This window comes from Leopardus geoffroyi, chromosome E1 (genome assembly GCF_018350155.1).
Source record: "Leopardus geoffroyi isolate Oge1 chromosome E1, O.geoffroyi_Oge1_pat1.0, whole genome shotgun sequence".
Taxonomy (NCBI): domain Eukaryota; kingdom Metazoa; phylum Chordata; class Mammalia; order Carnivora; family Felidae; genus Leopardus; species Leopardus geoffroyi.
The window spans coordinates 11,645,429-11,786,098 of record NC_059330.1 but is presented as its reverse complement, the minus strand read 5'-3'; the positions used below and the strand labels follow the sequence as shown (position 1 = coordinate 11,786,098).

General features: G+C 54.1%; 3 protein-coding genes and 1 long non-coding RNA gene across 10 annotated transcripts; 2 read left to right on the top strand and 2 right to left on the bottom strand.

The window, feature by feature from the left end:
- The first annotated feature begins 24,173 nt into the window (after window positions 1-24,173).
- Window positions 24,174-39,105, top strand: MED9 (mediator complex subunit 9). Its single transcript, XM_045487624.1, has 2 exons — window positions 24,174-24,518; window positions 37,149-39,105. Exons 1-2 carry the CDS (start codon window positions 24,292-24,294, stop codon window positions 37,363-37,365), a joined length of 444 nt encoding a protein of 147 aa, XP_045343580.1. The 5' UTR covers window positions 24,174-24,291; the 3' UTR covers window positions 37,366-39,105.
- LOC123603126 lies at window positions 25,136-25,941 on the top strand. The gene is made up of 2 exons (XR_006714751.1): window positions 25,136-25,306; window positions 25,529-25,941. It is a non-coding gene; the product is annotated as an uncharacterized LOC123603126 (long non-coding RNA).
- A 1,161-nt stretch (window positions 39,106-40,266) lies between the features above and the next one.
- RASD1 (ras related dexamethasone induced 1) lies at window positions 40,267-42,671 on the bottom strand. 3 transcript variants are annotated; one of them, XM_045487617.1, is made up of 3 exons: window positions 42,546-42,671; window positions 41,746-42,184; window positions 40,267-41,515 (listed from the first exon to the last, which is right to left on the bottom strand). In XM_045487617.1, exons 2-3 carry the CDS (start codon window positions 42,029-42,031, stop codon window positions 40,962-40,964), a joined length of 840 nt encoding a protein of 279 aa, XP_045343573.1. In that variant the 5' UTR covers window positions 42,032-42,184; window positions 42,546-42,671; the 3' UTR covers window positions 40,267-40,961. The 3 variants fall into 3 exon arrangements, with proteins under 3 accessions (XP_045343573.1, XP_045343572.1, XP_045343574.1); XM_045487616.1 differs by lacking the exon at window positions 42,546-42,671 and having other exon boundaries at window positions 41,746-42,518; XM_045487618.1 differs by lacking the exon at window positions 42,546-42,671 and having other exon boundaries at window positions 41,359-41,441; window positions 41,746-42,521.
- A 4,950-nt stretch (window positions 42,672-47,621) lies between these two features.
- Window positions 47,622-133,479, bottom strand: PEMT (phosphatidylethanolamine N-methyltransferase). Of its 5 annotated transcripts, XM_045487621.1 has the most exons (9): window positions 122,563-122,656; window positions 117,736-117,843; window positions 105,820-105,926; window positions 105,548-105,693; window positions 67,786-67,901; window positions 53,306-53,451; window positions 50,680-50,791; window positions 48,129-48,203; window positions 47,622-47,920 (listed from the first exon to the last, which is right to left on the bottom strand). In XM_045487621.1, exons 4-9 carry the CDS (start codon window positions 105,683-105,685, stop codon window positions 47,863-47,865), a joined length of 645 nt encoding a protein of 214 aa, XP_045343577.1. In that variant the 5' UTR covers window positions 105,686-105,693; window positions 105,820-105,926; window positions 117,736-117,843; window positions 122,563-122,656; the 3' UTR covers window positions 47,622-47,862. The 5 variants fall into 5 exon arrangements, with proteins under 5 accessions (XP_045343577.1, XP_045343579.1, XP_045343576.1 ...); XM_045487623.1 differs by lacking the exons at window positions 105,548-105,693; window positions 105,820-105,926; window positions 122,563-122,656 and adding exons at window positions 124,500-124,611; window positions 124,795-124,922; XM_045487620.1 differs by lacking the exons at window positions 105,548-105,693; window positions 105,820-105,926; window positions 122,563-122,656 and adding an exon at window positions 133,298-133,479.
- Window positions 133,480-140,670: the final 7,191 nt, after the last annotated feature.

Below are 140,670 nucleotides of genomic sequence, written 5' to 3'. Positions count from 1 at the left end.
TCTCCCCTTTCTCCTCTGGGCTCTTCCTTCGTTGGTGCAGGTTCCGGGAACTCTGGCGACCCCACCCACCGCGCCGGGGGCCCTCCTCGTGTTCCCGGGTTGGGGTTCGCCATTGCCCCATTTTGCCTAAGTGGGTCAGGCTGGATGAAGCAGGGGAGGGGCTGTGTGCCTTGGCTGCTCTCCCCACTAAGAGGCACAAGCACTAACACAGCCTCCAAAACCCCATTTCACACGAATTTTGCCATTTGCACCAAGGCGAATGGGCCTTATTCAAACTCGAACCATCTATTGCTGAGCTGTGGAGCGGACAACAGTCCCTGTTGTGTCGCTCAGTCCTAACCGTGCTAATTACCGAAACCCACGAATTGCATGGACTATCTCAGAGTGAAGCAACCCGTTAGAGAGAATGGCCCTCATTGTATTTTTTTCTCTACAGATAGGGAAGGCTAGGAGGGCTCATCTGATTTATCCATAATGCGAACCTTGTCAATTCCTGAATCTCACCGGCCCGACCTACGTACCTCCCAGGGCGATTGTGAGGAGCCAGAGAAGACGAGGCGTCTGTGGAAGGCCACAGCGGGCCCGTGTATTCGTCCTCAGAGCTGCGCCCCCTCAAGGACGACCTGAGACTCACAGGGCCCCCCCTTAGCGCACCCCCGCCCCCTGCCCCACCCCGCGGCTCCCTGGCTCCCGTCACCTTCTCAACATTCAGGTCCAAACCCAAATGCCACCTCCTTGGGGAAGAGGGTCGGTCCAGTGACTCTGGGTCACAGTGCTGAGCCCTCCATTGCTCTTAGCTGTCACTTCTCTCTGAAACTGTCCTGTGCATTTACATGCTCGTTTCTCTTCCCTGCGGTGAGCATCCGCTCCGGGACCATGGGACCTGTCTGTCCCGCGTCCAGGGCACCTTTTGTTTCTAGAACAGTGTCGGGTGCCCAGTAGGGAGAAGTATACGTTGGCTGAGTGACGGCTTGAGAGTGTGTTTGGAGGAGCAAGGGAGAAACTCATCAGCGTGTTCTGCATTCTCTAAGTTCCCGGAGCAGGTGTGTGGAGGAGTATCTGGGACACGGAAGTACCTAGAGCGGAGTTGCGTGACTCTGGGATGCTCGGGGGGCTTACAGGTTAGCACGAGGATGACGGATCTGCCAGCGTCGCATAACTGCCTCGAACGGGTAGGGTGTCGAGTGGCAGCCGCGAAGGACAAAACCCAGTGACGGCTGTGAGGGGGCCCGTGATGCGGAGACAGCGACGGTTCTCCTCGGGGACAGGGCATGGAAGGGACCATCCCTGTTCGGCAGCCTCCTCTGTCACCTCCGGACACGCACAGCCCCGCTCTTTCCAGCCCCAATCGGGGGCACTCCCGGACCTTCCGCGACGCCCGCGCACTGAGCAGCAGCGGTCCCGCGGACCCCGCTCCCGGCCCCTTGCCCCTGCTTGAATGCCAAGTGCTCTGCAAGGTCCAGCCAGGATGGGCTCCTCCTGGAGCTCAGCGGGCAGCTCTGGGGCTGAGCCTTCGTTTCAGGAGTTTTAAAACACTCTGGATCCTCTTTCCTTTGCGTTTTCTCATCTCCTCCTATCGGTAAGGATGGCAGCCTTCCGGGACACTGGCTCCAGGGATGGCAGTCTGGCTAATAAAACCTCAAGTATTCTGTCTTCAAGGGATGCCTTGACCTGGACCCGCATCTATGGGGAAGAACTGCCCGGCCGTGTCCAATAAGGAGATGATGAAAAAGTATTTAGGGTTGAGACCTATTTTTCTTTTCAAAGCTCCTTTATTAGGAAAAAAAAAAAAATGGATTTGGAGGATGAGGAAGACTTCTTGCACAGAGAGGGTGTCAAATGTACTTTGTATTACAGTCATTCTGCTTGGATAGGCTGCTCATACCCAGCAGGCAGGGTACTACTCAGTCTGAGGACGGGCCGAACAGGAATCCGGTTGCTTTGGGGTGGTTTTTGTTCTTTTCATTTTTTTTTCTTTTTTTTTTTTTTGGGGGGGGGGGGGACAGAGAGAGAGCATGAACGGGGGAGGGGCAGAGAGAGAGGGAGACACAGAATCGGAAACAGGCTCCAGGCTCTGAGCCATCAGCCCAGAGCCCGACGCGGGGCTCGAACTCACGGACCGCGAGATGGTGACCTGGCTGAAGTCGGACGCTTAACCGACTGCGCCACCCAGGCGCCCCTCTTTTCTTTTTTTTAATGTTTATTTATTTTTGAGAGAGGGAGCGAACGAGCACGGGCAGGGGAGGGGGAGGGGCTGAGAGAGAGGGGGCAGAAGGTCCGAAGCAGGCTCGCTGCTGAGAGCGGAGAGCCCGATGGGGGGCTCAAACTCACAAACTGTGAGGTCATGACCTGAGCCAAATTTGGATGCTTAACCGACCGAGCCACTCGGGTGCCCCTGGTTTTTCTCTTTAAATTCCTTCCAAAAGCAGGGGTGCCTAGGTGGTTCAGTTGGTTAAGAATCCGACTCTTGATCTCAGCTCAGGTCTTAATCTCAGGGTTGTGAGTTCAAGCCCTGCACTGGGTTATGAATGAATGAATGAATGAACGAATAAAATTAAACTCCCTCCAAAAGCAGAATCTATGTTCTTCTCTTGCAATCACCTTGGGCCTAATCCTGGGCACATCCATCTGTGAGGTCCTTGCGGGAGGAGCAGACAAGAGAAGAAAAGAACTTTCTCAAGACAGCAAAGTAACCACCCCATAATGAGACGACGATGTCACAGTGTGAGGAAGGACTCTGCTGAGAAATGGGGGGTCGGTGGCTTGCAGCTCTGTCCCAGTCTCTTCACCTGGGTGTGCTGTCCCGATCTCAGTCCTTGGTGGCTCCATTAGCTGAAGCCATCCCTCTTTCCTCGAGCCTGTGCTGGTGGGAGCAAGGGCAAGGCATCCACAGCCAGAGGGACGGGTTCCAGTGGCCTTCCCTCCCCGCCACCATCGCTATGCATGTGGCCATGAGCGTGGCTCGGCCCTGCTGCCTCCAGGGAGATGCGGTCATCGACGTGGCCAGAAATAAAAAAGGAAGACTGAACACTGCATTCACGTCCTGCTCCCAGAGCTGGGCTGGGTGAGGGCGGGGCTCAGCAAATGTTAACCATCATGGGGCTATAGTGGGTCATGGCTGCTCGGGTAATAAAGCCACCCCCAGCTTTGCAGTGCCATCATGAAGATCACAGGGACAAAGTTACAGAGCGGTGCCCGTGTTATTATGCAGGTGGTTCCAGGCCTTGTTGGTGAGGAGTGAGGAACTAGGAGTTCTGCTATGTGATTAGAAACTCACAAATTTTCACCGACTCTAAGACGGGATTCAGGCCTTCTGGGGTCAACCGCTAATTCACCAGGTGCCCATAGGGAGGTGGAGTTTTGCCCACGAATGTACGGAGAATAGCTCTTTTTTCTCTAGAGAGAGGGAAGGGTTCGTGGGTCCCTGTTCCCTAAACACCTAGCCCAGAAGTGTATGCCGGATGATTTGAAGCAACGAAGTTCGGCCCCCGTAGGACTGCACGTTATCGTAGAAATCAGGCCTGGGTTGCTTGTTCTGTAGCCTAAGTGAGCTGCAAAGGCTAAACTCAGGCTCAAGAGGGGACTCCAGTGCCCCGACATGTGGTCCGGCTCCTAATACCTTTGGGTTGATTCTATGGATGATAAAACGTTCCACAGAAGACCACCTGGGATGGGCCTTGGAGACTGATGAGTCAACCCCCTCCCTCTTCCGATGCCGGAATAGGCTGGAAGGAGTTACTAATAATCATCGCCATCACTGTAGTGTAAGGGCCAGTGACAATAAGCTGCTTTGATTATAATGTAAGTGCCTGACATTAAGCTTTTGATTGCTGAGGCATCTGTTTCAAAGACATCCACGTCGAATAACCACAGTGCCAGCTGTGTGACACAGTTACCAGCTATCCAATTGGATAAAGAGCCAGGCTGCCCTACGCATGAAGTTCCCCTTTTAGAAAGTCCTGGGTGACCCAGATCACGGACCCCTTGAGTCACTCTGCTTCTCCCTTCCGGTGCCCTAATTCCCGCTCTGTGTTTCAAATTTTGTCAATAAAGAGTGAATCTGAAAAACCCTAGGCTCCCCACCCTCAACCCCAATAAAGGCAGAGCTCTTGGTCTGTTCTCAGTCATCTCTCTCTCTCTCTCTCTCTCTCTCTGTCTCCATGACCTTGCTGTGTGGTCCTGGGCGTGTGGTGTACCTACCAGGATTTGTGAGTAATAAACCTTGCGTTTTCAAAGTTCTCTGATAGTTATTGCTGGGGTGTATCTTTCAATCATAATAAGAACCACAAGGGCTGGTCCAGCCACAACACTGGCTCTGGTCAGGGAAATATCTGTGGGGGCTCACCACAAACAATACAAGCCCAGGTGAATGCCCTGGTCAGTCCTAGCGGATAGCATCGCTATTGATAGGCTGAGACCGACACAGGACAACCACTACAACCATGGTCATTATCAATCACCATCACCATCATCAGCACTAACACCACCATCATCATCAGACCATTATCACCCCCAACATCGCCACCATCATAATCGCTAACCCCACCGTGATCACCATCGTGGTCATTCTCACCAACATCACCGTCATCACCATCTTCAAGGACGCCGTCGTCACCGTCAACGCCATTATCCTTGTCACCGTGATCATCACCAGCATCCCCCGCACCATCACCATCGCTCCCATCATCATCCTCTTCATCACCATCAACCACTGCTAGCACTTACTGAGCACTTACTGTGTATCAGGCACAGTGCTAAGCCCTTTCCCTGATTAATTTAGTTAATCTTTACAAGCCTTCCAGAGTAGATGCTTATTAGTATCTACTAATAAGCGGAGGCTCCATACATACGCAGCTCACCTAGCCAGAAAATGGTACAGCTGGAATTTGAACGCGGCCTGTCCAGCTTGAGGAACTGTGAGCATTTGGCCAAGACCTTGCACTGAGAGGCAGATGGAGGCTGGAGGACATATCTCTCGTCTGAGCTTTCAGAATGACTTTCTGCTGCCCCACGCTTGATCTCATGCAGCGCGGCTCGTAAGAAGTCAGCAGGGTGGGAGGCTGCCAAGTACCGACTGCTGGACCAGATGAAAGACCTTGGGAAATCAGAAGGGCGGGGGGCAGACTCCTCCGTTCAGTTTGGTCCAGTTCTGCAACAGCCCAATGCACAGGTCCCTTTCCCTGTCAAAGGGAAGCTTGCTTAAGCCCCAGACACAAGCTGGAAAAACGACCTGACCTGGGCCACAGAAGGTCAGCCATGGATACTCCTCAGTAATCCTCAGACTCAGACTGTGAAATACAGTTTTCTCAAGTCTTTTTTCTGCAGCCAGAACCCAGAAATGCTGGACTGTATCTTTCGTGGTTCAAACACACCCTTCTTTATGAAAAAGACCGTATAATAACGCTAAAGAACTTTAAAAAATAAAGACTACCTATATTCCCACCACAAAACAGCTACTTTAAGGTTCAAATATTTATTGCCTTCCAGTTTCCTGTCCCCTTTAAAGCCCCAGAGACTTATAGCCATAGGACCTTATGGCCAAAAACCTTGTCTAGCTCTTTTCTTTTACTAATGAGGAGTGTGATGTTCCCAGAGTTATGTGATAGGATTTGACATGGAGGGAGCAGGGGTGACGTCCTCGGCAGAGTTTCCCTGATGGGCCCTCTCACCACCTCTCACGCTTGCCAGGCATACTCCAGCCTCAGGGAGGATTTGTTACTTGGGCAAACTGTTCTTTCTTTATCCAGTCACCAAATGATAGCATTTTGGTCATTTTCAGTCTTAAAGTCTGTCTATTGAGCGGAAATTAAACTTATCAATGAATGAAGCCTATTGCAAAGTCATGAACACGGCAACTGTAGAGTCAACTAATCTTTGACAAAGCAGGAAACAATACTCAATGGAGGGGCGCCTGGGTGGCTCAGTTGGTTGAGCGTCTGACTTTGGCTCAGTTCATGATCTCATGGCTGGTGAGTTCGAGCCCCACGTGGGGCTCTGTGCTGACAGCTCGGAGCCTGGAGCCTGCTTCAGAGTCTGTGTCTCCTTCTCTTTCTCTCTGCCCCTCCCCCGCTCATTCTCTCTCTCTCTCTCTCTCTCTCTCTCTCTCAAAAATAAATAAACATTAAAAAAAAAAAAAAGAGGGGCGCCTGGGTGGCGCAGTCGGTTAAGCGTCCGACTTCAGCCAGGTCACCATCTCGCGGTCCGTGAGTTCGAGCCCCGCGTCAGGCTCTGGGTTGATGGCTCAGAGCCTGGAGCCTGTTTCCGATTCTGTGTCTCCCTCTGTCTCTGACCCTCCCCTGTTCATGCTCTGTCTCTCTCTGTCCCAAAAATAAAAATAAACATTGAAAAAAAAATTTAAAAAAAAGAATATCCAATGGAAAAGGAGACAGTCTCTTCAACAAAAGATGTTGGGAAAGCTGGACAGCGACATGCAGAAGAATGAACCTGGACCACTTTCTTACACCAGACACAAAAATAAACTGAAAATGGATGAAAGGCCTAAATGAGAGACAGGAAATCATCAAAATCCTAGAGGCGAACACAGGCAGCAACCTCTTTGACCTTGGCCGGAGCAACTTCTTACTAGACATGTCACCAGAGGCAAGGGAAACACTATTGGGACTTCATCAAGATAAAAAAGCTTTTGCACGGCAAAGGAAACAATCAACAAAACTAAAAGGCAGCCTGCGGAATGGGAGAAGATATTTACAAATGACATGTCTGATAAAGGATTGGTATCCAAAATCTACAAAGAGCTCATCAAACTCAACACCCAAAAAACAAATAATCCAGGGGCGCCTGGGTGGCTCAGTCGGTTAAGCCTCCGACTTCGGCTCAGGTCGTGATCTCGCGGTCCGTGAGTTCGAGCCCCGCATCGGGCTCTGTGCTGACGTCTCAGAACCTGGAGCCTGCTTCTGATTCTGTGTCTCCCTCTCTCTCTGACCCTCCCCCCATTCATGCTCTGTCTCTCTCTGTCTCAAAAATAAATAAACGTTAAAAAAATAAAAAAAAAAAACAAATAATCCAGTTAAGAAACGGGCAGAAGATATGAATAGACATTTTTCCAAAGAAGACATCCAGATGGCCAACAGACACATGAAAAGATGCTCCACATCACTTATCATCAGGGAAATACAAATCAAAACCACCAGATACCACCTCACATCTATCAGAATAGCTAAAATTAACAACACAAGAAACAACAGGTGTTGGTGAGGATGAGGAGAAAAGGGACCCCTCTTGCACTGTCGGTGGGAATGCAAACTGGTGCAGCTGCTGTGGAAAACAGTATGGAGGTTCCTCATAAAGTTAAAATTAGAACAACCCTATGACCCAGCAATTGCACTACTAAGTATCATTTACCCAAAGGATACAAAAATATAGATTCAAAGGAGTACATTCACCCTGATGCTCATAGCAGCATTATCAGCGATAGCCAAGCTATGGAAACAGCCCAAGTGTCCATCGACTGATGAATGGATAAAGAAGATGTGATACACACACACACACACACACACACATGCACACACACACAGGAATATTACTCAGCCATCAAAAAGAATGAAATTTTGCCATTTGCAATGACGTGGATGGAACTAGAGTGTATTAGGCTAAGTGAAGTAAGTCAGAGAAAGACAAATGCAATATGATTTCACTCATGTGGAATTTAACAAGAAAAATAGATGAACATATGGGAGGGGAGGGGGAAAGAGAGGGGGAAACAAACCATAAGAGACTCTTAACGATAGAGGACAAACTGAGGATTGATGGAGGGAGGCAGGTGGGAGATGGGCTAGATGGCTGTTGGGTATTAAGAAGGGCACTTGTGATGAGCACTGGGGATTGTATGTAAGTGATGAATTACTGAAGTCTACTCCTGAAACCAATATTGCACTGTATGTTAACTAGAATTTAAGTAAAAGTTTGAAAAGAAAAATAAGGAAAATTATGAATGAGTCAATTGCTAAAGTAGATGGAAATGTCCTTTACTTACAGTTTTCACCCCAAATCTACAGCAAATATCATATTTAATAGTAAAACATTTGCAGGGTGCCTGAGTGGCTCAGTCTGTGAAGCGTTTGACTTCAGCTCAGGTCATGATCTTGCAGGTTATGGGTTCGAGCCCCGAATGGGGCTCTGTGCTGACAGCCCAGAGCATCGCCCTCTCTCTGCCCCTCCCCCGCTCGCTCTCTGGCTCTCTCTGTCAAAAATAAATAAACATTAAAAAATAAACAATAAGGGGCGCCTGGATGGCTCAGTCGGTTGAGCGTCTGACTTCGGCCCAGGTCACGATCTCACGGTCCGTGAGTTCGAGCCCCGCGTCGGACTCTGGGCTGATGGCTCAGAGCCTGGAGCCTGTTTCCGATTCTGTGTCTCCCTCTCTCTCTGCCCCTCCCCCGTTCATGCTCTGTCTCTCTCTGTCTCAAAAATAAATAAACGTTAAAAAAATTAAAAAAAAATAAAAAATAATGAAAAAACAGTAAAACATTTGCCATATTCCCAATGAGTCAAGAACAAGACAATAGTTACTGAAGCCATTACCTACCCACCATTATTCAGGGGGTCCCAGCCAACCACAGAACAAGAAAAGGAAGATTATACAAATTAGAAAGATTGGAAAACAAGAGACAAAACTATCATCAATTGTTGGTAAAACGGTTGACAGTCTAGACAATTCAAAAGAATCAGCTACAAATTCATAGAAAATCAAAGTTAAAAGGAAACATTTACAAAGATTTACTGGCAATAACCAACTTTAAAAGTGTAAGGGAAAAGATCAGTGATTTAAATGACCTTGTGTAGACATCCGACTACTTGGTTCTAATTGGTTGATGTGTCTGTCCTCCAGGCCGAGCCTGCAGGACTGCAGAACTTGGCAAGAATTTGCTGAATGAATGAGCCGGCACTGGGCCTCCTTCCCTCCAAGTCTCTGTGACGTTTGAGAGCTGGACGTCGGCTGTGTTACCTCCCGCAGCAGCTACCTCTGGCCTCCCTCCCTCCCTCCCGCAACTGCTCTCTCCAGACAAGAAAACCCAGAGAGCCTTCTCCCTCCTTGGAAGGGCTGAAAGAAAACGCTGAGACCCACCAGACACATTCTGGGCCACGACAGCACCAGCGGGTTATTGTGCTGGTGGTGATCTCCTCCTGACCTAGAGAACTCAGAATACCCCGGGACAAAATCAATGTTGCCGGAGGGAAAAGCCCCAGAGGGCTGTTTGGACAAGGAGGTAACAAAGCTGAGAATTGTAGCCCAGGGCTTATCCTCAGAAACTGTCTGTAAATAAGCAGAAGGGAATGAGACTTGGTCTTTCATAACCTGCCGTGGCTGCCCTTCACATTTCCTTTTGGAAGTCCCCGCGCAGAATTAGAGAAGAAGCTCCTGGGGAAAATTGACTTCTGAGACACCTGTTCCAGCTACTGTTGCTGGAAACAAACCGCCACACAGTTTGGTGGCATAAAATAATCCTTTTGTCGTGCTCACGGATTCCGTGGGTCAGACACTGAGATAGGTATAAAGAACCCGCTCGTCTCTGCTGCACCATGTTGGGGCCTCAGCCGGGGAGCCGTGAAGTCGAGGCTGACTTATCGTTGCCTTAACTCGCGGTCCCGTGGTTGAGACCGGCCTGCGGCTGGGACCTCAGCGAGGCTGCAGGCTGGAACTCACATCTGGGGTCTCATCATGCGGTCTCCTTGCCAGGACTAGTCTGGGCTTCCTGACAACCTGACTACAGGATTTTGAGAGGTGGGCTCTAAGAGAAAGAGGCAAAAGCTGTATCACTTTTTAAAATTGTGGTCACAAAAAAAAAAAAACAAAAAAAAACAAAAAACCCGCCTAACATAAAGTTGCCCATTGAATAACAGCTTCCATTCCCACCACCACCCCCAGCCCTTGTGAGCACCTTTCTATTTTCTGTTTCTCTGAATTTAACTTCTCTAGGGACTACCTTATACAAGTGTAACCCTTGTCCAAGATCATGGGACCATATACACGAGGGTTTATTTCTGGGGTTGTATCACATTTATGACAGCCTCAGAGACTAGATAGTGTCATGGAGGCCATAATCCCAAGCCCACCCAGACTTGTGGCACAGATCTCATCTCTTAATGGAAGGAGAGTCAAAGTCACAATAAAAACTCTACAGGACAAGAGAGATTGTGGTAATCATTTTTGGAAATCAAAAGCTGTCATGACACCTCCCTCTTGTTACCTAATCTGTCTTGTAAAAGGTTGCGAAAGGCAAGACAAACAGATAGCCCTCAAATAGCGAACGTGAAAAAAAAACCCCAGGTAATATCAAGCGCTGGTGAGGATGTGGAGAATTGGAACTCGCATACACTGCTGACGTGAGCATAAATTGGAATAACCAGTTTGGAAGGCTGTCTCCCAGTATCTACTAAAGCCGAACACATGCAAACCTGTTGCCCAGCAATCGTGTCCCCAGGCCTACAAATGGGCACCAAAAGCCATAGATGAGAACGTTTAGGGGCTGCCGTGCGGCTCAGTTGGTTGAGCGTCCGACTCTTGATTTCAGCTCAGGTCATGATCGCACGGTTTGTGAGCTTGAGCCCCCACATCAGGCTCTCTGCCATCAGCTCAGAGCCTGCTTTGGATCCTCTGTCTCTCTGTCTCTCTGCTCCTCCTCCACACGCACACACACACACACACACACACACACACACAATCTCAATCTCTCTCTCTCTCTCTCTCTCTCAAAAATAAACATTTAAAAAATAAAAATAAAATAAAAAATTTTTTTTTCCTCCTGGGGCACCCGGGTAGCTTAGTCAGTTAAGCGTCTGACTTGATTTCAGCTCAGGTCATGATCTCACGGTTCGTGAGTTTGAGCCCCGTGTCGGGCTCTGTGCTGACACTCGGGTTTCTCGCTCTCGCTCTCTCTCTCTGCCCTTCCCCACTCTCACTCTCTCTGTCTCTCGCAAAATAAATAAATAAACTGAAAACATTTTTTTTTTCTCCTCCTGTGCCATCTTTTGGCATAGATCAGTTCAAGGAAATCCCTGCCCTCTCAGTAAAACCACGTTTCTTTTGGGGTTCTATGAAGTTACTTTATCCAGATTTCAGTTAGCTCAAGCGTGAACTGAATAGATGCTGTTTTCGCATGGAAACTGACTCCTTTAAAACTGTCGCTCCTACCCCTCACAGCCATTATCTTTCTAGGAAGCTTCTTGTTTTCATTATTCGTTTATTTTTCAGTTACACAAGCCTGGTAACACCTGTGTGGCTTCCACCACTCTTGGTCCTTGGAACGCCCTGCTCAGTTGGTCATCGCATATCCTACCGTCGTCACTCAGCCTTGTCGCTGACTAGAGAATGACATCCTCCTTGCCTCTGACGGGGAAGAGCTGCCTCCTGGCCTCAACCACATAATCCCCATCGATACCAGGGAGACTAGCTTCACGGCCGCAGCTCACACTGTCAGCCCCGGTTTACAGAGGACAGCTGTCACCGAGTTTCCCAGAGATGCCGATGCCCCCTTGCCCTTTTGCGTTAGTGAAGCTGGTGTCCCCTGGGCCCTCCCGAGGCCCAGAGTCAGGGGCTGGGGGCCCCGGTCTCATCCCACATATCCACGTTCACCTACCCACCACCCTGAACTCCCAAGAGCCTTTCTGCAATAATGCGCCAAGGTGGTCCTGGCATCTGTGTCTAATTTACCGGAGGCTCTTATTAGGGACACTCCTGGCAGGGTATGAGAACAGCTCCAGGGGACTTTCTCGTAACAGGGATCCCCGGTCACAGGCGTGTATCTCTGTCTCACTAAATCTCTCCTCTCCGGGGTTCTATTGGACCCCACACCCAGCTCAACACCCTCAGGACCCATCCCCACCTCTGTTCCCCAAGCACCTGCTGGTCTCACTCCTTGATCCGCAATCCCATCAGCATGGGAGCTCTTTCTTCTCAGAGCGGGGGTCTGCATCCCCTCAGACCGCATGGCACCGGGCCCTGGCTGTGAGCGGGGACCCGGGAAAGGGGTGGCAGCAGTGGGTGTTGAGGAGGACACGTACGTCTTGTGAGGCACCCGGCTCAGGTGGAGTCCGTGCCGGGTCCCCAGACTGTGGGAGGTTGCTCCCTTCCTTTCTTTATAACTTTTTAAAATATTTATTCATTTTTGAGAGACAGAGAGAGACAGAGCGTGAGTGGGGAGAGGCAGAGAGAAGGGGAGACACAGAACGCAAAGCAGGCTCCAGGCTCCCAGCTGTCAGCACAGAGCCCGACGCGGGGCTCGAACTCTTGGGAACCGCAAGATCATGACCTGAGCCCGAGTCGGACGCTTCACCGACTGAGCCACCCAGGCGCCCCAAGGCTGCTGCCTTCTATTAAGACAGAGGTGCTGCTGCTGTGGAAGGATTCAGAGAAATTCTGGAGATTTCCACGGTGCTCGGGCTTGCCCACAGCGTCTCCATGCCAGGATGCAGGGGCGCACCCTGTGCCCTCAGGGCCCTGCCTTCCACGCGAGAGACCCCCTGAGGCCTTGCGTGCTGTCTCCTCTGCAGCTCTGTCGCCCTGCCATCCAGTCCTCGTCCTGTGGGAAACCGGGCCTCCTTAGGCACTCCCTACAGGTTCCCGGGCCCTGGCCTCGGCACACCTCGCATCCATACGTGGCTGACCCGGTCCCGCCGTTCTTGTTTTTAGGGTTCCCAGGGCAGAGCTAACAGCAACTATCCAATTCTATAATCCCTGCCGTTCCAGCAGGCCACAGGTGGGGACTTCGTGACTGTTTTGCCACCGCCTGTCACAGCTGTCACCTCCCCCTCACAGCCAGTAGTGGGGGCCCCTCCTGAGGACCCACGTTCCAGGGCCACACCTGGGGTCATCTTTCTTAGCCTGGGCTCCCCACATAGGAGGGCCTGAGGATTTATTTGGGCAGGTGACCCCAGGAAGGAGTGGTGAGTGAGGAGGAGGAGGAGGACCGGGCAGGAGGTGGGGGACGAGTCTCAGCAGCATGCAAGGACACATGATGCCGTTCAACCAGTGGCTGGCTGCTCCCGCGACCAGACGACCCCGAAGCCTTATGAACTGCACCTCGGGGGGCTCTTCAGCTCCAAGATGTTAGCGGTCACACGCACCCCCAATGACGTCGATTTGCTGGCACTTTGGGCCGCACCCTTGTGAGCGCAGATGGACTTCTGCACGCCGTCTGCACGCCGTGCACGGGGATGTTGATGAGATCCTGCGCTGCCCTGCGCAGGCCTGAGCCGCCAGGAGGAGCCGGGCGAGTGGGCATGCTCGCGCACACATGGCCACTGCAGTGGAGACGGGCCGAGAAGACACGTGGGCATTGTCCTTCTTCCAAAGCTTCTTGCGATCTGGTGGCCCGATCAAGACGTGTTCATACACACTGCTCTAATGTGCTCAGGAAAGGGCCCAAACCTCACTAGGGTGGTTCGGGGGGCATGAACCCCCATGTCCTGGGGGTGCCCGAATAGAGCAGCGGGCAAAGCGCTCGCACGCACAGAGCATGGACCGTTGCGGGGGGGGGAGGGCCTACAGCCCCCGCCCCTCTAAACAAAGTAGCCGCTCCCCATCCCAGTCTGAGCTGCCACGTGCAAAACAGGGGCAGTGTGGACAACTTGGGATTTTTCAAGAGAAGCTGAAAATACGGAAATGTTTCCATAAAAATCTGTTGGTTTTTACATGGTGATTTTTTTTTGTTGTTGTTAACGGTGGGAGCCAAATAGAAAGTGTCTTTGGCGGTGAACGAATGGTCCGTGAGAGCAGGGGCTCTGCCGTGTTTCCTGCTGCATCCTGGCATTTAGGAACACCGAGGAACTGTCCGTCAAATTCATAGACTGGATCTGCCACTTAGCACTCTGTCCATGCAAAATCTCCCGGGCCTCCCTCCCTCTCCTCTCGCCCTCTCCTCCCCTGTCTGCTCCTCTCCCTCCCTCTCTCCCTCTCTTCCTCCCTCTGCCCCTCTCTCCCTCTCTTCGCCTCCTTCCCTCCTTCCCTCCCTAGCTCTCTGCTGGACCTCATTTTCACATTTCAAAACTTAGAGCTTTTATCTGGTAACCCTGGTAACTGACCTCTGGAAGCCTATGCGGGAGTTCTGATGCCTTGTTTTTCAATTCCGGGGGGTGGGGGGGAACAAAACAAAACATAAACCCTGCCCTTGAATGTAATTTCTAATCTCCCCTTCTCCTGTGTTCGTATTTAGATTACAAACTCACCTGGAAGGAGCTGTGTTTACAGATCTGTTTTGCACAGTGGATGGAGGTGCGACAAAGACGCCCTTCAAAGTTCCCCGCCCCCCAGCCCCCAGCCACTAGAGAAACGCTTGTGTTTTTACATCGGGGCTTCACTGGGTGCCCGTGACAATGCAGTAAACACAAGGGTGGCTGTAGCCAGGCTGAGGGCAGAGGCAGGAGCTCTATCCCTTTCCAACGCCTTTTCAAGGGAATCCTTCATTGCCTACTGTCTGAACTTGGAAGAAGCCAGGGCAGGGGAAAGAATGAAAGCGAAGACTGGCCTGTTCCATTCTTGATGGAAACACCAGCAGCCGGGAGACCACGAGGCCAGGCCGCCAAAGGGTGTCACTTGCTCTGAGCCTGTTCCCAGGTCTGTGAGCTAGCGATGTCTCTGATAGAGAACTATGCACGAGCCATTGGCGTGTATGCGGGGATGTATATGTAAATTTGTCTAATTTGAATATCTACTATATTTGCCCTTTGGCAGACAGAGATCATAATAAACAATTTTCCTTTAAAAAAATTTCAGAGACTAAAAATGAGGTCCCAGGACAACTTTAAAAACAGGAATCCCAGAGAAAGTGAAAAATGCTTCCTTTCAACAAAACATGGTCCCCAAGGCTACCTGCATCACTGGTGATTTCTCAGGGTACCTGGTCCCACAGACAATCCTGAGGATTATTGGCTTTTTGTACGAATTTGCTGTCTTTTCTCTTTGGTCTAGTTTTTTTGTGTTTTTTTTTTTTTTTTAATTTTTTTTTTTCAACGTTTATTTATTTTTAGGGCAGAGAGAGACAGAGCATGAACGGGGGAGGAGCAGAGAGAGAGGGAGACACAGAATCGGAAACAGGCTCCAGGCTCTGAGCCATCAGTTCAGAGCCTGACGCGGAGCTCGAACTCACGGACCGCGAGATCGTGACCTGGCTGAAGTCGGACGCTTAACCGACTGCGCCACCCAGGCGCCCCTGTGTTTTGTTTTTGTTGTTTTTATAAGTACGCTTCACTCCCAGTGTGCAGCCTGACGGGGGGGGGGCTTGAACTCATGACCCTGAGATCAAGACCTGAGCCAAGATCAAGAGTCGATAGCTTAACTGACTGAGCAGCCCAGGTGCCCCTGGGTTAGTTTTTGTCTCATGCTTCCTTTTATTGAAAACCATGTTGGGTGATGGGCGTTGAGGAGGGAACTTGTTGGGATGAGCACTGGGTGTTGTTTGTAAGCCAATTTGACGATAAATTATATTAAAAAAAAAAAAAAAAGAAAGCCATGTTGTGAATACATATTAGCTGACATGGGGAGCCATTCATGGCAAATTTTTAAGGGGACGAACAACACAGATTACAAGGCAATATGATCCCAAATTGTTTTGTTTTTTTTTTTCCAAATTGGTTTTAAAAACACATACACACATTTGTAACACAGGAGAAGATAGGCAACAAATTGTTCATCGTGGATATCTTTAGGTGTTTGAAGAAAGTCTTTATTTTCCTTTGTGTGTTTTTTTTTTTTTTGCATTTTCCAAAAGTTCCTCCACTGAATCTCTATTTTTGTTAATAGATTTTAAAATGATAAATATTTTTATAAGTTAAAAAGTTACCTAAGGAAACTACCATTAAGGATGAATTTGGGGGCTGGCAATAGAATGGCCTCTTTTTCATACCTAAGGAGCCCGGAGGTTGCCCTTTGCAAGCTCTTTGTCTATATGTGGTCTGCCATATATCTCTTGCACGTTGTAGCCTCATGATTCCAAAATGGCTACACATTTCCAAGCATTGCATCCTCATTCCATCAAGAGAGAAAGGAGGAACGAGCAGCCCCAGCCACACTTATTTATCCCCTTTTCACACAAGAACGGAAGTTTTTCTGGAGGCCCCACTCGACAGATTTCTGCTGATATATCAACAGTCAGAACCAGGCCACGTGGCTACCTCCAGATCAGTCACTGGCCAAGGGGAATGAGATGATCATTTGAGGGTAGTTCAGGCCCATCACATTTTACCTCCCAGGGCTGGAATGAAGGCTGGGTGGAGCGGGTGTAGACAATGGATAATCTTTGACCCAAAAAAAAAAAAAAAAAAAAAAAAAAAGGTTTTTGCAAGAGATGTTCACCTTGCACTGTAGATTATTTCCACCTCTCTTTTCCACCTGCTCACGACCCTGCCCCCCTCCCCCACCCCGATCACCACAAGATCTCCAGGAGCAGCAACCACGCCTCACTCCTGGCCACCTGGCAGATTCTTCGGGAATGAGATGCTACTGGCTGCCGAAATGCCAAACAGACTTTCAGACAAATGGCGAGTTTCAAAAAGGGAGAGAACGCTTGCGTGCCCGGGGTCCAGCAAAGATCTGGGGGCGGGAAGGATTTGGGCATCTTGAAGGATGTGTTCCTCTCTCTGGTTTTACTAGTTTTTCTCAGAGACTTCTTTACCACCCTGAGGTAGCTTCCCGCACTTACAGGCTTTCTCTTGACTCGTTTTTTAGAAGTTTAGCTGTCGGGGACGGGCGGGGGCTGAGCCCGTTTGGATTTCAACGGTAGCTTTTGGAGGATTCGCTTTTGTCATCCCTGTGCTTTTAGCTTCTCCAGATGAGCCGTGCCAATCCCCAAATCTGCTCATGCCGCATCCTGCCATCTGGCCTGGCCTCCGTTTCCCTTAGAAAACAATCCCGCAGGAATCTTCTGTCGCTCTACCCACAAAGGCCGTCTTAAGAGTGCTTTCTCTGCACATTTGTCTTCCCCACCCCTTGAGCAGGAGGCCCAGCTCCCTGGTGGGACCAGGCTCAGGGGCATCTGCCTGCAGGAGGAGCCGATAGCCGGTAAGCTAACATCTCCACCGGGAAATTCACTCTTGGCTGACCCCAGAGAGCCTTCTCGCTTGTGCAGTATCGTTTTGCCTGCACAGTTAAAGGCTTCCCAAGTCCCACATCACTCCTTACGGCCCTCACCTCCTCATAGCGCCCAATGCACAGCCAGCCCGGCACGGGGCAGAGCGTCAGTCAGTACTGACTGATACCCTAACCCTCATCACCCGAGCAATGTCATACTGATGACCATACCGCGAGCCTGGTCGCGCCGGTCACCGACACCACGGCTGAAATGCAAAGGTGCGGGGGAGGGGGGAGGAGAAAAGACGCAGAGACATGACTTCCCTCTGCTCTGATTTTCAATTTTCTTTTCCTGTTCCCCTGGCTGACTTGGAGCTGTGGGTAGCGAACTCCCGAGATGTGGAAACCACAGCCATAAGAGGAAAGAGCAGGAAGCCGCCGGAAGACATGGGTCGGAATCACACCTTTGACTCGGTTCGTTGGGGGCCCCCTGAGCTCCAGGCACAGGGCCTGACACCGGACAAGGATGGGCTCTCATCCCTGGACGCCCAGGCGGGAGGGATGCTACGACTGAGATGCCCAAGTGCAAGGTGGTTGAATTACTCGCCTGCCGTCACGGAGCTAGTACTTGGCAGATGTGGGTTTTGGCCTCTTCTCCAGATCTGTCCCCCAAGGCACGCGATTCAGCCAGTGTTGTGCACAGCCTGAGACCACTCCGTGAGGGGCTGCCCTGTTACCGATCGCTGCTTGGCTTCTGGCCTCCTCTTAACTGCTTCATAAATTAATTTTGCACCCTTATGCTTTCCGCACGGGATCATGCTGCAAGAAAACCCAGCTCTCGGCCAGGAAACCAGCGTGGCTCTGACACACAGTCCCAGGGCCCGCGTGGAGGACAGCGCTGCCTCCTGGGGGCGCTCGGACCGCTGCTGTTTTTTTCACAAGCTTGGCGGCCAAGGAGTTTTCAAAAGCCGCCCGTGTATTCACCTGCAGGAGGCTCCTCGGCTCCCTGGATTGGGGACGACTCTTCCCATATAGCCCCCCTCCCTGCAGTTTGCTGCAATCCCTAGTCAGGAGGTGACATAAGCAGTCCCCCTTGCCAACTGTCACCAAGGCCACCTGGAAAATTGAGACTTACGCAAACCAGCAATGGCTAGCCAGAGGCGCGACACTCTCGTGCGCTTGCCCATCCACTCCACTCGGGAGCTACGTTCAAGCCCCCCCTTGCTGCCAGCCCTGGATTTTTCCAAAGCCGGAACAACAACGTACATTTTCTCCAGACTGAAAACCCATTAAGATGCTGGGGAGTGTCTGGCATAAACAGGCTGGAGACTCCATTGTCACGAAACGCCGGACGTCCCCTTGGGTTCCTGGTTTCTTTCTGATGTCGGCACGACATACCCATTCCTGTGTCAATGTCCCAGTTCTTCCACCAACGGGCCGCACGACCCGAAGCGAGTCAGTCATTCTGTCTCCCCAGGCTCCTGCTTCCTCGTCTGCAAAATGAGGGGCTCACTGGAGACAAGCAGCAGGACCCCTCCAGTTCTGAACCGACGCGACTGTTCTCCTGCGGTTTGGCCCGGAGCCTTCTCTTCCCTCCCTTCTGTCTCACAGATCCTGACACAGTCCTAGGCACAAAGCTGCTGCCCAAGACATAGGGCCTGGACAGACCAGGGCTGTCTCCTGACAGCTCCGAGGAGCACACAGTGTGTTTGAACCAGAGAACCGGCAGGAACAGTTCACAGCTCGCAGAACCCCATTTTCAAAGTCACGCTGTAAGGAGAGGATGAAGGGCCATGGGACAAATGTCGCTGTTCCCTCACTATGCTTCCCCCGTTTTCAGCTTGGAGCTGGTTGGATTCTGTAGTTTGGGGATGTTATGAATGCCTGTGGCTACACACCGTCTCCTCACGTCCCAAGAGGTCTGGAAGCCCAGCCACGGGGCCAGAATGGGACCAGACACACAGCCTCCTTAGCATTCCAGTTGCCCGTTGCATAATAATTTGTAACATTTGGGGGAGGGGAGGGGCAGAGGGAGAGGGAGAGAGAATATCAAGCAGGCTCCGGCGTCAGTGTGGAGCACGAGGCAGGGCTCGATCCCATGACCCCGGTATCATGACCTGAGTCTAAATCAAGAGTCGGATGCTCATCTAACTGAGCCACCCAGGCTACCTGACATAATCATTTTTAATTATAATTTTGCAACCAGGGTTAGTAACCAAGAAGCAAAAGACTTACAGTAAATCCAGTGAGGGAAACAAAGTAACTTCTGGGGGGGGGGGGGACGCAGAAAGGAAAGAAGGGTGAGAAAAACCAGACAGGCCATCCTGAGAAAAAGAGCATTAAAAAAAAAAAAAAAGGATTAACAGAACAGGTTAACGTTGAGGCTGTGGGGAAGCAGGTGGCAGATAGGAAAAAAACAACCACCACCACCGCCACCTTGGCTAACTAACAATTAGAAAATGACTTAATAAAGAGATTGGAAAGAATATAGTATCAGAATAATAATGACTATTTTAGAAAAAAAACCTAGTTCTGAGAACGGATTGTCTCTCATTTTTATTTTTTTAATTTTTTTAACGTTTATTTATTTTTGAGAGAGAGAGAGAGAGCATGAGCGGGGGAGGGGCAGAGAGAGAGGGAGACAGAATCTGAAGCAGGTTCCAGGCTCCAAGCTGTCAGCACAGAGCCCGATGCAGGGCTCGAACTCACGAACCTCGAGATCATGACCTGAGTCCAAGTCGAACGCTCCACCGACTGAGCCACCCAGGCGCTCCTCCTCTCGTTTTTGTTGTATCAAGGCTGGGGGAAGTCTGATGGAAAATAAGAAGCAGAAGGAATGAGGACTAAACTGAGTCTGAAAGAAATCTGGTCGGATTCGTGTGGTGAAATGCCCGAAGGTGATGGCTTCCAAGAAATGAAACCACTAACATAAATGATTTGAGAAATTGGGCATAACAGAGTGTCTTAGAGGAGAGAATGGCTGGAAGGAATACAAAGAAAAGAATGAAATCTAGTTCAGAGAGAGAAGGCAGGCCATCTGCAGCATTGACCGAGGAAGAGGCTTTTGTCTGACGTTTAAGCAGACACTTCCTGGTATACGTTGCACTGCGTTTGGCCTCAACAATGACTGCTGCCTTTTTTTTTTTTTTTAACTCACAAAATCAAAGTATCATGGAGCTTTTCCAACCTGCCTGAGGCTCTAGGCAATGAGAGAAAAGGATGAATCATGTGTAAGAATACGGCTTTGATGAAAAAGCCTTCAATCATCCGATGACAGGATCGATGTAACAATCCCCATGATGTCCGTCTGACCGAGAAATGACTATTTTTGGACCTCACGTAGAAGAAATGTATCATAAGAACATTCATGGGTATTTGTGGCGTGGGTCCACTTAGAGCATCTCGAAGTTCCATTCTTAGATGCGGCCCGGTTTTTGTATTTGTTCTTGTGGTAACATTCGTTTTATAAGAAATCATTATAAGGGGCTTTTTTTTTTTCTGAAAAAGCAACAGCAGCAGTAGTAGCCAAAACTTAATAGTGCTTGCCGTACATATGTCACTTCATACAGGTCTTCACATCCATTAACTCCTGTAACCCTTACAGTAGCCCTAATAGATTGGTGCTGTTATGATTCCATTTTGCAGATAAGGAAACTGAGGCACAAGGCGGTGAAGTGACTTGTTCAAGGTCACACGGCCAGATCGAAGCAGAGCCGAGATTCTTCTGTACCAAACTCCCACGTGACTGCTCCCACACTTGGCAACTATTCACACTTTTCCTATTTGCTTCAAGTCTTCTAATAATACATAAAAGAAATATAACGCTATACAGGAAGTTGCTGTGACATGCCTATCCCCCGTCTCACGAACGTGAGGCATAGCCTTTAGCCCCTTTTATTTTTTTTTTAATTTTTTTTTCAATGTTTATTTATTTTTGGGACAGAGAGAGACACAGCATGAACGGAGGAGGGGCAGAGAGAGAGGGAGACACAGAATCGGAAACGGGCTCCAGGCTCTGAGCCATCAGCCCAGAGCCTGACGCGGGGCTCGAACTCACGGACCGTGAGATCGTGACCTGGCTGAAGTCGGACGCTTAACCGACTGCGCCACCCAGGCGCCCCTACCTTTAGCCCCTTTTAAAACACTTTTTTTTTTAACTGATGTGTCTTGTATCTACAGACAATACATAGTATTCATTTTTCATGTTTCAAACACTTATAAGTAGTAATATACTGTATTTCCTTTATGCAACTGTTTTCCTCTATTATGATTATGAGCTATGTTGACACAGATTGATCTCTTAGACGGCACCACCCAGTTCTGGAGCCGCTGGCTGCATTTGGAAATGAGCAGTTGAAATGTGGCTATTCAAATTGAGACGTACTTTAAATACAAAATACATAGTGGAATTCAAAGCCAGTATGAAAAACAGTTAAGTACCTCTACTCATTTAACACTGATTACATGTTTAAATAATATTATGGACATATTGAGTTAAATAAAATATATTACTGATATTAATTTCACCTGTTTTTGTTTTGTTTGGTTTGGTTTTTGGGGGGGTTTTTTATAACGCGGCTACTAGAAAATCAAAAACAGCATATGTGGCTTGCATTTACGGTTTGTGTTATATTCGCATTGGGGAGCTTTGATCTACCTCATTCCTCCTAGTTGCCATCAGCCTGGGTTTTGCTCATTGGTGAAGGAGCAAGCCCCACATCTGAATAATGAAAACGAATATTTACTGTTCACAGACACTTTTCTAAGTAACTTGTATGTGATAACCCACTGAGTCCTCCTGGGAGGGTATGGGGCCGCACACAGTGAGGTCCTTCAGCTCTCCAAAGTCACACAGGCTGAGCTGGGCCTGGAGGCAAGGCAGGCTGGCTCCATAGCCCTGAACTTGTAACTACCAACTTGACTGGGAAGGCTCTTTGAGCAACAGTGTAAATCTTCCCAAGGAAGCAATGACCCAACAGCTGAACTTGGCGATGTCTCTAACAACCTACAGTCCTTACGTATCAGGGAGCATCTGCCTTTTTGGACTCCGGGCAGAGCAGTTATGAACAGACTCACTTTTCAGCTTTAATGAAGCCGGCACAAGCAGATTGTTCTGACACCTGCTTGCAACGTTATGAAGTCAGCTTGACTCTTGGCCACTAATTATATTAACTATTTTTAGGGCGAACTGTCAATGCACCCTACTTGTTTATGCTTCCTACGTTTTCAATTTGTTTTCTGTAGCCATATCTATTTATACTTGAAGTGGTTTTTCGTTTTTTGGTTTTTTTAAAAGAGATGTCCTCATTATTCTGCCAACGATAAAGTTGAGACTTGTGATTAAGTTACAAAACACACCGGGAGGGGAAAAATGGTGTGCGATTGCCGTGGGTTTGTTATCGACGAGTATCAGATTGCTTTTTGAATTCTGAATAAAAACTTCACTTCAACCTTTTGAATCATAAAGTTACAGAACCAGTAGAGACCCGAGGTCTCCTAGGTGTTGGTGAAGACCATAGATTTGGTGTCAGGCCAGCTGTGTGACCCTGGGGCCAGGATCTTAACCATCATAAGCCTTGGTTTCCTCATCTAAGAAATGAAGATACTAACATCTGCCTCCTGGAGCTTTTCTGTGGATTAACTGGGATAACAATCGTGACTCTTCCTTGTACCTATTTTTATTCCACAGTGGTTGTGGTAATTACTATTATTATTACCCCACCATTATTTCCCCCAGATGGCTCCAAGCCATTTCCCCAGATGCCTCTTCAAGCACACCTGGTCTGATCCCAACAAGCCCTTCTCCTCCACTCTCTACCAGAACTCTTAAAACTCCTCCCTGACGTGGAGAGGTCCATGGGTAGCAAGAAGAAAACCGCGCAGACCCTCCCTCCCCTTGCTTTTCCTCTGGGGTGTTCTGGGCAATTCTTGCCATAGAAAGCTGTACGAAGGCCCATCACTAAAGAGCCTCTGTAGCACACTCTCTAACTTCGTACTTCCTTCTACGCTCTGGCTTCCCTGGGATCCGCCTCCGTAAACCTCTCCTGATGCATCTGAAAACCTTAGCATCGATGCTTTTCTTGGGAATAGCCATCTTGCTCTTAAGTGCTATGACTCATCTTGCTACCTGAACGTGGGCCTGCTTGCCTCTCTTTAAGAACCTTGATGGTAGACTGAGGAAGGTTGGGGTTTTCCTAGCTCATGACCTCTCCCACTCCCTAGCTAAGCTTAGGATGGGTGTCCCATTGCCCAGAAATTTATTATACAGCTCCCATATCATACTTGTTTTGTGAAGTATAATTACAAAACCGCCAGGGGTCCCCTCCCTTTGGCTTAGGATTCTAGAGGCAAACCAGACCTTTGGAAGTCAGCCACGGATCTGAAGTCAGAAAGCAGTTCTCTGCCATGACCTCGAACTAAAGATTTTACAGATAAAGAAACTGAGACCTAGGGGCTTAAGGAACTGGCCCCCGGGTATGGAGAATACCTGACCACTGACACTCCTCTAGGATATATTTACTCCCCGCATTAGTCAATCCCCTTCTGCCTTGTATCGAAGTCAGGACGGCCTTCCCCACCCCCTGCCGGCACATTTAACATTGCATCCGTCATCTAGAAGATGCATATTAAATGTTAGATTATTAGTTCCTCCCCATCTAGCCACGCGGAGCTTTTAGAGACATACACGACCTGACCTGCTCGGTCAGGGTTTGCTGCCTCTCCCTCTGGAGGCACGCGCGTGGTGTAGGAGCTGTAGGTTCTTCATCGCTAGGTTGTTGACGCCCGTAGAGCCCAGTGCTTCACACACTTAACAGGTAGTGGGTAAGTTAAGTTGTTTACTCTGCGTGTGGTTCCAGACGGTTCTTTGGGAGGCTTTCTGGAGGGCTGGCCACGTGGAGCCTTACGTATCTCAGTCTTCCTTTTTTAACTACTTTTGGACTCTCCTCGTCATGGGAATAGGAATAAGATGTTATTTCTGAAATAAATCTATTTCTGCCTACTTAATAATTTAGCTGCTCCGTTTTACAATCAAATCCAAGCCAACCCAGACCCGTCAAACGCCCATTGCCTAATAACAGCAGCCCCACCCCCCGCCCCATTGTCCCGCCCGCGCTGTCGCCCCGCCCACGCCCTAGTGCGCATGCGCACAATCCTTTCCCTTGTCCCTCTCCCCGCCCCGCGGGCTCCTGGTGGTGACGTCTGGAATCCGCGACGCTTTGGGGGAGCTGACCGCCGGGGTCCTGTTGACCGGCGGCGTCCCGAGCGCCATGGCCTCTGCCGGGGTGGCCGCCGGGCGGCAGGCCGAGGATGCGTTACCGCCGCCGGCCGAGCCGCCGCTGCCCGAGACGAAGCCGCTGCCGCCTTCGCAGCCGCCGCCTCCGGTCGCCGCGCCTCAGCCACAGCAGTCGCCGGCGCCGAGGCCTCAGTCACCTGCCGGCGTGAAGGAGGAGGAGAATTACTCCTTTTTACCTTTGGTTCACAACATCATCAAATGGTAAGAGCCCAAGAGAGGACCAGCCACGACACGCCCCTCCCCCTCCCCCGCTTCTCGTCACCTGTTTCAGAGCTTCAGAGGCCGAGGTGCTCTCGGGTACACCCCCATTTTATCGACGGGGAAACAGACCCGGGGGAAGAGGCCTTTCCCAAGACCACACCTAGTCGCACCGTGAGCTCAGCAAACGGTTGAGCCCCGAGAGCTGCCAGACCTCGTGACGGCCAGGCGCTATTCCTAAAAATGACGCCAGTGTAGGGACTGAATGCACAGGCTCTGCAGTCACTACTCAAGTTTGCGTCCCAGCGATCTGGAGCAGGTCAGGCTTCTCTGAGCCTCCGTTTTGTCACCCGATGTGGGTCATCTTCCCTGTGTGGCACACTGCTAAGTGCTGTGGGGTGTACGCCGTAAAAAGGGCCAACTTTCCACCCCCACACTGCTCACCAGTCTGAACGGAAAAAAAGACATGAGTGGGAATGACCCATAATTCAAAGAGATTGGAGGGTCGATGATAGGAATCGTTAAAAGAAACAAAGATACAAGTTGCCCTGGAGTGCCGTGTTCTTACAGAGTGCCAAAGACAGTGATGTGTCATTCTGTTGGCCAGGCTTCAGGTCAGCCCGTTTTCAAACTGACCCTGTAAAGGGGGAAAAAAAAAAAAAGTACAACCAAAAGTCTTCTTGATCCCCATGTTTGCCTAAATTATTTTTGCTGTCATGTTACTAAATCCACATGGCACTAGGAGTCAGGGACACTAACAACTTATTCAGCCATTAAAAAACCAAAATAAGGTGGGGCGCCTGGGTGGCGCAGTCGGTTAAGCGTCCGACTTCGGCCAGGTCACGATCTCGCGGTCCGTGAGTTCGAGCCCCGCGTCGGGCTCTGGGCTGATGGCTCAGAGCCTGGAGCCTGTTTCCGATTCTGTGTCTCCCTCTCTCTCTGCCCCTCCCCCGTTCGTGCTCTGTCTCTCTCTGTCCCAAAAATAAATAAACGTTGAAAAAAAAAAAAAAAAGGTAAATTAAAACAGAGTTTTACTGTTACAGTAACATTCAGGTGAACATTAACGTGCTCTTGGATGTTTTGCTGAAATGGAATTGCTCCCCACGATATGAAGGTCCAGTGTGTCAACGGCCCAGCTTCTTTTGAGTTTAGCCAGACTAGATTCACTTGCTGTGGAATGACTTCATGCTTTTCCACCACTTTTCGAACAACTGCAAAGCCTTTGTTCTTACATTAGACCCTGCCTTCATTTGGCTTCACTTGGCGTGAGCGTATTGTTGATAGGGTAAGGCAGACTCTGTTCTGTTCTCATTAGCCTGCGGTCCTCAAGTGGCACTTCCTGGCAGCGGTGACATATGGCAAAGAAACACAAATGCAGACCCCAAATCCCAGGGCAGTGCTGGATTATAAATGGCTTATCCAAACTAACCCAAATATATTGGTTTTAAGAAAAATGAAAACACAAGATGTATACAGTCGCAGAGACAGTTCCTGGACCCCTGAGAGTATATTCTTGCACCCCAGTAGAGCAGTTGGGTTGGGCTGGCCTTAAACACGGAGCAGTAAGGTACACACTAGAAAGAACGTGGGCTTTGAAGTCAGGTAGTCTGGGATTCAAATCCGCACACTGATGTTTGCTTGCTTTGTAATCTTTGTACATATGTAACCTTCCCAGGCCTTAGTTCATCTCTCTAATACCTGAATAATAAGAATGGACCTCAGGGCGCCTGAGTGGCATGGTCGGTTAATCCTCCAACTTCGGCTCAGGTCATGATCTCCTGGTTCGTGGGTTCAGGTCCCGCATTGGCCTCTGTGCTGACAGCTCAGAGCCTGGAGCCTGCTTCGGATTCTGTGCCTCCCTCTCTCTCTGCCCCTCCTCTGCTTGCTCTCTCTGTCTCTCTCTCTCAAAAATAAATAAACATTTAAAAAATTAAGAAAAAAAAAAGAAGGGACTTCAAACAGTGGGTTCAGATTAGTTTTATAGTATTCAAGCTAGGTGATCTTAGCTTCTCTGAGTCTCTTCTCTTGTGAAATGGGATAACATACTTAAATCATGAGATCGTTGTAAAGTATACTCAAGAGCAGTGTTCTTTGAAAGATGGTGAGCTGATCACATGTGTTTATCTCTGTACCGTCTTAAAGGACAGTGAAGAGTGTTTAATGAAACCAAAAAGAACAGGAGAGGAGGCAGTTATCACAAAATAGATGGCCAATGGCACATCCATCCATCAGCCCCAAGAAGCATCCATAAGCAGCTGCCTTTGACCATGGCTTCCCCTGCTGAATCTCAGGAGTTGGCAGTTCCAGGGCCATGTTGGAAACAGAGGTGGTAGAACTATGAACAGGAGGATTACCTAAAGTCTGTTTAAGAGTCAGATCCCATAGTTCTCTTCCCCACTCCAAGCAAACAGGTGACTACCCTTCTTCCATCTTGGCAGACAAAGGGTTACTCTCTCCCAAGATTTATTTTTAAGGATAAGCCAGAGCATCTCTGGACTGGGGAACACCAAGCACATGGCAGGAGTTGGAGAAAGGGAGCCAGTCCTGAAAAGAGGGATTAAGAGAAAGCTCACAAACTGAATTCTGAGACCCAGCCCTCGCTTTCTTTCCTGACCTGGCTTCGAGACTGGCAGCCAAAGAGACAGAGATCCCTCCTCTGGAGTGTCTGATCAGCCCCAAAGAAAAGACATTGGGGGCTTCTCAAGAAAGAACTTAGTTCATTTTAAGAAGCTAAAAGAAGTATCACTCTTTTTTTTTTTTTTAAGTTTATTTATTTATTTTGAAAGAGATAGGGAGAATGAGCAGGGGACCCGACGTGGGGCTCGAACTCATGAACTGCGAGATCATGACCTGAGCTGATGTCGGGTGCTTTACCGACTGAGCCACCCAGGTGCCCCAGGAAGTATCACTCTTACTAAGAGCTTGTACTGAGCCTTTTAGTGTTTTACTTTTTTTAAAAAATATTCTCCATTATTTATTCATACCCTGCTTTTTACTAGCAGTATAAAATATTTATGTTTTCTATTCGCATTCAGCTTCCCCCTCCCCATCGGATGCAAGTCAAAATCAACACTTTATCATAGGATCATGCCTTTTTCTTCTTTCATTTAGTATAGTGAAAGCAGTGCACTATGCACATAATCCAAATAGTATTTTACTCTTAACTTTATGACTGGGCAGCCACGGTCACCAAGCACGTGAAGAAAAGCCCCAGCAAAAGATAGGACAAAACAGAAGAGCAAAAATCCACTCGGAGGAAAATGACTCAGAGAGAAGGAAAGATGCCTTCGCCGTGAAAAAAAAAGCTAGGATGTGATGTTACGATACGTATTGGCGTGTATTTGGGTCTTTAGGCTGATGAGGAAAGGAGACAGACTGTGGTAGGGTCGGTGAAGGCAGAGGAGGCCTTGGGAAGCCTGGAGGAGTCGGAAGGCTTGTTGGGATGGATGCCAGTGGGGAGTCCTAAATTATGAAAGGGAGGAGGAAGAGCGGGCGGCCTGGTAGGGGTGGGACTGGGGCGGAAGCGCGAGGCCAAGGGAGGGGGAACTGGAGGGCCGGGAAGAGCCAGCGCGCCCAGGACCACATGTCCCCCACCTGCACGGTCGTTCTGTCCTCTGGGGAATGGGGAGCTGGCGAGGACTTCCGGCCATGGAGTCAGATTAGTGCTCGAGATGGAGGTGGCTTCTCTGCCTGGAAGCCAGTGAGGACGCCGTCCTGGCAGGCCTGGCCGGAGGCGGTGAGGGCCAGGACCCGCTCGGTCATGCAGGCCCTTGATCTCTTCCTCCCCTGTAGCTTCCCCAGGGGCCCTTTTATTACGTGTTTACTCCTTGGCCAGGTGAGGAAGAAAGACGCTGCCGTGAGCTTAGGCCTTCTCTTCTCATAAAGAATTCAGAGTACTGCACCCTCAGGTACACAAAAGTCACAGTTGCAAACTCAGAATCGTGTGAAGTGAAGTTCCCTCACCAGTCGTAACTTCTAATTGTAAGTATCCTGGCAGGAACTGTATATACGTGTCTTTTAAAAAATTTCTGAAACTGAGATCATACCGTACTGTGTTTGTTTTGCACTTGTTAGTCTGTTTTGGACACCTTTCCATTCTCACACACGAAGGCCTTCCCCAGGAAGGTGGCTGCACCACCAGTTACGTAGCCAGTGTTCTGTTCACGGACACTCGCGGGTTTTCCGATTATTGCCGTTGCCGGCCACCCCGGGAAGCACCCTTGTATTTGAGAACGTTTATGAGGAGGCGAACCCGCAGCGGTGGAATTGCCGGAACGGAGGGTACAGGCGTTTTTCATTTTTCATTTTCACTCACAGCCATCGCTAAGTGAAGAGGGCGACATCCTCTTAGCCGTTTCTCCAAATCACAATCCTGTAGACTGGACTCCTTCGATTAACCCAAAATGGCCCAGAAATCTACCATCCAGAGAGCATTTTTTTTAAATTAACAGTTATTGGGGCACCTGTGTGGCTCAGTCGGTTAAGCACCTGACTTCGGCTCAGGTCATGATTTTGCGGTTCATGAGTTCAAGCCCCACGTCGGGCTCTGTGCTGACAGCTCAGAGCCTGGAGCTTACTTTGGATTCTGTGTCTCCTTCCCTCTCTCTCTGCCCCTCTCCCACTCGGTCTCTCTCTCTCTCTCTCTTGAAACTAAATAAATGTTAAAACAAAAAAATTTAAAAAAAAAAAAACCGCTACAGTTGTAGTGGCACCTAGGTGGCTCAGTCGGCTCTTGATTTCAGCATAGGTCATGATCTCACGGTTCGCAAGTGAGGCCCCCGAGTCAGGCTCTGCGAGGACACCGTGGAGCCTGCTTGGGATTTGCTCTCTCTCTCTCTCTCTCTCTCTCTCTCCCTCTCTTTGCCCCTCCCCCAGTCACGTGCACACTTGCACACTCTCTTTCTCTCAAAACAAATAAACTTAAAAAAAATACATAAAGATTACCGTTGTAAAAAAAATTAAAACTTTCAGTTGTAGATAGATTCAAAGAGCAACCCACAGATACAAAATGACAACTGGGCCTGTCCCTCCCCTCCTCCACCTCCCTCCCGGGTCCCCAAACTGTACCGCCCTCCATTTCATGACCATGCCGTCCTTTCTGTCAACAGTTCCCTCCCCAAGGACACTCCGTGGTCTCTGGCTTTTTGCCGTTGCACTCAGAGCTGCACTGACCCTCTTTGTAAATGCCATCTTGTAAACTCTTTTTTCCTTTTTTTTTTTTTTTTTTTTAATTTTTTTTTTCAACGTTTATTTATTTTTGGGACAGAGAGAGACAGAGCATGAACGGGGGAGGGGCAGAGAGAGAGGGAGACACAGAATCGGAAACAGGCTCCAGGCTCTGAGCCATCAGCCCAGAGCCTGACGCGGGGCTCGAACTCACGGACCGCGAGATCGTGACCTGGCTGAAGTCGGACGCTTAACCGACTGCGCCACCCAGGCGCCCCAAAACTCTTGAGAGTCTCTAGAGTAAATTTCTAGCACAGGGATATGTGAATTTAAAATTTGGATCACAACTAGCAAATTCAGAAAGAATGTGCCAGTGTGCGCTTTACCAGCAGTGTATTTGTGTCTTTCCCCCCATATCCCTGCCCTCACCATTCAGCTTTTTCACTGGAGCTGATCTGATAGGTCAAAGAGGATATGTCATATTGATCTGTGTCTTGCTTTATCACATAAGCATCTTTTCATATGCAACTTGTTATGTCATTTGTATTTTTTTCCCCCACAAACTCCCCATTTTCTATTAGGTCGTGCCTCTTTTAATGCGCTCTTTGTACAGCGGGGAAGGTATGCCTTTGTCTGTCAAGTGTATTGTAAATATTTTCCCCAAGTTGTTGCCCTTCTTTTGCCTTTGTTCCTGGTTTTCGTTTGTTTGTTTTTGTCATTTGGAATCATATCATTTTCTGTGGGCAGATTTCATAAGCCTTACCTTTATGGCTTCTGAATTTTGGTCCTTACTAGAAAGGCCTTCCCACTCTGATAAGACGATAAATATTGATCCCCTTTTCCTAGGACTTTTACGGTTTCATTTTTTACTTTCAGTTCTGTGAAGCTTCTGGAATTTATTTTGATGGAAAGAAGGGGGCCCTGCTTTTTCATCTTCCCACTTCTCTGACTGAATATTCATTGTTTTCTCTGCTTGAGTCGCCGCCTTTTTCGTGCACTGAATCCCCATATGTTTTCTGTTCTACTTCTGGACATTCTGTTCTCCAGCACCAAACTGTTTTACTTCTTAAATCTTCATGGCACATTCAATGATCTCTCCAGGCTGCTCTTCCCTCTTTCCTTTCTTGGCAACATTTACCCATAGCACCTTGCCCTTTCCTGGCCTGCTTCCTGTAGCTGGTCTGAGATGCTAGGAAATGCTGAAATGCTGAGATTTGGTTAGTGGAACATTTAGGCTGGAATCTGTCCCTTTACCTCCAAGGCTGTTGGTAACACTCATGGTCCAGGTCTTCCAACCTCATTTTTGGATCTTACAGTCACTTCTTAAATTTTATCTTAATGTTTATTATTTATTTTTTGAGAGAGAGAGAGAGAGACAGAGCACGATCAGGGGAGGAGCAGACAGAGAGGCAGACACAGAATCCGAAGCAGGCTCCAGGCTCTGAGCCGCCAGCAAAGAGCCCGACGTGGGGCTCGGACTCACAAACTGTGAGACCATGAGCTGGACACTTAACCAGCTGAGCCTCCCAGGTGCCCCATGGATCTTATTTAGTTCCTTCTTAATTAGAAACTTAATTAGAAACTGCCTTTATCTCTCCTGTCTCTAATTCATCCTGTGCATGTTATCAGTTTAATTTCTCTCTGCTCACCAGTCCCTAGGGCTCCCTCCTCTTCCCATACTGTCCTTCCCAGCTGGTATCACTCCATTCAGGGCTCTGTGCGGACCTTCTTCAGAGGCTTGCCTGGACCACGCAGCAGAGAGCCCAGAGCCCCAGAGCGAGTCGCTGTGATCCTAGTGCCTCTGTGTGCCTGGAGTCATCCAGCCCTGTGCACACTCCAGGCCCTCTGCAGCCATGCCCTCCTGCCCTGTCTCTGCCCAGGGACATGCCACATATGCTTATGGACCTGCTCAGAGGCCACCTCCCACACTGGAGGGCAGGTGCGGGGAGGGGGAGGGGTGGGGAGCACTCCTACTTCTTGTCTTCCTGGCTGGGATGCACCTCCCCGGCGCTGGAGAGAGTCTCCGCAGACTTGCAGCCCTCCTGCTGTCTGCCCCGTGGTTGAATGAATAATTAAAACTACACATTTGTGTTAATTTTAAAGAATGAGGAAAGGGGAAAGAGAAACGTCAGTCTTATGCCGGTAAGAAATGTTAGCACTCCCAACTCTTTGAGACCTTTCCTGTCATGTATAGAAATCACATTGTAGAAGTACATGTAGAACAAAGGAGGAATAAAACGAGGCTCGTTGGACCAGGGAAAGTTCATTGCTTTTCCCCCTCAAACTTGCCAGATCTAATCTAAGTCTGGAACCAAGTGTCCCAGCCTAGGAATTCTGAATTGCAATTGTCAATACCTTGCCTTGATGGCTGTGGCTCAGCTAGTACAAGTATTCTATCAACGTGGGTACTTAAACAATTTTTCAAGTTGAATTTTTTCGTTCCTTAAAGTGTTCTCGGCTGCTGGGTAGGTAAAGGGGAACCATCTGTGACAGTGCAGAAATAGTTTAAGTGACGAGAACAGAGCGTTGTCCTTTACCTCTCAAGCTGGGGCCATATCGCTGAAAACAAGTCCCTTTGTTGTCGAGGCAGGTCAGCAAGACCTCAGAGCCCAGGCGAGACCACTTTCGTGGATACGGGATGTTACTGAGCTGCTGCTTCCGATGCAAGGTCTGTTTTCATCTGAGCGGCCCTCCCTGCCAGCTGAGGCCTGTCCTCCGGTTGAGCAGGACGCAGCCCTCACATCAGTGGAGAAGGCTGTGAAAGGACCCCCCCGGCTCCATGGGGTTTGTCTGTGCTCATGTGACTGGAGCCCTCTGTGCCCTTCATTTCTCCTTCAGGCAAATCCCAGTGAAAAGGGGGAGCACCCAGACAGGGAATATTTACAGCCTGTTTGGAAGAATTATTTCTGGGCCAGCTTACAAGCCTGTTGCCTCCTCTGCCACTTCATCTCTGTTCATCCAGCATAATTTAGGGAGCACCTGCCTGGAACACAGGCTCCTCGAAGGCAGGCACACAGGTCAGCAGTGACCTGGTGCGGCAGGACAGGTGCCGCGGGGAGCATTTACACGGAGTCTGGGGACGAGTGGGAAGTTGGGCCTGGAAGGGCCACAGGCTGCTTGTAGCTGGCCCTGAGTGGCCCCCTTCAAGTGCAGACTTGCCCGGCAGGTGTTGTCTCGGAATTTTTGAGCTCAGACTTGGATTCTGTAGAGGTGGGCGGGCCAGAGGGTTTCAGGAGGAGAGGACCCAAGTCTGGAAGGGTCTAGAAATTGGTGCCAGTGAGAGGAGGAGGCAGGGGTAAGGAGGAGGAGTGGGCAGGACTGGAGGCTGGGTGCACGTCAAGCACATGGAATTGGGGCATGTGGACGCACGTGTGGGGCACAGCGTTCCAGCTCCGCGCCCTCCATCTGAAATGCGGCGTACCGAGGAGGCTGGGGGTCCACTTTGGACATTTGCAGGTGCCCCCAGACTCCAGGGAGAAAATGTGCAGGAACCGTTGGCACAAGGGTCCTGAAATTCAGGAAGGAGGGCATGCTGGGAGTTGTTGGCATCTGAAGAGGTCGAAGTGGATGAACACGTTCTGGGCTATTCTGTAGAGCAGTGTTTTTTTTTTTCAAGTTTCTTTTAGCAGCAGAGCCTTTTGTTGCCTCTTCCTAAAGGGAACATTTTTCACATGTAATCCTGTGGGCAGATAAAAGCAAGGGTAGGAGGTTCAGAGCCCCTCTTGGGCGCTGGCAGAACTGAAGCAGGGAAAATACCAACGGCTGCCGGCTGTGTAACAACGTCGTCGAGGGTGTGAGGGACAAGCGTCGTGTCCACGGTCACGGTACAGTGTTTTTGGAGGGCATTTTGGCAGTCTGTCAAAAATGGTAATGCACACAACCTTCAACCTAGAAATTCACTTCTGAGAAATCATCTTATCAAAATACGTGCACAAGTACTTACGTATATAGGTACAGAAGGTCCGTTGCCATTCTGATTGCAAGTGGTAAGTTACAAACATCCAAATTCCCATCAGTAGCCAAATAATTCAGCTGCATAATTGTACATGTGGTAACATGGAAAGACATCCAAGGTGCAACTTAAGTGAAAAAAGCAAGAATGGTAACATTTTTGTCAAAGCAAGTAACAAAAAAGTCTGTATGTTTTGAAGCGGGTCGGAAGCAGTACGTATCCCATGTTAACAGAGGTTATCTCCGGAACATGGATTAGAGGGACCTTCCGTTTCTAAGCCTTGGAGTCTGTTTTTCTTAACTGGTTTTCCCTCAAGCACCTATTAAGTAAAAACCACAGCCTCCCCCTCCCCCGCCACCAGCACCCCCACTGGTTTAGAAAGACTCCAGTCTCTGAGGCAGCGTGAAAGGAGGAGAGGGTGAGAAGGACTGGTCCCAGGGTGGGTCAGCTATAGGACAGTGGGGGCGTGACACTGGGGGGGGTCACAGACATTTTGAGGAGGAAGAAATGGGAAGGGGTCATGCTACCGCGTGGTCTCAAGTTTGGGAGGAGGTTGGCTTCAGTGACCGGCTGGGTTCCCTTTGCTTCTAAGTTACCAGTGGACACACTTGCCCAGCTGATGCCAGCTGGCATCTTCAAGTCCCAAAGCACCCGTCCTAAAACCTGAAGCTGCGCTGTGCTCAGCACCATTCTTAGGCCACCTTCCAAAGCCTGTGATGTTTGCCCCGAGGCTGGTGACACACACACAGAATGTCTGTGTGCACATGATGCTGAGTATCGCCCAGGGTGTGCTCAAAAGAGGGAGAAGTGGCCTGTCAATCAAGCCACGGCAGCAGTATTTTTGTCCACCTTTTCAAAACTCCTGCAAGCAGGACCAAAGTTCCCTAACCTGGCCCTTACTTGCACAATTTCCGTGCTTCTCGGCCTGGCCTAGTCTCCTTGTTTTTTTGTTTTTTGTTCCCCACCACCCCCACCCCCCCCTTCTAAAGTTGGCTGATGACTAACATTGAACACAAAGGCAGGCCCACTTGGAGCCTTCTGCCTTTATTCACTCAATATTTGGGCCTCTTTTCTTTTGGTGCGAGTATTTCACAGTCATCCTGGCCTAGCAGGTTCTCGCTTGCTTCGAGCCGGTTCCTGAATAGAGTGTTTTCCTCGCTCCAGGAGCTCTGGGTTATTTACCTTCACCAACTAGGGCAGGCTGAGAAGCTGGCAGCAGGGGCCTTTGCTGTAGGCTCCGTGCCCCCCTTTCCCCATAGCTTCCCTCCAGGCAAGCTTTTATGGGGCTCCTTTACCGAAAGTTCACCGGGTAAAGGATATGGGCAACCCTTGAGATTCAAGGGTTTTCAGAAGCGAGCATCCTAAGCCTGGCCCACTTTTTCTTTCAGAATGAAATCTTCTTTGGGGGCCAGGTTATGTTTTGCTTCCAGACCTGAACTGTCATTGCTTCTGTGCAAATTCTCATTTTATGTGTTTTCATTTGTTTGCTTTTACCAGGTCCTTTCAGACTCATGATGTCCATCAGTTTTCTTAAAACTGTATTTTTTTTCTTTTTAATTTCAAAACTCCCTTGGGACTTACATTCGTAACAATGTGTTAACACATATGCCACCCAAGTATAATGACTTCAGAGATCCAGATGGATTCCATGCAGAGTGGTAGATTTGAGCTGAGATCTAAAATGATTAAAATAAAAGATGCCCCCCCCCCTTTGCTTCTTTCTAAATGATTTACAATTCTCGTGAATACCAATTACTCCTCCCTAGAAACTGGGATAAGGTGTACCATTAACTGTATTTTTTTTTAACGTTTTATTTATTTTTGAGACAGAGAGAGACACAGCATGAGCGGGGGAGGGGCAGAGAGAGAGGGAGACACAGAATCGGAAGCAGGCTCCAGGCTCTGAGCCATCAGCCCAGAGCCCGACTCGGGGCTCGAACTCGCGTTAACTGTATATTTAAAGCGAGGGCATCAAATGACAAGAAATGTTTGGCTGGTTAACAGTCCCTAGAATGAGCGATTCTCTGTCTCTTGCCTCTGAGTTAGAGCTATTGGGAAATAGTGAACAGGTCCCTCTCATTTGCTGGGTGTGAGCGTACCCAGTGGATCACCAGGGAAGATGGATATTCTGTCTGCGTAAGCAGAGACATGATGAATAATAAACATGAATTAGCACCATCTGGGTTGAAATTTCCCATCAGGGATGGACGCTTATTAAAAAAAATAAATGATCATTGACAGTTTTCTCCCTCCTACGCCTCAAAGGGTGACTTTTAGCACAGCTTACTGAGTTGGCTTTTAGTTTTAGTCCCAACTGTTTGTTTGCAAAAGCTCATCCACTCGCTCACTCTTAAAAAATGTATAGGAGGGGCGCCTGGGTGGCGCAGTCGGTTAAGCGTCCGACTTCAGCCAGGTCACGATCTCGCGGTCCGTGAGTTCGAGCCCTGCGTCAGGCTCTGGGCTGATGGCTCAGAGCCTGGAGCCTGTTTCCGATTCTGTGTCTCCCTCTCTCTCTGCCCCTCCCCCGTTCATGCTTTGTCTCTCTCTGTCCCAAAAATAAATAAACGTTGAAAAAAAATGTATAGGAGCAACCGACAGGCTGTTTCTTTGATCTTAGGTGAAGGTTTTGTTCCTGTTGTTAATTTAGTAGTGACAAGGGGAGCCTGGATCTCTGGGCAGCTGACAATAGCTAGCTGGAAGATGAAGCGAATGATCCTGTCTTTAAAATGAGCTTGACCCGAAGGCAAGGAATTTACATGACTGGTAGGAGAAGCTTGGTACCTGCTGAAAAATTTCCAATAGCTTGTAACTAATTTATAATGTATGAATAGCTCAGTGGAAATGGGTGCTTATGTTAACAGGTTCAAGCATCAAAACATCAGCTAAAATTAGCTCTTGCTAGCTGATAAGGTTTCCTGATTGGCCTGGAAATGTCTCAAATTCGAAGAAATGTCGTATTTCAGCAAGTTTTGCTTGCCATTTCTCCCCCGGTGTTGGTAATGATGTGTGCATTCATTCTTGCAACAAATGTTACATGAGTGCCTACAGCGCCCGGGGGCTGGGGATACAGCTCTGAACAAGGCAGACACAGTCCCTGCCCTCGGAGCTAATGCAGTGTCAGCGTCTAATTTTGCGGGCGCGCCGAGAGGAGCTGCGATGGCAGTGCTAGGTGTGGGGGTGCCTTTAGTGAGCAGCTGTCACCAAAACGGTAAAAGAAAGCCGTGAGACAATGAATATTGTTTTGAAAGACTACAGAGTGGCTTCCTCCCTCCTCCTTCCCCCCCCCCCCCACCGCCCCGAAATAGTTTGTTTCCTTTACATTTGAGCCGGTTGTGAGCCCAGCACCTGGTCCCTGTCCTGTGGGGGTGCACAGCCTAGTGAGGGGACATAGAAAACAAGGCATTCTACAAGATGACGTAGGAAGACAGCGAGTTCTGTGGGGTACAGGGGAGGGAAGCCAGGCGTTGCCGCAGTCTGAGCCATGAATGCTAACGACCTCCCTCTGCTCCCTGCAGTATGGACAAGGACAGCCCCGACATCCACCAGGACCTGAACGCCCTCAAAACCAAGTTCCAGGAGATGCGGAAGGTCATCAGCACCATGCCCGGCATCCACCTGAGTCCCGAGCAGCAGCAGCAGCAGCTGCACAGCCTCCGAGAGCAAGTCAGGACCAAGAACGAACTTCTGCAGAAGTACAAGAGCCTCTGCATGTTTGAGATCCCCAAGGAGTAAATGAGGCTGGCTTCCAGGAATGCCCGAGAAAGAAGGGGGAGAGCACATGGCCTTACCGTGTTCCCCGCCACCCTACCCCCCCTCCGGAGCGTAGCTCTTTCGGACTCCAGCTGTGAACTCTGTAACGGAGAGGCGGGGGCTGGTGTGGCTGCTGCCGTAGCTGAACTTGGCATTGACTAGTGTGAGGAGCCAGCGTGCGAGCTTGGCTTTGTCGGGGCCTCCTTGTAGAGTATATATCCATATGTCTAGATGCATAATAACTCGAGTGCCTGCTGGTGGAAGGAAGACTGTTCCCGGAGGCTGGGGAGTGGGTAGAGGGTTCTGCCCCTGCCTCCGGGGAGGGGCCATCTGCCGTGTATTCGGGCTCCGCGGGCACATCTGTAGCGCGCAGTGGGGAAGGAGGCGGCTCCTCTTTGCTTCCTCCCTCCCTCTTCTCCCACCCCTGGGTATGCTCAGTGTGTACCAGGTACACATTGTTCTGTTCACAGCAGTGTCATGAAACATTTGCATAGAATTCACTGGACAAATGGGGGCTACGCTCAGACGGCACGGGTTTAAAACGGTAAAAGAAAGCCGTGAGGCAGTGAATACTGTTTTGAAAGACTACAGGTGGTTTCCTCCCTCCTCCCGCCCCCCAGAATAGTTTGTTCCCTTTTATATTTGAGCCGGTGAATGTAACTGTGTCTTTGGGGGGCGTCAACCCAGAGCCCTGGGCAGCCCCCGCCTCCAGGTTCTCTGCCACCTACGTGTTCTTGTTACTTGTAGGTCTTGCTCCCTTTGTCTCCGTCCCCTTCAGTCGTTTCTTGCTCACGAAGGACCAGCCCACTTCAGACCCCACAGTGCTGCCCACGGGGCCGGAGGGTAGTGTTGTTTCTGCACAGGCTCACACAGGTTCCCAGGTGAGCGGGCCTTGCCTCTTCCAGCGTTTCAGATTCCTGTGGTCCCGGTTTAAAAACTCAGTTTCCCCTCTGGCCTGGTCACTGAAGAGTCAGCCACCAACATTCGCTGCACCGCAGACAGAGGCGATCGTGATGTGCTCTTTGCTCGGAGAATTGCAGCTCTGAGTGCCAGCTCTGATCACCCCTCAGCCAGGTGTGAGGGTATGGTTCTGGATCGTTCTGAAGGCGCGGGGATAGCCTACACCCGGAAGGTCTACGGCCCAGTTCTGGTTCATAAATGTTGATAACACCCCTCATTTCTGCCAGATGGGACCCTTATTTCTGCGCTCTTCCTTTGACTGTCAAAGATGAGGGGAGAAGTAACTACGTATTGGTTAGATCTAGAAATGGGCACGTAAGCTGTGCTGACCAAGTCAGGGGCTTAACAGATGCCTGCCAACTGACCTCTTTGGCAGGAATGTTGGTTGAAGGTGTTTTTAGCAGGGGCCCCATTTGTGTTGACCTGCGGACCTGTGAAGGGGGGTATCTGGTTTCAGTGGCCTCGGGCAGAAGAACAGGCTCTGAATTGAGGTGGGTAGTGGTCGCCTATTAGACCAGTTCCCCCCGGAGACTGTTATTTAACTGAATCAGTTATTTTCGCAAAATCTCAGAGCAGCGTATGGGCCAGTTTTAAGGCTCTGACCAAATACGAAGCACGCGGAACTACAAGACCCCCGGGGCCTTTCTGCAAGGCTGAAACAGACCAGGGCTCTCCCTGGGGCAGAGACAGAGCCTTTCCTGTATTCCAGGGTTTTGACTTACGGCGTTTTTCAAGAGTATAATTAAAAGAACTTGTACTCTGCTCTCAGGACATCTTGGTTTCTGTACTGAGAAATTCATTATAGGACACCTGTCTTGGATAGTTGAGAGGGAAGATGTTCATTTTGCTTCGAGGAGAGAGAACAAACTGTGAGAACCTCCACTCTGCACCCCCTCCCCCTCGGCACATACACGCCAAAACCAGCGTAAAAACAGAATTACTTCCCTACGGAGCTGCGTCTGGCCCCGAGGACGCAGCTGGCCTGGTGGGTCATCCCTCCCGCCTGGGACTGGCCCCTGGGCCCGGAGGGGAGTCCAGTCATGGCAGGGAACAGCCTTCACCAGGGCAGGGCTGAAACCGCTCCCTGGGACAGTACTGAATGCCCTTCCCAGGGCCCAGCACCTCTCGAGACCACCGATGATTTGCATTACTGGGTGGCAGCACTTGTGCTAAGTACTCTGCAAACACCTCACTCCTCATGGCAACCCCACGCAGAGGGTGTTCTCTGTAATTCGGGGGCGACGAATTTGGGGCTTGGCAGCTGTCCCTTGCCCCGAACTTGCAGTTACAAGTGGCAGGGAGAGCTGGGTCCCGAGTCAGGAACGGGTTCCCTCAACTGCCGAGGGGAGACCGGGAGGTGGAGACAGCGCTGGCAGCAATGTGCTTCCAGGGGCTGGAGGGGCGCGTGTGGCCGGGGGATCTTGAACTGTCTCCAGACAGCCACGTGGCAGGCCCCGGAGAGGAGTTGGGGGACACGGTTCTTACAGCGGCCAACACTGGATTGGTCTCTCAAGGCTCCATTTCCTTTGGGAAAGCAGGGCCCTAGTGACACCTCAGGCCGACTGTTGCAGGTTTGAGGACGTTTCATTGCCTTGGGCCTGCAGGGAGTCTAGGACAAAACAGCTGGGACACATCCGAGGCCCTTTGTGGCTGCAGCTCTAGCAAGGACCTGAACCCTTCATCATCCTGGCTTTCTAAGGAACCATTCCCACATAGATGGGCTTTGGCCCAATCATCTGGAGCTTTTTTGGAGCCATTTCTCCCATGGAGGTGGTGGGGGGGGGGGGGGAGGTGATATTTTCAAAGGGCCAGGGTCATCTCCAGTCTGGGGAAGGGGAGGCTAATGCCACAGAAGTAAAAACCCCACCCCTCCCTTCTCACCCTTCTGTACCTGAGCCATTTCCAAAAGCAAAGAAAGCATGACTGTTTTAAATTATTTTATTTTATAAAAACAGTAACAATAATTTTAAGGACGGTCATACACACACACAGTACAAACAGCTGGGTAAGATTTTGTTCATGTCCACGATGACATCAGAACTTTTAAAGTGCAAGGTGTGTGTTTTGTTTTCCTTTGTGCAATTTCACACACTCGTGTAAACAAGTCACTTGGCTATGATCTGACCCGCACCTCCTTAAGTTGTGGGAGGGCAGAGGCTTTCGGTAGCTGTCATGGCAACCCAGGATCACAGACATGATAATGCCCCAGGTGTCCCGTCTTGACCCTCCAGGGGGCAGGACAGGTTTCTCAAAGCCCAACAGGGGTTAACTCACTCCCCCCACCCCCGTTCTTGTCTTTGTCAGAAACAAGACAAATTCACCCTCGGCTGGCCTGTGACCCCCTGTCGCGGGAGTGGCAGGCGCCTGCGGGGAAGGGGGGGGGGGGGAGTCCCAGTCTCGTCCAGTTCTCTTTCCTTCCAGAGCAGATGACTGTCCCTTCTTTGTTAGTGCCTCCCCAGTGTGCGCCGGCCCAGGGCCGAGGGGAGGGAAGACGCTAGTCCGCGGGCACGCGGCCCCGGGGCGCACAAGCTGGCCCGGACGTGACTTTGAAACAAAAAGGTCCTCCTCAAGTTCGGTCACCGACGCGAGGGGGACTGGGGGCTGGGGGCGGGGGGCTCCTAGCTGATGACGCAGCGCTCCTTGTCCTTGGCCTGGCTGCCGCCGCTGGCCTTCTCACGGATGTACATGAGGTCGCTGTGCACGCTGGGCCGGCGGGCGAAGGGCGCCACGATGCCGAAGGCGTCGCCCGGGTCCCCGCCGCCGCTGCCGGCTCGCAACAGCTTCTTGTTCCGCAGCGCCTTCTTGTGCAGCACGTCGCAGTACTGCACCGACACCTTGCGGTGCAGGTCCGGGCTCATCTCGCTGGGCAGCTTGGCCATGGCGAAGAGCGCCCGGAACATCTGGTCCAGGCTGCTGTTCTTCTTGGCCGAGATCTCGAAGTAGGCGCAGCGCTGGGGGTCGTCGCCCACCAGCTGCTCGATCTCGCGCTGCTCCACCTCGCGGTAGAAGTCCCGATCACCCTTGTTGCCGCAGATGACCAGCGGCACGTCCACGTTCTCCTTGGTTTTGTTCTTGAGACAGGACTTGGTGTCGAGGATCTGCTGCTTGAGCCTCTGCACCTCCTCGAAAGAGTCGCGGTTGTCCAGGCTGAACACCAAGATGAACACGTCTCCTGCGGGGAACACGGAGGGCGGAAAAGGAGCCGGTGAGGGCGGCGGCCGAGGGGACAGCTGAAGTTGGGCCGACAGGGGGACCGCCCCGGCGCGGGACGCCCGGACCTCTGCACGTGGCGCGCGGCGTCGGGACCGGCCCTCGCCGGGCGCCCTCGGACCAGGGGTCGCCGCCCTCCCGGTGGCGCAGCTCCCTCCCCGCCACCGCCGCCCGAACCGGCCCCGCGCTCACCAGTGAGGATGGAGAGGCGCCGCATGGCGGGGAACGGGTGGTTGCCGGACGTGTCGAGGATGTCGAGCTGGTAGACTTCGCCGCGGATGGAGTAGAACTTGCGGTGGAAGTCCTCGATGGTGGGCGTGTAGGCGTCCTCGAAGCGGCCCGTGAGGAAGCGCGACACGATGGCCGTCTTGCCCACCTTGGACGAGCCGAGGATGACCATGCGGTAGCAGTTCTTGGCCGGGATACTCAGCTCCGAGTCGCTCGGGCACATCTTTTTGATCATCGCGGCCAGTTTCATTGGGCGGAGGGGCCGCGGGGGCGAACGCGGGGCCGAGAGAAGTACGGAGGGTGGCTGGGGGCGCGGCGCTGCGCTGCGCGGCTGGGAGGCTGTGCTCCGCTCGGGCTGGGGTGTCGGCTGGGGCTGGGCTCCGGCTCGAGCTCGGCTCCGGCTCTGGCACAAAGTCGCTCGCTCTGGTTCTCCGCGCCTGGAGGCCGCCCTTATATGCAGCCTGCGTGGCCGCCCCGCCCCGCGCCCTCCCAGCCTCTGTGCGTCACGCCCCGCGAGCCCCCGCCGCCCCTCCCGCGACCTCCGCGGGCCTCTGCCCGCTGCCGCCCGCTGCGCGCGGGGAGAAACCGAGTCCCAGGTCCCGCTGGGGCTAAGGGCGCGCGGACCCCTTTTTCCACCGCGCGGGGCCCAGCAGCCGCAAGGGCGTCGGGTCTGTAGTCCCGGCTGTGCCTCTGACCCTTCGTGGCTTGGGGCAAGGACCCCACCCGAAACACGCACCCACACAGACCCGCACGCTCACACTCACTCTCTTTGGGCCTCAGTTTACCCAGAGAGTAACAACAGCAGTCCAGTCATAGCAGCGGCGTGATCGCAGGCGCTAAGCAGTGCTAGGCCCCTTGCGCAGGCCCTTGCGTACCCACCTTCTCTCCACCGTACGGAGAACCAGCCCCCGCCGAAGCCCCCTTCCCGTCCGCAAGCGCGCTCCTGTTCCCCGGAGGCAGCGTTGGCGCCGAGGTCGGCGCTGCGCGCTCTGGCCGCCAGAGGGCAGCAGAGGCCCCGCGGGCGCAGCAGGCGGGCCGCAGGCGCCGCTCTCCGGGCTGGAGCGGGGAACCGGGAACGAGCGGCAGGGTGGGGGTCTGCGGAGACGCGGGGCGCGAGGTTCCAGGCCGGGATCCGACATGAGCCGTTCCCCGCCCCGCGCTCTACTGCGGGCCTCAGCGTCTCCTTTCGCCCAGCCGGGGATGCGCTGAAGCCGGGCAGGGATTTTCGGGCGGGGGCTGTCCGCATCCGCATCCTTTTCCTGGGCGGACCTACAGGACCAGAGACTTGCCCTTCGTTGGTCAGGCCTCGGCCAACGTCCCTTCCTCCCTCCCCCGTAGCATTTTGTGTCTTGAGAGTCTCTTGGGCGAACATTCCCATTTTAGAGCTGGGGAGCTGGGCCTGCCAGACACGGAGTGAGTGAGCGAGCGAGCGAGCGAGTGCATAAGAAGGCCCTGGGCACAGAGCAGCCTCTTGCCTTCTCTGCGTCCCGGGTTCCTCTTCTGGAAGATGGCGGTTCTGGTTCCCATTGTGGATGAGAAAGCACATGCGGTTTAGGGGGCAGGAACTTGGTAGTAATAACAACAGTAAATGACCCATGAGATTGCAGGGCTGGGAGGAGCGGGCGCAGGGGCAAACCCAGCAGGCGGCAGATTGATCAGTAACCAGGAGTGGGTTCACCTTACCCGGCCTCTCTGTGACAAGAGTTCCAACTGAACCTCACACCCTCCGCAGGGCGATGCCAGAAGAGGGTTTCTTTGTGCCATGCGCTTTTACATGGTTGCTTCTGGCAGCCTTAAGGAGCAGGAGCTATTACTGTCTGTATTTTACAGACGGAGAAACGGAGACTGCGGGGCTGGGGCTTGAACCCAGGGAACTGGCGGTCCTGGCTCTTAACCACCGACGGCACGCCTCCTGTGGCTGTCCCCCACCGTGGGACATCCGTGGCCCATTTCTCAGAGTACACCCCCCGTAGCCCCACCCCCTCCACACTTGTCCCCAGGCCTTGTGTCTCCTGTTGATGAGGGGGTTCGAAAGCACGTATCACAAGAGGAGCACCCAAGGGCTCACCCCTTGGGTGTCCTTTATGCAGGAGTTATGTGACAGGCCAGCTGGACTGGGTCCCCCCACCCCTCTTGACCCTGCCCTCCCCATCTGAGGTGAGAAAGACCTGAGCCGGTGCCCTGCACGCAGGGCCGCTGCGGACAGTGGGGCAGGGCTTTTCCCCACAGAAAGGGATCAGACAAGGATGCCAGCAGGGGTGGTCACGGGAGGGGCTCACGTCACCCCCAGATGAGGGGCCCTCCCTCTGCCTCCCGCAAAGGCGCGGTATGGGCAGCTGGGCTCTGAAATCCAATGGCTTCTGGCTCCTTCCTGACGGCCCGTGCCAGGGGGCCAGAGTCGAGGTGGCCTCTACTCCTGGGAAGGCCACCGTGATGAGCAGAGGCTCAAGGGCGGCAAGGTCAAGGATTTGAACCCAGCTCTCCCTAAGGAGATCCAGTGGGTGGAACCCAGCCTGGATAGAGCCTCCCTCCCCCATCCCAGGGCAGATGTCAAGGTTGGTGCTGACATCGTGCCCCCCAGCCCCCTCCAGCGGGTAAGCGCCAGTGGCAGGTACTGGGCCCAGCCTGGGCTCTCAGCCACAATCCCCGGTACTTTCTGGGCACGTCACCCCACCTCACAGATGCCAGGTTATGACTTGTCCTACGTGTGTCGAGTTAAGCCCTGAGCACATCGGTCATTCATTCCCCAAATGGATGCCCCCCAAAGCCTATGCACCTGCCCACCACTGTGCGTGGCCCGTGGGGCCTCCCTCCCCCAGGGAGCAAGCGGGGGTGAGGCTTGCTAGTTTGGGCTGCCTCTTTTCTGGCTTTTTTTGCAAAGGCCTGCCTCTTTGTTACAAAAGTAACACATGCTGATGTTTTTGAAGCATTGGAACTTCAGAAAGGAGCTGAGCGAAAGGAACTGGAAGCTGGACCCCCCCCCCCCTTAATGCCCACACCTCACAGGAATGAGGCCAACTCTGAGGCAGGCACCCACCCCTGCACACAGGGATGACGAACCCCCCCCCCCGCGCACCACCAAGCTCTTCGTTAATTGAATTACGCTTTTCTGTTCTTCAGGGTGGCCTTGGTGACTTTACGGCAAGGCCCTGCCACAGGCTGACTGAACCCGAGTGGTCCTGGGGTGGGGACATATTTTCAATAGGTGAGCCCTGTGGTCAGGCAAGACACACGTCGCCATCAGCCTGTCTGGTCCGCCCGTGGACATTCTGGGCAACGCGCTGGGGGAAGGGGGGGACGTGTGCACACCTCCCCTGCTCCCCCCACCCCAGCTTCCCAGCTTCCCACCGCCCACATCCCGCCAGCCCAAGCCTTATTTTTATGTTGCCCAGGTTAACAATGGTTACAAATGATTTCCTTTTCTGTGTATTTGGTCATAAAGCAACAAACAGCATCTGTGAGGCTGAGCCTGCTTGTAAATATCATTTACTGGCAGGGCAGCAATTTTCCTGCTCAAAGTGAAATGGGAACTTTTAAAAATATTTGACCAAATGGTGAGGGCACGTTGGACAGTGGACAGCTGGCCCCCAAGGCCAGAAATCTGCAACACGGCAGGGCCTGATGGCAAAGAGCAGCGTAGGCGACCTTGAAAAGCTATTCGAGGAGAGCCTCTCGAGGAGAGGGGAGTGGCTGTTTCCCGAGAGAATGCTGTCGTGCCAGCCGGAGCCCATCCCCGCCAGCCCCTTGCACAAAGGTGTCCTATGTCACCCTGGTCCACAGCCGCCACCTGAACGGGAGAACGGCAAAAAAGAGCTGGTGTTCCCCTCGGACAGGCTGCCTTCAAGCCCAGGTCACAGCTGTCTGGCAGCCTGAGCTCTGCTCCCTTTACAGCAGACCCTTTCAGGGGAGCCAGCTCAGCGCATGGCTCTGGCCCCACCCTGGGCCCCTCCTCCCACAGCCGTGTGGACCCAGGGGTCAGGACGCCTGGGGCTTCTCTGTTCTGCCCTGACATTGGGGTGGGGGTGGGGGCAGCATACCCTTAAAGGCTATGTGTGCAGAGGGACCTGTGGAGGAGTAAGCTCCTTGCTCTTAGGGGTATGCCGGCAGAAGCAGGGATTGAAGCATTGGGTAAAATCAGACTAGATGCCTCCTGTGGGCCCTCAAGGTCTGAGATAGACTCTGGATTCCAGAAACCAAAGAAAAGGGCTCAAGGAGCTCCCTGGGTGACAGGGGAGGCCCAGCCTGTACTGCTTGGGCGGTAGGTGCATTCACGAGGCAGGCATGGCTATGGTGGCCCCTTTACAGAGCGGGGGGCTGGGGCTTTAAGAGCCCGTGGGCAGGTGGAGTCTGGGCTCACGGCAGTTTCCCAGCACGAATGAGGGAAAGGCCGATCCTGTGTCCTTGGAGGGCTGGCGGCCTGCAGGTAAGCCTGGGGCCAGGAGGAGGGGCCGGCCAGCCCTGTCCACTAGACTCCACAGCCAGGCTTGACCAACAGGCCCCACGTGATCACATGGCCTGCTCCTCTGGTGATTTGAGGCTCACAAGGGATTAGGAGAGAAATGTCAGCATTAACCAGAGATGCTGAGTTCACCCCGGGGGCGGGGGGAGGGGGGTGAAGGGAGACTTGGGTGCTGGGCCCAGGACCTCCGGTTCCATCCAGGAACCCCGACCCCACGGCATCGGGATCCCCCACCTCTCCTCGACACCTCCCACCTCAGCGGGAGAGAGGGAGTGTGAGCTTGGGGTGGGACAGACCTGCGCCCCCGGGACAGGTCACCGAGCCTATGCTGCCAGACGGGGGTGACCCCAGCCCGTGTGGTAGTCTCGAGATACAGCCAGTGAGGGGCGGGGGCCCAGAGCAGGTGCATGCCGAATGTCCGAGGTCCAGCCGGCTCAGCCCTTCCCCTCCCCCTGCAGGCTCAAGCATTGCTAGCAGCTCTGGGGGAGCACGTTAGCCTCACTGGTCCCTTCCCACAGCCCGTTCCACGTCAGCCTTCGGGGGCATATTTCCATCCAGTGCCAGGCCCCTCATAGGCCAAAGGGGGTTGCACTGTCACCACATTTGGGCTTTTCTGTTAGCCCTCAGATCACCGCACAAGGATGATGTCTCCAAGGCCAGCTCATCTGGGCTGGACCTGGTGGCCTGGGGTTCAGAGAGCATGAGGGTCACAGCCCAGCTTTCTGCAAATGCCCCAGGGGGTGCCAACTGGGCCCGCTCATTGGCCCGACCCCACGGGGCCCAGCACCTCCTGGCTGATGCTCCTCACTAGCTGGGTCCTTCACAGCCTGCTGCTTGTTCTGACCACAGGGCCTTTGCATTCACCCTTCTCGTTGCCTGGAATCCTCCCATTTGCTCCCTCTGCTCCTTTGGGTCTCAGCTCAAATGTCCCCTCCTCAGAGGGCCCCCCACCCCGATCTCCTTGGCTGACGACAGGCTCCCACCCCCACCATGTGCCATCATGTCACCATTTACGTTTCCAGCATAATGTGTTTCAGTCTCTGACGGCAGCTCACAGAGGCTGGGAGCTCCTTGGCGTGTGGGGCTGCTGGGTGGTATGAGGACACCTCCACCTGGAGGCTGGGCTGGCTCCCCAAAGGAAAGGGACAGAAGACGGGGTGCTGGGGCAGGGGGTGAGACGGGAGGCAGAGGAAGCTCAAACATCTGGGCAAGTCCTTGCCCTGCCGAGTGCGGATGGTGATGCTGGCCTCAGGGTTGAGAGGCTTCAGGCAGAAGGAGGGCCACACCAGCCTGGCCTGGAGCCCTCAGGGGAATGCTCCCTTCCCAGGAGCCCCAAACTCCTTCCCCATCCCCACCTGGCCGGACAGAGAGCCCAAGGGGATGCTGGCGTCAGGGTGCCTTTATTGTTGAGTTAGGATGTTCTGGGGGCAGCGGGGCTGGGGGCTCAGTGGCCAAACGGCAGCATGTCCAGGGCCCCCGAGGCAGAGGTTTCCAAGGCACTGAGCGGCCCTCATCAGGTACAAACACGGAACCGCGGCCAGGCGCTCTGCTCCCCACCGCAGGGCTTGGCACTCGGGGCAGGCCGGGGCGGCAGACCCTCAGTGAAGTGGCCGCAGGCCCGGTCAGCTCCTCTTGCGGGACGAGGAGGCTTTCTGCTGGTAGATCTGAGCGGTGAAGGGCCTGTGGGGAGGGGGAGGGCCTCCATCAGCAGGTCTCGGGGGTGATGCCACCGCCCCAGGCCGTGCCCCCCCACGGCAGCGTGGACAGGAGGCCCGGGCTGCCGCGTCACCGCCTGCCCGGCCCCCCAAGCCCCACTGGGTCCGCTCTGAGCTTCCTGTCGGCCGCTATGCCGGTCACACTCCTCGTGTGTGACGGCGGGCCTACTCACTCCTCGTACTGGATGGCGATCATGTAGATGAGGGCCACAACCACAGTCAGCAGCAGGCCGGTGGGGCTGGCGTGCCTGCGGAGAACACATTATCAGCTCCCGCACCCGGCCTTCTCTCTTGGACCAGGGCCCCTGCCGTCCTGGTCCTGACCCGATGACCGCCGGCTGACCGCCTGTCCGGTAGGGCTCGGTCCTCCAAGGGGGGCCCACGCTCCCTTTTTTCATGTCCCCGGCCCCCGGCTCAGGACGCAGCAGGGATGAAAAGAACGTCCGGCCTCTCAGACTTGCCCGGGTGGCCAAGCATGTCCTTTTCTGCAGAGGACGATGTTCCGGTGGGGGCCGGGGGGGGGGGGGGGGGGGACAAATGCTATGACTGCCCTCCAGTGACAGTGTTCTCAGGGTGTTTTCTAGAAACGGGTCCAGGGCCCCCCAACCCCCAGCTGCATGTGGAGGGTCCAGGGGACCCTTCACAGGCTCCCTGCCGGTGACCGCCACACGGAGGAGCCTGGGTGCATCTGCTGTCCAGCTGGTCCCGCTTTTTCCAGTTACCTCTGATCCCAGAGGCTCCACAGGGGCCGGGCTACAGCATCCAGATGGCCGGGAGGAGAGAGGGAAACTAGTTCATGGGGCCACACAGAGCCCGGGAGCCAGCAGGGAACACGGCCCCAGGTGGGCTCTGTGACCCCCGCTCTGCCTCCTTCACGGAAGTCCCAGGCTGGGGGCCCCGGGACTTGTGCACACCGTGCGGAGACCCTCTGCCCTGCCCACTCTCCTCCGCCCAGGGCCTCACCCTGTCTGTCTCTTTGTCTGGGTGCTCCAGCAGGGACAGCGAAGGCCCCATCCTCCATTCTGTGGACTCGATTCCCATCGTCCTGCAGGGCCAAGGGGTCTGCCGCCCCTCACCACTGCCGGGTGGAGATGCCAACCCCAGAGACCCTTCTGGGGCTAAAATGAAATCTGCCCTCCGGGAGCTTTACTCACGGGCCCTGGTTGGGTTTTCTGGAGTGAGCAGAGCCTCCCCACCCATAAGTCAGGCACCCGAGGAGCTGGGGAGGAGGCCCAGGAGGATGGGGCCAGGGGGCAGGGGCCTGCACCCCCCGGGACAGCCCCCACACTGGGCCCTGGAGCGTGAGCCAAGCGGGTACCCCTTCTCCATTACACCCACACGAAACTTCCCCACTTTCCACGTGCTCTCACACTCTTGACCTTGACACCCTACAGCCCTGTGTAGAAAGGATCCTCTCCTTCTGCAGACGGGGAGGCTGAGGTCCAGACTGACCCACATGCCTGGCCCCGAGCCTGAGGTGATGGCAGGGCTGGCCCCAGGGAACTGGCTGTGCACCTTGGGAAGTGGGTGTCCCACTCGGGCTAGGGGGTTGGGAAGGTGGAGGCCCGGAGACAGCAGGAGGCCCCGGTGCCCAGTGGCCCCAGGAATCCTGCTGCCCCGGGCCCACCAGTGCTCCCCCAGCCGTGGGGCCCCTGGTGGGAGACAGATGGGCTGCAGGAGGCCTGGAGCAGCCCTGCCGGGTCAGCATCTGGCAGCCCCAGGCAATGGCACATCTCTAAGGAGCTCTCAGACGAAAGGAACGGAAAAGGGAGGGAATGTTGGGTGCGCCGGCCCCGGCGGGAATCAAGAGGCTGCAGGGTGGGGCCTAGGGAGACGTTCTGTGGCCTGAGTGAATCTAGGGGCATGGAACCTTCCCACTGCCTGAGTCAGGTGAGAGGGGCTGGGCTGGGGCAGGGGGACAGGTCCCTGCCAGACCCACAGGTCCCCCTCTAGCGCCTTGCACTCAGAGCCCAGCGCTCCGATCTGGGCTGCACCTGAAGGCAGGGGTCGCAACATCCCACTCCCGACACGCCACCATTTGAGACTCGTCCCTTGATGTCCTGGAACCTTTCTGGTCTCTGGGAGCACCTGCAACATTCTAGGCACGTGGTTTCGAGTGTCCAATAAAAGCAGAACGCTTTCTACTGAAAAACTGCCCACGGAAGAAGCCCTAACGCAGAAAATGGACAAACAGGAAGTGCTCAGGGGGGGCGTGGTTTGAGGCCCAGAGCGCACAGCGCCCCCTATGCCTCCCCGCCTGGGGCCTCTGGACAGCCCGAAGGTGAAGCATGAGCCCTGGCGGTCACTCAGGACCTGCCAGCCCTAATGTTCCAGGACAGGGTTGGCAGTCTATGGTGTGTGGGCCAGGAATGATTTGTACATTTTTAAATGGTTAAAAAAAAGAGTAGACTATCTCACGACACATGACAATTCTATGAAATTCAAATTACAGTGTCCAAGAATGAAGCGGTGTTGGTCCCCGACCACAGCCATTCATTTACCTACTGGCTCGCGGCTGCTTTTGAGCATCCGAGCTCTGCCTATGGCCTGGGAGCCCCGCCTCTCCGGCCCTTCAAGAGAAAGTTCGCTAACCCGTGTTCTAGGATGTTGTTTGTTTCCATGGAGAAGAAAGTCCCAAGGAACACCTCGGCTCCACAGATGACAGAAGGCTGGCCCGTCTTCCTCAGGAGGCAGGGAGGGCGGGCAGGAAGGCCCGATACTCACATAATGGCCCAGCCCAGGTAATTGGCTGTGCTGCCCCAGTACATGGGGTTGTCCAGGATGTTGAATGGGAATGTGGTCACTCTTGCCTCCATGAGGATCCCGAAGTAATCGCCTGTGGACAAGTTGGGGCAGGACCGGAGGGTCACAGCCTGGCTGCGCAGTTACTGAGGGAGGCCCCCAGGGTGGGCACCACGGGTCTGCCCTCCAAGAGGCCCCAGCCCAGCCAAGGAGCAGGTTGTACAGTGTACTGGGTCAAGGGACACCCCAAGCAGTGGGTCCACTCGGGTCACCAGCATGCAGACACCTCACAGGGCACAGGGTCCTGATAGGGCTAAGGCACTGAGCCTTCCCACACCCCCATCTGCTCCTTTCCCCTGTGCCTTTGCACATGCTGTTCCCTCTGCTTGGGATGCCTTTCCCTGCTCTCTGTCTAGTGAGCATCTTTCCTCCTTCGGCACTTCTCCCTCAGCTGATGTCACCTCCTGCAAGAGGCCCTTCCCTGCCTGCTACCCAGTGTTTCTGCCCCCAGATCCTCCCTTCTCACCCAGTAGGGGCCTGGGTGAGCTCCTCCCACCCCAGGGATCCGGGGGGCCTGCTCCGCCTCTCCACCCCAGCTGCCCACCACGGCCTGCAGCCAGCCCAGAGCAGCCGGTCGCAGTGGAGAGTGCGACCATCAGATGGCCGACCCCGGACAGGCCTATCCTCCACCCCTCCGAGACACGGTGACGAGGCCTCACGTTGAGGCCGCTACAAGAGGCCCAGGGACACGGTCTCTGGCACTGGCCGGTAGGCAGCCCACACCGCCACGGGCACGGTGCTGTTCATCCGAGGCAGAAAAGCAGGGCAGGGGCAGGCAGAGGAGTCCGCTGTCTGGGGACAAAGGGTGCGGGGGCACAGGAGCTGCCCGGGGGCTGCGGAAGGCTTTCTTCCCAGGAGGCAGGAAATGGGGCTGCGGGCCTGGAGGCGGATGGCACAGAAACCCGCTTTGGGGCTGACTCACAGGAGGGAAGCGGCCGCTGTGCCCTACATCCAGAGCCCAGCGGCACTTTCCGGCCGTCTCTTCTGGGTGGCGGTGTGCCGCCGGTGACTGCTATTGTCAGGCTCCTTCCCACTGCCCGCCCACCCTGCCTGGCTCCTCTGGGAGATTCGCCTCACATGCCCTTGACCAGGTCCTGCCCCGCACGCCATCCAGGGCTCCACCAGCTCCTTCCCAGCTCTGTGCCCACACCTGTGCCAGGCCCGAGTGCCACGGGGCTATTCACTCCTGGTCTTCCAGGACCTGGGCTGGACAGGACGGCAGCCCTCCTCCCTCTGTGGCCCTTGGCCCCGGCTCTGTGAGGCCTACACCGTGATCCCCACCTCCTCCCTGTCCCCACCTCACTATCCAGCCAGTCCAACCTCCTCATTGCTGGGATGAGATCTTTCCAAGCCCTCCTATGGCCTCCACGTCCCCAGGAGTGAAGCCTCAGGCCCCTGCATGGCCTTAGGAGACACATGTGATGTGGCCCCCACCCAACCTCCAGCCCTCGCCTGACTGCCTCTCCCCCCACCCCCGCCGCCACCAACCACCCCCCCCCGCCCCACACACACACCCCGGCCAACCTGCCTGCCACCCTGTCCCGGAACTTGCTATTTGCTCCCAGGCCTCCTTCCCACTGGCCCAGTGCCCCACCCCCACCTGGCAGACCCAGGAGCTCCCACCTTCTCCTCCCAGGTTCCTGCCTGCGTGCCCTTCCCCTAGCACCGGGCGCCCTAAAGCTCTGGCCTGAGCACGAGGCGCTAAACCACCTGCGGGCCCCACTGCCACAGGTGCCCAACAGACCCAGGCCGGGCCTCGGCACAGGCCTCCTGCACATGCCGCTCCCGGAGGTCTCATCCGCCTGTGAACACAAGCTCCTTCAGAGCTGCAGGCTCCCCGCTGCAGCCCGCAGTACCCCGGGGCCCCAGGCGACTGTGGATAGAGAGACCCAGGCAAATCAGGAGGGTGCCGGGGACAGCCCTGGGCACTGGAGGAAATTGAGGCCAGGTCTATGAAGTGGGCTGGGGGCTGAGATTGGCGAGGACCCGGGACCCCCCCAGATCAGCCCATCAGAGGGGTGGGCACCTCCCACATGCCGGCTGCCTGCTGGGCTCCCTCTGTGGGCCGCCTCCTCCCTTCCGTTCCTGGCCCCAAGACAGCCCTTACTCTTCCAGCCTCCCCGGCTGCTCTCTTCCTTGGGCTTCCAAGTTGCTAGAAGCTGCTGAGGTCATGAGGACCTCTAGCTAGGCCAGCACTGGGCTCTCAGCCCAAAAGCACCTGAGCCGTAGGCAGTGGGAAATGCAGCACCCCCTTATGCCACACCCGATCCAGACCCGCACCAGCCCTGGCTTGGGGCCCAAATGCAGCCAGTGGCGGCCGACCAGCTGGATGAGATAGGAGAGCCCAGCTTCCCAAGCTGACCAGGCAGAGGCCTGGTGGAGGGAAGGTGCCCTGAGCCCCAGTTAGTGGCAGAGCAAGAAGGTGGTGAGGTCCACCCGTGCACCCCACGAAGATGTCACAGAGGGCAAGGAGGTCGGCCACCGAGCCCCTGCTCCCCACTGAGCCCAGGGTACGTCTGCTCGTGCCCCCCGGTCCTCGGGGTCTTACCTAGGAAGGTCCCGGTGAAGCCCAGTGCAAAGAAGCTGGAAAGCACAAACGTGCTGCCTATTCCCAGGAGCGCAAGGCCCACGCGGTAGGCCGTGGGGTTATCCAGGCTTTCCATCTTGGGCTGGCTCAGCATGGCCTGCGTGAAGCTGGGGGGAGAGTCAGGAGATCACTGCCAGGGAGAGGGGCTCCCCTAGCCTTCCCCCCCTCTGTCTCCCAGGTGACCCCCAGAACAGCCAGTCCAGGGGTCTCAGAGCCTGCTGGGGCCAGGCCGGTGACCCAAATGAGTGAGGGAGGCTGCAGGTGGCTTGTGGTGCTCCCGGAGAGCACCGTCCTGCCCCCGCAGCCCCCATCCCCCTCCTGCCACCAGTGACCAGAATGAGGAGCCTGGGCCCTCCTAAATTTTTTTATTTTTTAAGAAGCCAGAAATCATGACTTGTATGTAAAATACTCTGATTATTAGAAATAGGCAACAATGACAACTGCTTTAGACTCCCGTGTGACAGTGGGCTCGATTCGGCCCAGAGACCACCAGTTTGCAAACTCTGATTCCTGTCCAGTTAGAACCAGTACTTCAGAGGCAAATGTGGCTCAAAACAGGAAAGATGCATGCCCCTGGCTGTGCCCACGTGCCCTTGCACTTGGCAGAGCGTGCGTGTGGTGGTGGCATCGCACGCCCCTAGAGTGGACACAGTGCCCAGAAGCCTGGGGCACACTCTGCCCCCTTTGCGGCCTCCACAGGCCTTGGGCAGGGCTGGCTGCATCCCAGGTGGCACCTCAGAGGCCCCTTAATGTCTTCCTTTCACCTCTGAAATGCCCCCGCCAAGCGCCTTTTGGGGCCAAGCCATTGGAGGCCTTGTTAAATGGCAAGTGATGAAAACAGGGGGGAAGGGACTGGGCTCGTGGGTTTGGAAGTTCAGGTTCTCCAACTGGCTACTGAAGATGGGAAGGGATGGTGCAGGCAGGTCAAAGTGACTGGGCTCATGGTAATGCATAGAAGCAAGGTTCAGGGTCTGCCTCACTACTGGGGAGCTGGCAGTGGCGGGGGGGGGGGCATACTCAAAGGAAAGGATGTGTGTGGGAGCAAGTGCATGCGTGTACCACTAACATATACTTCCCACTCCCCCATGATCATAACACTCAGAACAGACATGGGGCTCTCCTGCCTCATGCAGGACAACTGCTTGTACTCACTCTTTACTAGGTACCTCTTAGCTGGGCAGCTCACTATCTACCTACCCACCCACACATCCATCCACCTGTCTAGCCTCTATCCATCCACCCTTCCATCCATCCACCTACCCATCCATTAGTCTATCCTCCATCCACCCATCCACCCATCCTTCCATCATCCACCCCTCACCCATCCATCAGTCTATCCTCTGTCCATCCATCCATCCATTCATCCAACTATCCTCTATCTCTCCATCCATCTGTCCATCCACCTACCCATCCATTAGTCTATCCTCCATCCATCCATCCATACACCCATCCTTCCATCATCCACCCATCACCCATCCATCAATCTATCCTCTATCCATCCATCATTCCATCCATCTGTCCATCCATCCATCCATCCATTCATCCAACTGTCCTCTATCTCTCCATCCATCTGTCCATCCATCCATCCATTCATCCAACTATCCTCTATCTCTGCATCCATCTGTCCATCCATCCATCCATCCATTCATCCAACTGTCCTCTATCTCTCCATCCATCTGTCCATCCATCCATCCATTCATCCAACTATCCTCTATCTCTGCATCCATCTGTCCATCCATCCATCCATTCATCCAACTGTCCTCTATCTCTCCATCCATCTGTCCATCCACCTACCCATCCATTAGTCCATCCTCCATCCATTCATCCTTCCACCCATCCTTCCATCCCTCAATCTATCAATCTATCCCTCCATCAACCCATCCATCCACTCACCCATCCATCTACCCATGCATCCGTCTATCAGTCTATCCTGTATCTATCCATCCATCACAAGGTACCTCTGTTTGCAAGTCTCTTTCAAGCAGAACAAATTGACCATCCTCACTCATTCATTCCACTGGGAAATTCAAATTATTATAAAACCATCCTTATTTGAGCTAAAAAACCACCCCCTTCGAACTCTCTTCCCCAGCTACTTTCAGCTCTTAGAGAACAGAGGCTGCTTCTGCTTCGCTCAAGTATCTCCCAGGCACCTGGCACGCACCAGACAGGACGGGTTATGGTTCACATCAACTGAAGGAAAAGCAGCACCCGCTACCCACTACCTCCCCTCCCGCTGCACACGGAGGCCCGCATGGTGACCTGTCAAACAGCGGCACACATATGTCAAAGCACAGCTATACACCGGTCACGCTGCCCACACCCCCGGCTCTCCACCCACCACCGCTCTCCCTCAGCCTTCCTGCTGCCCAGGCTCAGGGTCACCCCGAAGGTCCAGGCTAAGCCGCTGGGATTGGCTCAGGGTCATGCACACCCTGTTGTTGTCCATGGTCACCACACCCATGCCCCACCCCTCTCTGCCTTCACCTGACTTTCTGGGAAGCCAGCAGCCCTCACCCTCTGGGCAGCCCCGTGACGCAGGCACACCTTCAGCCCCACAGACCCAGCAGCTGAGGCCATGGAACAGGCAGCTTCCCCCGCCCAGCCTCCGCGCCCTCCCCACCTCTCCTGTGCGTAGGAGGGCGCGGGCTCTGGTAAGGCTGACCACCCCACCCCGAGTGGGGCTCACCTGCACACCCAGCAGAGACGGAGTATGTACGTGGGTGGGTGGGTGGGGGTGATGCTCAGCCCTCTGTGCTCTTGTGGGCTCGAGTGAAACCCCCAGCCTGGCCCTTGGCAGGTTTAGCACCTGGTCCTCCCTGCCTGGGGTGCCCCCTGGCCCCCAAACCGAGGGAAATGAGGCAGAGCGGGCACCCCCTGGCCAGCCCAGCGTACCCATCTGCCTCGAGTGCTCTGGGGGGGGGGGGGGGCACCTTATGGCAGCCCAATAAAAGAGCCCCTGGCAAAGAGCGGCACCGATTTTCAGACTTGGGTGCCCCGAACCTTGGCTTTTGCCTCTGTAGATGGTGACGGTAACCCCTCATCGCCCTGTGTGGAGCTGCAACCGATGTCTGTGCACACTCTGGTGAGCGTGAGACATGCCGGGCTCTCCTATGGGGCTTGCGGACAGTGGGAAGGACAAAGGTGTGAACGCAGGGTGACACCGTGTGATGAAGCACCAGGCGCCACGGGACGGGCGGGCACACCTGACGGGCCTAGGAGAGGCCACGGCAAGGCTCAAGCTGGGATCTGATGAAGAAATTCATCAGGAGAAGCGCAGAGAGAGAATTCCAAAAAGAGGAACAGCCCAGGCAGAGGCTGGGGGCAGAGCCCAGCACCGGAGTTCGGTGTGAAAGCAGCCTGCGGAAGAGACACGCCCTGGGGTCGTCTGGAATGTGCTCTGGTGAGTGGGAAGTCACTGGCGGGGAGGAGCAGAGCAGGGGACATCGTCAGCTACTGCAGCAGGAGAGCAAGTACTGGGGGCCCAGGGGGCCGAGGGAGCCCAGCCACCGCCCAGAGGGGACCGATAGGGGTTCCAGAGAATCCAGCCTCGGTTTCAGGCTCCGCGCCGGGCTGGCTCTGGTTCCTCCACCAGAATTCACTCACATCCTCCAAGAAGCCCGTGAGTCGCCTGGCTCTGAGCGCATGCCGCAAAGGCAGCGATGAAAATGGAAACTTCTCGCTGATGTGCTGGCCTGAAGCAGCTTCCCAGGGGGATGACCCTGCAGGAGAAGCCATCTGCTTGGAAGCAGATGGAGATTCCTAACAAAGGGAAGATCTAGGGCCAGTGATGGGCAGAAGGCCGTGAAGTAGCTGGGCAGCTGCCCAAGACTGGACCCGGGCCTCTGTCCACGTGTGGCTCCTTTTCCATGCCTTCTCCAGTGGGAAGAGAGGAAGAGAAGGGGCCAGCGGAAAGCACCTTCCAAGCTCCTTCAGCACCCACTCCTCGCAAAGCTCTGCAGGCCATTCTCTCTGGGGTCAGCAGAGAAAGCGGGCAAGGCCCTTCCCGAGGGTTCTATGCAGATGCCCTGTGCACTGCCCGGCCCACGGGCTCTCTGGGACAACAGGCGTCAGGTTTCCTGGAAGGGCAGGGCCCGGCCCCAGTCAGGTGATCCGTCGTGTTCTAGATCCTCCATTAAGCCGGGAAGGCACAGTCCATTCCCTATGGAAAATTAATGGAGGGATGAGTGGCTCTATGAGCCACGCTTCATAATAGAATGAAATAACAGGAGGCAATTTCCTTTGGAAATATTCTGCACCGGGGGTGGGAGTGGAGAGACTCATTCATTTGTCTCGGGTTCTATTTTTAAAACCTGGATTGAGCTTTCGGTCACCCGTGTGACTTGAGGATGTCTGTGCTCTGCTCCCCTGAAATCCCGGAACCCAGAGTGGAGGCGGAGAGAGGGTGTCGCAGCCCGTTGTGTCCCCACCACACCCCAGGCACCCGGCTCGGCCAAGAGACGGGCTGGTGGCCATGTCTGTCTGCAACTGACCAGCGCTGACAAACTTCAGCCCTTCAAGGACGCCCTCACGTGTTCTCCAGGCGAACCTGAACGGTGATTCACTTCACAGTCTACCTTTCAGGCTTAGGTTAGCGCGCTCCTCGGGGTCCAGCCACGCTGAGCAAAACGATTCATGAACGTTGGCGTCTGGTGCGCGGACTTATTTTTTTCCTAATCCACATTAAAATAAACCTACAAGGGGCGCCTGGGTGGCTCAGTCGGTTAAGCATCCGACTTTGGCTCAGGTCATGATCTCACGGGGTTCATGGGTTCGAGCCCCGCATCGGGCTCTGTGCTGACAGCTCAGAGAGCCTGGAGCCTTCTTCGGATTCTGTGTCTCCCTCTCTCTCTGCGCCTCCCCTGCTCATGCTCTGTCTCTCTCTGTCTCAAAAATAAATAAACATTAAAAAAAAATCTTCAGGGGCGCCTGGGTGGCGCAGTCGGTTAAGCGTCCGACTTCAGCCAGGTCACGATCTCGCGGTCCGGGAGTTTGAGCCCCGCGTCGGGCTGTGGGCTGATGGCTCGGAGCCTGGAGCCTGTTTCCGATTCTGTGTCTCCCTCTCTCTCTGCCCCTCCCCCGTTCATGCTCTGTCTCTCTCTGTCCCAAAAATAAATAAACGTTGAAAAAAAAAAAAAATTAAAAAAAAAAATCTTCAAAAAAAAAAGTAAATAAAATAAAATAAACCTACAAGTGCTAAAGCAAAACAAAACAAAAATGTTCTCCTATGTAACCCCTTGAAAAGTCATCAGGTGTCTAGGATTTAGGGCTATGATGCTGTACTGATCCCGCACATTTGATGAACACAGCACCTTTTCAGAGTGTCTCCAAAACCCATCACGGCCAAGAGAGGGTCTGTCTTATCTTACAAATCAGGAAACAGAGCGGTTGGCGGGGTGGGGCAGGGGAGGAGTCCAGGCGACAACCAGCAGCCTCTTAGTGGGCCTCGGGGCAGAGGGGTGGGCAGGCGGTGGTGCTGGGGGCAGGGCCCTATTTTTGCCTTATTTTTGCTTTTGCCAGCTGGAGGTCCTCGGCCCCCACTACCTGGGCCTTGACCCCAATATCTGGACCTGCCCTGTTGAGATGCAGCGTCCTTGAAATCCAACAGCCAGGCCCCGTGTGCCTCAGAGTAGCCTAACCCAGACTCCCCGGCCCCCCTCCTGGTCAGCAGCCAGTTCTCCAGCTCTCCCACCTGCACTGAGGGGCTTCAGGTCTCTGCTTCCAAAGGTCCCGACACAGGCCCCACCCACAGTTCCCCTGGGCCCAGGCAGGATACACAGAACTCTAGGCATTCGAGATGAAAGGTGTCTGAGGGGACCCCCTCATTCCCACGTCAGTCACTTGCCCCACCACAGGACTCCGAGTCTGCGTGGACCTCTGGCTCCTCCTCCCCAGCTCTGGCCTCCGTCTCCACCTGCCTCCTGCCCCAGCCTCCTCCTCCTGGAGAACCTCCACTCCATATCCCACGTCTAACCAAGGCCCTTCCCCAGCCTGCAGAGTTAAGGCTGACCCCACGTGCCCCTCCTGTTCCCGCCGCCTAGAACTCCTTTCCACCACGGGGTGGGCAGGCCTCCAAGGGGCTCCCCGGTACCGGCCCGCAGAATTCCTCCCGCTGGGTGTGGACTGCCCTCTGAACACCAAGGCATCATTTCCTGATGGGGCTAAGTGAGGGCATTTCCAGATGTAATTACAGTTCATTGGAAAGGAGATTACCCTGGTCAAGTGAACCTTTCACAGAGGGCCTGAAGGGCAGAGAGAAGTCCAAGAGACTTTTTCCCACTGGCCTGGAAGAAGTCAAAGCACTGTGGGGAGGACCGCATTCCCGGCAGCAGTGGGGACACTAGGAGCCGAGCACCGCGGCCCTAGAGCAACAGGGATCTGAGTCCTCCCGCAGCCCGGGAGCCCCAGGGAGGCCCCACCCCATTTTCCAGCCGCGCTCTCACTGGACCCTCTGACAGCCCTCCTCTGCAGTGAACTGTCCCCATCTGCCCCATTTGCTGGCGCCTTTGCGTGGCCACTTGCCCATCGGGCCTGCCCTGTCCACATCCTGTGAGCGGTTCCAGCAGGGCCCTGGATTCAGGAATGACTGGCACACAGATGGCAACAGGGACAGAGAGCCACACGTGCTGACACCCACCAATCTGGCCAGTCCGTGCACGCCGTGCACCTGCCCCCGGGGCAACTAGCACATGGAGGGGGAGAAGGTGCCCTGGCCCCGGCCCCAGCCCCGTTTCTGCTGGAGGTGCGCCCCACGCTGTGAGTGGAAGTCACCTGCTCGGCTGTCCCCATACTTTCATGTCCCTGTTTTCACCAGACCTCAGGCAATTCTGAAGGGTCCTGGAATACAGCTCCATTGAGTGACTGATCAATATACCTGAGGCCCCCTGATGCCCTGTGCACCTGCACATCTGCCGTGAGGCCGCGATCCTGGCGGGAGGTAGGCAATTGTAGTGCCAGCCCCGGGGAGCCCGGGCCCTGCCTGGCTGTCCACACATTGCCACCCTGGCTCCAGGTCACCAGGCTCCCACTGAGACTGGCTGTGCAGGGGATGCAGCCAGCAGGGAGGGGGCTTCAACAGAGGCCCCCCAGCCCATCAGGCCTCCCTGTCCTTCACAAACAGGTCAGCGCTAATGGCCTCCAGATAAGGAGTCTACTCATCCTGTCCGAAGCCCCCAGACCACTTCTGGTTGCCCGGCTGGGGCAGACCGGCTGACGAGGATGCCTGGCCCTCCCCCCCCCCGCCCCCCGCCCCCCTCCGCCCCCCATCAGCGGCCACGGGGCCCTGACCACCTAGCAGACCCGCTGCTCAGTGGTCTCTTGCCACCCCTGCCCAGGGCTTTGACAGCCACGTGATCTGAGCTCCATTCAGTTGCGTGCACGTGCTGTATGTGCTCTCTGCCCCCCACCCCGCCTCACTGCTGCTCTCCCCCCACCCCCGCCCCGCCCCGCCCACGGAAGCTGTGGCTTCCACACAGATAAGAACAGACACATTGGAAATGTCCAGAACAGGCAAATCCATAGGGACGGAAAGCAAATTCAGATTTTCCAGTGCCCTGGGGTGAGGTGGGGGGGAGGGGGCGTGTGTTTCATGGGTACAGGGTTTTCGTTCGGGGTGAAAAAGTTCTGGAATTAGCCAAAAGTGGTTGTGCGACATTACGAGTGTACTAAACGTCACTGAGCTGTATACAGTCTAAAATGGCTAAGTGGCAGGTGTCGTGCTATGTGTATTTTACGACAAAAGAAAAAGAGAACACACCTCGAAGAATCAAATGAAGCCATGTGTGGAAAGGGGTGCTCGGGATAATGTGGGGGGGCTGTTGGCTACGGGCAGGAGCTGGTCTTGCCAGGATTCTCACCAGCCTTTCTGGAAGCCCCACCCACCCGATCACCAAGCTGGCAGAGGGAAGGGCAGTGGGAGAAGGGCCGGAGGGGAAGGAAAGAGCCTGCTGGTGGGGAAGGTGAACAGAAAACAGTCCTGCCTGTGAGCATCCTCTCTCTCCTCCCAGAAACTTTCTGGGGTGGCCAGTCCAACCAAGAGAAAAGTCATGGCCCGGAAGACAGACCCCGGGCCACACCAACACCAGTACCAAGAAGCCAGGGAGAAGGGAGAGCTGAGGAGCTATCATCTATAAGAAGCTGGACGTGGCGGGACTTCCTCCCAGCTCTCCCAGGCCCCGGATGCAAGAATAAGCCAGAGAGGTCTTTGCTGGTGTATACACGTCTGAAGGTGGCCCTGTCTGCTTGGTCTCCTAGGAACCCGCAGTGCTGGGCTGGGGGCCTGCAGGAAGGAGGCACCCCTGTCAGGAGACCAGGGACCTGGGGCCTTCTAGCTCTTGCCGGAGAAGTTGCCTGATCCAGGCATCACAGATCCTCTGTTGCCCACTTCCTACTGGCTCCCTAGAATGAAGCGTGAAGGTCTGACTGTCACTACCCCAGCCCGGGATCCCCTGCTTGGCCACACACTCGGTGAGGAGCTGGTCAGTGAGGGACGGGTGACCCCTCCTGGGAGAGGATCAAGGACTCCTGCTCCGTTTCAGACAGGAGACCAAGACGGCCTCAGTGACCTGCTCAAGGCCAGCCCATCGAGAGCAGAGCTGAGGCCCACCCAGGGCACCTGCCCCTCCCCCAGGCTGCTCTGACTCCCACTGTCTCCCAGGGTCCCGGACGTCATCCTCCAGTGGACCTGGATGTCCAAAGGCGGCAATGGGACTTTCCTTTCATGGAGAGCAGGGGCTGGCAAACCACAGCCTGTGGCCAAATCTGGCCCCGCTGGCTGTGCTCGTAAATAAAGTTTTATTGGAACGCAGTCACACTCAACTCTTTACATGCTGACGGGCTGTCTCCAGTAGTTACAACAGAGACCGCATGGCCCTCAGAGTCAAAAATACTTATAATCTGGCCCTTACGGAAAAAGTTGGCTGACACCTGACACGGAAATCACGCAGTTATGGATCTGAGTTAGAAGGGATCTTAGTCACCAACCAGTCCAGGGACTGACAAACTTTTTCACAAAAGGCCAGAAAATAAATATTTTCAGCTTTGTAGACCGAGAGGCAAAACCTGGGATACCATGTAGACACTTATAGAACCATTTAAAATGAAGCCGTGTATACAAGTCAACAGCAACAACCTGACTTAAAAATGAGCAAAGGACTTGAATAGACATTTCTCAAAGGAAGATAGACAGATGGCCAATAAGCACGTGAAAAAACGCTCAGATCAAAACAGTCCAGGGGCGCCTGGGTGGCGCAGTCGGTTAAGCGTCCGACTTCAGCCGGGTCACGATCTCGCGGTCCATGAGTTCGAGCCCCGCGTCGGGCTCTGGGCTGATGGCTCAGAGCCTGGAGCCTGTTTCCGATTCTGTGTCTCCCTCTCTCGCTGCCCCTCCCCCATTCATGCTCTGTCTCTCTCTGTCCCAAAAATAAATAAAACGTTGAAAAAAAAAAAATTTAAAAAAACAGTCCACACCCTTAAGGATGGCCATTATCGGGGCGCCTGGGTGGCTCAGTGGGTTAAGCTCAGGTCACCATCTCACGGTTCGTGGGTTCGGGCCCCGCATGGGGCTCTCTGCTGACAGCTCAGAGTCCGGAGCCTGCTTCGGATTCTGTGTCGTCTTCTCTCTCTGTCCCTCTCCCACTTGTGCTCCTTCTCTCTCAAAAATAAATAAACATTAAAAAAAAAAAAAAGGGACGGCCATCATCAAGAAATAATAACAGCAGGAACTGGCGAGGGTGGGGAGAAACTAGAAACCTCGAACAAGGCTGGTGGGAAGCTCAAACAGCGAGAAATGGTATGGCAGTTCCCCAGAAAAGCCAACCGCAGAACCACCGTATGCTCTTCTAGGTATGGAAGAATCAAGGGCAGGGCTGGCCCACGTCCACAGCAGCATGAGTCCGGGAGCCGACAGGTGACAGTGGCCCAAGAGTTCGTGCCCAGATAGATGGGTACAGAAAACATGGTATCTGCTTATAAGAGAATATCATTCAGCCTCAAGAAGGAAGGGTAGTCTTTAAAAAAAAAAATTCAGAATCCTTTTATTTTTTTACTGGTTTTACTGAGATAGAATTGACATATCCCCTTGCGTGAGGTTAAGGCACACAGCGCGATGACTTCATGTACGCATGTTATAAAATGATTAGCAAAAGAAGGTGGGTTACACCTCCGTCCCCTCACATAGTGGTCGTGTGTGTGTGCGCGCGCAGTGAGGATTTCTAAGACCTACTCTGTTAGCAACTTTCACGTATACGAGGCAGTATTAAGCAAATAGTCCTCGTGCTGGGCCTCAGATCTCCAGGACTTACTCGTCTTCTAACCGCAAGTTTGTCCCCTTTGACCAACATGTCCCCCTACTTGCCCCACTCCCAGGGCCTGGCTCCCACACATCTACTCTCTGGTTCGATGAGTTGGATGCTTTGAGATCCCACATATGAGCGGAATCGGGCACCGTTAGTCCTTGTGTCTAGCTCATTTCACTTAGCATTGTGAAGCAGATTCTGACACGTGTTCCAACAGGGACGAACCTTGAGGATGTTGCGCTAAATGAAATAAGCCAGACGCAAAAGAGGAAATACCGTCTGATTCCACCTGCACCAAGAGGAGCTTGTGAGACACAAAAAGGCAGGTGGCTAGTGGGCTTGGGCTTTTGGGGCACCGTTTGCCAACCCCTGAACTAGTTCAACAACTAGTTGGGAGGCAGAACAGAGAGGGTATGGGATTCATTCATTCATCCGTTCACTCATTCATTCATTCCGAAGGGTGAGAGTGTCTGCAGGCCCTCTGGGCAAAGGCTCCTCAGGGAAGAAAACAAAGGGAAAAATCAGTTAAGCTGGAGAGTGGCTAACCAGGCTGGACTGCGCCACGATCGGGGCTGCGGAACAAGGAAGGAGCCTGTTCGGGCCTCCCTGCCGGCTGAGTTTTCCGAGTAATTGAGGGAGGAACCCCTCAGGAGAGGAAGGCTGGTGGGCAGCACAGGAGGCCCGAACATGCCCAGCAGCCAACGGGGAGTGCGGGTCTCGTAACCGGAGCAGACACCAATTGGCTGTTGCCGCCTGCACAGCTTCTCTGCTGGGAGGGCACCTTCCTCCACACCCCTTCCCCTCCCTCCCCGCCCCCCGCCCCTTCCCCTCTCTTCCCCCCACCCCTTCCCCTCCCCCTCCCTTCCCCACATCCCTTCCCCTCTCCCTCCCTCTCCCTGCTTCAGCACCCCTCCAAGTGGGAACCCAAAGGGACGTCCGTCTCAGCTGCACAGTGAGAGAGGTTAGCGCCGGAGGGCAAAGTAGCCCCTTGCAAATTGAAAACCCGACCCGGTACGTGAATTCACTGCCCGGGCTCCGAACCCCTCCTGGCTCTCTCTTTCCTACCACATCACAGGTGTGGCCTGACCCCACAATCTTCCCCAACCTAACCCCAGGGGCCACCCCACCTGAGCCCGTGCCCAGCCAGGCCGGGGACACTGAAGGATCACCAGGGGTGCATGTGCAGGTGACGGAGGCAGGCCCCCCATTTCATAGGAGCCCTGTGGTCACATGCCGGTCAGGGCCAAGAGTGGGCTGTCTGGGCCAGACCCTCTCTCCCCGCCCCCAGCACCCCAGGCAGCCACGTCCCCATGGGTGAGCGCGGTGGGAGGGAAAGCCAGACCTCGCTGTTAACCCTGGCACTGTGACCGCAGCAGAGTGAGTGAGGCCCAGGGGAGAGGAGGACAGGGCCAAGGAGCGAGCAACTCGTTTACGTGTCTGGTGCACTCTTCAGTGTTCAGGCTGCACGGGAGCCTCGGAGCCGTCCTGTGGCCTCTCTCTCCGGGGTCAGGGTTCAGCCGGCCTCCCAGGACAGGCTCGGTCCACTCTGCATCGAGCCTGAGTGCTCACTGAGCCCCTCTGAGCCCCGGAGACCAACTGGCTCACGGGGCAGACACCTTCCCGACCCTCCTGGGGCTCACAGTCGGTCGAGAGATGCGGGTCTTATACTGTACCAACAAGTGGGCTGGAGCGGGTCGTCGCACTGGGGCTTTCGCACATAGGGTGCGGTTGGGAGGTGCTATGGATGCCGGGAGCTAAGGCAGGAGGAGAGGCCAGACCCGACAGACATGAGGCAGCAGGAAGAGTCAGGGAAGGGGCCCTGCCAGGGGAAGGGGCAAGGTGACCCAGACACGGCCGGGGCCAGGTGAGGAACCCGCACAGGGGAGTGGGGTGGGGGTGCTAGGCAGGGCTGACACAAGTTGACGCCCGTTCCCACAGGATCCCCGAGGGCCTCCATGCCGCATAATCCAGAGACAAGAAGGGAGAAGGCGAGATCTCAGAGGTGGACCCAGGGTATAGATCCCAAGTCCAGATCCCAGGGTAGATCCAGGATAGATCCCCAGGGGGGATCCTAGGTGTGCTGCTGGACCGAGCAGGGAAATAACAACAAACAATTAGGGATGCCTCCCAAGTTACCGGCTTGAGCAAGGGGCGAGACAGAGGCTCTGTTACCAAGGTGGGCAGGAAAATGGGAAGTCGGCACTGAGACACAGACAGGCTCCCTGAGAGGGGCCAGCACATCCGAGTCAGCTGGGTTTGCCTCCCGGCTCAACCGCTCACCAGCCTTGGCCCCCAGCTGACGCGCGGGCTCCCATACCCACCCCCAAAGGGTTGTGGTGAAGCGTGGGGAGCCATGGTAGGAGCCCAGCACGGCTGCCCGAGCCTGGTGCTCAGGGATGGTAGCAATTCAGGGCACTGATGGATGCTTCTGGAGACACCTGGTCTGCTGCCTCTGGGCTGAGGGCCGTGGGGCCCAAGCCCTCCCCGGGCCACGTGCAGGCCCTGGTGGGGACCCAGCATGCACTGAGACCAGGGAGCCAGGACAAGGGCAAGTTCTCTCCAGCCCTCTACCCTTCCTCGGCCTCACCACAGTGACCGGCCCTCCTCCCGGCCCTGGGAGTGTGTGCCTGGAATCCAGAGAGCAGCCCTGGGGCAGGGCTCACAGAGAAGCAAGCCCCCCATCTGCCAGAGGGGGCCTGGTCTCTCAGCTTGGGCTCAAACGTGCTACTGACTCCTGCCCAGCTGACGGCAGCCCAGGGCCCCCTTCCATTTTAAGGGGCGACACCCCACTCAGCAAGGGTAGGCAAATAGGACCAACCCCCCTCCCTTGACCCCTCCTACACCCATGAGCCCAGCCCAAGGTCGCACTGGCAGTGTGACCTCCTAAGTGGATGGGGTCTTTTCTCCCTAAGCTGCTGTCCTCCGTGAAGCAGCCTGGTCTCCCGGCCACATCAGGCTCCGTGAGCTGGAAAACCTCGAACAAACCATTGCTTCCTGCCAAGCCTCACTTTCTTCGTCTGTACAATGGAACCCTTCTCTGCTCGGAGACTACAAATGTGAAAACGCTCCCTGGGCTCAGAGGGCCTGGAAGCTGATCAGCACACGGGCCACGCAGGCCTGGAGGCACCCTAGGCAGGGCCTCGAGCCAAGCCCCTTGCCCCTCTGTGCGGGGAATAAGGCCTCTCTGGAGAAGTGTCTCCAGTGTCATTTAATCCAGGGCAGGGGCCACGCCCTCTCTGAAGACCAGGACCCTTGGGATAGCCATCCTGGCCTGGCCTGGAGTGGAGGAAGTAAGGAGACGACAGGCAGCCGGAAAGGCAAAGAAGCAAAGGCCACGAGTCAAATGGGGCACCACGCCCACACCTCCCCTCCGCTCCCCAGGGCCCACAGGGGAAGGCAGGGCGTGGGGAACGTGGCGAGCGGCCGCCACTCGGCTCCCCAGTGATCGCTCCCACGTGGGGGCCGGGGCCACCAGGGCTTCTGATCTGTCATGACAAGTCGGACCTTGCAATTCTCCTGTGCCATCGCTCATTTTTTCCAGCACCGCCCGGGCCATGTTCAGTCCACGAGCCAGTGTGGCGCCCACAGCGGTTCTCACAGAGCAGTGGAGGAAGGACCCCGGGCTCAGGGGTGGCCTGCAGGGCACCGCGCCTCCTGTCTGAGCATCAGCACCAGCTCCCGCCACCAGGCCCGAGGGCAGCGCTTTATCATCTGGAATGAGTTCTCCTGGCAGGAAGGTAACACGTCAGGTCCAGACATGAGCTGAGCAGCTTGCTGTAAAAAGCCTGCGTGAGGCCCAGTCCCCAAGTGTCACCTGCCTTCTGCCCTGACACTTCCTGGAGGGGACTCCTGCAGCAGCTTGGTCTACACATTGAGACTGGGGACCACCTGGCCTTGTCCGCGGTGCTCCTCCGTGCCCGCACCCCAGGCATGTGGCGCTGTCGCCTTCCTGGGGCCACGAGGACTCCTCTGCGGATGGGAGTCTGATGGCCCAGAGAGGGAGGGGGTGACTGCGTTCGGACGCAATGCTCCCCGTATCTGGATGGACCCACGTAACACTGCCTGCAGGGGCTGCCCCCTCAGGTGCCCTGGATGCCTCCAATGGAAATGGACTTTTTCCGGTCAGTCGGCCCGGGAAGCGCTTACCAGTGCGAGCGCAGGACGTTCAGGAGCAAAATGGCAGCACCCAGGGAGTAGCAGGCCAGGTAGGGGGATCGGAAGGCCTTGCTCAGCTTGCGGGTTCTCTGTTCCCATCTCGCCACCTAAACGGTGCAGAGGAGAGAATAAGGCAACATAAGATGTTCACTGGGGAGAATCCCGGGGCCGAGGGGGAAGCGGGGAGCAGGTCTCTCTGTGCTCTAAAGCTCTGGAGCCCCCATTCCAAGGAGGGAGAATTGCATACAGCGGCTGCGTGTGGATCTCAGCCCGTCTGGACGGACCACGAGGGCCTTCTGGAAGCACACAACAAACACATCGAGCAGCAAAATGAGACCTGGATCAGAAGACGCACGCCAGCCAGAGCAGGGCTCTGACCAGCCTCTGGGCCTTGCTCCAAACCCAGCATCCCGCCACACACATTCCCGACCGCCTCGGCACATGACACGGAAACAGAGAAGGAGCAGCCGGACAGAGACACACACAGGAGCTGGCGAACGAAGGGAGGCCGAGGGGGGATCACAGACCCAGCGCCTACGCCCCGCCTGCAGGGCGCTCTCACCCCTGGGGCAACCCGCACCCTCACCTCTGCTTCCCCAGCGCCCCCTGAGGCACAGACTTGCAAGTCTTTAATTGTAGCCACAGAATCCTTATTGTAGTTTTTCAAACGGATCCTATCTAGACTCTCAACTTTCAACAGCTAACAGCGGAGTGCAATGAAGAGACGGCTCTGCTGGTCTCCAGGACCCCAGCCTCCTTCCGCACACATGCTGCCATTGGACTTACATTGCACCTGCTGCCTGGTGGGGGGGGGGGGGGGGGGGCGCGGGGGCGGTGCAAAAAGGCAAATACACAGCAGGGGATGCTGCAGGGGAAGTGGCTGGGAGTCAAGGTGGTTGGTCTCTGGTTATGTGAGCCGGTCACCCACCTGGGCCCTGAATGTGTGTGTGTGTGTGTGTGTGTGTGTGTGTGTGTGTGTGTGTGTGACATATGGAGGGTCTTGAAGGTCCAGGGGGCCCTCTGTGGTCCTGGGATCCTACAGGAGGACCAGATCCTGGGGGCTGGTGGGGCTATTATCTCCATCACGGCCTCAGCAGTGACTCTGTCTGCTGCCCAGTTCCACTTCCCAAACGAATCTGTCTTTCCCAGCAACTAATCAGTGAGACAGTGACTAGCAGATCAAGGCCACTAACTCTCTGACTCTCTCCCTAGAGGAGGCGGCTCCTGTCCTCAGATTTCCTGGGTGGTAGAGGGCTAGAGGGAGAGGGTGTAGGCTGGAGTTTACGGGAAGGAGGTAAGTGAGGTGGTTCCTGGGCCTTCCCCTCGACTGCAGATCCGCTGTTGCCATCACTATTCAGTTCTCCCAGAAGATAAACAAACCCTTTGTCCGGCTCCAGGCAGGCGGCCTCTGCTGACCCCACGGGAAGCTGGGGCCTCATTCGGAAGGGAAGGGTTGGAAGGGTTGACGTTCAAGGGGCTGCGAGTGCACCACCCAGTGGCCTGCAGGTGGCCACAGGGGGCGCGGGGTCAGACTTCATACTTCTCATGGCCATTTCGAGATTTTTAAAAACATTTTCTGAGATAAAACTCAAAGTGCTTTTCAGTTGTACAACCATCGCCGGGGTCAAATTCCACAACACGTCCATCACCCCACACCGCAACCCTGTACCCATTAGCTGTCGCTCTGCACCCCCTTCTCCAGCCCCTGGCAACCACGAATCTACTTTCTGTATCTGTGGATTTACCTCTTCCGGAAGTTTCACATAAACAGAACCTTGCGACCTTTTGTGTCTGGCTTACTTCACTTAGCATAATGTTTTTGAGGCTCATCCACGTTGTGGCATGGGACTTTGTGACCGAATGATATCCCCTTGTGTGGATACATCACATTTGGTTCATCCGCTCAGCAGGGGACGGACATTTGGGTTGTTTCTGCCCTTCAGCCACTATGGATAACACTGCTGTGAATATCCCGGTAGCAGTTTGTGTGGACGTGCGTTTTCACTTCCCTCGGGTGCGTATCTGGGAATGGAATCCCTGGGTCATAGGGTGAATCATTTTTGACTCGCTAAGGAGCTTCCAGAATGTTTTCCTCAGCAGCTGCACCATGTTGCATTTCCACCAGCAGTGCGTAAGCGTTCCGATTTCTCCATGTTCTCACCAACACTTGCTATTTTCCATTTAAAAAAACTGTAGCCATTCTAGTGGGTGTGAAAATCACACCATTTGAAATCCCCCCGAATAATGATAACATTGAACACCCATGGGCCGTTTGTGTGTCTTCTTTGGAGAAAAGTCTGTGCAAGTCCTTTGCCATTCTTTCTATTGGGTTGATTATCTTTTTGTTGATGAGCTGTACGAGCTCTTTGTATATTCTGGATACCAGCCCTTTATCAGATACATGATTCACAAATATTTTCTTCCATTCTGTAGTCTTCACTTGCTTTATAATGTCCTTTTTTTTTTTAGTTAAAAAAATTTTTTTAACGTTTATTATTGAGAGACAGAGAGAGACAGAGCATGAGCATGGGAGGGACGGAGAGGGGAGGAGACACAGAATCCGAAGCAGGTTCCAGACTCTGAGCTGTCAGCACACAGCCCGACGCGGGGCTCAAACTCACAAACCGCGAGATCATCGCCTGAGCTGAAGTCGGACGCTTAACTGACTGAGCCACACAGGCGCCCCTATAATGTTCTTTTATGCACAAAAGACTTTTATGTTGACAAAGCACTTCGCCTTGTAGGATTCGACCCAACTCAACCAACTGATGTGTGCTCAGCACTGCACCAAGTACAGCCGTGGCTCAAGGACTCAGTAAACCGCCAGGCCGACCCTCAGGAAGCTCAGAGTCTCCCAGGATAGCACATGGAGTAGCGTTTCCATCTGTGTGCCTGATCCCACAGAACGAAATCCAGCCAGGCAGATTTGCACTAAATCCAGAGGGTGTCTGGGGTGGTCAGACTTCAAGACAGGTTGTGTGGCCTGCACAGGGTTCCTGCGGAAGGTCCCCCTGGAAGACACGGTCACCCTCCAAAGCAGCCGACCAAGGGGCACAGACCAAGGGGTAAAGAGAAGCCCTTTCGGCGTGACTGCCCGGCAGAAAAGTGGGCGGAGGTGTCCTTGGCCAGAGGAAGCAGCCTGTCATCAAACAGGAACTCCAGACTCAAGCCACAAGGGTGGGCAGGACACCCGGGCAGAGGGAGCTCTGGTGGGAGGAGGAGGGCTGGTGACCATCCCAGAACCCTGGGGATGCCAAGAGGCTAATGATAAAAATCACGATAACCATGAATTCAAGCATCTCACAATTTTGAGTGCTTTTGCTTGAGCTCGCTTAACCCCCAAAACGAGCCTGCGGTGGGTGATATACGGTCCATTTACCTGTGAGGAAGCCACGGCCTCCCACTGGTGGGGTCACAGAGCCAGAAAGAGGAGCAGCAGAATGACCCCTTGGGCTCCTTCTATCCAGGGAAGGCCCCTCTCTCCAGCCTTCCAGTTAGCCAGCTGTGGTTCAAATCCGCGATCTTTGGCACATCTGTTCCTTGTATGTGATTTTTAAGTTTACCGCTTTAAAGGCCATTGATTTTTTTCCTCCCGGTCGATGGGATTATGCTTTCAAAAGGACATGGAAATCTGTTAGAAATTACATAAGGGGTCACGTACTTCTAGCTGAGGGGCTTGTGACCCTCCCAGCAAGCCCAGTCTGGAAAGCGCTAGACGGGGAATCGGGAACACTGCATGCTAGACTCAGAACTGCCCAGCGTGTTCTCCGTGCTCGGGGAGGCGTTTCTCTCTCTGGAGCTGTTTGTCCAGCTGCAAAAGGAGGGATGGAAGTGGCAGCAGGTGGCATTCTGTGCTCCTGGAGATGGCTCTGCCTCCCAGAAACCCGCCACGCGCCGTACGGATTGCACAGACACAGCGTGGGCCACTGGCACATCCTACCGTGCAAAGGGACACTTGTCATCGACCATATGCTGAGCAAAAGGAGCCAGATGCAAAAGAGTGCCTTCTGCCTGATTCCATTTACACGAGGTTCTAGACCAGGTGGAACCCGCTCTAGTGACAGAAGTCAGAGCGGTGGTTGCTGGGGCTGGGGGCTGGGGCTTGGGATGAGGGCTGGGGGCTGGCGGCTGGGGCTGGGGGCTGGGGCTTGAGATGAGGGCTGGGGACTGGGGGCTGGAGGCTGGGGGCTGGGCGCTGCGGCCACGTGGGGGCGCTGGACTGGAGGAGAGGGCCTGTGCGGAAGGAAATGTTCTATACCTTGATCAGAGTGGTGGTTACACAGGCACACCCCTTGGTCAAGACTCAAACTGTATACCTGAAATGAGTGCATTTTAGAGTATGTATACTATACCTCCATAGAGCTGCTTTAAAAAAATCCAATCCTTGTTGAATCTGAGCTCTAGGGTCAGACGAGAATGGCTGTCAGTGTCACATACCCTGGCAGACTCTTCTATGTGTGACACCACGGGGTCCTGAGTTCAGCCTCTAAAGGAGGGGCCTTTTGGGCTGCCTGGGTGGCTCAGTGGGTTAAGTGTCCACTTTCGGCTCAGGTCGTGATCTCGCGGTTCGTGAGTTCGAGCCCCGCGTCGGGCTCTGTGCTGACCGCTCGGAGCCTGGAGGCTGCTTTGGATTCTGTGTCTCCCTCTCTCTCTGCCCCTTCCCTATGCATGCGTTCTCTCCTCTCTCTCTCTCTCTCAAAAATAAATAAACATTTTAAAAAATAATAATAAAGGAGGGGACGCTCCCCTGTTTCTGTGGGGCTCACTGGATGTGTCCAGGATGCACACCGGACCCCGGCCCAGAGCCCACACTCCTCACTTCTATAACCATAGCACACTCCTGGGTGACCAGGAAGAGGGTCCATTCTTCAGCCCTGCAAACCGAGGGCTGGGAAGGGCCTAGACAAGTACTCAGGCTTCTGGACTCCCAGGCTGGACCCTCTGCCAGGCCTTGGCTCTTCTGGGGATGATGGAACATCTTTCCTCCGAAGGCCCTTTGGGGACCACATGGCCACCTCTGATCTCCCAGGTGGCCCTCCACACCCGCCCCTTTCACCTGGGGAACAGTGGGGTAATAAATGTGCTTTCTGAGCAATCTAATAACCAAAGGTGGCAGACCCCGGGACCAGGCAATGTGGGAAAGAGGAAACGAGGAGTCCTATGAATAACTACTATCTGCCTTTCGGTCAGCCTGTGTTAGATTGGGCTGTTATTTCAAGGCAATCAATAAATCAGCAGCCAGTGGCCTTGCTGAAGCCAAGGTTAATTTGCCTCCCTGCCTGGCAGCCCCACCTTCCCTTCCTCGGGCGCCCAGCTGCACACTTCATCCAATTAAGGGGCCGGAAGCAGTCAGCGCAGCTCGACTGCAGGGGGCTGGACGCCAGGGGCCGAGCTATAGAATGACGCAGGTCACTGTCCCGCGGGCTGGACGGGTGGGCGTAGGCACAGGAGGCAGAATGACCAAACGCTCTGCTGTCACCGTTCCTGGCGTTGCTTGTCTTCTAGATTTCCAGAATCCCCCAAATGGAGATGGGCGTTCCCAGCCCTCCCCTACTCTATGCCCACGTTCCCTCCTCCTGAAGTTGCCAGATAAACACAGGCCCCCCCCCCTTAATCTGAATTTCAGATAAACAGCAAATAATCTGTAGCATAGGTTGTCCCCAATGTTGCCTTTGCTGTTTACCTAAAACCCAAACTGAACTGGGGCTCTGTGCTTGTGTTTGCCACATTTGGCAACCCTGCCTCTCCCACACCCCTGAGCAAGGGTCACCAGGCTCAGCTCTGTAACGGGGAAGCCTTCCAAAGTGTTGATTCATTTTCTGTTTTCTTTTTTTGCAAATGTGTCCCGCAGGCTCTGTGCCGGGGCAGAAGAAACAGGACGTGGGCGGGTGGAGCAAGAATGGAAGGGGATGGAAATCCAGGGACACAAGTCACAATTCCTGACCGCCCCCAGCTGGCTGTGCGTCTGCAGGCAAATCACGGCTCTACCTTAACCGACTCAGCTGTGAAGTACAAAAAATAAGGTAGTAAATCCCTTCTCCACCTCCCAGTATGGTGGGCGGGCCAGAGCACGTATGGATGAAAGCATGCCAGCCCTATAGCCTCGTCCGGGTGGAAGAGACTGTCTCTCCCTCATGTCTCTGGCCCCAGGAGCAAGCTTGGCATCTTTTATACTCCTGCACCACCCCCCCAACCCCCCCACTCAATGGTGCTGATGACGATGCTGGGTCTGGCCTGAAAGGAGGCAGCTCCAAAGTCTGTCCCCAGAAGTGAGCACCCGTACCTCCCAATAGGGTGTACGTTTCTTTCTGCCACTTTCCGGGGCTCCGTTCTTGGTATCCCTTGCAGTAGCGTCCGGTGGCTCAGACAGAGGTTGCAACCGGCAGCCCAAGAAGCGTTTGGGTCAAACTCACAGAACTTTAAAAACATTTAACCCAACAACAGTTCACCATGCAGAGTTTTGCCGTTAAAAGCCTGGCATCCGGTCTGAGGTGAAAAATCCGGACAAGGAGGCCACGGCGGGCCTGCCCGCACACAGCAACCCTTTGAGAGGCTGCGCGGCCTACTTCCGGGCAGATGGGGCGGGTGCGGCGGTCCGGGTCGCGGCGGGCTGCATGCAGGTGAGCTGCTGGCCGCTGGCAGCCTGCGCGTGTGTGGGCAGAGTTACACAAGGCGCACGCCGGGGCCGTGCCTGTGTGTGTTGCCCACGCGCCAGGACTCCTCACACGGCCTCCAGAAGGCACACCACGGTGACTTCAGACGTCAGGCCTGCAGCGCGTAAGCCCGGCCCGCCGTGTGCCCCTGAGAATGACGGCCCTCTTAGCTGCAAAGATAACCCTCATCGGCGTCCACAGGGAAGGAGAACTCTGCCTTCAGCAAGTCCCCGAGACAACGGGATGTGTTCCAGCCAGGAGCCACAGCATCGCACGGCAACGTGTCCCTCCCGCTCAGACCCAAAGCCTGCTGGGTTTAAGGCCCAGGGAGCAGAGGCGCGAGCGTGGAACTAGGAACGTCAGTGACTCTCGACCTGGAAGTCCTGTGTGTGTAAACCATCAAGGTCGTTGCCAAGCTCAGCAGGCCTGAGAGCCATGGGCTCTTTACAGACCGTGTGCCCTTGAGCCACTCCCTCCGCTTGAAATATGAAGAGTGCCTACCACAGAGAGTTGTGAGATTATAGAAGATCTGCATGATTGCTCAGCCCGGGGCCAGATAAGAATGCGTCCTCGGGAGATCCTTCCTCGGGGATGCTGGCAGGCCAGTGGCACCTGCTAGAACTAGGGGGTGCCAGGACCTGCCAAGCATCCTGTGACTGTCTGAGTATCTCACTGGGAACACAGTGGGTGTGGGTGACAACAGCTGAGAAGAAGGGCTGTGGCCACAAGGGATAGAGAGAGGGACATCTGGGATGTGTTTTCAATTTTTTTTTTAACGTTTATTTATTTATTTTTTTTTTTGAGACAGACAGAGACAGAGCATGAACGGGGGAGGGTCAGAGAGAGAGGGAGACACAGAATCCGAAACAGGCTCCAGGCTCCGAGCGGTCAGCACAGAGCCCAACGCGGGGCTCGAACTCACGGACCGCGAGATCGTGACCTGAGCCGAAGTCGGCCGCTTAACCGACCGAGCCCCCCAGGCGCCCCTGGGATGTGTTTTCAGACAGACCAGGGCAAGTCTCCAGCCCTGGAAGGCTATGAGAAGCATCCTTCAGAACCACCTGGTGGCTCAGTTGGTTGAGCGTCCGACTGTGGATTTCGACTCAGGTTATGATCCCAGGGTTGTGGGATCGACCCCCACGTCAGGCTGAGCATGGAGTCTGCTTAAGACTCTCTCTCTCCCTCCCTCTCTCTCTCTCTCCCTCCCTCTCTCTCTCCCCCTGTGCCCCTCCCCAGCTCGTGCACTCAGGCACCTGTACGCACTCTCTCTCTCTAAAACAAAAGAATAAAAGAAATATCCTTCCACTCAATCCGCCCACCTATCCACACACCCACCCCCATCCATCATCTACTCATTCACGCCTCCATCTACCAATTCATCCAAATTGACTGGGGATCTACTATAGACCAGATGTGGTGTTAGACAGTAGAATGTTTTGAAATGAAAACGGGGAGAAAGCCATACAAAGTCATTCATAACAAATGGTGCCTGTTTTCGTGTAAAATGTGTCATTTCATAATGATAATTAAAGCCAAGGATGCCTCAGTCACTGAAAGCACCAGCACCTGCCCCCCCTTCCTCTGGGAGTCCACAGACAAAAGCAAGGGCCATGGGAGGAGACTCTCAGAGTCCACGCTGGGGCCTCGAGAGCCATCTCTCCGACTTGATGAGGACCTTTTCTGGACACATACCTGCCTCTCAAATTTCCTACATGTCCTTGCAGTGAGGGCCCCTGAGGGTGGATTTTTGAAATACACCATTTGAGGTGAGATAGAGGCTTTTTCACTAGATGACCAACCGTCAAGCGTTCATCATGGCGGCCAACGGGACAGGACACTGGCAAAAAGCATCGGGTTCTGGGTTCAAACACGAGCGAGGGCAGATCACGTTCCCTCTCTGTGCCTCAGTTTCCTGACCGACACGGTGGAGCTGTACACGATCACATAATACACTATCGCACAGCATTGCCGTGAGGATGAAGTGAGTTAATGCACACAGAACGCTTGGAGCACACGTCTGGAGCGTGGCAAACTTTCAGGTGTTAGCAACGCTGTTTGTTTTCATTCTGATGTGGGCGGGTGGGGAGTTGAAAGACCTAAAGAAGGCCTGGCTGTCGGCCTGACAGGCCACCACCATGCAGATGAAGAAAGGCTGATGGCTCAGTCAGTTGAGCCAAATGTCCCAGATCATCCCAGCCACAACCAGGACCTTCTCATACCTCTGAACTCCTGGCACATGCTCACTGAGGAAGTTTGGGCCTGGCTTAACCGTCCAAATGGCATCCCACCTCTATCTGTACCTAGTGTTGTGTCCGGCACAGAAAGGACCCCAGTGACCACTGGGGTTCGTGAATGATGAATGCGTGAATGTACGAAAGCTCAGAGGCCTTCAGCCAACGTGACTGGTGAGCAGCTTCTCTGACCTTCTCTCTGACCTGCTTCTGCCCGTCCTATAGACGGACTCCGTGGGGCCCACACAGGCGGTTCCATCTAAAACTGAGCAAGGGCGGGGCGCCTGCGTGGCACAGTCGGTTAAGCGTCGGACTCTTGATCTCGGCTCAGGCCACGATCTCACAGTTCACGAGTTCGAGCCCTGCATCACTCAGCGATGATGGTGTGGAGCCGGCTTGGGATTCTCCTTCTCTCTGCCCTTCCCCAACTTGTTCTCGTTCTCTCTCCTTCTCTCTCAAAATAAATAAACAAACTTAAGTTGAAATGAGCAAGGGCTTGGAAGGGCCAGGAGGGACGGGAAGCCACTGACTGGAAGCTGGGGGGGGGGGGGGGGGGGGGGGAGGGTCCATGAAGAGGGGAGGGTCCAAAGGCCCTGGAGGAAGGCAAGGCTGCCCAGCCCCAGGGAGCCCTGGGCTGCCCACATCTGCCCTTCCCTGACACCCAGCTCCACCTGGTCCTTTAGGTACACACAGCCCTGGCTCCTTTATGAGCCCCACCCCCATCTGACCAGAGCACCCTCTCAGTCCTTGGAACCCTAAGCCTGGGCCAGCCACCCTTCCACGACACAGAACCAGCGGCACAGGGTCGCATCCAATGGCTTCCATAGCTACACGCCCTTTCAGTGCTGCCCACAACCTCATGCAGTCATTACCTGCTCACTGGACACTGCCTACCGGCTTCTCGAGTGAATAAATCAACTCCGAGGTACATCCGGGACTTTCCCCCTTGCAGTGAATTCACTTCTGGACTTGACTGCCTGAGAGAGGGTCCCCGAGCCATACTCTGGAAGCCGGGGCACAAAGCTTTTTATTAACCTGACACTGGCCGCCCACCCCCAGGCAACCTGCAAAATTTCAACCCAGCAGCACGACCGTCACACCTGAGGGGCCCGTGGCACACAGAAGGTCTCCTGCCTGAGCGTGAGACCATTTAATGTTTTATAAAAACAAAGCAATCACTAAAAATCAAAAAACAAAATAAAGGGACCTAACTATATATGAAATTGTTTTCAAGCAATTTAAAACAGTATTTTGGGGGTGCCTGGTTGGCTCCGTTGGTTAAGCGTCTGACTTCGGCTCAGGTCATGATCTCATGGTTTGCGAGTTCAAGCCCTGCACTGGGCTCTGTGCTGACAGCTCAGAGCCTGGAGCCTCCTTCAGTTTCTGTGTCTCCCTCGCTCTCTGCCCCTCCATGACTCATGCTGTCTCTATATCTCTCATAAATAAATAAACTTAAAAAAAAATTTAGAGAAAACATAGTATTTTGACCAATCCTCCCTCATGCAATAAAATCGCCTAAGGACAAAAAGCCCCAGAAAGAAACTCTAAACTGCATCCAGTAAACACATTGTTAGCAATAATATAGGTATTGTTATTTTGACTATATGTAAATTATGTTAACATATTTAGGAGCCAGACTTCCCCTATAAGAGAAGAGATACAAAAATAAAATCTCTAAAGTTAAGCAAAAACTTTCAGAGTGGGAATACCAGTATGAACTTATGATTTATTTCTTTCTAAAAACTTCATTTTTCCTAGCTTGATCCACAAAACAAGCCTCTCCATTTGCAACGAGCACCTGTAGCATCCAGATTGTGGTCTCTAAATATCATTTTCCACTAAAAGTCACCAGAGCTTCTTGGTTCAAAGGCCAATTCCAAGTCTATAATAGGAAACGTACAAGATGTTGAATGTGGGAATAGAAACTGACAAAGATGCATGCAGAAATGTCAGAACACTGACGAAAACTTCAAGTTGAAATATGTCAAATATATGCACACACACACACACACACACACACACATACACACACACACAGAAATCATCAATCTCTTTGGAGCTTACTAGGACACTGACTGACACAGCATTCTGAAACTTGGTTTTTAAAAGGGGAAAAATTAAGCATTCATCCTGCCGTTGCTAAGTGCACTTCATTTCAGGGTAACCAAATCACTGATGAGGAAAAGTTTCTATGTACAGAAGAATCACAGCTAATAAATGCAAGGAGAGTGACAGGATGAAAACACCACCGTTTTGCAACTCCTAAATGAGGTAAGGACCCAGGTGACGTGCAATACGACGAAAACCATCATGGGGGGTCTTGACAGTGGAGGGCCAGGACGACCTCTGGAATCCACTGGCCAATCTCTGTCACTCGAAGAGGGGCTCCCAGACATGACGCAACAGGAAGTGTGAGGCTCAACAGCGGGGCCATTAGTAGGGCAAATAGTCCAATACTGGCAACTTCATGTATTTCAAATGAACATGCAGCACATTCTATAAAGGACCCTCTAGATCTATCCATTTATAGGAAAGAACATGTTAAAGCAGAAGAACATGTTAAAAAAGCATCACAAAGATATAATCACCCAAACCCAGAAAAGTCTGCTGGACAAATGACTCCGTTTCTTCAATAAATAAATGACATAGAAAGAAGGGATGGGATACTACCCTAAATTATAAGGGATTTAAGAATGCAACCAAGTGCAAGGTAGTTCTTATTCGGATCCCGATTCTAACACGCCAATTGTAAAGAGATACTTTTAAGACAATCAAAGAAAACTGAACATGGGATGAGTATTACGTAATATTAAGATATTATAGTTGTCCTCTCTACTTCCAGTCAAGATGGGTGGAGTTTAGCCTCTCACATGAAACAACCAAAAAACAGATAAATACACAATAGATTTCCAGACACCAGACATGAAGGAATGAAGGACACCGATTTAAACTCAACCACATCAATAATCACATTAAATGTTAGTGGCCTAAACATCACAATTAAAGACAGATCATTGGATTGGGCGGGGGGGGGGGGGGGGGGGGGGGAGGGGAGGAAGCAAGATCTAACTATATGCTGGCTACAAGAAATATACTTTACTTATAAGTTTAAGAAGTAAAACCATGGTACGAGAGACACCAGGCTCACACTGGTCAAAAGAAAGCTGGAGTGTTAGGTTATTTTCAGGTGTACAATTCTGTCCATTACTCGGTGCCTGTCACAACGTGTTAATTATACTGGAATTTTTTAAATAAGCAAATAAATCATTTTTTAAAAGAAAGCCAGCATATGATATTAATATCAGACAAAGTAAGTTTCAGGGCAAACATTCATACCAGGATAAAGAAGATTTCATCAGAATGAACCAAGAGGACATAACAGTATGTTCTAGGACCACAATGGAATTAACTAGAAATTAATTACATAAAGATCTCTAAAAAAATTCCCAAACGTTTAGAAACTAAGTAACACATTTCCAAAAAACCACATGGGAAAAACAAGAAACCAAGAGGGAAATTAGAAAGATTTTTGAACTGAGTGAAAATAAAAACCGACCATCACAAACCCTGTGGGACAGCACTAAAGCTGCACTTGGGTCAAATTTATAGCACTGAACATCTCTATCAGAAAGAGAATGGGGCGCCTGGGTGACTCAGTCGGTTAAGCGTCCAATTCTTGATTATGGCTCAAGTCATGATCTCATGGTTCATGAGTTCAAGCCCTGCATCGGGCTCTGTGCTGACAGTGCGGATCCTGCTTGGGATTCTCTCTCTCTTTCTTTCTCTCTCCCTCTCTCTCTGCCCCTCCCCTATACGTGCTCTCTCTCTCTCTCTCTCTCTCTCTCTCTCAAAATAAATCAATACACTTAAAAAAAATATTTTTTAAAGAAAGAGAACAAAGTCTGAAATCATTAGTCTCAACCACCTTAAGAAACTAGACAAAGGAGAGAAAATAGAAACCATGTCAGTGTAATGTTGGAGTGGAAATCAATGAAATAGAAATTAGAAAAACATTAGAGAAAAGTCAGTGAAACGAAGCAGGTTTCCTGTGAAGACCAATAAAACCTCAATCCAGACTGATGGAGAAAAAAGAAGACACAAATTATCAATAGAATGAAAGAGATGACATCACAACAGAGTCTGCAGATGTTAAAAGGGAAATAAAGGAACATGTGAACAGCTTTATACCAATAAGTTTGACAGCTTAGAAAAAAATGCATATATTCCTTGAAAAACACAAATTACCAATGCTCACTCAAGAAAAAAAGTATAGGGGCATCTGGGTGGCTCAGTCGGTTAAGTGTCCGACTTCAGCTCAGGTCATGATCTGCTGGTTTGTGAGTTCAAGCCACGAGTCGGGATCTGGGCGGACAGCTCAGAGCCTGGAGCCTGCTTCCGATTCTGTGTCTCCCTCTCTCTCTGCCCCTCCCCCGTTCATGCTCTGTCTCTCTCTGTCCCAAAAATAAATAAACGTTAAAAAAAAAATTTTTTTTTAAAAAAAAAAGAAAACTAGAGACAAACATCCCTTCTGAACATCGATGCAAAAATTCTAGACAAAATTTCAGTTAAAGTAGCAAATGGGATCTGATGGTAGGTTAAGAGAATAATACACCATGACCAAGTGGGATTTATCCCAGGAATGAAAAGTTGGTTTGGCCATTGAAAATTGCACCAGTCAATGAAATCCACCACATACACCAAACAAACGAGAAAAACGTTATGATCACCTTCACAGATACAAAAGAGTGTTCGACAAAATCCAACACGTGTTCCCGACAAAAACTCAGGCATGCCAGGAACATAAGGACTTCCGCGTCCTGACAAAGAGCCTCGACGCAAAGCCCACGGCTCACACCACGCCGAAAGCTTTCCCTTTAGATCAGGAACAAGACAGCCGTCTGCTTCCGCCACCTACTCAACGCTGGACTGACGGTGTCAGCTAGCTCAATCGGATCAGGAAAGGAAATTTAAAAATCAGAAAGGAAGGGGTAAACCATCTTTCCCGGCAGACACGTGACCACCTATGAGGAAAATCTGATAGGATCTATAAACGGATGCAAGACAGGCACACTGAAGGTGGCAAGGCATTGCTAAGAGAATTTAAGGCCTTTCCCCAGGCCCAGAGGCTCGGTATCGCTAAGATGTCAGATCTCTCCTCTGCTCTACGCCCCACCCCCACCCCACAAAATCCCAACAGCCTTCTTGTTGCAAATGGATACAACCTGACTGTAAATCAGATAGAAATGCAAAGGCCTTAGAACGGCCTAACCCAACCAGATTTCCAGTTGGATTACGAAGCAGCAGAAACTGAGACAGCGTGTGTAAAGACAGACGAATAGGGGCGCCTGGGTGGCTCAGTCGGTTAAGCGTCCGACTTCAGCTCAGGTCACGATCTCGCGGTCCGTGGGTTCGAGCCCCGCGTCGGGCTCTGGGCTGATGGCTCAGAGCCTGGAGCCTGCTTCCGATTCTGTGTCTCCCTCTCTCTCTGTCCCTCCCCTGTTCATGCTCTGTCTCTCTCTGTCCCAAAAATAAATAAACGTTAAAAAAAAATTAAAAAAAAAAAAAAAAAAAACACAGACGAATAGATCGCCGGCACAGAACAGAGCGTCTAGAAATAAACCCACGCATCTAAGGTCAACTGATCTGTGGCAAAGTGCAAAAGGCAATTGGGGGGGAAAAGGAGAGCGTTTCAACAAGCGGGCCTGGAAGTCATAGGCGAGAGTGAACTTCCAACCGGAACTCAGACCTCAGGTACAAAAATGACCTCAAAATGGGTTATAAAGCTAAACGTAAAACCCAAGGCTATAAAAGTTGTGGAGGGAAACATACTAGAAAATCTTTATGACTTCTAGTTAAGGCAGTGATTTCTTAGGTTACAACAGGAAGCGTGATTCACAAAACAAAAAAAGTCGCTAAACAGGACGCTAAGGGTGAGGTCCCTGGTGGGAGGGCCACCCCACCGTTCCCTCCAGGTCCGTGAGACCTTGGCACGGGTCTGGCTTAGCGAGTGGCTGCGGGTCCTGGAGTCCTCTCTCCCCACATGACCGCGGCGCCTAGGACACAGTCTCCCCTGTGTGGGACGAGCGCTCATGAAGGTGGTGGACACTTGCTTTCCTGTCCCCTGCCGGTGACTCCACACAGCAGCCCTATGAGGGGTATACACCTGGATGCCTGGCCCCCGACGGCCGCAAACCCAGGAGTCACCTTCACGGCACCCCCTCCCCGACGTGGACTCCAAGCCTCTGTCCTTGGCTTCCCCTAAATACTTAAGCCAAGTCCGAAGTCCCCAGAGTTACCTGGGAGAGAGCCAGCACCCCTGGTCCCACGTGGGGGCCCGGGACACTTGTCACTCTCTGTCAAGAACTCGCACTCCAGGGGAGCCTGCGTGGTTCAATCGGTTAAGCGTCTGACTTCAGTTCATGAGTTCGAGCCCTGCGTTAGGCTCTGTGCTGACAGCTGGGAGCTTGGAGCCTGCTTCGGATTCTGTCTCCCTCTCTTTGTGCCCCTCCCCCGCTCATTCTCTCTCTCTCTCTCTCTCTCTCTCTCTCTTTCTCTCTCTCTCTCTCTCTCTCAAAAATAAATAAACGTTAAAAAAAAAAAAGAGCTCGCACTCCAGGGGCGCCCCCGCTCGAGGCTGGGAGGAGGGGTAAGGGTGAGCTCCCATGAGTTTGGACAGGGCCCTAATGGCATGGGGCCACATTCCCCTCACAAGGCCTGTAACACCTGGGGACCCCATGCCCAGGGGAGACTTCGCAGCTCGCTCCCTGCGTTGGCCGCCTGTGGCAGAATCAGCTCTTCCTCTGAGAAGGTGTCGATGCTCTCTGTACCTGAGGGAGAAGCACAAGGCCGGCACCCCCAAACCCACGGGCAATCTGCCCTTCGGCAGTGCTAAAACCAGGCCCTTGCAGGTCAGGGGGCAGGTAAGACCCGCCTCCAAGCCCGGGGATGCTCACAGAGAGAATCTGGAGCTGCCCGGGACTGGACAGCAACACTGTATGGGGCTACTTTTCCTGTATCTGTCCAAGTTCCCAAACGAGATCGCTGAGCTGCTGTTTACGATGACGGCCCCATCCTGAATGTTGGGCCAGTGCTGCCCTCGAAAGAAGGAGACGGCAACAATAAACAACGCGATTCAAGAATAGGCAGAGGACTTGGATAGACATTTCTCCAAAGAATGGCGAAAAAAAGCACAAGGAAAGATGCTCAACATCACTAATCATTAGGGAATCAAAGCCATGATGAGATACCACCTCCCACCTTAGGATGGCTACCATCAAAAATCAGAAAGTAACCAGTGTTGGCCAGGACGTGTAGACAAACTGGCAACCTTGTGCCCTGTTGGCTGGAAAGTAAATTGATGCCGTTGCTATGGAAACCATCTGGCGTTTCCTTTAAAAATTAAAAACAGGGGCGCCTGGGTGGCTCGGTCAGTTAAGTGCCTGACTTCAGCTCAGGTCACAAGCTCACAGTTCATGAGCTCAAGCCCCACGTCAGGCTCGGCACTGAGTACAGAACCTACTTGGGATTCTCTGTCTCCCTCTCTCTGCCCCTCCCTTACTCACGCTCTCTCTATCTCAAAATAAATAAAACTTGAAAAGATTTTATAAAAATTAAAAACAGGATTACCATATGATCAGACACCCAAAGGAATTGGAAGCAGGATTTGCAGCGCCTGGGTAGCTCAGTCGGTTAAACGTCCGACTTCGGCTCAGGTCAGGATCTCACGGTTCGTGGGTTCGAGCCCCGCGTTGGGCTCTGTGCTGCCAGCTCGGAGCCTGGAGCCTGCTCTGGATTCTGTGTCTCCCTCTCTCTCTGTTCCTCCCCCACTGGTGCTCGCGCTCTCTCTCTCTCTCTCTCTCTCTCAAATAAAGATTTAAAAAATTAAAAAAAAAAGAATTTGAAGCAGGATCTTAAAGAGTTCATCATGTTATTCACAACAGCTAACATGTGGAAGCAACCCAAGGGGCCACTGACTGATGAGCGGATAAGCAAAATGTGGTATATCCATACAGTGGGATATTAATCATCCTTAAGGAAGAAAATTCTGCAATGCGCTACAACGTGGATGAACATGCTTGAGGATGTGATGCTAAGTGAATAAACCAGACCCAACAGCACAAACGCCATACGATTCCACTTATCTCTAGATTCGTCTAGATATCTAGAATCGTCAAATTCAGGGACAGAAAGCAGAAGGGCGAATGTTTTTAATACCATGAACTGTACACCCAAAAAGCAGCGAAGATGGTAACCTTCCTGTTACGTGCATCTTAACACAATTTTTTTCATGTTTATTTTTGAGAGAGACAGAGAGAGACAGAGTGCACATGGGGGAGGGGCACAGAGAGGGAGACACAGAATCTGAAGCAGGTTCCAGGCTCTGAGCTGTCAGCACCGAGCCCGATCCGGGGCCAAAGTCAGACACTTAACCGACTGAGCCGCCCAGGCGCCCCGCCACCTTAACACAATTTTTAAAAAGAGAGAGAAAAAAGATATTTAGAAAAAACGTTTTAAAAAAGAAGGAAGGAGAGAGGGAGTCCCTGCAGGCCAGCTCTGAGGTGAGAACCCTTGCTGCCTGCCTAGCTCCCATGACAAGAACTTGGAACAGCCCGGGGTTGGACAGCGACACTCTTATTTGGCTACTTTTCCTGTTCCCGGGCCTTGGATCCTCTGCCTCCCCTAGTCCTGCTGCTGACAGCCCCAAGAGGGCAGACCCCATCCCTGCTGGTCCCCGGACCCCATGCCCTCAGGGTGACGAGGGCCAACTGCAGAAGTCACCTGGCCAGGGAAGGGCACGTCCACCCAAAACACCTGCCCTTCCCCACATCCAACTCTACTCGGGAGACGCAAGCCGCCCCAGGTACCAGCAGACTCCGGAGCCCTCTCCCTGCACTGGCCCCCAACAGGATCGCTGTACAACTCACCACGTTCTGCCTCGTGGCCACCTCTCCCGCCCTGATATTTGTCTGGGGAAAGGGGGAAGTGGGAGGGAGGAAAGGAAAGCCCTGAGGCTCTGCTCCTCTGAGAAGCTGACAGGCTTCTGAAGGGCTGCAGCCCTGGCCCAGGGAGGGTGGGGAGGACGGACAACCTGGGTTCAAATCCGGACTCTGCAGTGGGACCTTGAACAAGGCACTCCACCCACTCCCACGGAGCCTGCTGCATTTGGGACATGGACGGGGCTGAGTGCGGGGCCCCTCCCGCCACCCTGCCTTCCAGGGGGCTTGGGCCACATTTGTTGACTTGGAAGATGGTCACACAGCTGTGACTTGGGTGGGACCTCATCCTGGCATCCAGTCTGCTCTCAGGAGGGGACAGCCTGGCTGCAGGAACCCATAGGGTAGCCCACCCTGTCTGATCTGCTCTCCCTGTCCATCCCTGCACCATGGCAGAGGGAGGACACTAAAGGAATGCCACCTGTGCCCACCTTGACAGGAAGCAGGGAGGACACCCAGTTCACCATGAGACAGCCCCTGGAACTCTTGTCACTCACTCGACACACCATGTGGCTTCTCATAAGAAGACGGCCACCATGTGTCCTGGGGAGCCCGGGGCCAGGGCAAAGGTGGACTTATATATCTCAAAAACACAGCCCTCGCTTAAGAAGACCAAAAATCTATTTTTAAATTTTACTTAATATATACGCTAAAGGGGTAGGAAGAGGTAATTACCTTATCAAAAGATGCACTATGAGATCCATCTAAATAGATGCACTTTCCTACCACACTTACAATGCTTTATTTAGGATATTTTTAAAAATTTATTTCAAATCGCGGCGCCTGGGGAGCTCAGTAGGTTAAACATCTGACTTCGGCTAAGGTCCTGATCTCGCAGTTCATGAGTTCGAGCCCCGCATCGGGCTCTGTGCTGACAGCTCAGAGCCTGGAGCCTGCTTCGGATTCTGTGGCTCCCTCTCTCTCTGCCCTTTCCCCATTCGTGCTCTGTCTCTGTCTCTCAATAATAAATAAACGTTAAAAAAAATTTTTTTTTAATTTATTTCAAATAAAACAAGGCCCACCTGTACAAAGCTGCTGGAAAAATAGCCCAGGAGTGGCTCTCCAACTACTAACCAAACACAGTGTAAAATCTAGTCTGCCTTCTTTGGTCAATATTTACATGGACTTCAGCCTGACTCAGAAAGGAAATTTGAAAGTATTTGGTTGGAGGCCAGAGTGGTTGTCTGGATACGCAGGGTTTCAATCGCAGCTGGGGCCTTTCCTGGGAATCTTAGGTGGGGCCAGGTGTGGAGATACAACATCAACATCAACATCAACATCACTATAATAATATTAACAGTTACGGTCAGCCAGCCTTTTTTCTTTGTTTTTGTTTTTGTTTTTTTTTTTAAATAATATTAGTTTTAATCAGAAGAGAGTTTTTTTTTAGGTCAGATTTATAGACTTAAAACTAAAACTCACATACAATAGAACTGTACCCTTTTTAGGGCACCTCGGTGGCTCAGTCGGTTAGACAACCGATTTCGGCTCAGGTCACTATCTCACGGTTTGTGAGTTCGGGCCCCGAGTCGGGCCCCGTGCTGATGGCTCGGAGCCTGGAGCCTGCTTCGGATTCTGTGACTCCCTCTCTCTCTGCCCCTCCCCCGTTCGTGCTCTGTCTCTCTCTGTCTCTCAAAAATGAAAAAACATTTAAAAAAAAAAAAAGAAAGAAATGTACCCTTGTTAATGCAGAGTTCTGAGTTCCAACAAACACATATAGTCATGCAACCACAGCCAAATGAAGACAGAGCACATTTCCATCACCCCTGGAAAGTTCCCTGTGCCCTTCGCAGTCAGGCCCTTCCCCCACTCCTGCCCCCACAACCCCTGACCTGTTTTCTGCCCCCTCGTCCTACATGTGGAACCATGTAGTCTGTAACCTCCACCCCCTCAACCTCCTCGGAGGGAAGTTTTCTTTCCTTTTTTAAAATTTTTTAAAAAGTTTTCTTTATTTGACAGAGAGAGAGAGAGAGAGATGCACAAGCAGGGGAGAGGCAGAGAGAAGGAGAGAGAGAATTTCAAGCAGGCCCCATGCTGATAGCACAGCTTGAACTCACAAACCGTGAGATCATGACCTGAGCCGAAATCATGAGTCAGACGCTTAACCAACTGCACCGCCTGGGCGCCCTTTTCTTTTTTTTTATAATATTTATTTATTTTTGAGAGAGAGCATGAGCAGGGCGGGGCTGGGGGGCAGAGAGAGAGGGAGACAACACAGAATCCGAAGCAGGCTCCAGGCTCTGAGCTGTTAGCACAGAGCCCAACCCGGAGCTCGAACCCAGGAACCATGAGGTCATGGCCTGAGCCGAAGTCAGATGTTCAAACGACTGAGCCACCGAGGTGCCCTCTTTTTTTTTTTTTTTTTTTTTTTTCCCTTTCTTCCTTTTTTTTTTTTTGTAATTTTTTTTTTAAGGTGGGGACCTTTCCACCGACCTGGTGCCTGTGCTTCAGTGGTTTGCTCCTTTCCGAGGCTGTGAGGGAAGGGATCCGTGGCATGGGTGGACGGCCACGTTTGGTTTATCCGCTCCCCGGCCGAGGGACACTCGGCTGTCACGGGACTCTGCTATTGTAAACAAAGCTGCTGCAGACAGGGTTGGCTGCGCACGTGCTTTTGTTTTCGTTCGCCCTGTGGCCTGCTGCGGCTACTGAGGAGCAACTGTGTCCCCTCCACCGCCGTGCCAGTCCCTAGGGGGGCGGCCAGGAAACGCGGGCCAGGCACAGGGGTGACAGGGAACACAGCCACCGCTCGCGAGAGCACCCACACTCCACAGCCCAAGGCCCGGGAGCACGTCGGGGGCAGCAGCAGAGCAGAGGCACAAGATAGCGAGGGGCGAAGGCCTGGGGGGGCGGAGGGGACACAGGCCTGAGCCCCTCAGCCTCAGACCCACTTCCCACCCCTAGTTCCACGCCTCCCCACAGCCCAAGCTGCCCACCATCCGGGAGGAGCCCTCGGCAGCTCCCCAGGGTTGTGGCTGCTGGGCACCCCTCCTCGTGGCCAGCTGCCCGTCACCCACTTAGCAGGCCAGTGACGATGAGCTGTCTGCCTACTTGCGGGGTGCCCCTGTGATCGCCAGGCCTCAGCAGCAGCGGGGGGCGGGGGGGAGGGGAAGGAGTGTGGGCAGGCTCTCATCCCCAGGAGCCTGGTCCCCAGTCCCAGCAAGCAGGACAGAGGTGGCATCCAGCAGAAGGCCACTCACTGGTCTCAAAAAGTCGGCCCCAGAGAAAGCAGAATCCAGCACATATTCTCAAGGCCTCCAGCGAGAACTGTTTATGTGCCCATTTTCCAGGCAAGGATTGTGAGGTTCAGAGAGGGGAAGTGACTTGCCCAAGAGTGCAGCGATGGGGCCAGGACTGTGCCCAGGGCCACCAGCTTGGTCTGCAACCCCAGAAGGATTTCTTCTGAGCCCCTTGCCCAAGAGAGGAATGGGCCGCCCACCCTGGCTCTAAGCCCAACCGATGGGCCATGGCCACGGGGGCCCAGCACCCAGGCCCCCACCTGCCCAGCGCTGCCTTCCAGAAGGTGCTTCAGGGCCAGTGAAGCCCCATTAGTGAATATTAGAATATTAGTGTCTGAGCCAGAAAGGTGCAGCTAATCTTGTTATCCTTTAAGGCAAGCTGAGGAAAGTGGTTTGCCTAATTGAGCTCCCTAGAAGTTAATCCAGGAAAAGGGGCCCCGTCTCCGTGGACCGACATGACACAGCCCGCAGAACGCTGGCCTGCTCGGGTGACCCCGGCTGAGCGCGCTCACCTCACCGTGGCCCCCACATTACCTCTCCGGGCCTCACCCTGCCACCCCACCTGCCACGACCTACCCACCTCCCAGGGCACCCAGAGCTGGGCAGGGCCTGTCTCTGAGAACGGGCCGCGCCGTACCAAGGACACAAACAGGTCGAGTGCAGGGGCTTTGCGTTCTGCTGGGCTTGTCTTTCACGAAGGAAGAAAGACAAGGGCGTGGCCTGTCAGGTTTCTGTGGCTGGTCCACGTCCGTTTGTCCGACCCTCAGCAGGTGGTGAGGGGGCGAGGACTGAGTGTGAACCAAGGCTGAGCCAAGGCCGGGCCTGTGTGCAGCCGTCGGGGGAAGGGGGGCAGGGCCCAAGGCCACAAGGCCACACTGGGTAGCGATGGCGGGGGGGCGGGGTAGGGGTCTCCGCTTCCTTTCCTCAGAGATGCTGCCCTCTGTGGAGCCTCCTGAGGCCAGAAGGGGTTTGGACACGCGCCTATGCTCCTCTCCAGCTGCCTTCCCTCGGAGGCCGGCCTCGCCGCCTCCAATCCAGTTCCTCAAACGCAGACCAACAGTGCGGGCATCCCTCGGGAGCCTCTGAGAAATGCAGACTCTTGGGCCCCCGCCCCGGACCCGCCAAGTCAGTCTGCATTTTCACCGCGTCCCCGGGGATTGCCGAGAAGGGCTATGCTGCCCCAGCATTCGGAGGGACCTCACACTCCCACTCGGTTATTGACTCAACCCCGAAACCGCTTTCACCGCCAGAAAGTTCCATGGCATCGCCCCGGCCGTTCCCGAACACAGCGTCGTGGCTCTCTACCAGGCCCACGGCACCGTGAAGGGACAACCCCCGAGATGCTCCGCCTCTAGAGGTGGCGGTCCTTCGAAGCAGTCGCGGAAGACGGTCCTCGCCACCTCCGGCCCAGGGCCCCTCCGCTCAGAACACAGCAGCGGCACCTCCCTGACAAATACTTCCAAGCCGGTCCCTGTGGCAGAGGCCAAATCAAGCTCATGCCTTCTTTCGACCTCTGAGCTTAACCATGCACGTGATTTAAGGCGACCCTAGTGACTGTCAGTTGCTTGTAACAACATGAAGCTTTGCCACCAGGGTGCTGGGGAGAGCTGAGAGATCCAGCTTTAAGGAACTCAGCTACTCAGCCTTGCTAGGAGAAGTCTTAATGCCTCTTCTGGGAATGGCCTAGAGGCTGGAGAGAGCACTGGGCAGGGTTCAGGAGAAGCAGAGCCCCTGCTTTGTGCAGCAAACCGTCCAGGGATTGTCCCCCAGAGTCCTCACCACGATCTGTGAGAAAAGCACTTCATCTGACACATAAAGGAACAGAGGCACAGAGAGGGTGAGTGACTCAGCCAAAGCCACACAGCTGAGCAGTAGTAAAGCCCAGCCTTGAATCCAGAACCTATGCTTCCAATCAGTAAGCTCCCAGGACAGCTCTCCTTCGGGCTGGGTCCCCCCGATTTGCCGGGACACATCACAACCTCAGTTTCCTTGTGTGTAAAGGACAGGGGGTTAGGCTAACATCCCCACCAGCTCCAACATCCCGCAGGTCCGTCAACGACAGCAGAACGGGGCTGCCTCCTTCACTGCTGGCCAGCAGGCGTGGGTGCCAAGAGCATTCTCCCACCGGACAGGAACCTCACCCCCACCTGAGACTGGGGCAGAAACACAGGCAGCTTGAGCCACCACACTGCCACCTCCGGTGTTTGCGACAAGGGAGCTAGAAATGTACGTGCTTTGGAAGGCTGCATCCAGGCAATGACAGGTGACCACACCTGTGCTGTTCCTGAGTGAGCCCACGTTGGCCCCAGGCCCTCATTAACCCCACGGGGCATTTTCCACTCCAAAGGGCCACTCAGGGTCCTCAGCTTCCACAGTGGGCCGTCTGACCTGCACGTCCTCCAGTCCCCTGCCAGGCCGTACCCCCCGGAAAGCCCGACTCTCCCGGGCACGTTGAGTGCGCCGAGTGGGACCTCAGCCATGGGTGCAAGCCATGAGGCTACAGCTCCATGTAAAGCATTTTGAGACACCTCACCCACCCCCGGGGGGACCCTCAAAAGGTCAGATGCAACCACCATGAAGCTCTACACGGTCCTGGCGTCCCAGCTCACCCCAAGAGGCCATGCACCTGCACGTGTCCCCAGCACATTCATGCCACCTGGATTCCATGACTCTCTCATACCATTCCTGCCACCGAGAAGAGCTGTCCCTGACCTCTGCCTGCCAACATCACACCTGTGCAGCCGGCCAAGCTTTAGACCCTCCTCTGGTGACCTCATCCCTGGCGGGTCCAGTCCCCAGGAGCCATTCCCACTGGCCTGGGGAGCAACACCATTTGTCCTGCGCCCTGGGTCTTGGCCTCAGCTCCTCCACCAGACTCTCGACAGCAAGGCCTAGGGGCTGGGTACATCCAATGACTCATTCATCCATTCCATTCGAGAACAAACCCTACTCCTGCCTGCTTCCCAACTTTTGCTCAAAATGTTCTCTCTTGTGATAATGAAGTTGTGCTGAGGTAGGAAATGTCCCCAGTTTCAGAGACGCTACAATGAAAGGATGAGGGGACACGTGTCACTGCACTCATGACTTCAGCAAATGTGGCAAGATGTTCTGGAATCTAGGTGAGTGTTGGGAGGTTTGTTCTCTCCACTGCTGTATACGTTTAAAATCTGTCAATTAAAAAAGTTGCCCCTGCCTGAGAACCCTATCTCTCTCCTGCCTGCCTTTTCCTACCAAAATCTCCCCAACGAAGGGGGTCTGTGCCTGTGGCCCGGCTGCTCTGTCCCCTCCAAGCCCTCGGGCCACCTGCCTGTGCCTTGCTCACAGCATAGCAACTTCTGGGCCCTGAAATCTATACCCACCTTACCTCCTCAAGCATCCTCTGAACCCTGGGAAAGGGGGCCATGCCTTGCTCCTCCCCAAACCTCCCAGGTGCCCCGCACTCGGACACTGGCTGAATCCCCGACGTGCTGAGTGCCCAAGCTGAGTGCCACTTCTGCATTTGCGGTGGCCCAGTCACGGGGGAAGAAAGGAAATGACAGCATCGGGGGAGAAGAGCGTGTGCCGCAGCCAAGGTAGGGGCAAGAATGTGCTGGACACCATCGCCACCACCCTGGCCTGGCCAGCCCAGCCCACACTCTCCCTCCGGCCCCGGTGCCGGCTCTGCAGTCCTGAACCCAGCAAGGTGCGCATTCAAACGGCCTGGGCTCCCTCCCAGGCACAGCAAGGCCTTCCCCAGGACATTTGCAGGAGCAGGTTTCAAGCTGGTGCCAACCTCCCCTGGCCAGGCCAGGGGGCGCTGGGCGTAATAGGATTTAAGCAACCCAGAGCACTTCTAATGTTTGCTAAGTCTGCTAAGGGCACAGAGAGAGAAAGACAAAGATACGGCATCTGCAGGGCTGTGAACAGCAGCATGCAGCAGCCTTGTCTCTCTCTCTCTCTCTCTCTCTCTCTCTCTCTCTCACACACACACACACACACACACACACACACACACATGCTGTCCAGCCCACCAAGCCCCTTGCTCATGGACACAGCACAGAGATGCTCCAAAGCCAACCAGCCCCAGAGGAAGCCACTGTTCATCCTGGGGTGTGTGTGTGGGGAGGGGGGGGTGAACAGCTACAATTGTTACCACTGGGGGGGGGGGGTGTGGGCATAAGAGGGAGGAGTGGCTTCCATTCAGGGGGGAAGGCTGAACTGGCCTCTGATCAGACAGCGTGGCCCTTGGTGGCCTGATGGTGCTCACAATCTGGAGCAGTCCACGGATGCCCAATTACTTCCCGGTAATTGCCAAGCTTACATGCCGGCGAAGGCCGTCTCTTTACCCTCACAGTTGCCATCAAAGCTGAATTGGGATTATTTCATTTGCTGCATGCCGACCCAGGCCTCTGTCCACCGGGCTCAGTTTCTCCTCCCCCCCCTCCTCCTTTTAAAGGACAGAGAGGAGGTGGGGAGCGGACTGGGCCTCCGCACGAGTCTGAGCGACCTGCAGGATGAAGCTGGGCGATCTGGTGACGAGGCTCGGGAAGCCTGGGCCTTTCTCGGCCCCCCCCACCCCGAGCTGAGCGCCACTCTGTGGCTCCAAGTGTCCTTAACAGCAAAGCTCGGCTCCCCCATCGGGTGGCACCTAATGTTCCCTATTAGCAGCTCGCTGTTAATACAAGCAGCGATGGCAGAGACTCGAGAGAATTGATTCAACAGCAAACAGTTCTGCCAGGCAGGAGCACCGAATGCTGGTTCACACCTGCTGATGACAGCGCGAGTATTTACGAACCAGCCCAGACTCAGCTGCAAGCGAGGGCCAGCCTCGGCCTTCCCGCCTGCGGGTCTGTCCTCTGGGCGGCTCCGGGGTACCTGCCCCTGCCAGGCGTGGCCCTCAGAAGGCCTCCGGGGTGGAGCAGACATGCCAGAGATGCGATCTCCGGAGAATGGGTGCTGGCAGAAAGAATAGCGTGGGCTGGGGGGTGTCGAGGAAGCCTCCCTGGCAGGGCGACCCTCACACCGTGGCCTGAAAGATAAAAACAAGACCCACACAGAACACAGAAAGAAGGTTCCTCCAGGCAGGAAAAACATAGAATGGCGCTCTCTCTGTCCTGCTCCGACCACTCTGCTTTCCTGCCGGGATGTCCACACTGCCTGAAGCCCTCACAGCCAAATCTGGGGCAATGAGAGTGCCAGGGTCACCCGGCCCCCCCCTCCCCCAGTGCCTGGGCTTTGGAAGAGGGGTGGGGACAGAGCAGGCGCAGAGGTTTTGTTCTGGATCTCGGACTTGGTATCTAGCAAGGTGAGGTGTCTTCACGACAGAAGCCAGGGGTACTAGGGAGGGACAAGTCTAAATCATGCGGATCAGTGACTGAGCTGGAGGGAGAGAATTGCAAATGCGGTGACAAGGGAAACTGGCTGTGGGGGGTGAAGGGGGCAGACAAAGGCCCTAAAAGAAAGAAGTACACCTGAACTCCGGGGAGTGTTACGGAACCAGAAGCACCAACACATGAGCCGAACCAGAGTGTTACGGAACCAGAAGCACCAACACATGAGCCGAACCAAAGAAACCCAGAGAGAGACAGGCGGTGAGGGCGTCATCGACCTCCCCCATCCTCACAAGAACCCTCTGCGGGAGGTCAGGACCCACAGTTCACAGACGGAAGACTCAGGAGTTGGTCGAACTGCACACACCCAGGCCGTCTGCAAGGGCCACCGGCACCTTGGACGGGGAGCCCCGCAGGCTGGGGTTGGGGGGTGAGGGGGGCGGGAGCAGGATTCCTAGAAGCGTTGAGCAGGGCTGGGGATCATCTCGCCCCTGCCCTCGAGGGACCCAGAGGCCCCATGGCCCGTGTCCAAACTTGTCCCAGAGTCCATGGCAGGCAGTGGAATGCAGAGGTGACACAGGCCAAACACACGCCCAAACTCAGTGACATTTGTCCAGAAGGCTTACTGACCAGGAGTGGGATGGACCCCCTGCAGTGACAAACAGCCGCGGCATTTTTAAATAACGTCTTATTCTCAATACTTTCAGATTCCTGGATAAGTTGTAATGTCAGCCCAGGGTTCCCGCGTGCCTCCGGCCAGCTCCTCTGAGGTGGTCACCTCCCGGACCCACGGCCTACTGGTGACAACAGCAGCGGAGACATTTCAGCCATCCTTTGGGCAAAAGCAGTTCTGTTCTGCTGGGTGGGCGCATGGTCAGCTTTCCTGCCCAACAGATAGGAGGGAGCCGTGTCCCCGTCACTGCCACACGGCCACACTGAGCCCGCGTGGCCCCCCAGTCCCTGTGCCCCCAAACCATGCCCACGCACCCTCCCGGAGGCTGTGAAGCGGGGAGCCAGTGTGAGCTCAGGGAGGTGAGCTAACTCCACCCAATCGCAGCGAGGAACATAAAAAAGCAGCATCCTGAGGAAACCCAATCCCCTTCACACAGTGGTGTGACTGTCCCTGAAAGTGCCTGACAGCTGAGGGGACAGAGCACTGAGCACGAGGACTCTCTCTTCTCGCAGGGTACAGCCTGGGTTCGAGATACTGTGTTCTGTGCTAATCACCCACCCCGCCGGAACATTTCTCGTGACCTCCGAGGACGGGGACGTTTTCGGTTCTCTGTCACCCGCAGGGAGGACGAGACAGAACAGTACAACGTCTGTCTGGCCCGGTCCCTCTGGGGACGACCTCGTACAGCTTCCCTGTGCTGCCACGCAGACTGAGCTTAAACACGAGCCCCCGCTAGACGCACAGACGCACGGCTGGGACAGCGGTTAGGGTCTCCTGTGGCACTCAGGGGTCAGAGGTCAGGCGCACCAGCCACCGGGGAGGTCTGCTCTGAGCCCCGGGGGCTTGGGCCTTCACACACTCGCCTCCCTGCCAATCTCCGTCACAGTCACGGCCACACTGGTTCTTTGACCCCGTCCCACTGAATGCAGATCCGAGATGTACTTGCCCGTGTGAGCAAATGAGCAGGATAAGGATGTGTAACGACAGGGGCGCCTGGGTGGCGCAGTCGGTTAAGCGTCCGACTTCAGCCAGGTCACGATCTCGCGGTCCGTGAGTTCGAGCCCCGCGTCGGGCTCTGGGCTGATGGCTCGGAGCCTGGAGCCTGTTTCCGATTCTGTGTCTCCCTCTCTCTCTGCACCTCCCCCATTCATGCTTTGTCTCTCTCTGTCCCAAAGATGAATAAACGTTGAAAAAAAAAAAAAAAAAAAAAGGATGTGTAACGACAGCACCATTTACGGTGGTGAAAGTCCATGGGGGAGACAAATAAATTACAGGACACCCATACGACAGAATCCTGCGTAGCAACGGAAAAGAATATCGTAGATCTATGGACAGGAAAGTGAAAATCTCCAAGTGCGCCAAGAGCTCCTCGAAGAGTTCAGTAGAACAGGGCCTAGTGCTGAGGAAACACAACATTAGTTCCCATTACTTTTCTTTTTTTTTTTTTTTTTTATTAAAAAATGCTTAACGTTTATTTTGAGAAAGAGAGAGTATGAGGAGGAGCAGAGAGAGAGAGGGAGACACAGAATCCGAAGCAGGCTCCAGGCTCCGAGCTGTCGGCACAGAGCCCGACGTGGGGCTCGAACTCACGGACCGTGAGATCACGACCTGGGCCGAAGTCAGACGCTTAACCGACTGAGCCACCCAGGCGCCCCAGTTCCTGTTACTGTTCTAAGATCAGCAAGCTCCGCTTTTATGAAGGAAAAGAAGGTGGCCACCCTTGTAGGAAAGAGAGTTTCTCCGCACAGAGAACCTCCCAGAAGGGAGGGCCGGGGAACAGAGTTCAAGGGAGACATTTTTACCTTATGCCCCTTGGCACCGTTTGAATTGTTATCATGTGCATGTGTCACTTACACTTACAATTTTGAACACAATAACTGCGGGGATACTACAGACAACAAACTGACCCTGTCCCCAGGGGTGAGGGGCAGAAGGCTATTCAGGTAAGGCAGGGACCCCAGGTGGCCACCCCAGATGGCTGATCTTCAAGGTCAACCAAGGTATGCAGCTTTGCACAGGTGTCCACTCCCAGGGCCCTCACCCATCCAAACCTGGGGCTGGTGGGGAACGCTTACTCCTGCCTCAGGTTGACGTGTTTTACTTCACACATGATTCTAACAAGCCTGACTGCGTGGCTGCCCAAAACAGCAGGAAAGCGGCAGATCGGGAGGGAGACGGGACAGGTGCACTGCAGGCGGCGAGAAGCAGGGGCGGACAGGGGTCAGAAACACTGGAACAGGCACGTGGTCCTGAGAAAGTGTAGCGTCTGGGGCCGTGTGCAGAGGGGCCCGCATCCTAGCTCCAGGACCCGCATCATGATGACACAGTTCCATTAGCCTGTCTGTGCTAGAGAGGAGGGACTTCAGAAAGAACATATGCATGATTGTTTTTTAAAGGGGTCTGGGTACCCCCGAGGCCCCACGGGTGGGAATGGACGGCAGCCCTCCTGGGTGAGGCCTCCTGTCCCTGGTGGAAATGTGCTTGCTTCATAATTAACAAGGGGTCAAGGCCAGCCTGTCATTCTGTTCTTTTCTTTCTTTCTTTCTTTCTTTTTCTTTCTTTCTTTCTTTCCTTCTTTCTTTCTTTTTCTTTCTTTCTCTTTCTTTTCTTTCCCTTTCTTTCTTTCTTTCTTCCTTTCTTCTTTTAATTATCCAAGGCTAGCCTGTCATTCTTTTCTTTTCTTCTTCTTTCTTTTTCTTTCTTTCTCTTTCTTTCTTTCTTTCTTTCTTTCTTTCTTTCTTTCTTTCTTTCTTCTTTTAATTATCCAAGGCCAACCTGTCATTCTGTTGTTTGCTTTCTCTCTTTCTTTTTTTTTTTTTTTTTTAACATTTTTATTTTTGGGACAGAGAGAGACAGAGCATGAACGGGGGAGGGGCAGAGAGAGAGGGAGACACAGAATCGGAAACAGGCTCCAGGCTCTGAGCCATCAGCCCAGAGCCTGACGCGGGGCTCGAACTCACGGACCGCGAGATCGTGACCTGGCTGAAGTCGGATGCTTAACCGACTGCGCCACCCAGGCGCCCCTGCTTTCTCTCTTTTTCTTTCTTTCTTTCTTTCTTTCTTTCTTTCTTTCTTTCTTTCTTTCTTTCTTTTAATTATCCAAGGCCAGCCTGTCATTCTGTTCTTTTCTTTCTTTCTTTCTTTCTTTTCTTTCTTTCTTTCTTTCTTTTAATTATCCAAGGCCAGCCTGTCATTCTGTTCTTTTCTTTCTTTCTTTCTTTCTTTCTTTCTTTCTTTCTTTCTTTCTCTTTCTTTCTTCTTTTAATTATCCTGCTGCTGTTTTGACATGGAGACCCAAGGTCTAAAATTAGGCCACTGGATCTCACACCTGACTTTCCAAGCTCCCCAGGAGAGGGGGGGCTGTCTCAGTCTGACCGCGGAAGGTGTCAAATCCGTGTTCAGGGAACAGTGTTTTCTGAACACACTGCTCCAGCCCGGCACAGGCTGGAGTAATATCTGTCCCACTATGTGCCAGGGGCAAGGCTGAAGGGTCCTCACCTGGGAGGCACAGTCAGGGTCCGACGCCCCCACTCACCACTTCCAGAAACCCCAAGCTCAACCCATTCTTCAAAGTAACCAGCGTGCAGGTTTCCACGTAGGTGTGAAGGCACGTGGTGGGCTGGGGATGAGAAAGGCTGTAAGATCCCCTCACGGGGGCCCCAGCACCAGGCTCTCGGGGACCCAGAAGCCACCCTCCACACGGGCCATGGCTCAGATCTGCAGCCAGAGAACAGGGGGCCAGGGCTCCAATAGCCCCCACAGAGGGAGACCGGCCCTTCTGTCAGCCACCTGGCAGTTGGGGAGAGGCCCCCCAGGTCTCCAGCTGGGCTCACAGCGCTTAGCTTCTGGAATGCAGGCAGAGCTTGCTCTTTCCATGTTCTCGCCCATAATTATCCTGTAATTATCCCTGGAGGCCGTGAGGTTCAGAGAGAGAGAGAGAGAGAGAGAGAGAGAGAAGGCTAATGTGCACGGGAGACCGCCATTCCCAGCTGCCACCTGGGGTTTGTTTCAGAGGGACGCCTCAAATGAAATCATGCTCCCGCCTCCCTCACCCTCTGGAGCCCCTCTAATCATGCGTCTTTTAAGCCCATGGATGCCCCTGTCGCTAACCCCGCTCAGCTCATCCCGTGGGCCCTCCGCAGCATCCTTCACGGCCAGCAGCTCAGCAAGGTGAGGCTCCACGAACCATCCCAACCCTGCACGTCTATTTGGAAAGTCTAGCAAAATCTAGATCCTTCTTCTGTGGCTACCTATCCGTTCCCCTTTATTGCTTTTGCCTGTCTTGAAAGATGTCATATCCTTGCTGCAGCAGGGGATGGGCTACACTGGGGAGAATTGGTTCTTCCTCCCGCTGTCCCTTCCACGCAGCACATACCCTGCCAGGGGGCGGGGGCTACGCCAGCCTGGATGGTCAGAGGCTCCTGGGGGAGGGGGCATGAAACCTTCAAACTGAGAGGCCAAGCCAAGGGGCCTCGCAGCAGAACCCTGCCAGCTACGGCAACGCCAGGCGCCTTCAACGCCTCCTCTCTTCTCTCCTCTCGTCTGTTTCTCTCAAAGTCACAGCTCGTGCAGGTGCTCAGCTTTTAGTGTGAGGGGACAGCACTAGGGCCCCGGACCCCTCCACCTCTGCCACCTGCTACGGGTGCCGGATCAGACCTCCCTCCTCCAGAAAACAAGTGAAGGGCTTGGCGGTCGACGAAGGCACCGACAGATGTAAACATCCTAGGCATTTACATCCTGCCCCATCCTGCCTTTGAGCTAGCCGTCATGGGCTCCAGAGGCATAAATGCAGCGCTGTGGGGAAGCATGTTCTGGCAGGTGGGGAGCTCTGCCAGCAGGGGTGCGGGAAGCTCGCCTCCAGCTGGGCCCCAGCAAATGGAGCCCTTTCACTGCAAGACTGTATCATCATCAACCAGTGCAGGGTCAGCAGATTTTTTTACAAGAACCGACAGCACGGAAGTGAAAGCGGCTGGGCTGGGGGGAGGGGGGAGGGGGCGGGAGGCATATGTCTATGCATTTATTCACCCAACACTGATAGACTGTGCACAGCCTCTGTGCCATCTGGGGATGTGACCACAGCACGCATCTGCAAGAGTGCAAACGGGCACCCTTCCAAACCCCGCCCAGGGACCAAATCACTGAATTCTCAGAGACCCAACAAGCAGATAGGCTCATTATGCCCATATCACAGAGGAGGAAACTGAGGCCAGCCGGTAAGTGGCAGAGCTAGGATCCACCCCGGGTGTACCCCCCACCATCTCTCCAAGAAGAAAGGTGACATCTAGGAAGAGAAGGCGGCACTGGGAAGTGCAGGGGCGGACGGGCCAGGCACGTGCTGGAGGACAGAGCTGCAGCACACGTGGCTTCTGCCCCCAGAGGGAGCCTGTTCAGCAGCCCGGCGAGGGACCACCTCCTCCAGCGCCAGGACAGCCCAGCACTGACAAAGGCCCAGGCACCCATTTGTCACTGGCTCATGGGACACCCTTGGACAAGTGCCCTCCACCCAGGACAGTTTCCTCTTCTGAAAAGTGAGGAAGAACTTTTCCAGAACCAGTCTTCTAGGCATGCATCACAAAAGAGGGTAGGGGCCCTGTCTCTAAGGTCCGGCAGAGGAGACATTTATTTACAGCCGAGTGTTTGAATCTCCCCCTTTCCTCTGGCGTCTGCAGGACCTGTACTGGGGTGCCATTCAGAGAGCACTCCCGGCTTCTCTGAAGGCTGATTTGGCCTCATGGGCCCCGAGGATGGCGGCCTGTCCATGCTGACCGCCAATGCCTGTCATGACGACCCCGGGGCCCAGTCAGACCCTGAGCTGCCCTCCATTGATGTGTGTCCTCCACAGCTGGAGCAGTCTGTTGTGCGTTAGGCTCTCTGAAAACGTGTCTGTAGCGCCCTCTCTAGACCGTCTGGCTTACTCATTTCACATATGAGGCCTCTCAGCACCGGCCACTTCAATGGGAACTAGGGCTCAGCCATGAGCAGCTGACACGTTCCTTGTCGGGGAGAAGACAGGACACATGGGCCTCACATCACACCACCTGCCCAGGCAGTGGGGCAGGGAAATGACAAGGGGGGTGACAGGCAGGTAAGGAGCCTCCCCCAGACCGTGATTCCCGATAACAGGGCCAGGTCTGTTTCAAGTTAACGACACAGTCATCGGGCCGCTGGACCCCCAGCCCTGCGACCCCCATTGCCCAGACAGGAAAGCCCCCCGGGGGGGGGGGAGCCTGGGTGGCTTAGTCAGTTACACATCCGACTCTTGGTCTCGGCTCAGGTGATAATCTCGCAGCTTCGGGGGTTTGCGCCCCGCGTCGGGCTCTTGTGCTGGCAGTGTGGAGCCTGCTTGGGATTCTCTCTCTCCTTCTCTCTCTGCCCTTCTCCACTTGTGCTGTCTCTGTCTCTCTCAAAATAAATAAATAAACTTTAAAAAATAATACTAATAGGGGCACCGGGGTGGCTCAGCCGGTTAAGCATCCGACTTTGGCTCAGGTCATGATCTCACAGTTCGCGGGTTCGAGCCCCGCGTCGGGCTCTGTGCTGACGGCTCAGAGCCCGGAGCCTGCTTCGGATTCTGTGTCTCCTTCTCTCTCTCTACCCTTCCCTCGCTCACACTCTGTTTTTCTTTCTCTCAAAAATAAATAAACATTAAAATGATAATAATAGTACTAAAGGAAAGTCCCGAGGGAAGGGTCTGGTTGGGGGTACCAGCCACGGCCGGGACTGTTCCGGGACAGAGCCTGCCTTCCGGCGGATTCCTTTGTGCTGTCCAAAGCCTCCTCCTTCCTTCCAGAGGCCTCCCGAGCTGAAGAAGAGAGCTGAGGGGCCCTTCGTTTGCAGGGAAAGCCCCTGGTGGTGTTAATGGGGGAAGTGAGAGCCTCTGTAGACTATGCTGTCACCACGGCCCATGGGCTGCCACCTCTCACAGGGAAACAGAAACCAAGACTGTGTCTTCAGCAGGAAGCAGGATGCTGAAAAGACCTGGAGAAGCCCACAACCCCAGCAGGTCCCCAGGGCCCTACCAGAGCTCTACACCTCGGACCCCGCATCCCTCCTCCGTCTCGCTGGACCCCTGGCTGCCCCCAGAGCCTTTGGCGCTCACCGACCCCTCTGACCCCTGCCTCTGTGGAGCCTGTCGGTTTGCCCAGCCCTCCCCTCGTGGGGACGCACCCATGCAGGGGGCTCGCTCCTCCCATGGCTTCCCCTGCGTGGAGCCCACGCCTCAGACTGAGCCCCAAGCCCAACAGCCCCGCACTGGGCTCTGCTGGCCTTTGTCCCTACCCCATGCTTCATTCTGCAAAGGACGTGGGGTGCTTACGAAAATGCACACAGCAGACCGACCAGAAATGAGAAATAAAAAATGGCACTTGGACCAAGGCTGGTGATGCACATGGAAAGACCCGGAGGAAGAGAGCCGGGGGCTGGCCCAGGAGCCCTGAAGGCCATGGCCACGGGAAAGTCATTTCCAGGAGTCTCGTTCTGGAACTGTGACAGGGATGCTCTAGCAGAACATAGCAGACCGTGGGTTCATCGGGCTCTAGAATTGGCTTCCTATTTGTCTCTAACACCTCCCAGCTCCCAGAGCTGTGTGGGGCAAGTGCCCTGAGAGCGTTTGCGGGATGAAGGGTGCAAAGCAAACCTCAGCAGGACGGCAGGGTGGGCAGTGGGGGGCGGTGGGCAGAGTGGAGCAGAGAGCAGTGCTGCGGGAGCTGGGTGCCACGACGGGCCACGCTCCCCAACCTGGGCAGAGGCAGAGGTCCAGGACTGGCAGGTGTTCCCTCGGGGCGGGGACCTGGGGGAGGCAGCCCTTGGTAAAGGCACCAGCATCCCAGGGCCCGTGGGGTGTCAAGCAGGGCAGAGAGAGCCGAGGGGCTCAGAGAGGCTAAGTGATTTGCTCAGGGCCGGCAGGACCAGGACTGGAGCCCAGGCAGCCTATCTAAGGCCACGCTCGTCCCTCAGTGGCACTCCGCGGCAGGAAGTTGCTGGGAAAGGGGGTCCACTGGCCAGGAGCCTGGTGTGAGTGAGGGATAGAGAACATTTAGATAGATTGCAGTTCAGGGCTAGACTCCTTGCCATAGGCCTCTGGGCCTTCACACAACAGTGGGTCCTCAGAAGCATCCAAAAGCCAGTGTCACAGGCATGAAGGGTGGACGGGCCATCATGATGGGTGGGGAGGCAGTTTGGATGGCATGTTTGGGGCTCTGGAGTGGGGTGAACATTCAGGCCTGTCGGCGAGTCATGGCTAGGATCCCCAGGAAACCCGGGGCACAGGATAGAGCCAGAGAACAGCCTCAAATACATAGAAGCAGAAAAGACTGTACTATAGGGGCACCTGGGGGGCTCAGTCGGTTAAGCATCAGACTTCAGATCAGGTCATGATCTCATGGTTCGTGAGTTCGAGCCCTGCATCGGGTTCTGTGCTGACAGCTTGGAGCCTGGAGCCTGCTTCAGATTCTGTGTCTCCCTCTCTCTCTGCCCTTCCCCACTGTCTCTCTCTCTCTCTCTCTCTCTTTCTCAAAAATAAACATTAAAAAAAAAAGACTGTATTATAGCCTACCTCCCCCAGTTTCTACATGGGGAAACTGAGGCTCAGAGTGGATGAGCCTGTCCCAGCTGCCAGGTGGTCAGTACATGGCTGGACCGGAACCGCACAACGAGGTTCCGTCACCCACGCACTCCTGGGGCCCGGGTGGCCCTCCTGGATCGTCAGAGCCTTGGAGCCCTACTGGCCGCTCTAGCTCACCTGATGTCTCGCCAGACCTGCCAAGACCCGGCCTCGTGGCCAATCACAGCAAAGACACAGCTGGCCCAGGCTGGAAGGCTCCCAGATGGCCAGGACCGGGACGAGTCTCTTGTGCAACACCCCTCACACCACCACTGCCAGTCCAAACGGTGACCAGCAGGTATCCGACACAGCCCAGCGGGCAGGCCCTGGGTTCAGCAGGGAGAGGCTCCAACATCGCACCCCTGGGCACATGGCCTGGCCACGCCTGGGAAGGGCAAGCCCCGCGTGACAGTCCCCTAACCCCGCCACCCCCACCTGTGGACCACCAGGCCCTGGGCCCTACCCCTGATGCATATGTTTCCTCACCAAGGAAACTGAGGAGCAGAGGCAGGTCTATGCAGCCCCACGGCCCTGTCAACCACGCTATGCTTGCCTAAAGCAGGACTGAGAAGGGCCAGGAGGAGGACGAGGTTGCAGAGTCCCCAGGTGCAGGCATCAACGCCTTGTGACCAAGCAGGCCCTGACACAAAGCCACACACGGCCAGGAACAACGCAGGGACTGGGCCGGGGTCTCTGACGTGCCCACAGATCCAGTGGGCGTCATGCCTCCCGCCTCCACCGGCTCCCTGCCACCCCCAGCGCAGGTACAAACTCCCCGGAAGGCCCCCGAGACCACCCATCCAGCCTCAGCTCCCACTACCACCCCCGACCTTCCCGAGCCTCGGATGAGGTGCGGCCCACTCTCCTCCCACCTCTCCTCCACTCACACCGCCCCGTGCTCCCGCACACTCGCCCTCCCCACTCTGGAACTGTCCTGTCACCGGCCATCTCCATGGGCCCTGCAGCCTGGGCCCAGCTGGGCACAGTCCAGGGACCCGGCGGCCACGAGCGATGTGACCGGCAAAGGCCAGAACTTGTGTGCACGCTTTCCCATCTCTTCCGCCCTCTACAAACAATTCCCTGCCCCTTCCTCCAGACCCCATGGTCATATCACGTGATTGGCAGGGCCAGCATGCCGGCCAGTCACCAAGTATTTCCCCGGCAGCCGTCAGACGGGACCCAGACGACAGCTCACACTTATCCGGCTTTGACTCCGCGCCTGGCACTGCCCTGCGTTCTGCACGTGGATTACTTCACTCATCTCACTGCAACCCTGGGACAGAACCTTACAGCGAACCTGTTTCACAGATGAAGAGACCGAGGCACGGAACTTAGGTTGAGGACTTCGCCTGAGGTCGTGCGGTCAGTAGCCGGTCATGACTTGGACCAGGCCATTGCCTCCCAAGCTGGGTGGGAAGGCCCCTGCAGGCCTGCCTGAGCCCGTCCCGAAGGACAAAAGCCACAAAGCCGCAGGACAGCTCCACAACAGAAGCTCCCGGCCGCCAGGCCTTGAAGAACTGCCAGGCACAAAGGGGACAGTAAGAAAGAGCGAGCCGCTGAGCTGGCTCAGGTACCGTTCTACCTACCTTCTGGTCCAACCCTTGAGGCCCTTACTGTACCCATTTTACAGATGAGAAAACCAAGGCTCCGAGAAGCCAGAAATCTTGCCCAGGTCCCTCAGCTAAGAGGTATCATCAGCGAGACAGCTTCATATGCTCAGAAACGCACGCCCCACCCCTCCCTGGCCCGGCAAGATGGGCCAGGGGGACTTGTGGGGGGACAGGGGAGGGGGACATGACTGCCCTGAGCTCCTGAGGCTGAGCAGACCTCAGCAGGTCGTAGAGGCAGCACAGGTGGTCCCACGGGGTGGGAAAGAACTCGGATGTGCGCCCTTCCTCGGCAGTGAACCACGGCCCAGCTCAAGCTGCCTTTCCCGGGGCAGCACGTCCTCTGGGGGCTCCCCGGGGCCCTCGGCGTACATCTGACCCTGGAACTGCTGGGGCGCCTCCGGGGAGACCAACCCACCCTGCCCCTAGCCTCGTGCAGGCACACGGACCTCGAGAACCGGTGGCTGGTAACGAGTCACACCCTGCTGATGGCATCCAGCCCAGGCCGGGTGGGAAGGGGTGGGCACAGGCAGGAGGGTACAGGCTTTCCTGGACAGCAGGGGCTTCTGGGCCTCACCGGGATCCATATGAGTTCCTGTGGGTATGGCAGGCAGGGGGCCAGGGGACGGGTCTCAGCACTTCAGCGGCACTGGGCAAACCCTCTCCCCTCACCTCACCCCTCCCACGGAGATGTGACCACCACTGGGGCTCTGTGACCCACCGTGCTCGTCACTAGGATACTTGAGAAGTCCCAGGCTTTTGGAGGGAGAAGAGCAGACCCCCCCCCCCCCCCCCCCCCCGCCTCAGGAAGAAGGGGCAAGTCTGGGCCTGAAATAGAGGCATGGTCAAAAAGGCAATGAAAACTTCATGAGCAAATAGGGACGCCTGGGTGGTTCAGTCGGTTAAGCGTCCAGCTCGATTTGGGCTCAGGTCCTGATCTCATGTTTTGTGAGATTGAGCTGCACAGCGCAGAACCTGCTTAAGATCCCCCCTCCCCACCCCCCAATAAATACATCAACTCTTAAAAATAATCAAAGAAAAAACTTCATGAGCAAATAAAACTAAAAGTTACAGTAACCTCCGATATGTGTGCTTTTCCCACGACCATCAAACAATTAACTCGGATAACCATCCCACGAGACTGTCCCTGATGTCTGATGCCGAGTTCAAGTCCGGTGGTCATCCATGCTTCTGACCGATGCATATAAATGAGGGGGTCCAGTGACCACCTCCTCCTCCCCCAGTTTGATTAACTTGCTAGGGCAGCTCACAGAGAAAAATTCACTTCCGAGGTTACCAGTTTATTATGAAGGATGTTAACTCAGGAACAGCCAGGGGGAAGAGATACAGAGAGCGAGGTGTGGGGAAAGAGTGTGAAGATTCTTTTTTTTTAACGTTTATTTATTTATTGGGGGGGGGGTGGGCAGAGAGAGAGAGCAAGAGAGAGAATCCCAAGCAGGCTCCATGCCAGGGAGGAGCCCAACCCAGGGCTCGATGCCATGAACCATGAGATCGTGAACTGAGCCAAAATCAAGAGTTGGAGGTTTACTTGATTGAACCACCCACCCCAAGGGTGTGGAACGTCTATGCTCCCCAAGGCCGCCACTCTCCCCTAAACTCCACATGTCCACCAACCTGGGGAAGCTCTCCAAACCCTTTTGGGTCTTTATGGAGGCTGCATTACACAGGCATGAGAGATCAAAGCATTGTCCACTGGAACTGAACTCAATTTCCAGCCTCTCTCCCCTCCTGGGAGGTCGGGGATGGGACTGGAAGTTCCAGCTGTCTACACAGGGTTGGCTCCACCGGTACCCAGCCTTAGGTGACCCAGGGACTTCCCATAAGATACCTCATTAACATAGCAGAGACTTTTTTTTTGCGGCTCTCATCGCTTAGGAAATTCAAAGGCTTTAGGAAGCCTGTGCCAGGAACAGGAATGAAGACCAAATGTATGTTTATTATAAATCACCTAACTCCTTCTGCTCGTACTTTGCTTTATTGCTTACAAATCCCCCTCATGCCTCTTAATCATGTAATGCCCATGACAGCTCTGCCTGCCGTATGGGCGGACAGATGGGGACTCAAGGCAAAGGGACTGATGCCTATTACGTGCCCAGAGTGTCACCCGCCCACCAAGCTGTATTCCCATCTAAGCCACAGGATAACCCTGAAGGATAACACCCCACCCCCCGCAGTCATGAAGCCGAAGGGCTGGCATCCTCACGGTCCTCACTCCATGATCCTCTGCCTGTGAGCACAGCCCTGGAAGGCTGGAGAACCTCACACTTGCTGTGTGTGCCATTTCCCGGCCAGTTGGGAATCAATTCAAATGTCGTGCCGCAGTGGCCAGGAGGGTGAGAGCAGAGGCTTCTGCATACCCAGCCAGCACGAGCGGGCCCACCAAGCGGCATTTGCAAGCAGGGGCGTTGGGACAGAGTGAAAAGTAGCAAAGATGTGTTAGCAGGCACCAGCTAACACAAGGCACCTGCAGAGCCTTGTACGGGGTTAGAGCCTCGGACAAGAGGCACCTGACTTCGGAAACTACCGTTGGGACATTTGCATAGGCTCCACATCCCACCCTCTGCTCCTTGCCTTCCCCACCGCCCCCCCCCCACCCACCCAGGCCCTTCCTAATTCCCCATTTTCCAACAGCTGGCCTGGATTCTCCACTCCTCTCCACCCAGGACTTCCAGACCAGCTGCTCAGCTTTGGTTCCAGCCTCTCTTCATGATCTCTGCCCCCCGCCCAGTGCATACCTCGGTGTCTCCCAGTCAGTCCAGGCTCCCTGGACCACCAAAACCTCAGGAGCCCAGCACCCCAGGCCTATACCGTCCCCTCGTTGAACAAACTACAATTGTTATCCCATGTCCAGCAGGCACACATGCATGGGAGCCTTCCCTGAAATGCAACGGGGCATCACCCAGGGGCTTTGGAACCCAAGCCCCACATTGGTCACGGCGCCTGACCACCTCCCATCTTAGCCCTCTTGAGTCTCCCTGTGCCAAGACAGGGAAGGAGGAGGGCAGGAATCGGAGACAAAGATGGCAAGAGCGGGGCCACCTCTCGGGCAACTTGGTGAACCGGAACTCCCCAGCAAGGCAGAGGCACCCAACAACGTAGGAGAGCCTGCGGGTACCGCTTGGTGAGGCATGGCCCCAGAGCACTGGCCAGCAACGTGCATCCCCCTCATCTTCTGAATCAAAGTCTCTCCCTGGCTGATTCCTGACTCCTGGGGACAAGGAAGGGGTCACCAGCTCTAGAACTCCCTCTCCAAGGGGTATCTGTAGGCCATGGAAACTTTCTGGGCAGGAGATTCTGGAACAAGTGAAAGCACTTGGCCTAAAGCTTGGGGAAGTGGCTGGAAGGATAAAGGCCCTGGGAGTTTCCACTGATGCAAGAGCTCTTCTGGGCGTGCCTGCGACCAGACAGCCCCCACGGCTGCCCCTCCTCCGAGCCAAATATGACACCGGACACTTCATGCCTCCAAACCCTTTTGCACCCATTCCCTCCCCGACAGCCTTGCTGCCAGATGGCAAGGAAATCGGGCAAAGGCTGCTCCCCCAGACCTAAGATGAGGCAACTGAGGTCTAGGGAAGCAAAGTGACTTGCTCCGGTCACAGAGCAAGTTAGCAATAAAATGAGACAAAAAACTCAAGCCCTGGAAATTTTCCATGGAATCTCGGCCTCAGAAGAAGACCCGGGAAGGAGGCAAAGCCAACAACACCAGCAGGCCAGCTCCCAGGCTGCTAAAACGCTCATGGCTGCATCTCATTACTTCCCGACAGGGCACTCAGGGGGGCATTAGTGGGGTCAGGACCTGCCACCCTCCTCACAGATGGAGAAAGGAAGGCATGACCTTGCCTGGCCCACCACTCCCCGGGCTACTCAGAGCTCACCCTCGATGAAGGAAGGACACGTTTCCATCCACACCTTCTAGCGCTGGACTAGACCCTGTCCTGAGCTCCAAGACACCGTCCTCCACTTCCAGGAGCACTCAGTCTGAGGGAGGAGACGAAACATGAATGCACAGGGCACGTGGGCGAGCAGTGCAGCTGGGCGGGAGAGCCACAGAGGGGATGCTCAGCCCCGTCTGCTCGGGCTCAGGGCTCAGGGCAGGCTGGCACAGAATACCCAGGAAAGGCTAGGGTAATAAAATTCTGCCCTGGACCCCTCCATGAGGGAAGGATCCCAGGATGTCCCCTTCCCCAAGCCACTCAGCCAGGAGCCCTTTCCAACGTGCACATTTCAATCCCACACGTACTAACGATGCCTGATGTCCTCACAAAGCCACAAAGTCCAGAACGAAAAACAAATCATTAATGGAAAAAGGTGCTTGGACCCCCACCCCCACCCGGCACGGTATTTGTAAGAAAACTCAAATGGCATCTCCAGAATATCAGGAAGCTGAGAGCAAAGATGAGGTCACTGCAGAAAGCTGGGTCCACCAGTGTTTCGCCCGGGCTTCACGTAGGAGACAGCCTCCTTCTGCTTTTCCCACTTCTGCTCTTAACTATGTCGCTCCAAGGGATCCTGGCAAAGACTGTGAGCTGACCCAGTTCGAGGCGCCATATGCACTTCATCACCACGTTGCTCAGACACAGAGAATCTAAAGTTAGACATGGCCAATGTCACGACGCTCCCCCGCCAGGCCACTGCCCGCAGCCCCACAGAGCGACGAGTGCAGCTCTCCGTTCAGACAGGGATGGGGCCGCAGGGGTGGCCAGGACTTCATCCAGCTAAAAACACCCATCTACTCCCTGGCTCAGAAAAGAACACACACGCACACATACGTCATGGGGCATCTTGCACTTGAGCCGACATTGAGATGTTAGAGGGGCAAAGCACGGGTCCCTGGTGACAAGGAGCTGACCTCCCCAGCCATGGAGCCAAGACCGGACATGCCATTAGTTCTGCAGAATCCAGCTCTGAGCATAGCTCAGGCAGGGACAGGGAGAGCGCCAGGGCTGGGGGAGGGCTACGGTGTCCCAGGTGACACCAGTCATAAGAGACAAGTGGCTGGCCAACCAGAGTTCTGTGCTCTCTTGGCTCTAGGAGCCAAGGTCTCAGTCACGTCCAGCCAGCCAGCCAGCTCTGTGCAGTGAAAAGCCCTTCCTGTGCCACAGGCTATACCAGCAGGCCCAGCTCAGCATTCCCACAAAGGCAAGACGCACCCTGGCAGAGGCAGATGTTTTCAGATCCGGAAACACAGCCTCAGAGCCCAGTGGGTACATGGCCATGCCCTGGGAGCCAGCTCTCAAAGCCAGGTGGGGGCGAGGGTCTCAGACAGTCTGGGTTCACGCCCTGTCCCAATTCCCTAGCCTGTCTGGATGAGATGCACACACACACACACACACACACACACACACACGCATGTTCATGTACACTCACACACTCTCACGTGCACGGCCACACACTTACACACTCACACACACACACACGCACTCACTGCCAGCCTGTAGCAGACAATCGGGGTGGCAAGCCAGTGTTCAGGGTCCTGTCTCCGGGGCCCCAGGCCCATCTGTCCACCTTCTCTCCATACACACCCCCTTTTCTTGGGTCTTCTCAACTCTTGCCCCCACCCTTCACCCCTGCCACTTGTCTAGAAAGCCCAGCCATACCTCAGCAGGCCCCATGCAGCTCACAAGCCCGGGAGATTCACAACCCCTCTCTTGTCTCCTCTCTTCCAGATTTGTCTCCACCGGCAAGCTTTATTATCAGTCAAGCCCTGACTTTTAGATCGCACTCCCGATAACCGACCTTACCTCGGTGGCCCAAGAGCAGGTTCCAGGCGGGCAGGGACGTCTGCTTCCCCTGGACCCAGCAAAGGGACATTCCAGGGCAGCACTTGGTAAAGTGGGTGGGTCACAGTGTCTCAGAGCTCGACAGGACCTCAGCTGAGGGTCCTCACCTCACAGATGGAGAAACCAAGGCCCAGGGTGGGGTGTGAACTACAGGGGATGGGACCCGGGCCTCCCTCCCAGGGGCCCTCCCAAGGGCCAGGCTGGTGCCCTTGCTTCAGCCCAGCGGCGTCTTCAGGGTCAGCTCCCTGGCACCCATGGGGGTCTTCTGGGGCGCCTGAAATTAGCCAACGGATTGCTGGCTGGGGCTCTGAAACCAGAAAACGAGGGAGCAAGGCAAAGGCACACTGAAGGCGGCAGGCCCACCTGCCCTGCTCTGTGCTCGCCTTGCCCACAGCGCCACCTACTGTCCTGCCTTTCTGGCTCCCTCCAAAGTCCCCGGCCGCCAGCTCAGGTATTAAGCCAACAAAACATCCCTCTGCGGAGGGACCCCCCCCCCCACCGGCTAGATGGCCAGTGCCCCTACTTCCTGGAGAGGAAGAGCTGCCTCCTCCCACACTCACCCTCTGCAGATAGGGTGCCCAACCCAGGACTGACAGGCTGTGGGGATGCAGTAAGTTCAGGGCCAAACCCAGGAGAGGCCTGGCCAACAGGCTGGCTGGCCATCCTGCAGAGGCGGGCTGCCCTAGACACAGGCTGTAGATCCCACCTGCAGAGAGAAAAGTCTGAGGCTGGGACACAGTGTGGGACAGCCGGTCGTGGGGGGGCTCTGGCGGGGGGGGGGGCGGGAGGGGCACTGCACGTGGGCCCTGGAAGGATGGGTGGTGGGTCTCAGGCAGGAGAAACCCCGCAAGCAGGCTTGTGTGTGAGACAGCAGGCACTCCAGGAGGAGCAGAAAGCTGGGCCAGGCTGGCCGGGGGTCCCCCTTCCCACCTGCCGTCCCAGCCGGATCAATAGTAACGCCCCTGTAGCTCTCCCAAGGGCGAGAGTTTAGCACGGGTCCAAACATGCTGATAGGCTCAATCAGCTTTGACATCCGTGACAAAGCAATCTGCCTTCGATAATAGTTAAGACGCCAAAGCCTGCAAACCATTTTCTTTTGTAAACAGCGAGAGGGCTCAAGGCTACCTCATCATCACCTGCCGCTGGCTCGCTGCGTTCTGACTCTGGAGGGAGTTCCCAGAGCTGGAATGGCGCAAGGCTTCGTCTATCTTATCTCTACCGAGATGCCGTGAATAGCTGGGCCCACTGTGTTTCACTCCCCCCACCACCCCAGATCCCTTCCTTTGCAGAGTCTCAGTACGCAGATGCAAATGTCACAGATGGAGACGCCCCCTCCTCCGATGCCACGGCAGAAAACTGGGGAAGAGGCCAGCTGCTGAGAACCCAGTAAACGCTGGCTGCAGGTCTGTGCAGGCAGCGCTGGGCGCACACACGGAGGGGTGAAGCAGAAACTCTGCCCTTCCTCATGGCACACGGTGCCGGGCACAGGCCAGGGTTGGGGGGACAGGGGAGCAAGGCGGGGGCTGCCCCGGCTCTCTTGGAACACTCAGGCCAAGGGGAAGGCCCAGGGGAAGCAGTGACACCAGAGGGAACACAGAACACATGCAGGGGACACAAAGGGCTGCCTCACTCAGACCAACCAGGGCAACCGTGCCCCTCAGGGACCCTGGCAACATCTGGAGACATTTGAGGCTGTCAGGACACCTAGCGGGTAGAGGCAGGCGACAGTGTTAAATATCCCACAGAGAAGAGGATGGCCCAGAATGTCAACAGTGCCAGTGTTGGCAATCTTGACCCGGAGGGTGGGCTGGGGACGGGGTTTGTGAGAAGCAGGGACGACTGCCTGGAAGAGGTGGCACGGGGTACGCAAGAAGCCCCCGGCAAGAGGCTGAATCACCAGGGAAGGGCAGGGACCAGGATGACTGAGTGTGCAGACAACGGGATGCCCAGCAGAGGGGCTCCAGGGGCCGGGGAAAGGGCTCACACCTTCTGCTGGAAGGTGTGGGGCACCTTTAAGCAACTGAGAGCTGGGGCGCTGGGTGGTTTGGCCCTGGGCCCTGGCCTGTGTTCGTTCACAAAGGAGGAAGGCTGGAAAGGCACAGGGGGTGCCGGGGAACCTGGCTGGAAGGCCACAGTGCTGACCGGGCGAGCAAGTGGACTGCTGAGGACAGGTCCTGGCGGGTGGACGACAGTGAGGAGTGAAGGCTGGCCCCTGGATCTCTGCCCTGGGCCCCTGGTAGGGGAGCACACAGGGAGGTTCTTGGCCAGAGTTCAAACAGCAAGCTCTCTTTTGGGCCTGGACATGCCCAGGTGGAGCCACAGGTCCTGGTGCCCTGAGATGACTAATTGGGAAAAGCCCCAATTAGTCCCTCTGCAGCACCTGACCTTTTCACCATTTTCATTACAACCCTATTTGTGACCTCTAACAATGGAGACCGGGCAGCTTTATTCCCTGGGTCCTGCAGACTCGCGCAGTGCCTGGCACACAGTTTGTTGTCTGCTATGAACGTTTGTGGAATGAGTGAATGAATGAATGAATGAATGAATGAATGAATGAATGAATGATAGGCAAAGGAAAAGCTGTTCACAAGGAACAGCCGAGCGAGCCAGAAAAGCAGTGTGAGGCACAGGGTTTCAAGAAACAGTGAAGGTCAATAGTGTTGGTTTCCCCAAAGCTTCAACAAGGAGAGGGCAGAAGCAACAAAGAGTCCTTTGCGGGGAGAGGAGGGGGCGGGAAGAAGAGAGAGATGGGCCCGGGGCCGGTGCCGGTGGGGAGGATGTGCCTACGCATCTACCCGCTGACACTGACAAGTGGGCAGGCCCCTCCAGCCAATGGCGTAGCTTCTTCAAGGAGCTACAGCCCCGGGGAGGCAGACAGTGGGCCATGGAAGAATCGGAAGGCCCGGAGCCAAGGCCAGGCTCGGCCTGGGTGGCCACTCTCTGTGACTCCAGACATCATCACCAACCCCAGCCATTCCACTGCCCTGAATTCCAGACCCTCAAGGCCTGCGTCCCCACCGAGAATCTCCCAGGCACGGGCAGAACAGAGGTCTCTTCCCCACGGCCCTCAGCCCCTAGGTTGTCCCACGTGGCCATGCCCTCTACAAGTCTGTACCCACACATCCAACCAATTCTCTGACGCTAGCTGGCGGGCGAGGGGGGGGAGGGGGGCCCTACAATTCAACGCAAGTCTGACACTATCTGCCCAACTCACAGACCTCAGGAAACCATTTTATTTGCTTGATGACCAGTTTATTACAAAGGATACTAAAGGGTACGAATTGTCACCCAGAGGAAAAGATGAATGGGGGGGGGGGGCGGACGGGGAAGGGGTGCAGAGTGCCCACACTCTCTCATGCCACTCTCTCCACATCTTCATGCTCACCAACCCAGAAGCTCTTGGAACCCATCGTTTCGGGTTCTAATGGAGGCTGCGTTACAGAGGCAACTGATTACATTATTTGGTAGCCATTGGCTACTGAACTGACCTCCAGCTCCTCCCCCCTCCCCGGAGGTCAGGTGGTTGGTTCCTCTGGCAAGGTTGCACCCTTCCCCAGTCCTTAGGATGGCGTGGGGGGGGTCACCTCATTAATAAGTCATTAATAAGTCGCCTCATTAACATAACACAAGACACCTTGATGACACTCAGCACCTAGGAAATTTCAAGGGTTCGGGGAGCTGTGAGCCAGATTGAAGACCAAATACCTATTTCTTAGGTCCCAACTAGAACTCTCTTGCACTTCCCCACCAAACCAGGGTAAATCCCGTTGACTCTTCCTGCTCTCAAATCATGCCCAGACTCTGACCGCTTCTCCCACTCCCGCTGGTGCCACCCTGGTCCAGGCCACCATTGGGTCGCAAGCGCTGTGACGGCCTCCAGCCCCGCCCTCGCCCCACCGTCACCCCTCATCTGCTCTTACCAGCCCACGCCAGCCTAGAAAACCGGAGTCAGATCAGGCCATTCATTCCACGGCTCCCCACTCAGAAACCATCGCACGTGCTGCCCACGGCCTACAAGGCCTGCTCTGTTAGGCCAGCCCCCTCCCTGACCTGCCGCCCTCCACGCTCTCTCTGTCGGATTCCAGCCTTGAAACCACCCAGGACTTTTGCACTTGCTTCCTCTTCTCCAGATACCCGAGGGCTCCCTCCCACACGAGGGCAGGTTTCTGCTCAAAGGTCACCCCTGCCCTGACCAGCTTCCCCCCTTTCCCCGCCTCATCGCCCCCCCCCCCCCCCCCGCCAGCCCCATCCTGCTGTATGCAGTGCGTGTTTTTACCTACACGGTGTCTGCCTCCCGGAACGTCAGTTCCTTTAGAACCAAGGCAGTGTGCCGCCCGCGCCTGGCATGCAGTGGGCCATCAGTAAGTAAGAGATGAGTGGACCTCTTGGAGGCTGGTTTCCCAAGGGGATAATAACAGCCTTTGCTGTGACAATCAGCTGAAATCCTGCGTGAACCGCACTCAGCACAATGGCCAAGCACGGGGAGGGAGGACTGAATCGATGCTCATCAAAGGCTTTCACAGGTGTGACCTCCCTTACTGCTGGGATTCTCGTCCCCAGGGTGTCACAGAGCTGGGGTCCCACTCAGACCAGTTCTTCCAGCCTCCCGGTCCCGTTCCCACTGCCCAGCCAGCGGCAGCCCGCTAAACCACAATGTGTTTCCGTAACTTCTCCCATTCTGAACTGACCGAAAAGCTCTCCCTCCCGCTAATGACCACACACCGTGCCAGCGTACAACTTTTGCCGAAACAAGGCAAATCAAACGCTACGGCAAAAGAAACAAGCCTTATGACGAGCGCACAGACACGAGCTGCCTGCCTCGCAAATCTTCAGCACCTCAACCTGGCTGTGGGCCACCAAGTGACTTCAAAATGAACTTGCAAAACCACACTGTTGGAAGGCCCCGCGGGAAATAATGGAAGGGGCTTGTGCATGAAAAAGAGTCCCGGGGACCCACTGCGCACCCAGCAGGCCGGCGAGCCGAGCCCCCAGCGCGGGGAGGCCAGTGGGACTGGAGGTCAAAGCCAGGCCTTCCGGGGGAGGACGGTGAACAGGGGAGAGCACTGCACACTCCTAGCCGACTGCAGGTTCTTCTCGCAGGGACCAACCACCTGTCTCACATCCTGCACCAGTTTCCTGTGGCTGCTGTAACCAATCACCACAAACCAGGTGCTTTAGAACAACAGGAATTCACGTTCTCACAGCTCCGTGGGCCACAAGTCCAAAATCTGTGTCTCTAGGCCAAATTTAGGAGCCAGCAGGGCCCCACTCTCCCAGAGGCTCTAGGTGAGAATCCAGTCCTGGCCTGTGCCAGCTTCTGGTGGCCCCGCCTTCCCCACCAGTGGCCCCGCCTTCCTTGGCTGGTGGCCGTATCACCTCAGTCTCCAAAGCCAGTGTGTTCACATCTCCCTCTGCCCCCCGCCCTTATAAGGACACGTGACTACATTTCAGGCCACCCCAACAATCCACGGCAATCTCCCCATCGAGACATCCTTAATACCTGCAGAGCTCCCCTCTTCTGCCATCCAAGGTAAACCTTTACAGGTTCCAAAGATCGGGGTGTGGACATCTTTCGGGGGCCATTTTTCAGCCTGCCACATACCCTTTTTACCCTTCATTGTCTTGTGCTGCCAGAGGAAAGCTGGGGGGTGGGGACGGTGAGTGGCAGAGAAATGAACAGGGAGGCGGTCCCGTGTGGGGTGTGGCGGGGGTCCCCGAAGGCCCGAGGAATGTTTTTAGGCAAAGCAAGCCCTCAGAGCTCATCCCGCCCCTCAGGTCACCTTCAGCCGGGGGCCGCCACCAACCACCTCAGGGTGGGCCCAGCGTGTTCAGGGCGGCCAGAGGAGGGACAGAACATTCCGAATGTGGCCTCCTTGAGATGAGCAGCCCCGCCCCCACCCCACCCCCCCGCTCCCACCCACCTCCGACCTCCCCAGATAGAGAAAAGACCTAACTCATAAACCAGATGAAAAACATGTCCTGTTCTGCCCCTGGGACCAAGTGGTCACCTGAAATGAAAACAGTCTGGAACAGCGTGTTGCTAACGCTGAGCTTGGCCTTATTCTTCAGGCTACCCTCAAGGGTGATCACAGGATGTCCGTGGCTCTGCATCAGCAAACCCGAGATCAGGCACAGGGCAGGAGCCTCAGGGGGCACCGCTGCCGCCCCTTTCCATGCTTCCAGAAACCCCACGAGCTTCCCCCACACCCTGGCAGGGGCCAGGAGAGACTGCCCTGCATTCCCACACCTTCCTCAGAGGGTTCGGGGCCCCCTTCCCACACAGCCTGGTCCCACCCGGCTCTCCGTGCTCCAAGCGTCCCCTGGGCGTCCCCAGGACCCACAGAAGAACTGGGTGCTGCTCTGTCTCCTGTTTTCACTGCCACCCAGCACACAAAGTCCAGCGATGTGCGAACCCTTTTGCAGGAAGCCTCATTCAGGACAAATAATCATGTTTCTGGAGCACATCCGAGGGGGCAAGGATTCCCAAGAAAGCGGCTTCCCTGCGAAGCGGGTCAGAGGAGGAAGGCAGCCCCCAAGCCGAGGCCGTCTACTTCACCGAGGAGAAGGCTGAGATCGTCGGGCACAGCTGGGCAGCCGCATCACAGGACAGCCCCACTGGCCCAGCCCACAGCAGCCCAGGGCTGTCGCTGTCAGGATGCTGTGGGATCCCCAAAATGAGGGGCTTCCCTGGTCCACATGCCCTACCTGGGCTCTGAGACTGATGGGGAAACAGACAGGACGATTCCACGCTGGCAGAGACAGACGTGGGGAGGGAAGAGCCGTCCGTCTGTCCGTCCGTGCAGCTGGCCCAGATAATATGGGCGCAGGGTACTTACCACATTCCAGAAGAGCGGGTTGAAAGTGATGGTGACGATGGCAGCCACAAAGCAGGGGTCCGAGGGGTCCACGTCGCCCAGCAGCCGGGTCATAATGCAGAGGTCTGCCTGCAGGGACACAGCCAGCGTCAGCAGGAGACCTGCCCAGTCCCCGCCGGCCCCCAGCCGCGGGACAAGGAGTGACAAGCCTCCGGAACTCGGAAACAAAGTTACCCTCCGGGAACACGCCAGGAGGCGCGGGCACAGGCAAGTCCAGCGAAGGTTACTACTGTGTAATCATAAAACGGAAGATGAAAGGCGAAAGCCAATCAGCCGTGTGGTGCCCTGTCGAAGGGTGGCCGGGCTTGCAGCAGCAGAGCGGAGTGCGGGGACACCATGCCCGGAAATCGGTGGCTCTGAGACAGGATGAGCAGCCAGCACCCTGCAGGGGGAGTGACCCCGCCAGGACCAATGTCTGGGTCACCAGGTGCTGTGACTGGGACCGTGCAGAGGGCTTTGGAGCAAAGCCGAGGGGCTGGCAATCAGGCAAATGCAAACTGAAGCAACATTAACGAGCCTCCTCTCGCCAAACCTGACGACAGATAGTCTTGAGCGCTGAGGAAGGTATGAACTGAGAGCTGTGCTCCTACTGCCTGCGATTTCACTCCCGAGCACCTGTCCCAGAGACACGCCCATGCGTGTGCAAAGCGCACGTGCAGAGATGTTTCCATCTGGCACGCCTGTCATGAAAAGCATGACCACTTAGCTGTCCACCTGTGGAAGAAGGATAAATGGAATGTGGCCCATTCCTAACGGAGCGAAACTACAGAATTTAAACAAACTGGCCGTTTGTGTCAACTTGTGACATATATATTTTTTTAAGTAGGCTTCACACCCAGCACGGACCCCAACGCAGGGCTTGAACTCACCACCCTGAGATCAAGAGCTGAGCTGAGATCAAGAGCTGGACGCTTCACCGACTGAGCCCCCCAGGCGCCCTGACTTGTGATATTCTTCAAAACATGTGCTGGGGCGCCTGGGGGGCTCAGCCGGTGAAGCGTCCAACTTCAGCTCAGGTCACGATCTCGCTGTTCGTGAGTTCAAGCCCCGCATGGGACTCTGTGCTCACAGCTCAGAGCCTGGGGCCTGCTTCGCATTCTGTGTCTCCCTCTCTCTCTGCTCACCCCTGCTCACACCCTGTCTTTCTCTCTCTTTCCCTCAAAAATAAACATTAAAGAAAAGCATGTCAGATGAGGGGCACCTGGCTGGCTCAGTCAGTGGGAGCATCGACTCTTGATCTGGGGGTCGTGAGTTTGAGCCCCATGTTGGGTGGAGAGATCCCTTAAAACAAATCTCAAAAAAAAAAAAAAAAAAAGTCAAATGAATAAAGAGAGCTGTAGATTTCCCACAGCATATATACACATGTTTAGAAAATAACACAAACCACACGGTGCTAAATGTTCTTTCTGTGTGTGTGTTTTTAAAAAAAGACTGGCATGCAACATGCTAACACATTCACACTATTTGCCACAGCCGTGGTGGGGTCTCCTGCCCTCCACTGTTGACACTTGGGGCAGGATCACTTTCTGTGGCGAGGCCGTCCCTGCACCCTAGGGTGTTCAATCGCACCCCTGGCCTTCACCCACTGGGTGCTGGTAGCTCTCCCCAGTTGCGACAAGCAAAAATGTCTCCAGGCATGGCCCCAGTGCATCCCCCCACGGGCAGAATTGAGACATCCTGCCTCTGGGGACAAGAAAATAGAAGAGCTGAACACTTGGAACACCGATTTCTTTCTTCAAAAAAAAGGTAGGGGGTGCCCGGGTGGCTCAGTCAGTAGAGAGCCCAACTCTTGATTTCAACTTCGGTCACGATCTCACAGTTTGTGAGTTCAAGCCCCGCATCAGACTCTTCACTGACAGTGTGGAGCCTGCTTGGGATTCTCTCCCTTTCTCTCTTTGCCCCGCCCCCACTCATGTGTGTCTGGGGGGTGGTGCACGCTCTCTCTCTCTCTCTCTCTCTCTCTCTCTCTCTCTCGCTCTTGCTCTCGCTCTCTCTCTGTCTCCAAATAAATAAATAAAAACTTAAAAAAAAAAAAGATAGGGGCGCCTGAGTGGCTCAGTCGGTTAAGCGTCCGACTTCGGCTCAGGTCATGATCTCATGGTTCATGAGTTTGAGCCCCGCGTCAGGCTCTGGGCTGGAGCCTGGAGCCCACTTCAGATTCTGTGTCTCCCTCTGTCTGCCCCTCTGCTGCTTGCACTCTGTCTCTTGCATTGTCTCAAAAATAAGTAAATATCAAAAAAAAAAGATAGTAGGACACTTCCGATTTCGAGTGGTATTTGCTGTATCCCTACATTACTCTCTGGACTTTTTCTTTCTGCGTTTAGAAAGGACTTGAGGGCCAATGCACTGAAAATATGGTGACTCTCCACGTCAAATCAAAGTAAAAATAAGCCTAAATTGTAGAATAAGTCTAAGTCCATCAGAGTGACAGCGTTGTCATAATGTTGGATTTTTTTTTTAATTTTTTTTTACATTTTATTTATTTTTGAGACAGGGAGAGACAGAGCATGAACGGGGGAGGGTCAGAGAGAGGGAGACACAGAATCGGAAACAGGCTCCAGGCTCTGAGCTGTCAGCACAGAGCCCGACGCGGGGCTCGAACCCACGGACCGCGAGATCGTGACCTGAGCCGAAGTCGGCCGCTCAACCGACTGAGCCACCCAGGCGCCCCTCATAATGTTGGCTTTGATGGTATTTTCTGTTCTGTTTCGCTTCGTTTGGGGATCCTAATAGTATCCTTTCAAGGAATATCTCCGTCTCTACCTCTCTTGGGGATTGAGTAGGCAATGCTCCTGACCTGGTCGGCCCCACAGGTCACCCAGCCCTGGAGGACAAGCAGCCCCCTCTACTCCAACTCTTGCTTCACCGAGCCCCCTTCTCCCGGTGTAACTCAGCCTGCCATCTAGACAGTGCCCAAGAGTGTGGCGTGGGAAGATTCTGGAAAGTCACTGAGCATGGAGGACGCGGCCCGGCACATCCTTCCCAGGCAAGGGCAAACCTTCACCTCTACGAGGCCAAGGGCAGAGCTAAGAATGAATGAACCCAATGAATGAACCAGCAAAGCCACAAAGGCACCGCTAAGTAAACACGTGGATAAGGTGACTGAGGGGCAAAGTGGCCACACGGGCACACAAGCCCATTATTAATAAACAAATGACGCAGGAGGACCCACTCAGCGAACGGGGAAGGGTGACATTCAAACAGACCCTGGCCTCACAGCGACCACAGCCTCTGGGCACCCCGGGCGCTGCCAACACCCACGAGGCCGGAAACCCCTTGGCCTGCCTTCCAGCTTCCTCCTCCGTCTGCTCCCAGGTCAGAGGTCCCCCTGCGCCAGTACCAAGCTCTCAGGACAGGCCCCTCATGAAGCCTCGGGCCACGACAGAAATTCCAAGTTGCCCTGGAGCACACGCCAGGAGAGGCGGGGCCACTCATGAAGGACAAGACAGCCGGAACAGGCCTCAAAAAAAACAGGCTGCCCACCCTAGAGAGAGACATGCACACCTCAGCCCCAAAGCCTCTAGAACCTGGGACTGAACCAAAGGGCGTTCTGTCTTCTGTGCGAAAAGAAACATTCATCAAGCACCCGGGGCCTGGAAGGACCCGCCCATTGAGAGTCCGTGATGGGGCTGAGGGTGGGGTTGTGGGGAGGATGGAAGGAGAGCTGGTCTGGGGAGCCACCAGAGTGCTGCTCTGAGCCTGCTCAGCCACTTACAGAGCAGCACCTGCCTCACTGCCCCTCCTCCCCAGTCCCCATCTCAACCCTCAACACCCAGCCACAACTTGCCCATCATTGACCCTTCTCCCCTCCCGTCCATGACTCCGATATGCCCGTTGACCCCCCTGATCCCACTGCCCTCAGGCTGGGGCACTCTAGCCCCAGCCAGCTTCCCATGCCTCACCTCCTGCCATGCTCTGATCCCCAGGCCTCCTCCCCTGCCCTGGGCTCACCCATCCCAGCACTCACCGACATCACCTGCCACCCTTCCTGCCCCACCCTATCACTCACACCAAACACCTTGCTCCAGACCCTTTTACCATGGGTCTGCACATGTCTGAAATACTCTCCACGCCTCGGACACCTCTAGGCAAACTCCTACTCATCCCTCAAGACCCAGTGGGAGCCTCTCCTCTAACTTCACCCAGGGCACTCTCTTTTGTGCCCTTAGTGTCCACCCTGTTATGAGGATTTGGTCATCTGTCCCTATAGCATAATCGTTCCTCCAGGCTAAGGGCCACTTTTTTCCTCCCTCTCTGTATCTTCCACGAGTGGATCTCATTTCATCACGAGCAAAAAGCAGGGGCTAAAGGTACATCCCTAAGGGGCCCTCCAGCTCAGCTGCCTGTGCTCCTGGGACTCCGATCCCCTCCCTCCTGGTTTCAAACTGAAGGCAGGAAATTGCCAAGTGGCCACCGTGGGGATTCTGCCGGCGGATCCCTCTGCTTCTGAGGCCGCAGATTCACCAGCCGCCCAGATGCTGTGCTTCGGAAATATTTTTACGGCATCTTTTACACTGGGAAATCAGGCAGTGTTCACAGGCATTGGCGGAAGGTGGTTTGGCCAGACCAGGGGCGGGGTAGGACTTTCTCAGGTTCTCAGAAACCCCAGGGATGGGATCTCTTCAAGACAGGTCAGTCTCCCCGGGTGGGGCCTGCCCGTCCGTAGGGTGTACAGCTGGGTGGGAGGTGTGTGTAGAGAGGAGCACCAGGGATTACTAGGAGTCCTGAAGCCCTGACCCCCCCTTCCCTGAAGTCCACTACCCATCGTCCCCTCCAGATACTACTCACCCCATTTATCAACTCTATAAGCCAGCCGTCCTCACGATCCATCCACCCACGGCTGCCCACAAAAGGTCCTCTAAGACCCAGGCTTGCCCTCTGAATCATCAAACAGCGGAGCTTAGGGCCAGCACACCTGACACGTGAAATGTACTTTTCACCCTTGCTAGCTTTCACAAGAGCAGACACTTCCCACGGGAATTCATACGGCAACGGGACAGACAAGGATTTTATTGTTAGCCAGACTCCCTTTTAGGGCCACTGTTCTTCTAAGCCAGAACTCTCTGTTCCTGTTCGCCTGCCCTCCAACACAGTTAAGGCAGCGTTTGCTCATGACAATGAAAAGAACAACAGTCAGGGTCTGCAGCTGGCAGTGGTCTATTCTCACGAAGTACAGAGAAGTAAAATATCCTCTCCCACAGCCCTCCCTCCAGCCCTCTCCCCCGCCATCATCAGCATCCTCATTTCAAGGATAGGCAAACTGCGTTATCTGCGGGTGTGATTATCAGGGCCCCATTCCATGCCCACACAGCCTGCGCTGCCTTGGGATTCCCAGCTCCTCATCACTTTTTGCCACGAGCTAGTGGCTGGCTGAGGACAAGAAATCCCAAAGTCCCAGGCAAACCTGGCATGCCCTCAGCGTGGCGCCTCCCGTCCCACGGGCTGACCCTGTGCCAGCGTGATCAAGCCAGAGGAAAGAGGGTAAAGCGTGAGGTACAGAGCAGAGTCCCAGGTAGCTGGAGACAGGGTGCAGACGATGGCCAGGGCGTCACGGCTGGAAACCCAGGCCTGGGGACACTGAGCAGGAGAGAGCCGGACCAGTGGTTCAGCGCAGGCCTAAGAAGGTGCAGCCACCTGGACTGTGACCGCCTGGGAAGCAAGGTGGGGCACTGACTGGGAGGAGCACAGGGAACTTTCTGGGGTGATGGGAATATTCCCCATCTCAACTGGAGCCTGGATAGCCAGTCAGGAGCTTGCGTGTCAGACCTTCCAACTGGGCGCTAAGGTCTGGGCATTTCACTGCGTGTAAATTACACCTCCCCAGGGAGGAAAGTGAGCAACAGCCTCAGCCTGGGAACTGGGAACTGGGAACTATGTCCCCTATTTCCCCACCAGGCCCTTGGGGGAAAACAATGTCCTCTGGAAATGCGGCAGATATTTTTAAGGATTCAACTCAATGTCTTTCTGAACATCTACTAGGGAGGCCCTACTCTGGGCGGGGGTCTGAGGACTAAGACCTCCTTCAAGAACCTTCACGATGCCAGGTACCACAATCAAAAAGCATTTATTTAAAGTTCACATACCTCATCCCGGCAAGCACTATTGTCACGCCCACTTTGCAGATAAGAAAGCCAAAGGCTCAGAGAAGCTCCCGGATCACAGGAGGAGAGCGGAGCCAGGCCTTGGCCAGATCAGCCCTTCCGGATTCCTGACAGAAACTGGGGCTTTCTGTTGGGACTCAGAAGTGCTGCAGCCACTGCTTGCTGCCGGTGGGGCAAGGACAAAAGTCTTGAACGCTCCCAAAGAGACACAGCAGAGGAGCGGGAGAAATATGCTTCTTTCTTTCAGCCTTTGTGGGAGCTGAAGCAGAGAAGGGAAACTGAGGTACTGAAAGGTTAACCAGCTAACACCTGCCGAAGCTGGCAGCAGGTAACATCAAGCAGGATCCCCCAACTAGGGCTGAACGGGTTAAAACCGCAACCTCGGCTCCCACCCAGGTCTCCGTGCCCTGGGGTCAAACTGTCTTGCTGGGAAGGAAGCATCCAGTCACCTCGGTCACCTTGAGAGTGGGGGATCTGCGTTGCCTGGAGAAGGGCCTGCTCAGCAGGGGAGAATGACTAATGGTCCACAGGGGTATTCCGGGCAGCAGAGGGGAGGCCCTTCTGGCTTCCCACTCCAGAGACCTGAAGGTCCTTTCCTGATTGTCGTCACTTCCCAAAACTCACCTGAAAGGGCGGACCTCCCTCCTAAAACTGGATCAGCAGAAAAGAACAAAACACCCCGGGTCACACTTGAGCAGATCAGGAGGGTCCTGGATCCCTGGTCCCTCGGTCACCCCTGCACACAAGTGGGCAGCCTTGACTAAGGGGAGGGTCCCGCACCCCTCCCGTCCCTGCCCCAATCTTGCTAAAGCAGCAAAAGTCCTGGCTTTCTCTACCGGCTGATTCTAAGAATGCAACTCCGCTCCAAGGTCACAGACTGCAGACCTCTGTGTTTGAACAGAGGGGAGGCGCTACCTACCCAACCACGGAAGAATTCCACTCAGGTCACGGACGAATGGGCTCAGCTCCCGAAACGCTACGAGTCGGCAAGGAAGCGGCTCATGGCAATTTCACTGTACTGCCTACGGGCTTTGAGGACACTTCAGGGAAGGATTCGCCGCAGGTCAACAGCACCCAGGGTCACATTGTGACATCCAAACAAACAGTAGAGGCCCAGAGAGTCAAAGTCACATCGATCGCAAGTGGGATCCACACACCACAGACAGCAAAGGGCAGGAGGAGCGGGGTGAGGGTGGGGGCTGCCTTTCCCGGGGGACCCCGCGGGCCCCTGGCGTTCTCGGTCGATTCAGGCAACATTTACTGGGCAGCTTTTGGTTAGAGCCCTGTGTCTGACACAAGAATGAATGTGCTGGAGTCTTTTTCCTGAAAGAAGTTTTATACTCAGGCAGGCTCCCAACCGCGTTTTAGCTCCTCTGCATGGGGCGGGGGCGGGGCGGGGGGTGCATCTGGCCCAGAAGAAGGTCTCCGGGCAGCTCACAATCTGGGCTGGGGTCAGGGTACTCCCACCCTCCAGGAAGGACCACTTGGGCAGGCCTTCCGTGACCAGTCTCAGCCCAGGGTTTCTCTTTGATGAAGTAGGGGTGACAAGACTGCCCCTCGCCCCCCGAGGTTACATTCTGGGCAGAGGAGAGAACGAGTATCGGAGTACGAGGTGCAGGGGGTGCTTCTAAGGCTGAGGCTCTTCTGTCCCCTCCCTCTGTTTTGCTGGCAGACATCTCGCCTCTTCTGGAGAGGCCCTCCAGGAATACAGTCATCCTAAGGAAAAGGTAGAGAGGGGACACGGATCCAAGGAAGGTAGCCCCCAGCTGGCATTTGAAGCGCTCCTAAATCCCACAACAAAAAGAAATGGCCAGCAGCTGCTCTAATTCCCCCAAATCCGTAACTCCTTTCAGGAAGGGGGGAAGATGTTCATTCATGCTTCACTCAACTCGTGTGTCCCGGGCCAAGTGCAAAACCACTCTGGCGGCTCACGTGCACCCTAATCAGTGAGCCCCGGGCCTGGGAGCGGCATCCACGGGCCCCGTGCTTCTCAAGGCCCTCACCTCACCTTGGGTGCCCTCTCAACTCCGCAACGTGATCGTGAGCTGCAGACCCCTTTTCTTTCGTTCACCCTCAAGGGCCCGGGACACACCCCACTAGGCCGATGCTGCTGAGTACATTTATTTAAATAAGTGTCATATATTGAGAGTAATCATGACAATAGGCCAGCTGACCTTCACTGGGAAGTTACCGGGCACCCAGCCGTGGCTTTAATGAGGCAGGACAGAGCACAGTCCTAAGACACGGTGCACCCCAGCCTGGTCGGGCTCCACAAACCCTTCACAAGCTTGGGCAAGTCAAGTGCCCTCAGTAAGCTTTGTTTGTTTGTTTGTTTGTTTTATTTTTTTCGTGTTTATTTATTTATTTTTTTTTAGAGAGAGAGAAAGGGAGGGGCAGAGAAAGAGTGACAGTGAAAATCCCAAGCAGGGTCCGCACCCTAGGGCAGAGCCTGATGTGGGGCTCAATCCCACGAACCCATGAGATGGTAACCTGAACAGAAATCGAGAGTCGGACGCTCAACTGACTGAGCCACCCCCCACGAGCCCGAGTAAACTTTGGTTTTTTTTAATGTTTATTTATTGATTTTTGAGAGAGAGAGCGTGAATAAGTGGGGGAAGGGGCAGAGAGAGAGGGAGGGAGAATCCCAAGCAGGCTCCACACTGTTAGCACAGAGCCTCACTCGGGACTCGACCTCACAAATCGTGAGGTCATGACCTGAGGAGAAAATCAAGAGTCCGGTGCTAAACTGACTGAGCCACCCGGGTATCCTGCCCTCCATAAGCTTTGAGGTAGCGGTATGTCCTTCACAGGACTGTCAGGAGGATTAAATGAGATAATGCGAAGAAAGCATTTAGTACCGTGTCTGGCACCTGGCAAAGTCAGATCGATGTTAGTTATTATTACTGTGTTATTCAGTCCACACGACAACACTGTGAGACATGCCCGTCTTGCAGATTAAAAACCGAGGCCGACACATGAAGAAAACACCGACGGAACTGAAAGAAGAAACAGACAAATCCACAGTGACAGTTGGAGACCTCTCTCAGAACTGAGGGAGCAGCTAGGAAGCAGGAGGGAGCAGGAAGGAGAAGCAGGAGCGAAAATCAGTAGCGACGAGGACGGCCTGAACAATATTGTCAACCCCTCGGCCTAGCTGACGTTCATAGAACGTCCCACGGTAACAGCAAAACACATTCTTCCCAGGCGCATGGGAACATTCACCAAGACAGACCAAATCGGGCTGTAAAACAAATCTGAAATTTCCAAGAATCAGGGGGCACCCGGGTGGCTCGGTCAGTTAAGCGTCTGACTCTTGATCTCAGCTGAGGTCATGATCTCGTGGTTTAGGCTCTGTGCTGACAGCGTGGAGCCTGCTTGGGATTCTCTTTCTCTCCCTCTCTCTGTTCCTCCCCCACTTGTGCTCTCTCTCTCTCTAAATAAGTAAACTTAAAAAAATTTTTAATAAATAAAAGAATCAGAAAGCATAAAAGAATGCTCCTGAATCATGACAGAATTAAACTAGAAATCAATAACAGACAGATATTTGCTAAAGAACACACTTCCAAATGATCCATGGGTCAAAGAGGAAGTCTGAAGGGAAATTTTAACATATTTTGAACTGAACGAACATGAAAATGCAGTATCAGAAATTGTGGGCCAGAGGGCTAAGAGATAAGTGTTATCTTGATGAAAAAGAAAAGGCTCAAAACAGTAACATAGGCTTCACCCTTAACATAATAGAGAAAGAGAAGTAAATTAAACTCAAAGCAAGCAAAAGGAAAAAATAAAAGCAAAAATCAATCAAACTGAAAACAGAAAAACACAGAGGAAAAAAAAAAATCAAACCCAAAACATGTATTTTGGGAAAAAATACCTCTAGCTACATTGACCAAGGGAAAAGGAAGACACAAATTACCAATACCGAGAATACAAGAGGGGCCTCCCCTACTGACCTCACAAACATTAGAGGGGTAATAAAGGAGCTTATGCCCATAAGTCAACAACTCAGATGAAATGGTCCAATCTTAGAAAGACATAAGCCAACAAAGTTCATTCAGGATATAGCCCTACATCTACTAAAGAAAATAAATTCACATTTAAAAACCTTCCAAAAAAGAAAGCTCCAGGCCCTGATGGTTTCATTGGAAGAATTCTACTAACATTTAAGGAAGGGATAACACCAAAACCACACAATTTCCCCCAGAAATCAGAAATCAGTATAGGAGGGATGATTTCACAACTCACACTAAGAGGCCAGCATTACCTTAATACTAAAACCACACATGGGGCGCCTGGGTGGCGCAGTCAGTTAAGCGTCCGACTTCAGCCAGGTCACGATCTCGCGGTCCGTGAGTTCGAGCCCCGCGTCGGGCTCTGTGCTGACAGCTCAGAGCCTGGAGCCCGTTTCGGATTCTGTGTCTCCCTCTCTCTCTGCCCCTCCCCCGTTCATGCTCTGTCTCTCTCTGTCCCAAAAAAATAAATAAACGTTGAAAAAAAAAAAATTTAAAACCACACAAAGACACAACAAGAAAACAACAAACCATACTCCTCATGAATATAGCCACCAAAATCCTCAACAATAAAACAAAGCAAAGCAAATCTAGCAACATATACAAAGGATTAACACATCAAGATCCTGAGTCACCCCCGGAATGCAGGGCTGGTTCAACAATCAAAGCATCAGTGTGATTCCCCACATTAGCAGACAAATAAGGAAGAGCCGCATGATCATTTCAACAGAAGCAGAAGAAACTGAGGTTCTGTGAGTTTAAATGACTTCTCCAAGGTTACAATGAGGGGCAGAAAAAAGCCCCAACCCTCCTGTCTTGACTGATCCAAAATACCGAAGAGAAAAATTATGTCCTTGAGAACTTCACAAAATAAGTCATCCAATAAAACGGACTGATATTTATTTAAATAAAGTAATAGCATCAGAAGATTTAAAAAAAAAATTCATTTGAGAGGGAGAATCTTTTTTTTTTAATTTTTTAAATATTTATTTTTGAGAGTGCATACATGAGTGAGGAAGGGGCAGAGAGAAAGAGGGGGAGAGACAGAATCCCAAGCGAGCTCCACGCTAACAGCAGCAAGCACGATGTGGGGCTCAAACTCACGAACTGAGAGGCCATGACTTGAGCCAAGACCAAGAGTCAGATGCTTAACGGACTGAGTCACCCAGGTGCCGAGAGAGAGAAAGAGAGAGCGAGAGAGAGAGAGAGAGAGAGAGAGAGAGAGAACATCTTAAGCAGGCCCCACGCTCAGTGCAGAGCCCAACGCGGGGCTTGATCCCACGACCCTGGGTCAGGTCTGAAACCAACAAGAGTCAGAGGCTCAAATGACTGAGGCACCCGGGTGCCCCAACATCAAAAGATTCTTTAAAAACAATTTCTTTGCAGGCAGACATCTTCCCCGAAAGGCAGTCAAGACATCCCACACCTGCCACAGGGATTTTGTCTCCAATGGTTTACTCAGGCTCCTGTATCACAAACGAGGACCGTACAACTGTTGCCCCCATTTTACAGATCCAGAAACTGAAGCGCGTCTCTTGACACCTATGCTAAGTGACACCATCCATCTGCTCATGAGAGCAGGTGAGTCCGTATGGAAAAGGGCATGAGAGGGGCGCCTGGGTGGCTTGGTCGGTTAAGCGTCCGACTTCAGCTCAGGTCACGATCTCACGGTCCGTGAGTTCGAGCCCCGCGTCGGGCTCTGGGCTGACGGCTCAGAGCCTGGAGCCTGCTTCGGATTCTGTGTCTCCCTCTCTCTCTACCCCTCCCCTGCTCATGCTCTGTCTCTCTCTGTCTCAAAAAATAAATAAGCGTTAAAAAATAAATAAATAAATAAATAAAAAAAAGGAAAAGGACATGAGAGGCGCCCATGTGACTGTGCCCTGCCACACTGGGTTCTCCAAGAAGCCGGGACCCCTAGACCCCACTGGAGCCATCTGCTGAGTCCTGGAGGCGCCCCTGCCTGTGAACAGCAAACTGGCAGGCTGGGGAGCAAGACTCTGGCAACCCATGGCAGGGAGGGTAGGGAGGGCCAAGAACAACCTTGATCGGTGAGGTCACAGCAGGTAAACTCATCTCAACGAGGGACTTTTTGAACTTAAAAACAAAACCAACATTCCGTACCAGCTGGAACAGGCACAAAAACTAGCTGGTTAAGAGTGTCGTACCCAAGGGCTGCCCTGTTCCGTCGAATACGGCAGCCACCTGCCACAGGTGGCTATTGAGAACCTGCAGTGTGCCACATGATGAAATAGTATTTTTCAGGTATTAGGTTAAATAAAATATTCTGTCAAAAGTAACATCACTGATTTCTTTTTTTTTATTTTTATTTTTTTATTTTTTTTAACATTTATTTATTTTTGGGACAGAGGGAGACAGAGCATGAACGGGGGAGAGGCAGAGAGAGAGGGAGACACAGAATCGGAAGCAGGCTCCAGGCTCTGAGCCATCAGCCCAGAGCCCGATGCGGGGCTTGAACTCACAGACCGCGAGATCGTGACCTGAGCTGAAGTCGGACGCTTAGCCGACTGAGCCACCCAGGCGCCCCTTTTTTTATTTTTTAAGTTTATTTATTTTATTTTGAGAGACAGAAAGGGCACCAGTGGGCTAGGGGCAGAGAGACAGGGAGAGAGAATCCCAAGCAGGCTCTGCAATGTCAGCACAGAGTCCACCAGGGGGCTCGAACTCATGAACCATGAGATCATGACCTGAGCCGAAAACCAAGAGTCAGGCACTTAACTGACTGAGCCATCCATCCAGGTGCCCCTCTTTTTACTTTTTAAAATGTGGCTACAAGTTTGTTTGTTTTTTTTAACGTTTATTTTATTTTTGAGAGAGAGAGACAGAGAGCTGAGCAGGGGAAGGGCAGAGAGGGAGTCACAGAATCTGAAGCAGGCTCCAGGCTCCAAGCTGTCAGCATGGAGACTGATGGGAGGGCTCGAACCCATGAACTTCGAAATCATGACGAGCTGAAGTCGGACGCTTAACCAACTGAGCCACCCAAGTGCCCCTTAGACAAGCTTAAATGATAAACGGGACACATTTTATTTCTATCGGATGGTGCTGGGCTAGCACAGATGTCCATGGAGTGAAGAGAAACCTTGGTGCTCACTTGGGCCAGGGACTGATTAAAACCAGAGATTTTGGGGGGCGCCTGAGCGTCTCAGTCGGTTGAGCATCCAACTCTTGATTTCGGCTCAGATAATGATCCCAGGGTCATGGGGTTGAGCCTCGCATCGGGCTCCCTGCTGAGTGTGGAGCTTGCTTGGGATTCCCTCTCTCCCTCTCTCTCTGCCTCTCCCCACCTCAAAATAAATAAAAAATAAACATTAAAAAAAAACAGAGAGATTCTGATTGAAGGAGGAGAACTACCACAAGACAAATACATAATAATGTTGTGTTGTTGTCGTTTTTAAGAAAAAAAATCCTTCGGTAACAGGAAGCTTATCTGTATCAACAGCAGTGGAAAAAACTGAATTTTAGTCAGCTAGGGTCACCCTGACCTGTCCCTGGAAACACTCCCCGTTCTCTCCGACCGCACAGCCCCACCAAGCTCTGGAAGGGAGAGGGCAGAAAAGCCCTTCCCACACACACCCAGTTAATCATCCCTTCCCCGTGGCTGATTCTCACCCCTGCAGCCAGGTCTAGAACACAGGCCTTGCTCAGATTAGCCGGCAGCACCCTAGCATTCCACTGGGCCTGTGCTGGGCCCGCTGCCCCCTCCCATGGTGGCCTCCGGCTCAAAGACGTCCCACCTCAGGTCAATGGCGACCCACCCTTCCACCCGGAGTCATTCACCCAGGAAGCATCCGCCCCCTAAGCCAGGTCCCTCTGGCATTCCAAACTCCTAACACTTGCTAAGGCAGAACACAAGAATGGCAGTCCCACCACGGACCATGTGGCCCAGAGATCCCTGGATGGCCATTTACAGTTTATGAGTGTAAGGGGGCACCTGGGTGGCTCACTTGGTTGAGCGTCCGACTGTGGCTCAGGTCATGATCTCGCAGTTCACGAGTTTGAGTTCCACGTCCGGCTCTGTCCTGACAGCTCAGAGCCTGGAGCTTGCTTCCGATTCTGTGTCTCCCTCTCTCTCTCTGCCCTCCCCCACTCACGCTCTGTCTCTCTCTCTCTCTCTCTCAAAAATAAATAAACATTAAAAAAAAAAAAGAGCATAAGGATTCCATGGGATAACATCATCCTCACGAGGCCACCTATCCACTTGAAGTCATCCTGCACTCTCTCAGGGTCAGATGCTAGCCTGCTCTTTGTTGGATGAACAAATACTCCCCCCCTTCAAGGCCTTTGCCCTGCTGTCCCTCCACCCACGGCATCTGGCCCCGCTGGCTTATCACTCCAGTCTCAGATTGCAGGTCAACTCCTCACAGATGTAGGGATTTCAATCCCGCCTCTCCGCCAGCTACTCTCTAAAACATTGACCAGTTTTACCCCCATCAGAGAAGGTTCTATGCTTCTGGGCTTATTGTCTCTCAAAGTTCTCAAAGACTGGCTGTATCAGTGAATGAATAAAGGGGAGAAGATGCTCTAGATTAAAGAAAGGCCGCTTGGGGCAGAGGCACATCTCCCGGGCTCCTTAGAGAGTGGCTGACAAGTGAAACAGGGGGAAAGGTGGAAAGGAAGCTGCTCTGACAGGAGGGGAACACCCTGGAGAGGAACAGCCATTAGAAGGGGGAGCCTGGGGAGAGACAGCAAGAAAACACAAACTCTCTGGCCTATGAGTTTGCAAAGGGGCTGACTCGGGCAGCTGGGTCTCCAGCCAGCAGGGCCCATCCCACCCCATCCTAGCACAACACTGAAAGGTTGTAAACTCTTTCCACCCATCCAGCCGGGAAGGAGGCGACGCTCTGCAGCCGGCTCGGCGCCAGGGGGTGGAGATGCCAGGGTGCAAAACCTTTCTCTTGACACCGCTGCAGAGCTGGCCTCCAGCCCAGGGAAGGGGGGACGCAACTGCGGCAGGGGCCTCCCATGTCCCACACAGCCACATGCTGCCACCACGCACACTCCCAAATACACCTGCGTGGCCTCCCTCACACGCTTCCACGCCCAGTCCCAGTCCCACACACTCACACTCAGGGCACACACTCTTGGGGCAACTGACCACACAATCCCAGAGGCGCGCGCACACACACACACACACACACACACACACACGCCCCGCCCCCACACACAAAATCTCAGGAACTCGTTCTGTGACATCCACGATCCCTCTCGCACGCGCGCACACGCCAGCGCCCCGCCCCCCAGCGCGCAGTCCCGCCCCCACCGCGCCCCGCCCCCGCTGCCTGGTAACGGGTGGCCCCGCCCACTGGGCGTTGGCGGCGGCTGCAGAGCCCGGAAGACCCACCTGGCAGCGGGATCCCTCTCCCCGCCTCCCCAGCCGCGCGGCCCGGTCAGTACCTGCCTAAAGTCAACATTGCCGAAGCCTCCGCAGCAGTCCGGCCCCGCCACCGAGCTGCTCATAGGCTCCGCTCCCGGGCCGCCAGATGCTCTCAGCCGGGCCGCCTCTAGAGAGCCTACGCCGGGGCCTCGCGGCCGCCGCCAACTCGCCCCCCGCCCGAAGCCGCCCTGTCGTGCCAGGAAGCTCTGCCGCCCGGGGCGCTTTGCCTGTGACCCCAACTCCTCCCGGCCTTCTGGGAAATGTAGTCCCCTGTCCTCGCGAAGCGCCACTTTCCTGGAGCTCGCGACGGCATCTCGCGGAGCCCAGAGCTATATGTCCCAGGGTCGTGCGCCGCAGTGACTGCCAGTTCCGAGGCGGCTCTCGCCTAGACCCTTCGGTCCCCGCTCCCGCACCCGGCCCGCAACTGACCTGGCCTCCCTGTCCTTGGCTGGCGGTGGGGCTCGGAGGCGGCGGCTGCGGGTCCTAGGTATAAGTAGCTTCCTGCGCAGCCCCCTGCGGACTTGGACTTTGGCCCAGGCTCGGGGTCCCCTGCCCCCTTCTGAAATTTGCTTTCGCCCAGAGGCGGTACAGGACGAGCACACTCTGTAGCCTCCAGCAGAGGCTACTCCTCGGGACCCTGGGCCCCCGCCCCTGCGGCCTCCCTATTCTTTGGCTCGGTCAGAGACAGCTCCTCCACTTCTTTGTTCATTCATTCTCTGGTACACTCACCGGGTGCTTGCTGAACTTGTCTGTGTACTGCGGGTACAGTAGGGAACAACACAGGTCCCTGCCCTCACTGTTTCCTAATGGAAGAGACAAAACATGAATAACGGATTATAACTTGGGTAAGTTCTATGATGGAAGGAAACTGGGGGCTGGGTCAGATGATGACAAGGCAAAGTGCCCGAGAATCCCCTGAGGGAGGCCTGAACACAGGAGAAGGTGCAAGGCATGTGAAGTGTGAGGGCAGGACAAATTGGGAAGAGAGGCAGTATGTGCAAAAGCCAGGAGACAGGACAGGACTAGGGATATTTCAGGAATCCAGACACGGCTGAGGATCTGTGGAGTGGTGGTGGAGGAGGTGCCCACTAGAATGGGAAGGAAGTTTAGAAGAGTAGGTGGGGTTTTAGATGGTCAGGTCCCAGAGAGCCCCTTCTGTAGCCGGGCGTTACGTATATAGGGAAATAGACTCAGATTCCCAGAGATTTGTGCAGTCACCCAGCAAGCTGCCAGCCCACGCAGGACGTTTGCAAGGCCAGCTGCTTCCTGATTGTGGGTGGCTTGCTTCTCTCCCCCTTAGCCCTGGTGTGCTTGCCCCTGTGCTGACTGCTTTACACCTAGTCCCAACCTTCACCACATCCTTAGGATGGAGGAGGTCCACCAACAAGACAGGAAGGGCAGGAAGGACGCTGGCTTTGGAGCATGCACCAGCTGTATGACTACGGGCAAATTTCAGTTTCCTCAAAAGTAAAAGGGAAATACGTGTCAGTGAAACTCAGCACACATGATCTGACCCACGGGAAGCACTTAATTACCGCTGGCCACAACAGAGCTGAGTACCCAACAGGTGGTCAAAAGCTGGTTTGCCTCCTGATCAGTTAGTTACAAGAGTCGGGGGGGGGGGGGGGGGCTCTCTTCCTCGGGGTGTCCAGGCAGGGCCTCCTGGACCCAGAGTCCGTTCTGGGGAGCCTGCCAAGGTGGAGTGCTCCTGAGGGCCTTTCCCCTACCCCCACCACGTGTCTACTTTGCCGAAGCTCCAGTTTTCTCCTGACCTACCTGGCTGCTCTGGTTGTTTTATGAAGCCAGAGAAATTAGTTTGTGTGTGTTTGGTTTATCTGGGAACAAAGAAAGGTAAATGTCAGAGGTCACACCAGAGCTGATGCAACTAGAGAAATCCACTCCTCCACCCCTAATCCACCCCCTGCCACCTTCTGTGAAAAGGAAACACCCAGGCATAGAGAAGCCAGACTGCAGACTCAAATGTGATTGGGGCTGTTCAGATCAAAAGCCTCCTGCGGAAGATAGTTTGGGGCAGAAGTCTTTGCTCGACCATCGGAAAACTCCCAGGTCTGAAAGCTTGCAGAAATCATCCAGGCCAACCTCTCTCACTGGAATATTCCTTTCTCAGCATCCCTGGCAAATAGAAAAGCCACTTCTGTTTACATGCCCCAAGTGATGGGAGACTCGTCACTTCCAAAAGTAGCCTGCTCCACTGTTGAACAGGGTGTGTATTAATGATACACACCCAAAGTCACCCTTCCTGAAGTGGTAACAAACAGAGCTCCTTTCCACCCTCAGGTCTATCTCTCTTTGCCCCTTGGTTACTCTTCAGATATGGGAAGCCATTTATCACACAACATCTCCTAGTCGGCTCCAGGGCAAACATCTGCTGATGACCTTGCTGGCCAGTGGCTGGACACTTGCTACAAAAGGAGATCAAAACTAAAAGCCATTTCTTCATTTCTTCATTGCCTTCCCCTCCTCTCCCTACCCTCCCCTGGCCTTGGATCTGGCTGCGTGGCTCCCAGCAATCACTAAAACGGGCTTCTATTACTAAAATCAGCGTTTGCGTATCGGGTGACTTTGGGTAAAACTGAAGCCTTTCCCTATTCTGAATCACAAAATAGGCATAATATCTCTTGAGCAAGACTGACACGGGGATTAGCGTCGGTAATAAGCACAAAAGCGCCCAACACGCCGTGAGTTCTCAACAAATGTTTGTCTGCCTCTTCTGTATATAACGGAGGCTCAGCTCTTAGATCACATTCATTACCCTCATGGACATGCTGGGGTCTAGGGCCAGCCCAGCTCAGAGGCCCCCTGAGTTCTCAGGAAGAGAGGGGGTGAGAAGCCAGCAGAGCAGACAGCCTGGGGAGGGGGGTGGGGGCAGCGATGGGGGGGCGGGAGTAGGCATCATGCATTGGAGACCTCATGCATGCTGTCTAAAACCAGGATGATAGGGGCGCCTGGGTGGTTCAGTTAAGCATCCCACTCTTGATTTCGGCTCAGGTCATGATCACATGGTCATGAGATCTAGCCTCTGTGTCAGGCTTATCGATGAGCATGAAGTCTGCTTGGGATTCTCGCTCTTTGTCCCTCTGACTATCACCCCACGCCCCCCTACCCCGCCACGCGCACACACTCTCTCTCAAAATACATAAATAAAAATAAAAACAGGAGGGTAATGAGGAGTCATAGCTACAATGCCCAATACCTCCCTCCTGTATTCAGGCCCCCCTGTCCCCACTGTGCCCGAGGAGTGTCCAGGAACCAGAGAGGAGCAGGTTCAGCGGGAGCCGGGGTGGGAGCTGGGGCAGGGCAGTGCTAGTGGTAATGAGTAAACCCTCCCTTCCTCCCCAGGCTCAGGAAGGAGCCTCTCTCCCAGTGACCTCCTATGGCTGAGAAGAGGGCTCACCTGAATCCATCCATTGAAGGCCAGCAAGGAGTGGGTACTAGCAGGGCATCCCTGACCCCTCAGCGTCCCCAGAGCAGACAACTCCTGCCTTCCTGCTGGCCTCTCTGTGGTTCCTGGAACACCCCAGGCACACCCTCGCCTCAGGGCCTTTGCACGCGCTGCCTTGCGCCTTTTGCCTGGAATGCTGCTCCCTCAATGTCCTCAGAGCTCTCTCCCTCACCTCCTTCAGGTCGAGTATCACCTTTCTGCTCTATGAACATGTCAACCTCCCCCTCCAATCTCCATCCTCTTCCCAACTTTATTTCCCTCCACAGCCCCTATAGTCATCTAACAAATTGATTTAGTTTACTTATTTATTCTGTGTAGTATCTGTCCCTCTCGCTAGAATGTGAGCTTCACGAGGATGGAGATTCTTATCCCTTTTATACACAACTCTCTCCGTGGCATCTGGATCATGCCTGGCATAAAGCAGGCACTCAATAAGGAATGAATGAATGAATGAATGAATGAATGGTTCTACCACTCCCACATTTGGGGTGTTCTTGGGCAAACCACTTTTCTGGGCCCCAGCGACCCTGTCCATGGAAAGCGGAGAGGGATGGGATCTGTGAGTAGGAAATCAAAGCAGCAAGTGAGACTCGAAGTCCCCCTCCCCCCCAACTTTCTGGCTGTGGGCCTGGGGCAAGTGACTTACCCTCTCTGATGCTCAGCAGAAGAGAAAACTCTACCAATTAAAACAAGCAGCCAAGCTCTTCAAGCTCTTACAAAGCTGCAGACTCAGCTTAAGCCTCGGAACTGCCCCTGTGAGGCGGGGAGTGTTATTCTGGCTTTCCAAATGAGGGAACCAACTTCTGGGGAAGGGACTGGCCCACAGGCAGAGAGCTGAGTAAGTGATGCGCTTCAAGCCAGCCAGCCCAAAGCCAGCCCTGGCCTTTTACCAGTGTGCAACCCTGCCTCCCTAGGACGGAGGAAATGACATAAAAAGCCCAGCACAGGACCCAGCGCAGGATCAGCACTTATCCAAATACTCAATGCTCAAAACACATCGTGCTTCCGCTCCTTTCTCTGCTTCTTTCCATCACATCCACCCTTCAAGGTCCAGTTAAAGCTTCATCTTTTCTAAGAAGCCTGACTACTCCTCTAAGGACTGAGGTAAGTCATTAGTCCTCACCATGGCCTCCAGAGGTCCCATATGGCCCTGCCATTTCAGTTCTTGTGTCTGTATTCCAGCCACACTGACCTCTTCTCAGTTGCTTGCAGCCCCAGGCCTTTGCACCTCCTGTTCCCTGTCAGGCACACTCTTCCCTTCTCTTCTTGGAGAGCAAGGGCATTTCCTGCTTTGGCCACCACTGCATCTCTAGCACCTGGCGCATACCCAGCACCTGTCAGGCACTCGTCAAATGTACCAAATGAATCAGTGGGTGAAGGAAGGCCAAAACTGAATTTGAGTCCGGTGAAGCCGTCCCTCAAAAGTGGAAACAAAGAGGGGGGCGCCTGGGTGGCTCGGTCAGTTAAGCGTCCAACTCGGTTTGGGCTCAGGTCACCGTCTCACGGTTCTCGAGATCAAGCCCCGCGTCAGGCTCTGGGCTGACAGCTCGGAGCCCGGAGCCCGCTTCGGATTTTCGGATTCTGTGTCTCCCTCTCTCTCTGCCCCTCCCCCACTCATGCTCGCTTGCCCTCTCTCTCTCTCTCTCTCTCTCTCTCTCAAAAATAAAAAACATTAAAAATAAATAAATAAAATAAATTAGATGGTGAAACTAATAAAATCTTGTGGGGTTAAAATGTTTGTCTCAGTAACTGAGGGAAAAAGCAGGAAAAACCCTGTGGGGCTACATATTTGAACGTGAGGAGCCAACTCTATACCGTGATCTCCTCAGAAATGGCCCTCAGGGTACCTGGCAGGCTCAATCAGTAGAATACCTGACTCCACCCCAGGGTCGTGAGTTCAAGCCCCATGTTGGGCGTGGAGCCTACTTAAAAAAAAAAAAAAAAAAAAAAAAAAAGTCCTTCCAGCAAGTGCAAAACATACATTCTTTTCAAGGTCATATACAACATTTGCCAAAATCAACCATATGCTGGGGCATAAAGCAAATCTCAACAGATTTCAAGGGATTCCAATCACATAGTTTATTTTCCTAAACACTGGGCTTAAGCTAGCAAGCAAATCCCAATGTTTGGAACATCTCCCAACGTCTGGAAATTAGATAATACGTTGGTTTTTTAAACCCCAAAGATGAGGGACACCTGGCTGGCGACTCTTGATCCCCAGGTTGTGAATTCGAGCTCCACATTGGGTGTAGAGATTACTTAAACATAAAATCCTACAAGGGGCAACTGGGTGGTTCAGTCGGTTGAGCGTCCGACTTCAGCTCAGGTCATGATCTCACACAGTTCATGGGTTTGAGCCCCTGCGTCGGGCTGTCAGCATGGAGCCTGCTTCGGATCCTCTGTCCCCCTCTGTCTCTGCTGCTCCCCTGCTCGCTCTCTCTCTCTCTCTCTCTTTCTCAAAATTAAACATTTGAAAAATAAAATCCTAAAAAATAATAAACCTCAGAAATGAGATCCATTTGCTTCCACGCGAGCCAGGTGTCCATCCAGGTGGCTGAGGGTGTGAGAACTATACCTTTGGGTCAGGTGACCCACCCCAATCAAGCAACGGTGGCCGGGGAATGCGAGTGACTGGACTCGAAGACAAGATGGCATTTCCCATTTATTGGCTTGGTTCCAGAAACACTCTGGTCGGGGTGGAGGCGGAGCTCTGAGTGCTACTGAGTGCTGGGGAGGCAAACGGGGGCTGCCACGGGTACAGGAACAGGCAGTCGTGGCCCCAAATGCTAGAAGGTGACTTGGAAATCTCAGCAGGGGTGCACCCAGAAAGCAGGCGGGGAAGCAATGAGAATTAAGGGTTGCCAGGCCTCAGCAAAGACATTGCCTCTTGGGGCACATGGGTCGTCTTAATGTGTGAAGTCTGGTTTAGGATTATTTCCTTAGGATTCACCCCCAGAGGCAAAGGGTCCAGACAGCCAAACTCCTTTCCCAAGGAGTGCAGCGACCTGGATGAACCTAGAAGGCATTCTGCTAAGAGAAATGAGTCAGACAGAGAAAGACAAAGGCCATAGGATTCCACTTATATGCAGAATCCAAAGAACAAAACAAATGAACCAACAAACAAGAAGCAGAAACATCCATAAATACAGAGAACAAATCAATGGTTGCCAGAGGGGAGAGGGAGCTGTTGGGGGGGGATGAGCCAAAGGGGGTGAGGAGGGAGAGGGAGATACAGGCTTCCAGCTCCGGAATGAAGAAGTCACCAGGATAAAAGGCACAGCCTAGGGAATACAGTCAGTGGTGTTGAAAAAAATAGCGATGGATGGTGACCCACGGTCGCTACACTTGGCGGTGAGCACAGCACGTGGACAGACTTGTCCTATCACGATGTCAGACACCTGAGACTAACACAACATCGTGCATCACCTATACCTCAATAAAAAATAAATAAGGCTTTGTGCCTCTGCAGAAGGGTGAAGTTTCCATTTCCCTGACCTGCCCGCAGCGAATATTATCATTCCAAACATATTTACATTGATTTAATAGTTGAATAATTATACCTTACTTAATTTGGTTTTTTTCTCCCATTATTTACAATTTTGGGCATTTTCCCCAAGTGCTTTTCTTTCTGATTAGACTACGGTTTTATTTGCACTGTTTACCAATGCACTTCCTGTGCCTTCTTTCAAAAAGACTCATGAGCCTTACTCTTTAACAATCTCTTGAACTTCTTAATGACACGAACCAGACTGCCGCACATTTTAAGTGATTAAAAACTTTTTTTACCTGGAAAACTTCCCAACCCACCAAAAACTTGCAAGAATTATACAATAAACCCATATACCTTTCACCTAGGTTTGCCTATTATCGTTTCCCAGCATTTGCCTTGTCTGTTTATATGTAATTATTTTTTTAATGTTTATTTATTTT

Excerpts from the sequence above, each read along its gene's own strand:
- RASD1 (XM_045487617.1), bottom strand. The coding sequence starts at position 42,031 with ATGAAACTGGCCGCGATGATCAAAAAGATGTGCCCGAGCGACTCGGAG. Across the intron at positions 41,516-41,745 it reads GCGCCTCTCCATCCTCACTG|GAGACGTGTTCATCTTGGTG; the intron begins GTGAGCGCGGGG and ends TGTTCCCCGCAG.
- MED9 (XM_045487624.1), top strand. The coding sequence starts at position 24,292 with ATGGCCTCTGCCGGGGTGGCCGCCGGGCGGCAGGCCGAGGATGCGTTA. Across the intron at positions 24,519-37,148 it reads GTTCACAACATCATCAAATG|TATGGACAAGGACAGCCCCG; the intron begins GTAAGAGCCCAA and ends TGCTCCCTGCAG.
- PEMT (XM_045487620.1), bottom strand. The coding sequence starts at position 133,360 with ATGAGCAGCTCGGTGGCGGGGCCGGACTGCTGCGGAGGCTTCGGCAAT. Across the intron at positions 117,844-133,297 it reads GCAATGTTGACTTTAGGCAG|GCAGACCTCTGCATTATGAC; the intron begins GTACTGACCGGG and ends GTGTCCCTGCAG. Across the intron at positions 47,921-48,128 it reads ATCGCCATCCAGTACGAGGA|GCCCTTCACCGCTCAGATCT; the intron begins GTGAGTAGGCCC and ends CCCTCCCCACAG.